Here is a 122,585-nt window from a genome sequence, read left to right as displayed (position 1 = left end):
CTTTTATTATTTAATTCAAATTTAGAATTATGTCGTTCTATAATAATAATAGAGAATTTAATTTATACAGTCACGAACTTGTCTTTATTGGCTATAAAGTCTAAATTGAATTTACTATAGCGCAATGAGATTGTTATTTGTATAGAACAAAGTCATGTTGAATTTGAATTTGGAATTATTCACATAATATATTTACGTTCCATTTATGAATTATAAAAATATTATGTTATTTATAATTTATGTTTTAATTATATTATAAAGCATGCAAGTATTTTATTTATGATTGCAAGTACACCAGATTTCTTTGTATTTTAAAATGTCATGCATAAAGTCTAAATGTACGTACAATTTGAGTTAAATAAAAATTGTAAAGGGATACAGAAAACATAAAGATTGTGAGTTTAGATGTACATTCTACTGATTTGACTTTGAAATTTGAGTCTACTTATAAACTTTTAGTATCGGATAGCCCATTTATAGAAGGATCATTTTTTATGAATGATAGTGGAATGGTGCACCCGCCTGCGCTTACGGTTTACGCTGGCGGGGCACCAGTGGACGATAATAAGATGAACATGAGATCAGGTTTGTTAGTCCAGGAATTTATTACGATAGTTTCCAGGGGGAACCCCGTGGAGGTCAACAGTTTTGTTGCTAGTAATGGAGTAGAAGGATCATTAACTGAATATATAACTTTACGCTATGACCATTAGAAGCCGAGCTACATTAAAAAATGTAGGATAAACTAGCAGAATCATGGGAGAATATGACTGAGTCCAAATTGCGCCTGTTAGCTGGTATATTCAAATTCAAATTCAAATTCAAAATCATTTATTCATGTAGGACATTTTAGCCGTATGAACGTCAAATTTTTACATACTAATTTTTTTCCCTACCGCCCAGTTCGGTATATAGATCCAATTGAGAGGAACTGGCAAGAAACTCAATTTTTTTTTTTTTTTAAGAATTCAAATATCAATATCTTTATTGCTGTAGATCTAATACAGGCTCCTATAAGAGCTCCAATTTACGGTCTATATATATGATATATATTCCGTAATAGTAATATAATACAGATTCTATAATTTGTTTCATCAATAAAATTGTATGATGAAATGGGCTTTATTTTATTTTAAAAAATGACTACACGAACTTTTTTATATTTTCACACTAGCTGAGGCGACTGAGTATTAATTTGTTTCTGAATCGATTAGAATAAAATAAGCTACAATACGTTATGAAAATGAAAAACGCATCCAAAACATTTAGTTATTTTTAAGATTACCGCACACAAACGCACCAGATAATAGTTAAAAATTCTAACAATTATTATTTTTCATTAATAAAATCTACTAATATTATTTTCCTCCAATATCTTCTATACATAAACCATGATCATTTACATTTTCATAATATAGGTACATACAGATTCCCAATTCCTCGTCTCAAAAGTGCGAACGTAAATCATTTCAAAAATGCCGCTTCAATCCGCGGAATTGTTTCAGCTGATCTGACGCCAGTGGCTTTTGCAAACAATAGCAACGGTTCGAGTACTACGCTATAATAAATTGAACTCCCGAATTGGGAACAATGATAATTTTCATTGCGTCTGCTTAAGTGGTTGGCTATTGTTTAGTAAATTGTTAATTCATTAATCTACAAGTATTGTTTGTCGCGCACTCTCCTAATCTCTATTAATTACTTATTTCTTATTTTTATGTATAACTACTCGTAGATATACAACATATACTTACCGTTACGACTATTGTACCAGATGATGTAGTTAGAGGTAATAACTGTTGTAGAAATATTTAGAAATACAATTTATAATGGGATAAATATTTAATAGTAGTTGTAGAGATAGTGAAGTGACATATATGTATATAATTTTGTTTCATATTTTGATTACAGAATACAAAAAATATATATAATATTATTAAAAGAGTTTCTCAACAATATCAACAGTCAATGATGTATGTGTGATTGTTAACTACACTAGCAGGTGGCTACTTGACTATCAAAACTAGACTTATTTGCTCTATCCGAACTGTATTTTCAATGCCTGATGATGCCTGGATCAAAGACGAAAAAGTAACGCATTATCATAAATTTGAATTAAAAAATGAATCCGTATTTTTTGTAAACACATACAAGCTCATTTGAAAAGAACAAGAGCTGAGTTTTTGGTCAGACGGTAGATTTAACATATTACAGGAGATATGATACAATATAGATATTTTGATTATAAATTAGATTTTTGGGTATTAGGTACAGACTTAATAATACTACTTTAAAAACAAACAGTTGTGATTCTTGTCAGTTCTTCTGAATTGGATGGTAGGGAAAAAATATTAATATAAAAATTTTATATAATTTTATAACCTCAGGATAGAGTTTAGACATTTCAAAGAAGATATTTTATGTATGCCTATTTTATGATGATAGTCGCGATATATTCTATTCTATTTAGTAAAGATAAAGCTGCAATTCTGAAATGTAACCTGACATCTAACCAATAAATATTTATTACACCATCAAATTACGCGGTACGTGACTACGGGACCTGCTTACAACCAACATTTCCTCATGACGTGAGAGGAACGTTTTTGACAAATGAGATAGAAAGGGAAAAAGGGATTTCTAATATAAATCTCTCGTCAAAGTTAACATTGTTACAAAGGCGACAGGTAGTAGAAAATTGTATTATCATATAATGAAGGAGTTTGGTGTTCATTTCATGGTTATATAATGACAGGGTTATGTATAGGTGTTTTTTAAATATATATTTGCATACAGATTTTACATCGGGATACTTTTTTTCTCTCTTGTATGGATCAGAGTGCTGGCCCGTAAAGGCGACGGATGAAAGACGACTGCATGCAACTGAAATGAGAATGTTGAGGTGGATGTGTGCTGTGACAAGAAATTGGCACCGGTGTCAGAGAGGTTGAAGAGTAATCGTCTATCATAGTATGGACATGTAATGCGTAGGAACGAGGATAATATTTTAAGAAAGGTGTTACATATGAATGTGGATGGTTATAAGGGCAGAAGAAGGCCGAAAAAGAGATGGATGGACTGTGTGAAAGATGATATGGTAAGAAAGGAAGTAAATAATGCAATGACTGCGAACAGGGATGAATGGAAGCGAAAAACATATTACGCCGACCCCAAATAAATGGGATAAGGAAGAAGCAGATGATGATGATTTTACCTAAATCGATTAGGACAACGCCACGAAGTACATATTGAGGAAATTAAGTTAAATTTAATACTTTTATAACATAAGTCGTATCTTATTTTATGCCAGTATGTTATCAAGTGTTAACAAAGAATTTGTCACGAAGTCCTTCCGTTTTACGACAAGTATAGAGTTATCGCTGTCGGTACTAAGTCTAAAGCACTTAAAACTTGTTCTTTTTATGTAAAAAAGATATAGTGGAGAGTGCAATTGAATTTATTCCTGTATTTCGTTTATTGGGATCTTTTAGAAGTACATTATGTTATTCCGTTTCAAAACTTTTATTTACAAATAGCATAAACAGTCGTTTGTCGTTGCCATATAAAATGTTTATTGTAAGACTATAGAATCAAACTTGAGAGTTACGAATCAATATTTGAATTACAGTTTAAATAAGGCTATGTGCTGTGGATTTCTTTGCATTTTAAATAAATGTCGCATATGTATAAGAAATATAACCAATATTTTTTTTAATTTTTGGCGGGAAATCATTGAAAGTATTTCGATAAGTATTCGATAATAGTATTTTTTGAGCCAGTTATGCAAGTAAATTGCATTATATTTTTAAATCTACCATCCACTTCACAGTACAGTTATAATTGTGAATTTTTATTAGTATTTATTTAATTCATTAATTGAATATTACCATGATATTTGTATAGTATGAGTTTATGGTGTATTCTTTAAAGCCTCAACATTATAATATCACATGTATCCTTACTAGGTCATTATAATGGCCAGTATTGGGTGTATATGTTTAAAATAAATATGTAAATACCTACACACAGTTCCGATAAAATGTTTCAGCTTTTGTTGATTTCATATACCTGCATCAGTGAAGTGTTCAATAGCTTTGGCTTCATCCCAAATTTTCCACACCTACACAGAATGTAATTTTTCCAATATGCATCGAAATGCAAGAGGCAGATGCATTTTTTGATGATATAAACTGATAGAATGGGTTAGACTGCATGCGGATATAAATCAAACAATGCATAAAGAATGGTAAATACTTATAAAAAAGATATAAATAGCAATACAAACAAGTAGCAAGCAAAAGTGACAATAAAAAATATGGCAATTGTATAAAAAATATGCATTGGTAGAAAAATGAACATACAAAAATGTCCAAAGATTTTGCAGCAAACTTCATGCCTTCGATTCAATCGAAATGCTGTGGAATGTTCTATTATTTATAATAGAACATTCCACAATAATAATATTCCATAATGGAAGACTAATATTAATATAGGTACTATAACAGGTATTGTTTATTTATACAGTGTCTGGTGTAGAGGCATGAAAGCTTACGAATGGGCAGAGAGACTGTAAAATACCATCTGATCTCAGTCTGACCTATTTCAGCTTGCTTTGTAAGCTGTGTTTCATTAGAGTACGATTAGTAAATTTCCTGGATAAGAGACATAACATCTTAGTCATCTGGAATACAAATGCAGTGCTATTACGGGTATCACTTGATATTATGCTAGTAGTGCTGGTCATGTCTAGAGGCGATTACTGCTTACAATTAGGTGGACCATCAGCTTATTTACCATTTTAAATACATAAAAATAGCTCAACCCATAAAATTTCATATGGCATTAAGGTCGCCAATTGTGCATTATTTTACATAGTGCAATAAAGGATAAATAATAATAAAATGTAACACAAATTAATTTCATCCGTTAATAACTGGTGTACCTCATGGATTGGGTTTTGTGGTACTGGTAATGTCTGTACTGGTTCCGACTGTCTATCAGATAAACCATCAGCGGATTTTAATTCTTTTAGTTAGGTAAGTCTATATAATCTTAATATATATAAATTATGTGGGTCACGTTGTAAGTCCGCGATGGCCTAAACTACTGAACCGATTGCAAATTTGATTTGCACATTGTGAGTAATTGGATGTAAATTTGATCGAAAGATAACATAGCTTGACTAATTTATAATAATGTTATTTTATTCAAGAGCCTCAGCTACAGCAACGCGTGGCCAGGTCTGCTAGTATAGTATATAATAAATAAATAACCCTGGACAATTATACAGCGCTATCTAATCCTATGGTAATCAGAGCTTGTCTTATAAGTACTAGACTACTAATATAAATACTTATATATATTTTGTAATACCTATATAATATGTATTACATTGAATACATCCAGACAGATATAAATAATCATACTTATGAATACAAATAATTGTACCGTGCGAGGAATCAAACCCTCGACCATCCAAAGTAAAGCGATATGCTAAACTGATAGACCACCGAGGCCGTCAATATAGTACCTTGTATAAAATTACGGTAAAATTTATTTCGTACGCTACTGGAGATTTAGGAAATCAAAAAGTTATGCCGCATTGATGCAGCTAATAGAATTCGGTACAGACTATGTCCGTAATGTCTGCCATTATAAATGATCATTTTCGCCGACGTGACTCTACTATGCGCCAAATAACATTTTCGCAAAATGACGTTGCCATGTTAAAATTTTGCACAGATAATTCTAACATAGCAGTAGTCTTTAAAGGGTATAAAAATCTTTCGTATTTTAATTACAGACAAAACTATGTTTTTAGTACCAATATTTCACTTTTCCGTGCTGTTTTTCAAACATTTTCTATCATACAAATTTTGTAATCACAATTAAAAAATAATTAGGTCATATAAATTTTATATCTATATGTTTTTTTTTAATTCAGGAATATTACCTTGTAATTACTTTAACATAGTTATTTTTTTATTTTGGTTTCATATCCAACATTCTTATTCTCTTTGCAGATTGACAATCAATATATTGATGACGCATCAGACTTAATCTGCTGCGGTTAAGATAATTTAAGTATGTGAAAGCTTTTATCTCATTCGATGAGGAATTCCGATTTAAGGGATCTACAAACAGGATACGAGACTTATGTAGGCTCAGTTTGATGGATTAAAGATGCCGTATAGACAGCGTTAAGTACCGTGCTGCCAGATTGGTGGTTAACTTCCGAATTTAGGGAGATTTGTGGCTTTCGGGGAAAGAATGTTTAGAAGAGAACAAATGGGGGGAGGGATATATGCAGGAATAAAATAAAATGGATACAATGACATGTCGATGTAGTATTAAAAAAAACTAGAACACAATTGACATAAACATGTTATATATAACAGAGACTATGTAAATATTTATGTATTACTATCAGTCGTTAAGTTCATATAGAATACAAAAGATACTAACTCTGTTAAGTTTGGGATTAGTCTGTGTCCGGTAAAGCTAAAGACAGTAAAGATAAAGACAAAAAAATTCTCTATATGTGGAGAGGTCATTCTTCCAGATTATTATTATTATTGTATTTATTATTTATTAATTTGGGAATTTTTCAAAACAAAATTTTGAGAGATTTTACGCAAAATATAAGGGAAACAATACGATCATCTGGCAATACCGGTTAAGTAGCACCTTAATCACGAAATCTCTTGAGTAAATATTGTGATCGTGTCGGCTCTTTATAAACTGTTGTCATTTATTGATGAGTCTGAAATGAATGAGTACGTGAGAACAAATATTAATCATTTATATGTTATGACTAGCAAACCGCCCCCGACTTCGCATGGTGCGATTAATGTAGAGACTAGATATATCTAATAAAAATAATATATTAAAATATTGAATACACTACAGGAGAGAATAATCTAGATATTTAAATATATATAACTCAAAGGTGATTAACGGCAAGCAGGTAGATGTTAAAACGTAGGCATCTGCTAGAATTTTGATTAATTCTACCCCCAAAGGTATAAAATAGAGGATGAAAGTTTGTATGAAACTTGTCAATTTTAAACCGATCGGGCTGAGACTTTGCATGCATAAAGCTACTATGACGTAGGCATCGCCTAAAGAAAAGATTTTAGTAAATTCCACCCTAAGGGGGATAAATTAACGCGAGCGAAGTCGCGAACAAAAGCTAGTCTCTAATAAAAATAATATATTTACAATATTGAATGCACTACAGGAGAGGAAGAGATTATTAGTAACGATAATAATGAAGCCACTGATATTGAAGGTGGTAGCTAGAGACGAGTCACAACGCGAGTTTCAAGGCATTTGTGGCTCGGGTCCCTTTCCCTGACCACCTTTATGAAGGGAACTAGTGGTGAATCGGCGCTACTGTGGCAGATTGCCGTCGTCAGTATCGTGACCATAGAGATTTATATTATTATTATATAGTATTATAATATGGGCCATTAATAACTTGAAATAAGCACTCGTAAGTAAATTGAAATTCATAATTTTCCACTGATCATCCGAAAGTATATACCGTTAACATCGGTGGGTGTACTATTCTGTTTTCATCCATAAAAATTATCCCTTTGATGACACTACAGAACCTTTAAACCCAATCCTAATTGATCAGTATTGAAAATCTCAATACATTTTCATTTGCGAGTTTCTGTCATACTTTACAAACATTCCTAATAGATCGATACTCTGAAATCATTCATTAGTTAATAAAATCAAACCGCGGCGATATTTTAGGTCCATAACAAACGGACCCTCGTCAAATGAATGACAGTGAAAAAAATAAGGCTTTAATATTTTTGTATTCCTAAAGTAGATAAACGAATGCGTATTGTATTAATTTATTCAATTTCCAGCCTGAACCTTTTTTCTGGGGCCAACGAATGTATTACACGCCTCATATTTGTAGAGATTGGAAATATTTGCATAGATTATTTGTTCTATAATGGTTCAGCATACCGCCTTATTAACTGACGATCGTGGGTTCGATTTTAATTTTTTTTACAAATTGCATTTATATACACTCTTATGAGTAAGTAATTTTTATGTATGTTTAATTATCAGTATATCTATGCATATATAATATAAGTATAAACCTTATATTTAGTGGTGTTAACAGAGAAATTTAAATTAGGTATTTTCAATATTTACTTTACTGTCATAGTTACACAAAAAATAAAATAAAAAAATATCTAATTAAAGGTCTGGAACGAGTATTTTAGAAATGGTTTAAAGGTCATATCAAATAATACAAATAATAAAATTAAGAGTCGAATTATATAAATAAAACAAAAAACTCTTCATCCCAGTTGCCATCTTGTGAGAATATGCAGAATATAGTATACAGACGAAATAAAAGAAAAACATAAACAAAGAAAAAGAAAAACAAAACGAATATACGCTGTGCTAAATAAAAACTATACATTCATACATCCCCATACATTCCCTTCACATTGAGCCTCTAACCGTAACTCGTTCATGTTATAATCAATAATTAAATTTACATACATAAAACACGTTATAATTTGATGTATATTGAATTACGGAAAGTTAATTGTAGGTTTAAATTACTTTGTTTACGCTCTATACCTATTTATTAATACAAATAAGACGTTGATGAAGGTACGCTCAATTCTCATGTTGCGAAACGAAGGTAACCTACTAAAATCTCTTATCGAAATAAATCACTTGAATGTATTCAAAAGTTCACTTTTTGACTTTGTAGTTAGTAAATCACAGTATTACACTACTATACTATTGTCTGGTTTCTCAGAGATACGAACTAGAATGTAATATTTATTTATTTATTACACACACACACACACACAACATATTACCAACAGTACAAGCATTTGTTTAGAAACGTGTAACTCGTACAAAACTAGATTGTAATGATGTTGGCTTTTTGACTTTGGCGCTAGTAATTTATTCTACATCATTGACGGTTTTCTCAGAGTTATGAACTAGAATGTAATATTTATTTAGTACATAAAATTACAATAAAATTTATTAGCACATAAAACAATTTTTAGTACAAGTATTTGTTTAGAAGAGTGTGATTCTACATTGAATTTTAATCTAACACTTTATGCCTAGCAGCTAAATTATATAGATGCATATATTGACATGTATAATTATTATGGACCCTATAATTTGATTTGATATCGGTGTTTTCATCCTCAGAGAATTAGCGGAAATATTATATTAAATATATATTTTTTTTATGTTGGTCAGTCTTGAACTCACGACTTTAAGTGTTGAAGACAGTTAGTTAAATATCATGATGTTTCAATAATAAATATACGAAATATTGCTAAGTAATTTAATACTACTGCTATTATGTAATTAATATAAAACCTTAGAATTATTACATGCAAAATGGTTCAAAGAAAAGTATTCAATTTTATTACTGTATTATATTTGATTTATTTACATTTTTGGTAAGAACGTTTCCGTAGAGTTTTTAAAAACTATTATGATATTTGGAAATTTGTTGAATTTTATTTGAAGTATAATCAGGTATGGTAATACAGAATTTAACATTAAGCTAAGTGCTTTAGATCAAACGAGTAGTCCATTATACATAAAATTAATTTTGTCGACTTCAGCACTAATTATTCTTTTTGTTTCTCATCCAGAGCATCTAAATTAAATTTGTCCAGTAAATATGTTCTATATTTTTTAATAATCATTTCTTTATATACACTCTATAGCAACAAATACATACAATAACAACTACAAAAGGTGGTCTTATCGCTAGCAATCTTTGCTTTTGCTATCTTTTTTTAAACACCCTTTAGGTAGACGGTGAAGATATGAGACAAGAGTATATATATACATAACAAGATAACAAATGAAATTTTACTGATATATATTCATTATGTTATTGGAATGGCAAACAAGTTGATGGTTGCCTATATACATAAACAGTACTACGAATATCACATTGTCTTGTGATACCTGTGATATCACTCATGCGTTGCCATTCCAGGAGACTATGATTTCATGGCTCTTATCGAATAAACTCAATCGCGCCCCTACAACTGAAGTACAGCTTACAAAGCAAGCTACTTGGCTGCTGAAATAGATCAGATTAAGATGAGGTGACCCCGCACCGCAAGATAACTTTTTTAGAGTGTACCTCGGCAAATTATGTATAAGTTTTCATTTTACATTACTATTATAATATTAATTAATATACATATATACATGTTATTCTATAAGGTATTTATAATAAGAGCCACTAATGGCATGAAATAAATAAATAAATAAGTACTTATTATTTTTTGCACAAAAAATTTGAAGTGCAACTTTTATTTCATATTTGCTATTTTTTTTTCTAAATCTAAACATTATATTTTAGTGCACAATTACTTAAACCACAGATAATATAATATTACATATTTAAACTAAAATTTAGCTGGCATTCATATGTTGATATGTTAATTTTGCTTAATAACGTCTAGACATAGTAATACTTGAACACCGTAGGTATATTCAAGAAATATGAAGGATGCTAGGGGTACGTCGCTACGAACAAAATAATTTCTATATGAGTCTGCGTAACGATTTTTTTTTGGCACAGCATATTGCAAACCATTGTTTATTACTTATTGATTTAGCTCAGATACTACAAACTGACAGTAGATTTGACACATCATAAGGGTCTGTTTTTTTACATAAATAAAAATATTTTAATTTAATTTAAAAACAAAGTAATTGGTTGCATAAATTCATTTAGAATATTTTATCTGACTATGCAAACCCGCCTCGGTTATTATAAAACATTTTTTTTTGTAAAACTGTGTATATTTTTTCTTTTAAGAAGTGTTAAAGGTCAGATTCAATTATTTGCTTAGTGAGTCATGAATGTGAGGAACGTTGTAAGCAAACGTGGAATTGATATCGTCAATTTACATATAGTATACTAAGTATGAACTCTAGAAGGATTTATTTTAAATTTAATTCCTTAGATATAATGTTTGTATTTATAATTCTTAAGTAATAAGATTATACATATAATATAAACTACAGTGTATTGTACAATAATCGTTTCATATAATTACCTTCTTTCATGACGATTGGCCGCTTACAGACCAGGCAGAGACGTTTCACAGTTCATCCATAAAATGATCTCACGTCACACGTCACGTCAGACACATTTTTTTTAAACAATTTATAGCTAATCTTGTAATTATTTGAATATACTAATTATTTGTTGAGGGTCTATTTAATTTATATATTATTTACTACCGACCCCACAAATCCATGATTTTATTTTCCTTGTTATTTTTCATTCCGATATTTCAATAATGTTACTCGGAGTCGACTGCAGATAACGGTAGATGCAAACAATTATTACGAACAGACATTTCTGTCTACCCGCTCTTTTAGATCTATTCTACATATGATGTATGTATATCTCTACCATTGGAATACACTTTTATGATATGTAATGATAATGATGACTTTAAAAAGGCGTTTATGTAAATTGGACAATATACTGTGTCGATCTGAAATAATGGGATAATGGCAAAGGATTAATAATGTAAAAAAGAAAGTAAAAAAAAATGCTCAATCTGAACATCATAGTTTAGGACCTCGATTGTCTAACGGTTTAGCACACCTGTTTACTTCCGCTAGTTGCGGCTTCGACAATACGCATAGTATTTTTTTTTCATGTAGATAATAAAATAGTACATACGCCTGACTTAACGATTTACCCAGGCGGGATTCCACTTGAATATGACATCAGATCTGGTAGCCGTGACAAATTCACCAGGAATTTATCATAATCAAGATGATCTTGACATGGCACATTACGATGAAATCAACAGTCCACCTTACTAACAATCCCATTTCTCCCGAACTGTTTGTATTGTCCAGGGTTATTATTTTATCTTCTGTACGCATTATTATATTTTACTACTATCTACTATCAAATGGTAATCGGTACAGAGCTATAATACCTTATTAGCCCTCCTAAGAGGCTTAGTGAGTTGTTGTGGGAGTTATTGTATATTTTGATCTCCTTTTTGTTTATATTTATAAAGAATGTTTAAAATTTTCCATCATGTGTGTCAGATTCTCGTTTAGTTTTTAATAAATATTTAGCGCTGTTGTACAATTATAGAAACTGCTCAATAATTTCAATTATTAAGACTAAAAGGGACATTTTGATTTTACATTACAGTACAGCATACGTTTATAAAATTTTCACTTAGTCTCAACTTCGTTCCATGTTAGGAAAAAAAAACGCTTGCTACAAATTCCTTCCTTTTATTACACAGAATTAGATAAATATGCCCAAATTATCAGTAATTTCGAAAGTTTTCCAGAACAGATTTTTTTTCTAGTTTACTAATTATTTCTTGTTTGTCGATTGTTACAGATAAAACAATGCAAACCAGAAAACGCCAGAAAAAAGAAGAGCGAAGAAAAATTGTGTTGTGCGATGGACGTGCCATTCGAAAATGTAACCTAAAAGTTGACAGATAACGTTAAAAATGGCATTCACCCTTTGTCCAGCGATGGGCAGAGTTTCCAACAGGGATTTGTTAGTGGTAGTTCTGTTCTTGTTCCGGACAATAGTTTGTGACAGTCTCTGTCCAAAGTTCGCTGAGAAGCCACTTGAGACCAGAGTTCAGGACGCTTCTATAGTTTTTAGGGCTGTGGTCATACAAACACATTATCAGGTGAGTTAATTGTTTTTTGTTTACTTCAGAAGAAATAATATCTTATTATAATACATTTTGTTTTTTTTTCATATTTTATAAGATGACCTGATGTATGTCGTCTTATATTAGCTATTAATTTCTAATTAGTACTACCAAATGCGCGAATGCTTAAACGATGGTTAAATTAAAATGGTTTTCCAAACGTTCCAAAATTACCAGAATTTCAACCTAGGTAAATATCATAATTTTTCACTTTACAAATTTAACAATTTGCAAAAATATAAATAAAAAATTTTAATTGTTGTTCTCAAGTTATGGAGAGAGTGAGGAATATAGGAATTCATTTAATTTATGTAGAATTCATCAGTTATATGTATATATATTGTAGATATTACGGAATGGCAAAAAAGCTGGCGGCTTTCTCATAAATGGCAATATTTGCTTTTGAACATACATGAACAGCACTACTTTCATCATATAATCACGTAACCAACTCTTCATGCATTGCCATTTCGGAGGACTAAGATGCCATGGCTTTGTACCCTGTAATTTCACTGCCGAAAATAAAGGTCGTATTACAATAATTAATATGAAAAATTTATAGATATATAAATAGAAAGTACTGTATTATAATGATGTATTCAAAAACTTTAGTTCCTAATAAAAATATAATTTATGTTTCGTACATATTAACACACAAATAGAAAGATATTGCCTGGTCACGTTCACGTGCCATTTTAATATTTTATTAATATGTACCTACATTGCTTTCTCCTTAGTCTAAAAGTCAGAATAAAGTAAGAACAGTAAGTATAATAAAATAAAATCGCTGAAGTACATTACATTGGTTATACATATCACGTAATATGCTTAGTCGTTTGTATTTAGGTCATTGCTTATTTATTAACAGAAGAAATACAAGGAAAATCCTCTGCATCACCCACGCGGAAATCTTATTCCTTTTTCCTGTGGGAATTGCCAAAAAGCGTTTCATTGTGACGCCTACGTGGCAGAGGTCACTGTTCAACATTTCAAGTGGGTTTGTTTTATATATGAAACCATATTAACAATGCGTACTATAATTACTGACATATGTTTCTATATATAAAAAATATATTTACGTTAAATATATTCTCGTCAATTTTGCCAATTTCGACATTCATTCCTAGCCAAACAATCCATCTATTTCAGTTAGCTTTCTTACTCACACGCAATCACGCTCATACATCGACAATTATTAGATAACAATAATAGAGAAAAAGTTCGCGCGCATTTTTAGTTTGCATATCTGTCTCACTCACGCGCACGGTCATCCGCAATATGTCCTTCCTTACCTATTTCCTAAAACCAAATAGATATCGACCCAGTTGATCGCCGGTAATCACTGTTTTAGGAACGCCATCTTACTTAATTAAATATTAATAGTGCCAACGCATGTTGAATCAAATTGAGTGTTTTTGTGTATGTGTGAGAGAGTGCAGTAAAATTTACTTAAAATTAAAATGGCGAAGAATTAACAACCAGCGGCATTCTAGGAAGGAAGGAAGCGTAACCAAAAGTTCACCGGAGGTGAGCTCCTATTTATTAACTCCATACAAAAAAAAAATATATCTGACGGGGGTTTGTTTAAGAAACATAACCTATATATGTTTTTAACTAGTATCGTGGTAAACTTCATTTAAAATGTAGCGTTTGTTTTAGTTTAATCTGTATTGTCTTATCTATGATACTACTATCAACATTCTAATATTATAAAGAGGTAAAGTTTGCGAGGTGGTAGCGGGTAATTTCTGGATCTATTGAACGTATTTCCAAAAAAATTTGAGTGTTGAATAGCTCTTTTATATAGAAGGCTATATAACATCACATGACCAATAGGAGCAATGAAAGTAATAAACTCAGTCAGGTCAGTAGTTCAAATATCAGTCTATTCATAATAAAGTATTGTTATGCGAGACCATTTCCCCACTTGATTACATGTATTGATATAATAAAAATCTGAATATAAAAAAAGAATAGAAATAATCATTATTCCATATCTTTCCATATCTTTATTTCTATATACAAATAAACTTAATACAAGCACTTGAGAATAAGATTTTTTTGCATTATATCGCTGATTCTGAAAGTATTATGAACCAAAGATAATGAGCATGGAAGATTTGTAAAAAGAGCCCGAATCCGTCACTTATAATTATACAATATAACATTTTAACATAACAATTACATAAGTATTACGATGATGGCTGGACGGTTTGGTATAGTATTTTAATTTTGAGGTTTCCTCGAGAAAGATTGATGATATTATCTTTCTATTCCTTCACTGTGTTAAGTTGTCAGATAAAACAAAAGCCTTCATTAAATTGGATTCCATTGTTTTCTGTTATAATTCAATTAAAATTATAATCCGCTAATATCATCGGATAGTTTAATCCAATACTGGAATATATTTTCAAATAAAACGGGCTACGTTCCGCAAAGTAATTAAATGCAAATACATTTAGTGGTCGGTTCGGTATGAAATAATTTCAATGGCGGTGCATTATCGGGGATCTATTTAGAATCCCACAATTCCCCAATCGGATTGACCACAATGCAATTTATTTGAATGGAAAATACCGTCATTGTTTTGCCTGTGTTTGGAACAAAAATATAATCTACTAACACATTTCTGCTCGAATTCACTTCAGTGGCTTTTGTACATGCATTGATTTTATTTAACAAATAAATAATTCAAACGCATTTTGGCCTTTAGATCGGATATTATTAATGGAGCATTAGTACAAATATGGACAGACAACTGTCTAGTACCCATAACACGGGCTCAATATTAGCTTAGTACTAGATGGATATTTGTGAATTGTCCACAGTTATCATTAGAATATTTTCTTCAATTAAAAAAATAGGTATTCTATAACAGATACATAAAAAAATAAATATAAAAAAAATACAATTAATTACTGTCGATATACAAATTCTATACCATCTTTTTATTTATAATTGGTTATCGTCGATTTAAGTTCCTTGACATAAATACTAAATATTAGGTTTATGTTTATATAGCATGAGGTCTAAGCCGGGCCGAGAGCTATTAATTTATCATAAAACTGTGGACTCATGAGATACTCGTACATGAAGCTACCCAAAGTTTTTTTTTAAATATCCAAAGTTACGGCATGTTGTTATAAGCAATTTCCTCCCGTAAAAAAAGATTGATGGCAGACAGATAGGTCGGGATGGTGTATGAGAACCCGTTCGTGTATGAAGTTCATGTCAGGGAAACAAAAGTTTATTTTGACCGGGGTAACATGACGTGGGTTTACCCTGTACCCTTAGATAGGTGTTCACATATAAAGTGTTGAGTTAACATTCATCTACATTAATTAACTGAAGATTTATCTAAACGCATGCTCATGATAATTACAGTAATATTATACTTTAGAGTAGTATTACAAATTATAGTAGTATCGCATAATACAGAAGTATTACAATTTATAGTAGTGTTACAAATTACGGCAGTATAACAAATTATAGTAGTGTTTAATTAGTATTTAGTTTTGTAGTTGTATCTGAAACATGTATAATTAACCATTCTTTTCAACTGAATTTGTATTCTGAATGCGATAATGTATTAAAAAATAAACGTCTATTTATATGCTTGTATTGAACTAATTTTATTATTTTTAATATGTAGATTTTAGTGTCGCACCACTACATATTTCTATATGAATCTTAGAAACAACTTCAATGTATTTGTAGTATTTACAATTTTTATATTAATTTGAAATCACAAAACTCATCTGCTACCACATAAAACTATTAAACAAACCAACAGAGAGCAAAGTTAAACAATAAATATAACTAAATTACAATGTTGTAATAAAAAAAAAACAAATGATGTTGCGAAGTTAACTACACATAAAAATGCATTGGACTGAAATAAGTCGTCCTGGGAATGAAGCTCTCACAAAATAACGTCACAACATTTTATTTTGAGGACAGCCTAATTTTAAGGACAGTCCTTAGTGTTTTTGACGATATATAACGTACCTCACTTCATATGAATGGAGGCCACTAATAAAATTATTTCTTTTTGATAAAAATGTAATAGCATATGCTAGTGGTCACTCCATGCTCCATTATTTAATTTAAAAATGAATCTGTATTTTTTAATCACGTACAAGCTCATTTGAAAATATATAAGTTCTATTATATTCTTGTTAGTTATTATATATATATCTTAGCACTTATATGTCAAATCTACCGTCACTTCTTCGAAAGCACTCCGAACTGATGGTAGATTAGACATATCATAAGTGTGTAATACATGAATACCTAAAGATATTTCATTACTGCAATAGTGTAGAAAACGATATATTTTACATTGTCAGAGTTCTACTATAAATAAATTCAGATAAATCTGGACTAACTTTAACACATGCTGATTCATTGGGTAGACCATTGTGTACTCTATGGCTTTAGTAATAAAGTGCGTTTTTCATTAAATATTATTTTGATTAATACATTATTCATGTAACTAAATCTGATACTGTCAATACAAGTTAGTCTTTGTTTGTGTGTAAACAGCCGATTTATATTTCTTAGGTTTTAAGTTTTTATCGAGATACATACATGTCTCGGTTGCCACTGTTACCCGAAAATACAAACAGCACAGCAGACTTGGTCCCATATCTGAGAACTAAGAAAATAATAACAACCGTGGACAATTGACAAAGCGCCATCTAGCGACCAAGCTATCATATCAAATCTTTCTACTGTGCGAGGAATCGAACCCGCGACCATCGAAAAATTATATTATATTATACGGAAAGCCAAGTCCGTATTATATAATATAATTATATGGATTTGATAGGTATCTGATATACAGATATAACAGTATCATAATTACACTTAATATTAAATTTATATAATTGGCTGAATTTTGGTAGGCTGGAAATCGGAGAACAAAAATTGCTGAACAGTGTAATATTTGATAAAGTTATTTACCATCAATTTAATAGATCGCCTTTAATCACTGAGATTCTGCTAATACTATATTTTTTAATAACTAGTGACTCGACCTGGCTTCGCGCGATTATTTCACCTAATTTATATTACACTTTAATGAATTATACACCTAAACCTTCCTCAGAAATGTCTCTATTGTTAGATGAAAACTAAGAATCATCCGTTCAGTAGTTTTGAAATTATAATATCACTAGCTGTGCCCGCAGTTGACTCGTGTTAAATTTAAATAAAAAATATAGCCTATGTGTTATTCTGATGCATAAGCTAAATTACAGTAAATTTTTATCAAAATCCGTTCAGTAGTTTTTGCGTTAAAGAGTAACAAATATCCATACTCAGAAACTTTTGTATTTATAGTATTAATAAGATTAAGATATGCCTTAAATATAAATTAAGTTATACATAGTTATTAATAATAATGTTTTAAAGAGATTACATTTAAAAGACGATAGACATTTCTACGTTATATCAGGGGTATTATTAACACTTTCTATTCACAAGTTTCTAACAATGTTTCATTAACAACAAGTGGAAGTAAAGCCCAAAATTCGAAACTCTAAAGGCCCTAACAAATTACAACCCACACGTTGTTCGGCCCGCAAGACAAATTGTCTCATTATTGTTTTTTATTTGTGCCTTGGGCTTAATTATATAATACTGTTGCTAACAATACTCATTTCATACATATCTAAATCCGACAACCAGTCTATAATATATTTTTACCAGAGACTAGACTAGTTGTTTGCGTAAGTACTGACCTATTGCAGTTGACAAAGATGATAAGCAACTTGCTTTGTATTGCTTTCTTTTGCAGATTAGGCAGTGAAATTGCAGAATAAGTTGGTTATTAATTGGCTTATCTTAGCCCTCTGGAATGTCAACGCATCAGTAGTTTGACTGTTCATAGAACTATGATATCTTAGTTCTCCGGAATAGCAAGTCTAAGTCATATGATAATGGAAAATTCATGGTGGTATTTATATATGTAGATTGTTATAATTACCATCAAATGAATAGTAAAAAAATGTGCAATTTGCAGTATGCAGTTATGAATAACCTAGTTACAGTAGCACGGCATGCCATACGCTTGCGCATGCCACAACATGATGTATGTGATGCTATTTATGAGTATGTTGATGACGATTACCACTTACCAAATACTTATGTAAAAATTATATTTTTTAGTAATACAGTTATATAATAAGGTAGTTTACGCTTACTGAGTTTATGGATAAATCTGAACTCGCAAACTGCCAATGCTTGCCAGCTCAATGTTGTTCCTAATTTGCGGAATCGTTTCCCTCATGTTCATTCCTACAAGCTCGTTGGGGTGATTGGTATTTCCTTAGATACAAGACAGAATGTGGAAATCGCTGGGATTTGTAACAAAGAATTTATGTTAAGCAAGCTATATTTCATGGAGTTGCTTGCGTATAACTGTCAGGCATATGAACCATCTGTTTACCAAATTTCATTCGTATTAGTCCAGTAGTTACTGCATGAACATGAAATAAATATCAATCGCTATAAAGGACACAAAACTATAAAATAAATCCTAGGTTCAGTTTTAGTTTTCGCTCTCGGATCTCTAGAAATAGAAGAAATAACATCTGTAATAAACGTTACTGTATACAATTTGGAATAAAATGAATATTATATATTGAGGAAAGTAAAGTATTCGTTGCTTACACATAAAACATGTGCCTCAAATCTTTTTAATGGGCGTTATAAGAATTTACGAGCATCTTCAAAAAAGATCTTTTAATATTCATACGGAGTAAGACATGAATTTTTGTTTGCGGTTTTTCTAAATAGAATACGAAAATATAAAAATTTGTAAATAATATAATATAACGAAATATAATATGAAAGCTTTCCTCAATATAGGATTTAAGGCCCTTTATGCAATATAGAAAAATATTTTTATCACAAGTTCAGTTAAATTGAAATGGTACTTAAGCTTTGTCGTACTTAATCATGGTAACATGAGGAAAATGAGTGGGTTTCTTTTTTCTATGACTCGTAAAAGGTATTGGCAAGTTAAATCTGATAAGTTCGGATTTTCTCCATCGAAAAATACCATAATGATGCAGTATTGTATAATTAATTATAAACATTAAATTGGTATTAATAAATACCAAAATTGATTAATTCGGGGAATTATTATCTCCGAATTAATACATTATGAGGTTTTTTTAATGAATGATAATGGATCGGTGCATCCTTCTGAGCTAACGTTTTATGCCTGCGGGGCACCAGTGCAGGATAATAATATGAATGCGCGTTCTGGTTAGTTGGCCCATCGTAAGAAATTTCTCAGGAACTTATCACGATGGTTTCCAAGAGCAATCGCATAAAGGTCAATCTGACATGGCACAGACTGGCCGAGATTCGCTATCCCCGGATATTGATTTCCAGGCTTTTGACTGTTTGTTATTTACCCACATTTTACTTAATCTTTACGGCATATATTATAATAAGATAACAACTGCACTACTACTAGCTATTATAAATAATTTTTTTTACAAATCTTTTAAATACTATTTTCTATGCCCTCATGTGTAAAATCATTACACAATTGCTATTTAGTTTTGGTACTCTTTCTACTAATATACTGCTATTCTATAGATTTTTTTTTCTATTTAAACAATGTCTATTTCAATTTCGAGCTGCGTTCTTTTTGCTCTGAAGCGAGGGCAATATATATATATATATATATATATATATATAGTAAGATATTCGAAGTGGTTATTGACGTAGATCTATAGTATATCTAATACTTTTTAATTTAAAAGATACCTAACTAACATTATTAACCTAAAACTAAAAATCGTAGGTAGATATCGCGTTATACATAAAAATAACAATGCAGTATTTCTATAGTATGCAAGGTTAATCATTTAGAGTATACGAAACCAAAGACAAGTACAGAGCTCATGAAACTCAAACACTTTCACAAGAAACAAAATGGTCATTGATCACGTGACCACGCACTTTACATGACTATCTACTTTCCACTTTGTTACTTGCGGAACCTTGTTCATTTTAATGAATAATGTATGTTATAGATCATTATATTGCTTTAGCATACCGCTTTACTTACGATGGTCTCGGGTTCGATTCTTCGGATGGTACAAACTTGTGTATTCATGAGTATGATTATTTGTATCAGTCTGCTTGTTTTCTATAAATGTATGTGTTTATAAAAAAATATCTATGTATTTATATCAATTATCTAGTACTCATAACACAAGTATACCCAGTAATAGTACAGTACAGTAGTACCCACAACAGATGGCGCTGTGTAAATTATCCAGGGATATTTTTAGTTTTATATATTACTGTGATGTTTTAAATTATTGTTTTTTTCTGATTTCAATATTGCTTTGATATAAACTCACTAACTGCACCTGGCTTCGGGTGTACATGTATTACATACATAGAAACATGAATCTTGAATCCGTCTATCTATTGCTAAAAACAGAACGGATTTAGAAGCGGTTTTATTTAAATAGATAAAGTGATTCAAGAGGAAAGTTTATATATATAATACATGTACAACCGTGTGAAGTATATACTACAAATATTAGTCTATGAAATTAATTATTTGGAATTATTTAATACTGGATAATATTATATACTACCTATAATTTACTATTTGTACATGATTTTTACTGTTCAGGGAGCAGGATGTCACTTTATTTTTAAGGACAAATTGTTGTACTGTTTATAAATAAATAAATATGAAATGTAGTTAAAATAATAACTTTTCTTTAAGCAAATCGGTTGAAACTGTTAAGATATTCTTTTGCCATATAATAGTTATTGGCTTATCAGAGCGGATGGAACTAAGTGCAGCCGCACCTTACTTTGCCCATATAGTTTAACGGCCTATACACTATACCTACATTATTTCTTCATCGTTAAGCATAAGGATATTATCTCTATAGGGTAATGCTTTTAGTTTCATAACAAAATACGTAAAGATATGGAAAGTACTAGAAACTTATGCTGTGAATAACATTTGTATGGTGATACAGTTGATAAAAATGTACATATATATATATATAACAGTAGACATACAAATAAAATTTTATTTGGATATCACCCAGTATATTGAAATATCAAAAATGTCTATATAATTATCTATATGTCATATACATACATGTTTATAATTTGTAATAAAGAATACTTAATATTACTTAATACTACGGAACTTCTTTACTCAACGCCAACATTTTGGTATCTAGAATTTTCTCTATTATTATAATTTTTTATATATTTATTATAATTATCATAAATTAGTAATGTAAGTTTAATAATGTAATATGTATTTGTTTATTAGGTATACATTTTATATTATAAATATCATACAAATAATCATACCCCTGAATAAGTTTGTATTAGCTGGAGATCTATTTACGACCAACGAACAGTAAGACATTGTGTTAGCAATGCTACACAGATATATACATATATAGTGAAGGTAAAACTTATGGATATCGTATCGCCCGCTGATAAATTATAGAAACACGATGACAATGAATAATTATTTTTAGTGACAAATCAATAAACATTAAGGAGCAATTGTAGCGTATTTATGTAAACAAATATATTTACCTATGTAGACTTTGTATAAAGTGGATTTTGTGAGTACCTTCTCATCCATTTCGTCCGCCAAGCAACCTGCTTTGTAAGATAAGTTTTGCTTGAAGAGACATAACATCGTAGTCCTCTGGATGATCCTCCAGAGAGGACAGGAGGAGATACTGCAGGCGACACGAGGTTATCTAATCTGTATTCTGATGTACTGTTCATATATATAGGCGGCGGTTAGTTACCAGAAGATAAATGGTAAGGTTTCAATTTCAATACCATACGTTTCAATTACATAAACAATATAGAAATATTATAAATTCGAATGCCTGTCTATCTATTTATTCGTTACATTTTCAAGACTGATCTTTTTGAAAGATCGAAACATAAATAAAATTAATTTTATTTATATGTCATAAAAGTGGTACATATAGTAGATGGTAGTCTTATTGAATTTGTCTAGTTCTTACATTTAGTCCTAACAGTAATCAACATGCAAATACATATATTAATTATCTTAGTTTTTTACATAAATTAATAAAATTGATACATATTTCATAAATTTTAAAGTTATTATTAAAAACACTATTTAGATATTTATTAATTATTAAAATTTATAAAATTATTATAAATTCGAAAGTGTCTATTTATTTGTTACATTTTCACGATTATTTAATGAAAGATCTAAAGATAGATAGATAGATATTTGTTTATTTATATTTATATAACTTTAATGCACACAGTACCAAAGTAACAGTACATTTGGCGGACTTAACACCATGCGGTAATTTCTACCAGTCAACCATAGGTAGTACGGAGAAAAATTATTGGCGGTGCAAAAAAAATCATAACAAAAAAAATTAAGGCTTATAAAATGATATAATAATATTTAGATATATAGATACAAGTACTAATGTAGGTAGATAATAGATATATATATATATATATATATGTATTATAAATACTAATCGACTGCCTTCTGTATAAAAAAACAGGTAAAGTAGCGAGCAGCCAAATGTTCATTTCATGTTGCTATAACAACTCGTTAAATTATCTGCAATGGAAATCGACAATTCCCCGGACATAACAATGAAAATTGATTTTGACAGTTATTGTACATGAATATTTGATATAAAGTGTCTAAACCCAATTTAATTCGAATAGAGCAACCCTTTGGGATATAGTGCAAATTTTATTAGTACTACAATTTAGTCTGAATAATTTAGTATAATGCTATAGAAATAAGTACAGCATCTGTTAACTGCCTTCTCAACGTTATATAAACCATACCAAATAGAGTTTTATATAATATTTGATTTTTAATGCACAGTGCGGAAAATAATTTCGATCGAAATGGAATGGAAAGAAACTCAATCTTGATCGTTTTAATAAAATATCTACTAAGGAGACTTCATCAGTGGATAAAAAAATGTAATGATATTTGTATATTATGTGTAATATATATGTTTATAACATGTGTATATATATATTACTATTCTTATTTGTCTTTCTTTCATTCCATTATGCACCATCCACCACCTTCTGTTTTTCTCCTCTATCCAAAAGTTGTCTGGAAGAGATCTCTTAAGCGATAAGACCGCCTTTTATATCTATACTAGCTACTCGCCCCGGCTTCGCCAGGGTGTACATGTATTATACATATAAACCTTTCTCTTGAATCACTCTATCTATTAAAAAAACCGCTTCAAAATCCGTTGCGTAGTTCTAAAAATTTAAGCATACATAGAGACGGACAGACAGCGACAGCGACTTTTTTTATACTATGTAATGATGATACTCTAAATATTCTGTTTTCTATTGTATTCTTTTTTTGTTAAGATGCAATAATTAATAATAAATAAAATAAATGAATAAATAAATAAATAAATAAAAAAAAAAAATTATAATAATAAATGGTATAAATTAATATGAAGAACATACATAATTTGTTAAATATTAATGTTATAAATATAATAGATGTATGAGTTTTAACGTAAAATTGTATTCAGTTTCTGCTTATTAAATAGTGATAATGTAAATACATAGATTATCGTGCCATAGTGAAAAGATAAGTAATTACAGTGCGAAATAGCTAGTCTATTTCGTACTGTAATTACTTATCTTTTTGTTGAAATCTAAGATCTTGTAATTATTGATTCTATGTATGATAAATATGGTATACCAAAATAACATTTTTTACAATTTTTCTCTGTCTGTCTGTCTGTCTATTTGTTCCGTCTAATCTCTGAAATGGCTGGACCGATTTTGACGGGACTTTTTTTGGCAGGTAGCTGATGTAATAAGAAGTAACTTAGGCTACTTTTATTTTAGAAGAATAAAATTAAGTTGCACGTGGACAAAGTTGCGGGTACAGCTAGTCGATAAATAAAAACAAATTACCAAATGTATGTCAGAATTAATGTCAATCTAACCGGAGTAAACTTTGTAAAAAGTCGTCTCCGTCTCTCTATTTCACACGCTAATTTTGGAAGCTGTATTTCGTTTAAATGAAGATAAAGCAGTGAAAGTATCAGTTATGGAGGCATAACAGTCTTCCGGAATGACAACCCAGGACCATTCCCGCATTGCCATTCCAGAGACTAAAGTGACATGACGTCCGCGATATCACGAGTCACGGCCGCGGTCATGATAAAGGTGATATATCTTTTTTTAGACTACTGCTGGTCGCACTTGGCCTTTTCAGCTTCCTCGGAGGATATGGGAGAGTGCAGATACCACTCTAAACCCGCGGAAGCACTTATGGAGCGGATGAACGCCAACTCCCGCCTGACGGATACGACTTTAGTCTTAGGGAGCTTCGGCTCAGGCCGTTGTAATTTCGATGCCCGTTTGAATTGGACGGGGGATCTTTCCCAGGGGTGTAATGTACATAGGACTGTTCATGTATTTATATAAGCGACGGTGCTCCCATGTATTGAGGCGTAAATTTCTTCGCCTTTCCAATTACCTAAAAAAAATAATATATTCAAATATACAATTTAGTCTATTTGATTTAATATTATACAGTTTTTTATTCCTTATGGATGATAGCAGAATGGTGCACCCGACTGCGCGAACGGTTTACGCTGGCAGGGTACCACTGGAGAAAAACATGAGAATGCGGTCAGGCGAGTTCACCCTTCGTGGTAAATTCACCATGACTTATCACGATGGTTTCCATGGAGATCCACGTGGAAGTCATCCTGACATGGTACATTGCTAGCAATGGAATTATGAGTTCACATTTCTAAGAAAAACCTTCCACCCAATAGTATACTATTACAATACTTGGCTCTGTTAACTGTCTTCTCTGTTATAAAACACTATTACAAGAATACGAAATTCTCGGTTATGGGACAAAAAAAGAAAATATTAATATTTCTTGCGCAACCCTATTTATATTATACGCAAGGAAAATAGACATACATGCACATATTCATGCTAAGTTATTTTTCCTACAAAGTGCAAAGGAAAATCTGCTCTATGCTAAAACAGTACAGTTTATATTTCAAAAGCTTTATATTCTTTCGAAGATTATATATTCTGGTACATTATGTTTGTTGATGTAATAGTGGTTTTCATAATTTCCTAAATTGGTAACGTCAATGTTTCTAATTATATCTATATCTAGTACTAAGTTACTTAGTGAAGATAGCTAAGTAACTTCAGTAAGTAAGGTAGTAAGTAGAGAAAACTAACTATTTTACCTTGTAACTTATACGTAACTCTTGCTTCATTCACTTTGTAAACTCGTCTCATATACATCCCACGACAACTATAACTGGATGCCTGGATGCGGATATACGAAATACGCAACATATTAAGTATATATTATATATACGTGCACATATGTACATATCAGGAAACTTAATGATAGCCAGTCTATAGATATTTTTATTGTTATAGATTTATATTTATTGTTGTCGTCAATATACTTACTTCATGAACAACAGTATGGGCGTCACGTCGTCATGTTATCACGGTGTATCATATTCTAGAAACATGCCTTTTATCCTATAATTGAAAGAACTAATGGAGTAATTCTTTTTTATATGAAATTTAAATTTAGAATAGGAATGTGTGCAGATTCCATGGCTTTATTTTATACTTATACATTTCAATCCCTCACATCATCAATTACAATGTAACAACGAAAATATGTTCCTAATTCAAAATAGGTGTATGATTAGCAAAAGTATTTTTTTTTCTTAAAACTGATGTTTAATAATGAAATATTTCATTAAATAAATGAAATTTCAATTTAAATTTAGAACGTGTGCAGGTGTCATGACGTCAATGTGCGACGTCAGTCCTATCGTCTAGGCGAAATAGTTTGTGACTAGAAGCATTTAATTTAGTTCGCTCTCGATTTAGAAAGGCAATAGGCTACTCAACGTCCAGGCTATAAAGTATTGCTTCCAGAAAATATGGGTTGTTAAGCAGTTCTTTTGCGTTTTATCAGATGAACTAAAGAGCGAAAGTACTGTAAACTAGTTCATGTAGTATACAAGCCTAAAAAGTAGATTTGGACCACAACATAGGTAAGATGTAATAGTTTATGTGTAGACTGGTAAAAAGTTTACAGCTGTGTACCTTGTTACCGTTTTATATCAGCGCCATAAATAAAATATTTATTTTCAAATTAAACATTTTACGAACACTAATTGCGCAGGTCGAGCTTGACATTTATTTCTTCTCCAATGTTTCTCTAATCGAGAACAATTGAACTGGAAAATTATATAGTTTGATTTAAAATGTAACTATTGTTGCGAGTTCCAATTTCATTTCATTTTTATACTATCTTCACGAAGTTTTTACGGAGTGGGTAGAGAATCCGAATATAGTAGCTTTTAGCCTTACAAATATAGATAGGTGCCGAATCCGGAGATATTTTGATTATTAGATCAGATTATACATTACTTATGTTTTCCCTGGTTAATTTAAATATTATTTAAAAAATTAATTGTTATAAAATTTGTATGAAACCTAAACAAGTAAAAAATCATTTGTTTTCAAAATGTGTGGCAAAATTAACCATATCATTTATATTGCGTAACATACAAATAAAAAAATGCATCATAATCATTTGGGTACTAGGATGCCATAGGCAGAAATTCATATACAGATACACAGACATGTCAAACTTAGTCAAATTAAGTCCTTCAAGTAAAGAGCGGTGTAACGCTCTTTAGATTTGGAGGACTTAGACGACTTCATTTCCTGTAATTTAGCTGCCTTATACTTACTTAACTTATACCTACACCCTACAATCGTAATACTGCTTACAAAGCAAGCTGAAGTAGGTTAGACTGATGTACCCAATTATATATTTTTTTGTCAAATTCTAGTCAACGCACGCACAACTGGTGTTTTATCAACACATTAAAACCTCTAAGAATTACCACGCTGACTTCTTCTGGCATTTGGTTGTTATTACCCTGGTTGTTATTACTATTGTTGCTACACCAAGGTATTTAGTGTTGTTATCACTTACGGTTTTTCGATAGTAGTGGGGCACAAGATGGCGGCCTATGAACAGTGACTCGGACATTATACGAGCAGCCTGCGAATGCGGATGCGTCCTAATAGAGTACCTAATAATTTCAAGATTTTCTTCTAGTTCCCAAGATTGATGTTTACATTAAATACTGGTTACATCGAATTCAGTGCTTCATATAAATACATTATACAACTATCGAATCTTAAGGTAGACTGTATAAACCAACCATTTAACTTGTGTTTGTCTTACCAAGTTTAAGTTTCCTCAGATTTGAATATGTAGCTAATAAGTTGATGGTATTCGACAATGTAGTGGAGTGGATGGGCGTTATATAATGTTTACTAAGTTTAGGTTTCAATAACAAACAATTATGTTTAAATTCAATTGTAGAGGCTTTTTTCATTAATGATAATGGAGTAGTGTGCCCGAATCAGTGTTTTTTTCTCAGAACAATTCACACAGCGCCATCTAGTCCCAAGTTAAACTAGCTAAAGATTGTGTTATGGGTACTAGATAACTGATACAAATACATAGATATTTTTTTCGTAAATACATACATATTATACGTAGAAAACACCCATTACAAAATGTTTGTGCCACATTTGGCACCGGAATCGAACCCGCGACCATCGGAAGTAAGGCGGTATCCTAAATTGCTAGACCACCGTGCCTACTAGACAATTGATATATATACTAAATTTTTTTTCTAAATATAAACATAATATGTGTATACATAGAACACCCAAACCAACACAAACAGTCATACTCATGAATATAAATATTTGCACTGTGCGAGGTGCGAGGATGCGATCGAACCCGGGACCATCGGTAGTAAAGCGGCGTGCTTAACTGCTAGACTACCGAGGCCGTCATAATATTATTTTTGCAAGTTACACTTACGCACCTATTTATGTTACCCACATTATGGCATACAAAAATAATATTTATTTATATTGTTAATGTCATTACATAATATACTAAATGTGTATTTTTTATTGTTACAGAGTAAAACCCTGGATTTGGCACTAGTGTCAATATACAGGGGAGGTGTTGAGTTGGCGTCTATAAGCCAATATTCTGGCTCGCCGTACAACACTACTGATAGGTAAGTTATAAAATCAATACCTATTACCTAATCTGTTTTATAAACATGGCAGCTGTTTTATATCTATATAAATAAATAACCCTGAACAATTAACACAGCGCCATGTAATCCCCCGGTAAGCAGACCTTGTTTTATGGGTACTAGACAACTGATTAAATATTTAATTTTGTTTTTATAAATATACATAGAATATACCTAGAACGATACAAACAATCATACTCATAAATAAATGAACGGTGAAAAATAAATATTTGCACCGTGCAAGGAATTACATTATGTTGATAATAATTGATGGTGAGTAATAATTATATAATCTAAAATTATTGTAGTTGTAATTTGATATCACTTTTTTTATAGTCAAAAAGTTTGCCCAGTTTGTTCGAATTATTGTACATAGTGAAAAAATAGTATTGACCTTTTACGATATCTGTTGAATTGACAAAGTGACATGTTTTATTGCCACCACTGTAGTATCAAAATTAAGGAGATATAAATTGGTGTAAATAAATAAACTAGGAAAAAAGTAAATTCCGTTTATACATAACAAATTTTATTTGTCCTAAAAAATACATATACTGTTTATAATAATTAATAAACATTGTTTCAATATTAAACTAGTGCTAAAAAGGTTAGCACCAGTTTAATAATACAGGACAATAAAATATTGTGAACAAATATATATTGTGAGTGAAATAGCATTCTTATTTATAAGTACAGTAGGTGTAATTCAATCTGACTGCCTATATGAAATCTTTGGAAAAATATTATTTCATTTTATTTTTAAATTGGAGTGTATCATATGATATTTTTATCATTTTATTTTTGTAGTAGCATGTATAAATTAATTTATCTTGTGTAAATATTTGCCTAATGTTATTTTTGTTGCAATAAAATATATTGAAAGGGTAATTTAAATTTAGTTATTAATATTCAAACTTTCTCACGTTCATAAGAATTATAAAGATAGTATAAACGTCACATGGTTACAGATTTTTCTTTCTTGTGCTTACGTAAGTTTGTCAACTTTCAGAAATGACTTGTCATCCTACCCACGATCCTAAACTTGAACGATGACGTGCATTTTAGCAAATTTGAACGCGTTTAATTCTTAAAAATCTTCTATGTCACCGTGACTCGTTTATAGGGTCGAGTTAGGAATTTATGATCACTATACTATGATCTAAGTACTTGAATGAAGGACTATGATTCAGTATTTTTTTAAGATACGGCAATGGAAAACAAGAGTGAGGTATCCATTGTATATCGATGGATACCAATTTATTTCCATCTTCTCACAGACACATTTGACTTTCGCATTTATAATACTAGTATTATAAATTCAAAAGTCAAATGTGTCTATCTGTTTGTTATATTGTCGTAACTAAGCGGCTGAATGGATATTTATGAAATTTTAAATGAAGATAGATCGTATCAAGATTATTTTAGTAATGGATAAACTCAAAAGATACTTGCTCAATATTATAAATTCGTTTATAGAAAGTTATATTATCATCCTGTAACATAGACTATATACCTCAGGATATAGTAATTTATTAATAAGCAACAACAATCAATATACTGCCAAGACTCGTGTCCTGCGTTATAACGGTTAACAAAACAAACGAAGTGAAATCCACAGCCGAGGTATTGAAAGTGCTGAAGTTTGTCCGAGAAGAGTGTTGGAAACACGCACAACTTCTATACCCGGGTCCAAGTTATAAGCGCTTGTAACGATGTGTGAAATTGCTTTTGCTATTGTATTACCAAAGCATAGTTTAATAAGATATTATGTTTATATTGTTATTTTTCTTCATCTTTCTCAGCATTATCTTTTTTCAGCCTTTATCTCAATATTTGTTGTCATCGAAGTACTTGTTCTATATCTACGTATTTTTGTACTTACGTATCTTTTTCCACTCGTCCCAATCAGCGACATGGACTTATATATTATTCTCCCTTTTTGCATATATTCACACAGTCGATCCATCTTTTATTTGATCATCCATCATCATCACTTTATTTGACATGATTTAATATGAAACAAATTCAAGAAAGCATGATGCTCACTGCACTTTTGTATTTACAGTTATATTGACATAATTAGCATTCTGAGTATTTTCTATATATATTATATATGTAATTATAAAAAGAATGTATCTATGTATTTATATCAGTTGTCCAGTACCCAAAATATACGCTCTGTTTATCTTAGAACTAGATAGCACTATATGAATTATCCTGAAATATCATATTATTAAACTTGTTTTTTAATATGCATTATATTATATAATATTTACATACTACTTTTAGTTGTGTAACTTTTGTTTCTGTTGCTTTATCATAATAATTTTGTTGTTTGTTTTTTAATAACTCTTATTATATTAATATTACAATATGCGACGTAAACAAACTCTGGTGTAATAAATTCTATTTTATTACACCAGAGTTTGTTTCATTGCATTCTACTAGCACGGCACAAACATTTGTATTCATGAGTATGATTGTTTGTATCGGTCTGGGTGTTTTCTATATATAATATGTATATATTTACAAAAAAAATATCTATGTATATGTATCAGTTATCTAGTACCCATAACACAAGCTTTAACTAGCTTAACTTGGGTCTAGATGGCGCTGTGTGAATTATCAAAAAAAAAATTCATAACTCCAGAATTCTTGAAGCATTTTTGCTAGTATAAATATAAACTCGTCTTCTATAACTTGCACTCCACCGCATTACTTGGTGGAAGCAAGCTAAAGATTAGTACGGAACTCAATTAAAAGCACCAAGTTTGGAAGATCGTGATCCGTGTAATTAAATTTTCCCAGCAAAAGTGCTGCGTGACAGGAATGTGCAAGCTCACGTCGTATACTATGCAACTATCTTCGTAACTACACTATAATATCTCAGGATATACCGTGTTGAGATTATTGTGTTGAGTAGTGTCAAAGAATTTATGGAATTTAGTAATTTAATGCATAATCTATAGTAATTATATATGCCAATAATTCCAAAGACATGTTTATTTTAATTTAATTGAAGAAATAATCAGAATGACATAAATATATTAATATATAAAAAATTGCACGCCTGTATGCAGGCTGAATACACTGGACATTATATTTAATATTGTATACAACTATATGTACTGTATTCTGCGAATAAATGAATTGGTTTAAAAAAATAATAGTCTTATCTATTAACTAGCTGATCCGCCTTCCGAATATTCAGTTATGTTTCCGAAGTTCGTCTGCCTCGTACTTCTTTAACATTTATTACTATATTTCGCCTAATTTATTCATATCTTTTCAAATTATAACCTACTAGCTACCCACCTCGGCTCAGCACGGATGTACATGTATTATATATACAAACCTTCCTCTTGAATCAGTCTATCTATTTAAAACAAACTGCTTCAAAATCAGTTTGTTTTAAAGACCTAAGCATACATAGGGACGGACAGACAGCGACAGCGACTTTATTTTATACTATGTAATGATGTGTTATTCTGATGTATAAGTTACTTACAAACTTTCGCGTTAATAATTAGTAAGATATGGACCTTGACAGGCGCAACAAGTTATGATGAAAAACAGTAGCCTAATTTGATTATTTTCAAGGTGTGTGTTAAATATCCGCTAATATTATAATCAGCGACACACAAGTTTCTTGCTCGTTCTTCTTTTGATGAATAGCTTTCCGAATGAGCAATAGTTTATGATGACTATTCTAAATTTCTTAAATTAGGTTTATTTAAATAAAGGATTATTCATTCTATTCTGTAAAAAGTTAAAATTCTCCGGTAGTTTTATTATATATTTTTATCGACATTTCCCGAGGACTAGATGAATGCAATGTATGTATCGAAACTGGAAGCATTAATTATATTATATTAGATATAAGAATAGTCTTACATAACGGCCCTAATGAGAGTCTAATTGCGGAAAACAGATTTCAATATGGAAGAATCTAAAAATATTAAATGTTGACGTATATAAGTGTTAAAATATATTGTAAATGAATATGTTCTTTTGACATTATATTTGAATTTTGAGAATAGTAGCCTACTTACTAGTTACTTACGTAGTACTTTATGAAAATTCAGATTCCAATTGAATACAAAATGAACAATTAGGTAATATAATTTGTCAGCAAAAGCAATTTGTTTTAATACAACTGGTTATGATTTTAAGAAAGAATTAGTAGTACTAGTACCTATATCTTGTGATGTCTACATTTTTGCCATTTCCAGTTAGCACTGTAAACGCAGCTTCATCATTATGTTATCCCACATATATTGTCCGTGGTACAATTATAGTAATAATGTCCTTTGGCAAGTAACACAGCACCATCTAATCCCAGTCCAGTTATACATTTTTTTAATACATACATAATATACATAGAAAACACCCAGGCTAATACAAACAATCATACTCATAAACACATATATTTGCATCTTGCGACGAATCAAACCCTAGACCATCGGAAGTAAAGCGCTGTGCTAAATCGCCAGACCACTGTGGCCATTTTCTATTATAATTATAGTTTGAATAACATTATCTTTGATACGATGACGATAATATCTCAAACACAAGGGAATAATTTAATCAAAATGGGAGTTATTGGAAACGTTTGAAGTGTTATTATACTTAAGTACGGGGTAAGAGTAGCTTTTGTGTGCATTAATGATTATATTATGAATTTATTATTAGTATTAAGTTTAGAGCATTGTAGCCCAGTGGATTACTAACTTGAATTAGATCGGGAGGTCGCGTGTTCAAATATAGACTTTTGAAGACACATCATTCATGTGTCTTTAAAAGTAACTTACATTCGAGATATAGAAAAGAATGGTGAATATATTATATTCTTACCCTATAACTAAACTACATATTGATTTATAATGTACTTAGTACCTATAGCTGTCCATAGGATACGGCAACGGTTAACCATCAGTTTGGCCGTATGCTTGTTTGCTATCATCATAGAATAAATAATGTAAAAAAAGAGGCATAATATTAATAAATTGTAGTAAAACTTTATGCAAAAATGTCTAAAACGATAACTTTATAGAGTATCTACGTATCTAAAAGGCAAGTTATAAATTTGCAATATTTTATTTTTAGGCTACTATAGAACTAACTTAAAAAAGTTCTATGACAATACCCGTAAAAAATTCAGTTGAAATGAGAAATATTGATACTACTAAGTAATAAATATGAATACTAAATATATAAATATGAATAATAAATATGAGTCTAAATATAATTATAATTTAAATTCGTAAGCAAAAATAATAGACATACTGTTAAAATTTAATGGTTACCTTATAATAATTTCTGTTGACTCAAATACAATTCTTCACTGATATAAAAACAATTTTCTCGATAAAATGGAGCGTAATGAGTCTCTAAAAATACTAGACTTGTGAATTGCTTTTAAGTATTTTCTGTTTTGTCACAGGCAGGTGAATTTAAAAATAAGTCCTCAGCTCGGTGACTGCTTTAATTGGAGTATGGCGCCGTCTCAAAGTGAGCTGGTGGTATTTTCAAGGGTCAGTGACCCAGCTGTGGATTTGGAAACAACGCCAGCTGACGGTCCCTGGCTGGAAGCGACAGCTGCAGCAGTTCCCTGGAGTCTAGGTGTAGACATCGCCATTTGGAATGCTGTTGGTTTGTACTAGTTTTTTTGCAATAGTGTGTAGTAGTAGTACGTGTAGTAAGTCTCCGGAGAGAGCCTGTTCAGATCTAGTTCAGACTCTCACAAGCCATAACTTGTAAGGTTAAATATTTCTTTTTCTTTTTAATGCTTCTTGTAGGGACTGGTCTGCTCGGATGACTATGACTGATTTATTTTAATACTCAAGTAACTAATATAAGATTTATTTATGTCAACTTTACTATGTGGCAGTATGTATTCACACAAAATTCCTAAATAAATAATTCTGAACAATATTTATTTAAGAGCTACTTGCAATTTTCTTGCTCGTTCTTCTTGTGATGAACCTGCGTTCCGAATGAGTGGTAGAATAAAAAAGTATGACTCTTCAAAAGTGCTTACATTAAGTTTATTTTAATAAAGATTATTTCTATTTCTTTACTGAATATTGTTATCCTTTTATTTTATTATGATTTTATACGTTTTATAAGTTTTATTTTATATACGGATAGGTACTGAGTTAGACTTGTAATAAAATCTTTTGCACGGATACCTCTATCCAAGAATGCAAACTTACGACAATTATTTTGCAAATAATTTTATTTTGCTATCGGAACAAATTAATTTTTACTAATATATATAAATGTAAATCTGTCAAAATACTACAATGTACGAGATCGGAGATCCAATTTGAGTACAAGATTTTATCAGATTTTTAATTGTTTTTAATACAAAAGTAACTATTTTAAGATTGGCAACTCTGACTGTCTCACTATTACTACCGCTAAGCTAGGTCTCTCAATACAAAGTATCAATGTTGGCAATCCTGCTTCTACTTCACCTACTTCTGTCTAGCTGCTAGTTTTCCAGTGTTCCAGTTTGCTTCGAAGAGTCAGATTTTGCAGTGAAATTACAGTATTTGGAAGCATGACAACTTAGTCCTGAAGACTATCAACGCATGAGAGATTATTTTTTTTATACTACGATTGCGGCGAATTAGCATACGGCCCATCAGATGGTAAACGATTACAGTAATCTATAGACACTGACACCTAATTCATGACGTCCGTAATGCTGTTTATGTTTGTGACAGTTACTGCTTTCCATTAGGTAGATCGTCAACTAGATTACTATTCTGTTTTTTTTCTTATTTTTTCTTAATTTTATAGACAAATATGAACAAATGCTAATCATATATCTAATTTACAGGCTGGGCGGGATGGGGGGAGTGGGGCGCATGCAGTAGATCCTGTGGAGGCGGCAGACAGATGAGGCGGAGGTATTGTTCCAGGTCGAGCTGCGAGGGTTATGGAGACCAGGCCAGGTCGTGTAACTCCTTCAGTTGTGAAGGTACAATCTTTTAAAGTACGATACTTAAATTATAATTTAAAAATGTATATGTACATAGTAGAATATCATGAATATTGCATACAGATCTTTGCAGTATTAATGATCTTGTAAAGTAACTTCGTAATTTACAAGTTTACAAGCCGGTGCTTGTAATCTTACATCACTACCTGAATATACAATTTTTGTTGAGGCCGGGTTGTATATATTTGAAAACATTTTAGCAACGTTGTTTTACATATAAATCTAAATATATATAACTTAAAGGTGACTGACATAGTGATCTATCAACGCACAGCCCAAACCACTGGACGTATCGGACTGCAATTTGCCATGCAGGTAGATGTTATGACATAGGCATCCCCTAAGAAAGGATTTTGATTATTTCTACCTCCAAGTAGGGGATAAAATAGGGGATGAAAGTTTGTATGAAACTTTGTCAATTTTAAACCGATCGCGCTAAGACTTTGCATGCATAAAACTACTATGACGTAAGCATCCCCTAAGTAAGGATTTTAATAAATTCCACCCCTAAGGGGATAAATTAACGCGAGCGAAGCCGCGGGCAAAAACTAGTTACTTGATAATTTTAAAAGATAGTGAAAACTAAGAGTTAGTTTACTATTGAGAATGCGTGCAGAAATTGTATTACATTAATTACCTAAGATTTTATCTATTGTTGGTGTTGTGATGTAATGTTCTTATTTGTGTTATTATTCTTTTGACGGCCTCTGTGGTCTAACACATGTTTTAATTCCGATGTAGCAGGTTTAATTCCTCGTACAGTACAAACATTTGTAATCATATGTATGATTGCTTGTATTGATTTGGGTGTTTACTATGTACATATATTATATATGTATTTACAAACACACAATTTGAAATTTGAATTTAAATTATTTATGTTCAGATAAGCAATAGATTTTTAATATTTACTTTTAAATTAGAATTAGCTCTGTAGCGTATACAAGTTTTCATTTGAATATCATTCTGTTTTTAAACAATGGTGCAATATTCAACAAAGCAATCTGTAAACTCATTACCATAATCCAGACCGAACTTTCAACTTCTGATTGTTAAGTACACTTTGCGATCCTAGGAGGAGAAAACTCCATCACAAGGCCAATAAACAACTATTCATTGTTTTTCTACAAAATAAATAATTTATTTCGCAAAGAGCATTCTTTTATGGATGTTAACTCAAATGGATCAGTTCATTGCATTCGACTGTGTTAACGGTATACACTGGCGATAGGATGTGTATGAAATAGGGTTAGTTATACTCACGTTGAGGAATTCATCAGGAATTAACGACGAAGAGTTCAAGGAGAAACTTATCGCATGGAGGTCAAATTGACATGGTACATTGCTAGCAATTGGTTTGCTAGTCCCATTACTAACAATAGCCAAAGATCGTTAGTACGATCAGGTCGTCATCAGTCATCAATGATTTTGTAGTTATTATGAAATTAAATTAAAATGTAAAGAAGGTCGGAGCAACGCAAAAATTCTTACCAAATTCAAAGAGATTATATAATATTCATAAAATGAAACGACTTTTGCTTCGAAGTTAGGTTCTGTTTAGTTAAAAATCGACGGGTGTTTTCAAATTCGCTTCTTCGTTTTTAAAAGTATTAAATGTTTACTTAGATATACAATTATATAAAGCAGTGCCCCTTAAAAGTGATTCGTGGAAGCATTGGAAGTGGTCTGCGAGAACAATCTGAAAATCTTCTTAAATCTTCTTCAAATCTAAAAATTTATGCGTGAAATTTCAGAGAACTTCAATATTCTATACTATTATAGAGGTGATATATTATTCACTTATAATTACTGCATAATATAACCCTCAAACAGTTGGCAGTCTATGGCGAGACAAAAATTTTATCAAATGATCCTTGACAGAATTTCTGTGTTTTGGTTTCGTTAAATTTCCAGAATCATCTCTGAAAGGTTAATAACCACTGATAAAGAAGAATGAAAAAATTTTTAGGTATAACCGGCGTGAGGGATAGCAAAATTACCCGGCATGAACATGTTGCAAAGTTGGATCATATTTCGCATATATTACACGTTGAAACAAGTTCTGTAGTCAAACACAAAGCCACTTCCTTTATAAAATATTCACCTCACACTTTCGGATCGAGCATGGAAGGAACTATTACCAAACAAACTGCCAGGAAAGTCATCCGTTAATGCACCTTGACTGCCTTTAGTGTGGAATAGTAATGAGGATTACACAGTTACCGAGTGAAATATGGATAGACTCGTACAGTTTGGTTACAACAGGGACTAACTTTATCTACATGGCAAAAACTAACTGAAATATTTAAATATATACCAGTCTTTGTGCACTTAAAGTTTCAAATCATACATTAACTGATTGTGCGGCTTCGTACACCAATAGTTCATAACAGTATTGTTTACACACCAATTGGTAAAAAGAAATACTAAATTAAAACATATACCAAAAGTTATGTATAAAAAAAACATCTATTCAAAAGAGAAAAATACGAGTTTCTTGCTCATTCTTTTTGTGTTGAATCTGCGTTCGGAATGGATGGTAGAATAAAAAATATGACTATAAAAACTACTACAAAAGTACTGAGTTTATCAAAGTTTATCAGAGTTTATCAAAATAAAGATTATTTTGTTTTATTAATATAAACTGTAACCAAATTTATCTGAGTTTTGCCCACAAACATTCAGGAAAACAGACAAAAATTCTAGCAATCATAATTTTGACTTTTAGTACGTTGATAAAGTCTCCAAATGATAGTTTTTCTCATATTATTATATCTTCTGTATATACATGCACAACAATCAATTTTTATTTTATGCACAAAACACCAAAGCATGATGTTTGCATCAGTAATGCTATTTCAATCAGTAATGCAAATAGGATGCCTTGCTTTGCAATTGAATTCAGGATTGCGGGGGGATGTGACATAACTTGAATAAATTACAAGATTTTACAAACAAATTACAAAAAACAAACAATTTTACAGACAAATTACAAGGTACGAAAGACTAATGGAAAATTTCAGAATAAGAATGAAGTTAGCATAATTACAGCCAATAATTGCAAAGTATCAACTAAGATGTTATTTTACTAAGGCATATAGTTTTTTTGGATAATCGACATTTATGTGTGATACACCTGCCAGTGCTAAATATATACAATGATGAAGCACTAGTAGAGTATGATAAGATGAATGAAGCTCTGTAAGCCCGTCATGGCAATTTTACCCGCCATTAATAACGATGGTGTCCAGAGCAGACCATTGTTACTGACACACGTTACTAATATTGCTAACAATGAGGCCTTGAGCCCCCATGACCTCCTAATAATAATCGATATGTTTCTTCACCTGTCTGTACAGGAGCGATAAACCCTTTAGCACCGGGTGCAAGACGGAACTTCCATCCAGCACAAGCCCGGTGGGGTCATGTGGCTGATCGACCACATGCCTTCAGTCTAAGACCCAACTCTTACATATATGGATCGCATCTTCGGAGCTCTTTGCTGCGGGGAAGACGTTTCCAAGAGAGTTCACTTTATTTGTCTCACTAAGGTTGAGACCTGAGGTTTGTGAATATTGTATTATATGTTAATGCTATCTGACCTAGCTTATTATGTCATAGCTGAGCGATTACGGTAGGCTATACAATTCTTACTAGTAAGTTAGACCAAATTATATATAATGAGCTAAATTTTGTTGTGTAGTTTCGGTTTTAATCTAGGAAAAATCACTGTTACGCAATATATAGTAAAAAACTTAATGATTTTTTTGAATGCTCTATTTTCAGCAACTGATAGTAGAAATATTTATACAACTTTTTATTTTAATAGCCCAATTCTGAAAACCAGCCACAGTATATGATTACATAACATACATAAAAAATATTAAATTTATTATTGGGGTATGAAAATATGGAAAAGAAAAATTTTACAAATGGTAAAAAAGTAACATATGCCTCTACATTCAGCCAGTATAACATATTTATCAGAATATTTTGTTACAGAGTGCAGGATACGGGCAGGGAACCTTATTCTCCATAAGGTCGCGTCACCGGTCCGGGTCGTTCCTGTCTCTAGAGCTGGCTGGTCGTGGTGCTGCACGACTGGTACATGCCGGCTCCGGTTCCTCAAGATCAATATATCTGGCAGTACCTTTGTACGACTTCCGTTGGCACCATATCGCTATCAGGTAGCTATTTAAAAACTTATCAGTTCTCTTATTTTGCAATGACTTTCTTTCAGTAAATATAAGTTTGCTAAAGTAGATGTGAGGTAACGTAGACAGTCAACGTCTTTGTAATAGACTCAACCCATTGGCTTTTCGAAGAGTCATGGCATATCTGTGCTTTTTCTACTTCATATATCACGGAACGTATTCTGAATAATAGTTAGGATGTACTAATACCAGCTGCTGAGTTTCACCATCGCAGTACCCGCCAGAAACTAAAATATCATCCTGACCAATAACGTTTATCCACAGTTGGTTTTTTTAGAAACTTTCTGCTATGCACAACCACATTGTGGAATCACCTTCCAACAATGGTATTTCTGAACCGATACGATATTATTTTCGTTACAAGTTTCTGACTATCTACTTTGATACATCGTGTATACTATATTTTCTTAGATGTTCACTTAATGAATAATATTATAACTTAAATTTAGCTATTCTACTCTAACATCTTGTAAGTGAGATGGATAATGTGGCTCCATAGATCATATAGTTTTAATAAATAAATTAATATTAATCAAACAATTGTACCGATTGTGGTCTGGACTCTTTATAGGAATTATATTAAAATTTTATTTCTGTAATTTTCAAAACAATATACTAGTTTATTAATAGCTATATATTTGAGCCTCACAGCGCGAAAGCGTATCAAACTCGGCAGATGAAATATAGAAAATCCTATTAAAGTTCAGATTACAGAGGCGCTATTACACCAGTTTTATTTAGTGGTAAATAAAAATATTACTTGTTATGTAAATTCCAAATACAAATAATCGGCTCACCTAATGAACAGCACCATGAATATCACGGCATAGAGTCACATGGTACCACACCAGGACTGAGCTGTCACGCATCCCTATAATGTCACTGTCATAGCTCATACGTCAAACAAAAGATAGACAAAGATGTTCCATATATCCCCTAAGAGGGTGCATGTTCGGGCCTCGGGGCCCCTTTGGCTGGCAACAACTCCTGAGGAACTGAATTTAAATCCCTTGAGAGTTGGCAGTTTCCAAAAAATAAACTAAATGTAACTGTACTGTAGGGATGTTACAATATTTACAACTGACCTAATTTAAGATCTAGTGCCATATTTGAAATCATACTACATCTTATATAATAAGATGCGTGGCGTCTGACATATTCAAGACAGATGTATATGTATATATATATATATATTTTTTAAATTTATATTTATATATTATGTGTATTTAAAACAACGGCAAGACACTTGCAATTCGCGTAATGATATGAATATGGGCGGTGTAATCACTTAGCATCAGGTGAGACGCAAGCTCAATTGTCCCTTATGCAAAAAAAAATGTACGTCAATAAATTATTTTAATAAGTAAAATATACATCGTAAATTGCGAGTTAATGATATCTCGTTTCCATACCATGAGGCAAATTTAATCTCAAATGAAGCGAAAATGAAAACTCGACACAAAGTTCGTAGTATCAGACTTTTAATTAAAATTATGCAATATTTTACTTGTAATTAATTTACAGGGTCGACTAGTAAATATGAATGAATGCGTTTTTATCTAGATATGAATTTTATGATAAATATTAAAGTGTATGTGTAATCATTGTGTTGAAAATGGTGTTTTATGCCTGTATAAAAAGATAATAATAGTGATAATAATACTCAGTTAAAAGAAATGGAATTCATTTAAATAACTACAATAAATAATCGGTTTAAGAATTTAAACGCTTTATGCATTTAAACGAATTTTCAATATCTCTTTCTCTACAGGCCTCTTGACTTGTCATAATATAATAATGAAAAGAGAAGGTATTTATTATTTTGACCACACATTAGATCTCAAATTTTTCATGAGCTGTAAGACAAATGCAACGCCATGTGATACTATGTACCTTTCTCCTTTGGATTAATTTTTATAAATACAAAAACGTCCTCTAATATGAATGAAGAATCAGTTCACACTAATATTAACTTCATGTGATTTTATTGTCTCAATTAATATTATAATTTTACGAAATAAAACCCTTTTTATGTCACAGAGTTTTAAATTGATTAAGTCAAAAAAAAAAAAGGGTGAATATTTATTTATTTAACTTCAATGCACACAATACAAGTACATTTGGCGGACTTACACTATGCGGCATTTTCTACCAGTCAACCATAGGTGGTGCAGAGAATAATTGTTGGCGGTGCAAATATAATAAATGATAAACAATTATTATATAAATAAGATAATTTTGAAATATATTTCCAGTTAATTTGGTACTAATCTCGCGTAGCATGTTTCTAATCAAATTGGAAGGTGGGTTGGATACCCTAACATGATCGAAAGGTATATCTCTCCAGAGATTGCTTGTACACGTTAGCAGCTAACATGTGAATTCGTACGTAGAATTTTCATATAGTTTATTACGGTCATGTTTTTTATCTCACTCACCTGGTAGGTCGAAAAGGGTTATAAATACAAAGCGGTTGGTAAATATTATATAGAGTTAGGTCTTGTTGGATTTAATCATTTCAGCCGTGAAATTAATATCAATTCACCTATGAATTTTGTATACTAAATTCATATTAATATTACGCCAGGTTGAACTCAAACAATCTATGAAAATCAGTTTATGAAATTATTAATAGTGGTAGTTGTATATATTTATTGTTATATATTAGGTAGGTAAATAAACATTATTATATTGATGTTTCTTAAGGGTGCATTTCTCTGATTCTTTTACATACAAAACGTGCTTTATGATAATTTTCTAGAATAACTAAACTCAATAAAATATTGTACTATTAATACAAACTGTAATATTGTAGTACTAGGAGAATGTAAAAAATGTACAATATTTAAAACAATACCTTTGTATTCACTATAATAATAGAATAAGCCTAATAGAGCGGAACGTAAATATTTACGCTTACAAAATTTCAATTGAATTTTAATATAATATTATTTAATTTTAATATAATATTTTAATCTTTCGTATTTAATACACATTATTTATATTGTTAACCGGATCTTAACACGAATAATTTTATGGTAAATGAAAGTATTTACCTCTCGACGTTCTCTCTTTATTTTCCATATAATTATTCATGTTAACACCCAATCAATAATATAAATAAATTATAGATAATAATTGTAATGTCCTTTCTTTGTGTAGTGTTCACGATGACAACACAGTACGTGCGTATGTCGACTGCCGCTGGCTAAGGACTGATGTGTTAGAAAAAGACGCCCTGGTTACACCGAGGGACGCTGATCTTATTATAGGCTATCTCTTTTCGGTAAGTGGACGACTTATTAAATAAAAACTGAAGCGACCCGTAAAAGAGAACTGCCCAAATATTTAGTTAGGACCCTCATATCTCTTTTTTACTTATGTGTAATTGATTGACTGGAATTTACTGAAATACGAGTACGTTTTTGTTTACCCATATTGTTACTAGTTCAGAAAATGTGAGTTTTTATTCGTTTGTGTCTAGATTCAGATGAACCTATGATTAGAAAATAACAACGTAGTAATTTCATTAGAGTTTCGTGTTTATATTAGATACTTTAAATTGTTATTTATACAATATTAAATGAAATCCATTTCATAAAATCGCTTTTCACCGATAAGGACGCTCTTTTCCCTTTTTGCCTCTTTATCTTGCTCATTTCTATATGTTTATACATACTTATATGTATATAAAATCATTTACATACACTATTGTTATTATTCATAACAGTATATGTAAATTATTGTTATTCTTTTGTGTCAAAAATGAATAATTCTAGAATAATAATATGGAATAACTACAAAACTGATTCGAATGAAATTTCTTATACAGATCGATCATATCCTAATACATAGGATAATTTTTAAATTAAATGAATATCGACAGCGCCACTAAAGAATAGTGAATTTTGTCCAAAACTTATTCTAAATAATTTCTTTGATGTAATTTAAAGTAAAATAAAAGGTATGTATTAATACTGTCATTTAGAATTTTGAGATTAATTTAATTATTAATTCCATTACAAATAATTTGTCATTAAAATTTTGCGCTTGAAATTTCGCAACAGGGAAATTTTAGTGATTAAGTATTCATTGCGAATCAGATGATGGAGTGTAGAATATTTAAATCCACCTAAAAGTAATATAAACCATATATATATATATATATATATATATATATATATATATATATATATATATATATATCCATCAAACTATAATGAAGATTTATTTCATTAAAAAAAGTCGTAAGCCGTAACTTGAGAATGAAGTATAGATTTTGTGATTCTAGTAATACAGCTGAGAATTAATATTCTTTTTCATATTAAATTACGACCTTTTTAAATTACTACAGCTTCAATAAATTAATTAATCTTAAGTCAAGTCAAACTATGTAAAATTAATATCAAAATTGCTTGTGCCTTGTAATAACTATATAATTTATTTGTCAATCTATTTGTTCATTGAAAAATATTTTGAAATTAATTATACGGTCACAAATTACTTTTAAATATTATATTTTATTCATAGATAAAAAGTAAGAGCATTTTAATCTGCCTTTATAAATTCTTCAACAATTTACTTTTATGTTTTTGACGCATCTCTCCTTGCAATCATCATATCTGTTACTCGAATCTCTTTAAAAGACTTCAAAGTAACAAAAAATATTGTTAACTCAGGCATTTCAATGACTTTCACACACAACTTGACTTTACTCGACTTGACTCGAGTACCTACGCAGTCTACGTAAATATAACTTGATCTTGACGGCTTTATTTATTCTAACATTGCAGAGGTGCCTTAATACTCATATGTTACATGGCAGCTTTGCAGATATTTGCATATTTAAAGCTATGTTTCAAATCGACTCAAGAATTCCCAGTACGGGATTAGATGTAAAGGGAGAATTAATAACGTTATTGATATTACTAAACAATTTTACCAAAGATGTAAATAGTAATATTTTACATTCTTTATATAAACCGTGGTCAGGTGGTAAGTTTAGTTTGAAAAGTTCAAAATTTAATGTCATATTTACACTTAGTTTCTCTATGAAAATGGTTCAATTTCTTTAGTATTCTACCTGAATTTTGCCTTAGTATACCCTTTACTTTATTCACGTTGTACAATAATGTGGAAATTTTTAAAAAAGAAATAACTTTTTCTTTTGTTATTCTGCTTGCTTGGGGGAGGAACGCACTCTTATAATATGATACTATTACTGTTATATTATCTTTTTGTGAGCTGTTAGCATATATGTAATTATCGTACTAAGTAAATATAGCATAAAATAATGCTATGTTAACTTATAATTAAAATAACAATCGATGTCACAAAAACTTTAAGAATTTTCAATGCTGATGTTATAATGCTGCTATATGGAAAGACGTAACTTTTCTCCGACTAAAGTCATATCCATCAGCAGGAGTTGGCCTTCAGCCGTTGAGCCATGAGTCCTTCCGCGGAATTGAACTACCCTCTGCCCTTGTCAAATTTAATTTCGTGAAACTGTAAAGTAACCAGTTACGAACACATGTAAATAGTTTAAAAAACCATTATAACTGTAGCACAATGTATTAAAATCTATAGTTTAAAACTTTACGTAACATTACTCATTCGACACTTGGCTTCCTACTTTGAAGTCGGTTTTCTCATTTTGTTTCTGCATAAGCCGCCGCACACAGTCAATAACTTAATCATACAATTTTATCCTATTCTCTTGGCTCTATACCAAAATTATAACAGAATTTCAGACGTACTATTCTATTTTAAAATGCAGTAGGATCTATCCGCAGTCACGGAGTAGTCAAATATCTAGGAATTTAAAAACTGAAATCAAGTAAAATAATGAAAAAAATCTGTAAAATAATGATGAAATAACCTTGAACATTAATTTGCACGATATTTAAATCAGGCTTTATGGATACATTATATCTCCAGTAAATTTTCTCTTGTTTGTTTTTCAATGTTATTATCTACATGGAAATAATAACGTTCGTATATTTTTTTAAGGCTTGTAATTAATTTTCAATAAACTTCAAATATGTGGAAGTTTCTGTTTTTATTGAATTTATAGGTCATAGTACCTATAAATTAAATAAAATAGAAAACAGTTTTCCATAACTTTGCCAATATGTTTAAATATATTTAAGTTTACTATTCTTTTAGACAATTTTTAGTCTCCTTTTTGCTAAGACTTACTGACTACATGTGAATTTACCTACATCCTTTATAATACTTTCATGTTTCTTTTTGAAAATCGTAAGGGTTACGTATCCCAAAGTCTAAATTAGGAAATTACAATTGTGATAATATTACTGATAAAAAATTAATCTTTGTTACTCGAATAAATGTATTATTAATTTATTTATTTTAATAAACGCTCTACATCAATTTACGAAAATACTACTTTTTTCTAAGAACATAATTTAAAATTAGCTGTTATTACTAACGACCTTTATAGTATTATTATACCTTAGTAGTGTTTTTATTAACTGTAAAAGTTTATTTTCCTTTTGTCCTACACTAATTTGTCAAAACTAGTTTTATTTTAGAATCCAATTTAAAAGTAGACAATTACCGAGCTGCTATTACCCACGTCCATATAGTAGAGTCATGTACATTTTTGATGACAGGGCGATCTGGAGCAGTTGGTGTTGGTGCCAAAAGCCGGACAAGCGCAAAAGCAGTGTTCGAGCCAAGTGAACGGAATAACAACCCCTTACGTTACACTCCGTGACACGTAACTGAAACCTGTGAAGAAAATGCGATAATAAGTAATGTAATAGAAAAAATAACGAGTGATATCGTACTGTTTGATATAAATATTTTATGTAAGGACACAGTGATTTTGGACTTATAATGAAATATCCAGAAAATTGAAATTGCTGCGAGAATGAAACGATGATAATTGTGAAAGATCTCTGTGTATAAGAAATGAGTATATAAACTAGGACCATCGTAATGTACTTCATGTGTCTGTGACAGTTTGTATCACGATAAAATATATGGTCTAATCGAAATGGTGGTCAATATATTCAGTAATCGAAACCTATAAGTTTTAACCTATTATTCTCATCTCTATAAACAAATATGAAAATGTATGTATATACACGCATATTATTGTTATTCATTACCCAATTACTTAAATTGTATGTAGTTCACGAGTATGTTAATACGTATGAAAATAAACCAGTAAAATTCAATGAGAGAATGTAGAGTATGTGAGTAAATAATAAACAACAAACTTATAACAATAAATGTATATCGCGCTGAATAATATAATTTATTAGCAGTGTTGTTTACGCTTATTTGTGAGTTGTTTATCTTGAATGTAATAAAAATTGGAGATTCTTCGCTATTTATTAATTAATTTAAATTATTACAATAATTATTAGAAAAGCACACAACCCGTCCGTTCTGTTTGCGGGCTGCTCGCAAAATGCTTTTATTGTCCGAATCCCTGTTCACAGGCCGCCATACTATGCGTAATGCGATCGTTAGTGAAAATTTTGAATCTGAACGTTTAACCGTTGACGTTTTGTCTCTGGCCCGCTGAATCCCCGTCGTTGCAGTGTTGCAGTCTAAAAAATAGATTTTTAGCTACATTCATACAACCGTGCCAGAACAGTGTCCTTCTCTTGTAGATCAACATTATAAAAATAAAATGGATACACATAGGTAAGTTTGTCCAATTTATTAATTACAAATTAAATAAATAAATAACCATTTGTCTCTTCAGTTTGTTTGTAAAAAAGTTGCACAAAATTTATTTGTCAACATTCTAAATTATTGATCGCCATTTTGGTTCAACCCTATATAATGTTGAATTAGTATCAGCTGTAGATAGTAAAATTGAGAATATACTTGATATTACATATTTACTTTTAAAGTAAACGTTAAGTTGAAGTGATATTATAAGTTCATGAAATGTGCGCAGATTCTTGTGTGTAATTATAAAAATAAGTCAGCAAATTCATATACCATTCTGCATATATATACCTACATATATATAAATAAAATGTGTAAAGAATACGATATCTTCATAGTTAGAACATATACGTTTTGTTTATAAAGGTGATATTACACATTTACAACATGTAAGATATACAACCAAGAAATAACAAGTCCATATACAAATAAATACATTTTTTTAAATTCAGAATTGAATTTTTTTTATTATATTAAATTTAATTCTTTTATTGACGTAAATTTTGTAGAAAGTCACCTGCGTGGATACCGTTGTCTCATTGAAATCTTTTACGTGCTTTGTAAATGTGTTTTGGTTGAAAGGTGAAATTATGGGATTAGGAGATTTGACATCTTAGCTTTCTCGAATAGCAATCCTGTATATAGACAATGGTCTTACCATATGGTGAGACGTCAGCTTATTTACCATTGCAGTTAAATAAAAAAGTATTATCACTTACGCCTTATTTTTTTAAATTTCCCACATTTTTTTCGGTAAAGAAAGATAAATAAAGTGTATTATTTCATCTATAAAATAAGGACAAAGTGGTTGAACTGGTGGATTTTTAGTCATCAAATGTGAGTCATATATATTCTGTCTTTGAGAAATATCTCAATGTCATACATATAGGATCCTATGTAAGTCTTAGATTTATAACTAAATAATTTATATTAAAAGTAAATTTACTAGATAATATCAAAAATCTAAAATAGTTTGTTTTTTTCGTAATATAAAAAATTTATAAATGAAGTGATCTTTTATACCAATAAGATCCTATATATATGATAGTGTGAGAACTGCTAGTAAACCTATAGTGATATAACTTACAACATAAAACATCAGAATAAATTTAAGTACTTATGTGTAACAGATTAGAGTCGAAATTAGTTTTTCTTACAATTTAGCCGGTCTAAATGTACATACTAGTCTTATAAATGTAAGTTTCAGACATATTATATAAGAAACTTGAATCTATGCAGTCATCTTTGCTCATATGTTATTATTGATTTTTTTTTTAAAAAAGCTTTATTGAGAATTGATAAATGAAATTTAATTTCATAAAAATGTAAAATTTCCAATAAAGTTGTTATTAAACAGATATCTTATTTTGTTACCTTCTAACATTAAGAATTAAGATTGAAAGAAAGAGATGAACACAGCAATGGAATGTTTATTTGACATTTGACATTTTTATGAGTATACGAGGGAAAACATTTTCTAAGAATAAACTGTCAATCTTAATATTATGTTCTGTCATTTTTTATGATGCTTCAAAAGAAAACTGTTACTTATGATTCTCTTGAATATGTGATTAAAGAAGGTTACTAATTTTTATAGTTTTATTTTTTCTACTGTATGTACTTCTATATCTATTTTTTTAGTATCTCCCGACCTAGTCATTTACTGCACTAGTTTCCAATTCTGATTTGTGGTTACAGTTAGAGTATTCAAATGTTAGTAGAGTAATACTATCATACCCTACAAGGGTACTAATATAGCAATTCCTTCAAAGTTTACCATGCCAGTGAGGCCTGGTAAACTTTGAAGGATACGATACTCGCGATGTGTGGGATTCTTACCTCATTAAGAACCGTATAGTGACTCTGACCAGTTTGCCAGGATCACAATGTCGCGTAGCGCGTAGGACTCCGGTAGAATTGGTTCGCGTAATAGGTGAGGTAGGGCAGACTGCTAAACGACGGATTTCTTCTCTATTAAGGTATAATACTTTATCCCGAGAAATAAAAACATGCAAAGTAAAAATTATAGACATTTCACTTGCAAACTAATAACAATAAAAATATAATCATAAAAATAAATTAAACTAAGCACTTTTAATTTTATCTCCATATTCGACTTGTGGTTTCAGATTTCAAGTGATAAGAATGTGTATGATGAAGTACCGGAGGTTGACTGTCATTTCAACATCATTAGGTGGGTCAGTCTGTTTGCTATTCCAATTATATAAAAAGCCATATCTTACAGTGCTATTTTCAAGCATATACACTAATTAGATAGATAAAATATGCTTTTTTGTAGTATACAATGATAGAAGTTCTAACATCGTATACTGCAAAATTCTATCATTATATAGTTTACTCAGTAATTGTTCTGTCATAGAACAATTAATGAGTAAATTATGTCTATATACACAACGAGTCGTCCTTATTGATGAAAGCAATTTTTACAAGCAACCTTCAGGTAACCAGTTAATTTTAATCTTATAGTAAAATAAGTATAATGTCATACCTAATAGTTTGTATGTTTCGTGGGAATTAACTAATTTGTAGTGCATGTACCGTCTCGTAGGAACGTAAGCACATGAATTATTGACGTCAGAGTTAGGACTAACTTCGCCAAATTCAATTACACATCAATATGGATGCAGACAACCAATCTATATTTAATGGACTGACTATTACCGACAGCGTCGTATATTGGTATGTGATATTGATTACTTTGTATGACTAATACAATTTAAAACATTATTTATGTCAAATATAACATTTCTAATGTTAAAGTTTTTTTTAATTATGGTGTTTGGGTTATTAATCGGTGCTAAAGAGACCGTAGGTAGCACTGCGACATGCTTGTACTTTTTTAGAGCTCGCTGCCTGGGCCCTTAGGGACAAGTATTGAAGCATATTCTTAGGAGCTCTTTAGAGGTGGTTTTTATCTCCTCAGGATAGAGTGTGTACATTCCAAATTAGATATTTCATTTATGCATGAGTGGTCTACAACTAAGAATTATTATATATATACTAGGTATTATTACGTACATAGTTTTATAATTCATATTTTGTATTTTTTTATTATTAAGATTTTTATTATATTTACTGTATACAGAACATAAGTTCGATGAAGATAGACAACAATATTAATATTAAATTTATATGTACTTTCCATAATATTAAGGTAATATTTATGCAAACGTCGGAAATATATATAAACTACATGGATATTAAGTCATCATGAGGCTCGTAATACCTCTAACATGCGTTGTCATTCCAGAGAACCATTCCAACAGAAAGACACCTTATCAAGCAAGCTGATTAACTTCTCTAGAAACTACAGCATGGGGTTTTTCAAGAAGAGTAGTATATTAAGGTTTCCTAAGAGTCGACAAATTGTCCGTGACACCCCTGGTGTTTCAAGCATCCATAGGGTACGGTAACTATTTACCATAAGATGGGCCGCCGTGATTGCTATGCATCGTGAGATAAAAAAAGCTAAAATAGGTGGGACACGCAAACGAATTCGCACAGTCCGCTTTGGTAAATATATACCAGAAATGAGACTAAAAAGAATTATATGCTAATATTGAAATACCAAAAATCATGTATAGGGAATATATTTTTAGATCAAACGGTAAGCTTTCATTTCATGATGTGCCAATCTGTCAGTAATGAAAAACAATCAGCGACTTCTAATATCTAATCCATATTCAGCATTTAATAAGCCTCATTATCATAGTATTGAAACTTATAAATATTTAACACAAGATCAAACAAGTATATCTCGTTTCAAATTTATATATCTCATATAATATTCGCTTTGTGATATAGTTATCAAAACGTGGCACACAGGCGTCCATCTTCATTAGTATGTTGTTTGTTATAAAGTTTGGGGCTAAATTCTTTATGATCATCATTCATCTTTGTTTTGTTAAGTGAAGACTTAATATGATTCTGGCTTAATATGAACAAACTTCTTTAAACCAACGGAACTTGGGATAAATCACCATAATTAGCAACAATTCTAACATAAATCACTATTTAGTTACCGATTATGTTACTAATATTATAAATACGAAAAATTATCCAGTCTTAGTGTAACGGGTACTAAATAACTGAAGCAAATAACTAAATACATTTTTATGGAAATAAAATATTTATGTGTGTATATCACTAGTATATGTACATAGTACCCATAACACAAGCTCTGCTTAGCTTGGTATAGCTCTGTGTTAATTATCCTGGGTTATTATTATTCTCAATATACATATAAAACAACGATCATACTCATGAATATAAATGTACAGTGCGTGTAATAGAACCTACGACCATCGGAAGTAAGGTGGTGTGCTAAACTGTTAGACTACCGAGACTAAATTTAGATTTCCCAATGCAGATAGAACGGGTTTGACGCGGATTTAATTGTACTCGAATTTATGCGAGCAGCGTTGTGGGATACAATTAGTATTGATATAAGGTCTAATAACATATAAAACTTTACGGGAAGTAGAAGTTACTGTTTAAATCTGTCTGTCTTTTCTAATTTCAGCCAATTGAAATGATTAAGTGGTAAGTTTATAAAGAAAGGTATAGTACGTTAAAAAGACTTCGTTGTAATTCCATTTTTGCGGCACCCCATTGTGTTGCGATGGTCGTAACAATGCGCCGTAATGGTGTACCATGACGATATCCCATTTCAGGCACTGAAGGTTGTAATGCGTTACACCTTAGTCCTCGGGAACAGTAATTTCCTGACGATAAGAGTCGCATTAATATACTGTAATATTCATGGTAAGAGGTCATTAATTAATTGTGTCACACTTTACGGAGTAGAGAGGGAATTGGAAGTGTGACATATTGTGACAATGGATGGGAGGAGTCATAAATTTCATTACGTCACATTTCACAGTCTACATCTTATCCATACTATAATATCCTCAATAATTGAGCGGTAGGTTTATACAGAAAGGTATGGAGCGTTAAAAAGACTTCGTTGTAATTATTTTCCATTTTTGTGCCACCCCATTGTATTGCGATGGTCGTATCAATGCACCGTAATGAACGGTAATCTCCTGACGATAAAGAGTCACATTAATATATTGGAATATTCATTAATAAATTGTATCACTCTTTACGGAATGGAGCGAGAATTGGTAGTGTGACATAGTGTGACAATGGATGGGAGGAGGCATAATATTTGTGATATCACATTTCACAATCTACATCTTAAAAAAATATATTTTAATTGGAAATTAAAAAAATATAAGACTGCTATTTCTTTGTTAATTTATTTATTTGTAGATACGCAACGTCACACCAAGGAGGGGGAGTCAGAAATGTGACAAGGATGAGGGGAGTTAGAAATTATGAAACTCTTAGTCACATTAAGGTTTTAAAAACTATTTTAATATTTTTTAAATAATAATAATAATATCTGACGAAAATTTACACTGTAGTCACATATTAAGTGGCACGCCATCCAGTGCCACGCAGAGCTTGGGCACTAGACAATTGATACAAATATATAATATACATTGAAAACACCCAGATCGATACAAGTAATCATACTCATGAATAGAAATGTTCCGTGCGAGGAATCGAACCTGCGACTATCGAATGTAAGCCGGTGTGGTAAACCACCGAGGCAGAAGTCATTATCAATTACAAATATAAAATATTTGGTTATCATTATAATTATTAGCATAAATTTCAAATTTGAAATACCGATATTTCCTTAAACATGTTTTCTCTGTCAGACACAACAGAGTAATACATAAATATTACAAACAAATATCAAATATTCGGTCATCATTATAATTGTTAGCATAAAGTTCAAATTTGAAATACAGTTACCTAACAAAATTTGCTCTGTCAGTCACAACTGAGTAATACATGAATTATGGTGTATGATTCATATAATACGTCAATCCCAATTGGCCTTTGACAATCAGGACGCTCGGCTTGATTTCTGATTCGACAGCAACATTCGTGGGCTATGCCAATTTGACATCATTACGAATTATCGAAACTCTAAACACGAGATGTATGGCATTGATTTCCAGTATAAGATCAGAATCTCACTGGGAATTCCAATTACTAGGGAACCGTACGTGGAGGGAATAACAAAGCGATGCTTATAACGGATTCGAGGGTACAAAGCCGCTAGAATTGGCATTAAGACACTCGATTTGCCCTATCGTATTCTTGCACAATAGAACTTGGCACCTTCTTGACACACTTTTTTGTTTTGATGTTGAATGGTATACTTGACATGTGAAAGAGTTCTTCCATATGAAATTGTTCTTTTATAAGTTGTTTGATATGAATAAGTGAAGTATCTTTCACCATTAGAAGTTATTGCTTATTTGCTTTTCATTACTATGTATGTAGATATTAATATCAGTGATTTATCTGGATTCAGTGAATAAGATGTCTTCCCTTCTAGCGGGAATTTTATAAAAGGAAGACACAACGTATTTTTAAATTTCGAACTCTACCATTTTCTAAAATGTTGGAGTTCGAAATTTGAAATATCCCTGTAGTATACAATCGTTAGTTAATCTATAGGTGTTAGTAGTATAATAATTTTTTTTTTTTGTATGCAATAATTTTTTTTAATATTACATTTTGCTAACAATAGTATAAAGAAATTTTGAAGATTTCACTCAGTCAGTGGGTTTTTATAACATAGTAATTATACTTGCTCTGTGAAAGAAGTATTTTTTATTTCTTCTCATGCCATCGTTGTCTGGCAAATAGAAGTCGCGATTTCAAATATTTTTCTAAATATAAATGAACTATTCGAAATATGAAATGCGTGTAGTTTCGCATTTATTTAAATATTGTAGTTGAGTTTTAATAACTTTAAAAAAGTAACATGAATTTACTCTAGATATTTCTAAAAAAAATAAAAGTCATATGTTTACACAAAGTATGTAACATACCGAAAACTAAGCAGTATGGTATTTGACCATAGCCTGTTCCATACGAAAAAAATCACGCTAGTTATCTATACGTATCACCTAAAGACGGCGGGAACTTTCAAAGCGACTACACGTATTTTTTCGCGCTAGTTTTGCAAAATTATATTTTATTGAGTTTTTTTTAGTCAAAACCAGTAAAGATGACGAAGAGGAGCGGGAAGAAGCGAAAAAAGAAAGAGGAAATATCGGATGATACATCCGATGATATTAATTTTCTAGGGTCTGACTCGGAATCGGCACCTGAGGATGTGGATAAGTATAAGGCATTTCAAATACCAGATTATGTTCGGTACTATCCTGAGGATGGTGGAAACTTTGAATACATTGTATTTATGGAGAGTACAGATAGTAATAAGCCAATCGGTGATAGGGATATGATGTCCTTAGCTACTAATTTGAAAAAATATAATAAAGGAGTTAAGCAATTATTAAGGATGAATAAATTTAAGATCGGCGTCATTTTTGAACGCCCCGGTTTAGCTAATGCAGCCTTAGTTAATAAAAAATTTCTAGACGGATTTAAATTAAAGGCAAGTATACCAGCTTCAGCCACGGAAGTAACTGGAGTAGTTCAGCATGTTCCTACGCATCTATCGAACGAACAAATATACTCTAATATAACCAGCTCAAAAAATATTGTTTGTGTACGCAGATTCATGAGGCGTATTAAAGGTGATGATAACACCTTTACAATGCAGCCAACTAAAACCGTCTCCATCACATTTTCCTGTCCTGTACTTCCTGACACCGTCGACCTGAATAGTTGGCGCTTTATGGTGAGGCCTTATATACCTCCTGTAAAGCAGTGTCTTAAATGTTTAAGGTATGGTCACATCGCTAAGTTTTGTAAGAACGCTGAAAGATGCTCAGTATGCGGAAATAATCATAATTTCAGAAACTGTTCGGCAAATATTAACGAAGCTAAATGTTGTCACTGCAATGGTAATCATATAGCCATTTCATCACAGTGTCCTATTAAGAAAAAGAAAATAGAGGAGAATAAAAATAAAGTACAAAGTTACGCTGATATTGTTAGAGAGAAATCATTTCCTCAATTAGGCAGTACCAAAACTTCACCTTCGGCACAATTTATATCCCTACTTAATTCTGACCAAATTTTAAATACCATATTAGAATCAATTGTTAAAATTATAACATTGAATAGAACCAATGACAAAACAATATGTACAGAAAATATAAAACAAGTTCTCCTAGAGACATTACAGAATAAAAAAAACCCAGATTAATCTTTCTTTCTTTAATTTTTTATTTCTTTATGGACCATATAGTAATAGTCCAGTGGAATGCACAAAGTTTAGTAAGTAATCAACAAATCTTTACACATTTTCTATTGGAGAACAATATTCATATTGCTCTGATATCAGAAACCTGGCTAAAAGCCTACTATAAATTAAATATTAAAGGTTTTAACATTGTTAGATTAGACTCAGGCAATGACCATAACGGTGTTGCAATTTTAGTTCATAAAAGTATAGAATTCAGAAAAATTGATACATATAGTGATGATTCCTTACAGAATATTGCGGTACGATTAAAATATAAAAACACAGAAATGTCAGTTGTTAGTTTTTATAGTCCAAATAATTGTAGTCCACGTTTTAACAAAAATAAATTCAGTAATCTTCTTAATAGTATTCCAGAACCCATGTTGGTTGCTGGTGATTTTAATGCTCATCACACAGCATGGGGTTGCTCGTCTATTAATGCTCGTGGTCGTGACATTCTTGAATGTATTGATGGTAACAACTTGGTCATCTTAAATGATGGTACACCGACTACAGTAGGATCACACAGATGGCAGAGTAATGCACTTGACCTTACTATTGCATCCCCTTGCTTATCTCTTGCTTCAAATTGGATGGTACATAATGATCCCTTAGGTAGCTACCATTTACCTGTAATAACAAAAATAGTAATTAATAACACTTGCACTAGATTACCAGAATCCTCAGATTATCCCAAATTTCATAATTACAATCTTATAGATTGGACCATGTATAAGAAGACCACAGATAGTTTGTTACAAGATTTTACACTTTACACTTATAGTAATTCACCCCTGCAGTGTTATACTAAATTAATTGATATCTTCAATTTAGCTCTAGACAAAAGTAATATATCAAAATCAAAACCCACAAACTCTACAACTGATATTCCTTTTAAAAATAAAAGGATTCCATTACCTTGGTGGAATGGAAAATGTACACTTGCAGTAGATAACTCTAAACAGGCATATGTTAATTTTAAAAACAACCCATCAGAGGCAAATTATATTACATTTAAAAGGTTACAAGCCAAAAAAAAGTTAATACTTAAAAGAGAACAATCAATTAGCTGGAATAATTTTTGTGAAAATTTTAATCGCACCACACCCATTTCGAAAATTTGGAATACCGTTAAAAAATTCAATAAAACTTATGTATATAGTCAGATTTCAAATAAAAATAACTGGATTTCAGATTTTCTTAAGAAATATACTCCTGACACTGTCGAGACCCAATTTAAATCACACATTAATGAAAATAGTAACAAATTAAATTATTTAAATAAACCCTTCACTTTTTCTGAATTCAATGCAGCCATATCTACCCGAAGAGATACAGCATTTGGTCTCGATGGCATACCATATAAATTATTAAAAAACCTCTCTTATACCTCTAAAAATATTGTTCTATGTATTTATAATGCACTGTGGAAAGAGTCAGTTATTCCTTCCGATTGGAAAAAAGATTGTATTATTCCAATTTTAAAACCAAACAAAAATGCAAATGAAATAGATTCCTATAGACCCATAACCCTGACCTCCTGCATGGGAAAAATATTTGAGCAATTATTAAAACAAAGATTAGAATTCTACATAGAGAGTAATTGTTTATTACCAGCAAACCAGTTTGGTTTTCGTAGAGGTAAATCTGCCTCTGAGAGTGTTACTCATCTCCATATTGATATATTTAAAGCACTTAAATGCAATGAAGTTTTGATTGGGGTATTCTTTGATATTATCGGTGCATTCAATAATGTCAATCATCACATTCTTACTCTGGAACTTGTTTCTATTGGTATACCTGGAAAAATTATAAACTGGGTCTATAACTTTTTAAATGGTAGAGAAGTTTTTGTTAAAGTTAACAAGCAGTTAATAGGACCTCGTCTTTCTTATAAAGGTGTGTGTCAAGGTGGAATACTTAGTCCACTACTCTTTATCCTCTACATACACAAACTTAATTTAATTTTAGGACCACATGTCAGGAATCTTCAATTTGCAGATGACCTTGTTATATACTTTTCAGGCCCAGACATTAATAAAGTAACAGAAAAAATAAGTAACTCATTGTTAAGATTAACAGATTACTTTAAATACCTCAATTTAGATGTAAGCCCTGACAAATCTAAAGTAGTAATATTTTCTAAAACTAATAAGTCCTACAAAAACATTAAAATATTATATAATAATTCACAACTACCTATTACTGCTGAAGTTAGATTTTTAGGTGTTATTTTTTGTAGCAATTTGTCTTGGAACAAATATGTTGATTATTTACTAGGTAAAGCTTCCAAAGCATTTAATATTATCAAAGCTCTATATAAATGTGATCCTAAGATCCTTTTAATGCTGTACAAATCCTTGGTTCGCAGCCACTTTGAATATGGCTTTCTATGTTTTGGTTCTGACCAAAACAAGCTTCATAAACTTGAAGTACTTCAGAATAATAATTTAAGATACATAACTGGTGCAATGAAAACAACCCCTATAAATTCCTTACAAGTAGAGTGTTGTATACCACCATTAAACCTGAGATTCTGGTACTTAAAACAAAGATTCATCCTAAAATTATTATCCTTTTCTGAAGACCCACTCTTACAAAAGCTCAAACATATTACTTCTTTATTTTCCCTTTCTAATTCTAAAACAGTTCCCTATATACTTCATGATTTCTCTGACTCAATCAATATTGATCAGAAATACAAAATTCACAAAAGCAATAGATTTTGGAATTGTTACCATGGACCATTTGAAAGTAAATTTCCAAATATTAATATTGTAATTGACTCTGAGTTAAGGACCAAACAAGAAGTTTATAACAAGTTGTCTACATTTTCAACTCATCAATCCATATTTACAGACGGTTCTAAAAACGAATCGAGAACATCCTTTGCTCTATACTTACCAAGTATCAGAACTGGTCATGGAACTAGAATACATAAAGAATTTAGTATTTTTTCAGCAGAATCTTTGGCTATTTTAAATGCACTTTGTTATATAAAAGATGATAGGGGCAATTGCAAAAAATGGTTAATTGTCACAGACAGTATGAGTGTTTTAACTGCTCTTCAAAGTAACAAACTACATTATAAAACCAATTATATCATAGATAGCATTAAGCAATTATTATATGAGCTTTCATTGGAGTGTTATGATATTATTTTATTATGGACACCATCACATATTGGTGTTTTTGGCAATGAAAACGCAGATTTCCTGGCAAGAACTATCACCAACAATGACATTGGCGTTGTCAAGGATGTTGCCATACCTTATTCCGACATTCTTTCTATAGTTTACAAGAGTTTTCGTCAAAAATGGGTTGAACAGTGGCAACTTTCGCTAAAGACCAAGGGTAATTGGTTTTACTCCATTAACAAATATATTAATTCCTCACCCTGGTTCACTAAATCTAGAGTTTATAAAAATCGGAAATTTTACACACTCCTTATACGACTTCGTTTTGGTCACGCTAGATTCAATAGTCATTTGTGCCGAATGAAAATAATTGATTCAAATGCATGTCAAGAGTGCAATAACAGCAGTCAGACCCTAAATCACATATTTTTCGAATGTTCCGCTTATAATATTCAACGCTTGGTCTTTATTGATAATTTACTGAACATTTACAAGAAACCGGAAAAAATCCCGCGCGACATCCAAGACATGCTAACTAATTTTGAAACATATATACCTATATATTTATACGTTACCTCGATATCGATAAAACTTTAAATAATTGATACAAGGATATGGACTACGGATAAGACTTAAATTTTGAACACGAATGAAAACAAAAAATAAACATACATAAGAATTGGCCTTTGGCCTCATCACTTGTTCAAATATGAAGAAGTTTAAAAGTAGACTAGGCTGTACGGTCTAAGGATCTTTGCCTGTTCCATCACTGAAAAGGAGATGGACAAATATGGGGAAAAAAAAAAAAAAAAAGTATCACCTAAATATTTTTTTAAGATTCAGGTCTCGCTCGCATCTTTTACCTACCACTCTACTTAGAGTCTGAACCTTTCGGTTATTTTCCACTAATATTTATTATTGGATTCCTTAGAAATACCAGTACTGGGGCCTACTAAATCTGCGCGGAGTATTTATGATGCGGACGTGCTAACAACCGTTTGAGTGCTTTTGTTTAAACGACCTATATAAAATGTCCTCTAAAGAAAACCAATAATGTGCTGGAATTTTCCAGTGCTGATTTATTAGATGAAGGTGTGATATGCGCTGCGGTTCTATATTAAAGTAGGAATTCGCTCAATATTATTGTCATATATTGACAAACTACATAGTCTGGCAGTTCAACACACCGCCAACGTTTGTGGTTTCGATTCTCCCACGATTAAAAATGTTGTATTCATAATATCTATGCTACTTGTAGTTTGTATAGGAGTGAATGTTTTCTATGAGTACCTATACTTTTTTTTTAAATATATAAGTATATTTTATTTAACCTAACAGAATTGTTCAAAGTTATTATTATTATATTTCTTCTTAGATAGGTTCTTTGCAGAAAGTCTGGCTGGGTTACCTTTGTCTCACATATTTTAGCCACAAAACTATTTTACTTTGCTTCGATTCGGAGAAAGATACGACTGTGAAAGTATAAAAACACATGTGGAGTATCACGGTCGTTATATGATTGTATGATGTTCGAGATAGTTGCCATAACCTTACTAAAACAATCTAACAGCCTATGATGAAAACCATTTATTAAGGCAGTAAGTATATGTTGTTAAAAAAATTAATATCTATACTTAGTCTTGCCATAAATTCGAGCGTTTAAAAAATTGTATTTATCTCCATACCTAGTTTGTGATCTCATTACGACCGAATCGCTGTGCATTACAGTGTAATGCAATCACATCGATTCGATTCTCTTTACCATCCCTCTCCATTTAAATATCAAAAAAGTACATCACAACCGATTGGCGCGAAAATGAGTGAAAAACCAAATGAACATTCATAAAAGAATGACAATTTCCAAATTCAAATAAAATATTTTATTCATTTTTAATTGTAACAGTATTTATGGCACGACTAAATATACATTTATTCAACCAGTAATCCCTCCCATATATGATTAGGTAATTAGAATTCTATGTATAAGTAATTAAGGTCCAAAGATAATTAAATGTACGATGACAAATGGTCACATTTTAATTTCGATAAAGCACCCATTTTATATTCGCATTACAGGTTTTAGCATAAAGCGTATATAATGACCGTGTACTGTTTAATTTGCGTATATTTTGCGTTAATCCCTACCATTGTTTATATTAAAGGTAACGTCATATTTGTTGGGAAGTTTGGGGAATTTGTTTGAGTTTTCGCTTGGGATTTAAGTTTGCTCGTGACGTGACGCAGGTGTTATAAAGTTATACAGCTATATATTTATTAAAAGAATATACATATATAACTAGGTTACTTAAGGTTGGCTGGTAGAGAATGCTAATAGCATTAAGCCCGCCTATTACACAATTCAATAAAGTTTAAAGAAATAAAAAAATCAGCTGACCTCGCCAACGTTATTTTGCCATATCAATAAAAATCAAAGTGATAGAAAGGAGAAATTTATATTGTTGTATGTATTTTTTATGCCACATTATAAAAAAAAATGTTAGGGGTGGACAACTCTTATCACTTAGAGATATGAAAAATAGATAATAGCCGATTCTCAGACCTACTGAATAAAATTTAATAAAAATCGCTCAAGCCATATCGGAAGAATATAGTAACTAACATTGTGATACGAGAATTTTATATATAAGATTACGTAACAAAAACATTTTTCCACTTTTATATTAAGTGGAGTACTCAAAAGAGTTGTCAACTGCCAACATTAAGATGAAGTGTAGTGTTTCTGTGAATTTATTGCGTTTGTAATTGGTACTTAAAAAGATTTCTCCGTTCTTTGGTACTGAAGAATTTCAATAGCCAATTAAAAAATATTTACGGAGACAACATTATCGGATTCACTAAGAGTGAGTGCGTAGCGGTTTCTATGTTGATTATCACATGCTTCTTACTTGTTATTGTGGAATTATTTATTAAAAAAAAAACATTTATTCAAAAGAGCAACACGCAAGTTACTTGCTCATTCTTCATGTAATGAATCTGCGTTTCGAAGGAGTAAAGTAGTTAGTAGAATAAAAAAATATGACTATTCAAAAGTGCTTGTATTAAGTTTATTTGAACAAAGATTATTTCTATTTCTATAGTATTACATACTACTTGACTTTTTTTTACTTTTGCCTGCTTTTACTTTTACTTGTAAGCATTAACGGCCTTGATGGTCTAGCGGTTTAGCACACCGACTTACTTCCGATGGTCGCGGGTTCAATTCTTCGCACGGCACAAACTTTTGTATTTATGATTATTATTGTGTGTGTCGGTCTAGGCATTTCCTATCTATAATATGTATTTACCAAAAAATATATATATCTATGTATTTGTATCAGCTATCTAGTACACGTAACGCAAGCATTAGGTAGCTTTACTTGAGTCTTGGTGGCGTTGTGTGAATTGTCCTGAGATTATTATATATATACATATAGATTCAGTGTGCAGGAGCTTGGTACTTCGAGTGTCAGAGAGAAACTCCGAGCAGTTCCAGTGACTTCTAGCCTGGTAGCCATAAGGGGGCGATGTACAGCTATTTTACTAAAAACGCAGACAAAAATAAAAAATGTTATTGTTGAAAATTTCATTGCAGGCTAGAGAAGATTGCAGCGTCAACATTAATTTACTGATGAAATGAGAGATGGCTACATATTTTAGAAGCCTCGCTCGCTTTGATACTAGTTCATTGGCACGCCGCCAACGATGTACGAGTGCTTAGGGTTGATATATCTGAATCTGGCATCCTGATATCCCCTGTGAGATATTGGGTAGGTATTTTTGTTTACTATCTAAATAAAAATATTACATTAGTTTATTGCATACCATAAACTTGTTTTTGTTTTTTAATTAAATGTGATTCTATCTATATATAAAATTCTCGTGTCACAGTTTTCGTTCCCATACTCCTCCGAAACGGCTTGACCGATTCTCATGAAATTTTGAGTAAGTTGACATAAGCGTATTGAGTAGGTCTGAGAATCGGCCAACATCTATTTTTCATCAAACCATACTTATAAATAGATCATAACTATAGATACTGATGAATGAATGAAAACAGACGTGCGAGAATCGAACCTACGACCATACGAAGTAAGGCGGTGAGATAACAGATGTATTGTAGTTTAGCAATTTGAAATTTAAATTATGACAACCCTGGCCATATTACTAAAGTGGTAATATCTGCACTCGATTTATGACGTTGTTAGTACCTCGCAATATTCGATTGCAATATATGAGTGCCACTTACATCCTATTTGAAATAAAAAAAACATTGACAAGTAGAATAATGTTTCGTGTTTTTTTAGGTCGGCATAGCTTGTTGTACATATTACACAATTAATAATTATATTTACACACTTACTTACTTGTTTTATATAGTAGTTATAAAACAACTAGACCAATAGAAATAGACATGCGAACAATTGTACTGTGTAAGGATTCAACGCATAATAATAAATAATCATAAAAAGCCTTTTATTTCCTAAAATGACAAGAATATTACATGCACTTACTAACTATTTATAAACATATCATGTTATTGATCTTTTTACATATTCTATTTGTTATTTATTATATTATATTATTATTTTTTATTATATTATTTTATCTACATTCAATATATTATTATTAGCATGCAATAACAATTCAAGGATTCAACGCATACTCACCAGAAATAAGGTAGGATCCTAAATTGCAGGACCACCGAGGACGTAAATAAATATAGTTCAATTCGTCTACTATCGTTGTGATAACAAGTAACGAAAAAACAACGAGTAAAATTAAATTAAAAAATTCTCGACATAAATTCTTCATAAAATTTATTCGGTAACTATATTTACTACACTAAATAAGCAATCACTCGACACCTTAATGAAAGCTAGGTACATCATCAGCTTTCGAACAATAAAGCACTCATCAAAATTGGTCAATCCATTTGTGGACTGTGATACCACGGACGTTTGCACACATAACTCCCCTTTTTATTGGTCTGGAATTACTGAAAATACTATTAAAAAAATGTTAAACTGTATATGCCACAAAGTTTAATTAATGTCTGAACAGCAGTACGCTGCGGTTTCAGCAGTCGCTTTCGCACTTGGCGAGGAGTGACAAAAAGTTTGTTAGAATACTCCCTTTATTGTTGGTTCCCCATAATTTATGCAAATATATTAACGTGGCTATAACTTTATTATCTTTGCCTCACGGAAATGGAAATGTGTTATGGGATTTCTCGTGCGACGCGTCTCATTTATTCGTTTCATTAAATCTGCCAAATTTGACGAACTCGGTGGTCTAGTTGTTAGCGTACCGCCTTACTTAAAGTGGTCGTGTGTTCGATTCCTCTCACAATGCAAATATTTGTATTAAGGAATGTTTGTATTGATCTAGGTATTTTCTATACATGTTTAAATAATGTAAGTATTTTAGTATTTCAATCAGATTGTAGGTACTGTATGAATTGTCCATTGTTATTATTGTTACTATATATTCAATGCATGTACCATATAATTATATAGGCACTGATATGATTTAAGATTATGATATGGTGCTTCCGCTTGCGTTAAAGTATTCAGTAAGAAGTGACATGGTTCTGAGCTAAAAAATAAAACATACAAACTCCACCAGTTTTAGAAGCCGGTTAAAAAGGCGGTGCGAGTCTATTTATTTAATTATTTGCAAATATATATATTTGCAAGATATTATAATATATTGGCTTTATAATTGCAAAAATTGAAGATACAAAACATATTTAGCAAAAATATTTTATTCTAGAGACGCATGATATATGAATATTGAAAAAATGTAGAAAAAAATGTAGAGTGTAGAAAATCCAACTTATTTTCTGCCAGCTTACCTGAACTGAAGTCGTACCGAGTTGCATAGTAGTTGAAAGTAAAAAATTAAAAGTTTATAAGTATCAAATATAGGATTAAATATTGCTTACACAGACATACACATCTTATATTAATGTGAAGTGTATATTGTGTTATTATGTCATCCCACTGCAGTCCACTACTGGACATAGTCCTCACCCAAGATACGCCACTGCGCACGATCATTAGCCCTTCCTGTCCAATCTTTACCGTCATACTCGTGAACGGGTGCTACTTATGGGAACTGGTCCGTTCTGTTACGGACACTGGTTACACTATTTGCTTTTGACAAAATTGCGATAGTATATGTTGGTGCTCACTCTATTCTCCCTAATTTTTAATTTGACAATATATCTGTACTTTTGTAAACATACACCAGCAGATTTAAAAAGAATAAGAGGTGAGTATCTTGTCAGATCTTCTTAGCTCGAATGCTCTCCGAACTAACGGTAGTTTTTGACATATCATAGAGAGAGTCTGTAATAGACCTATATGAATAAAGATATTATGATTTCATTTGATTTGATTTGTTTATCCGAAACCCTACATATGCCGTCGCTACACTGCGGGGCGTCCTACGCTACGTTTGCCAATTTCTTCCTACTTGTGTTTATATCATAATATTACACATCTAATTACCCCTAACGTTCCAAATATAACATCCTTAAAAGCTTTCACGGCTTATCCATATCTTGTAACACCTCATTATCTTATATGCAAATTAATACGATTACAAAATTACTCTTCAAACTCTCAGTAAGGTAATAATATAATTATATGCGAGAGCATGGGGCATTATATCAATGCGGCCACGTAGCAGTCACTATGTATCATACTAAGACCCTAACAAACTTTAATACTACACAACAAGCTTACAGAAACTACACTCTGGCACAAAACCGTAACCAACCTACTTTGATCTCTCATAGCTTAATAATATTCGTCTGCAAATCTATATTAGACATGAGGAAAAGGGGACAGGGAAGTTCAATTCAGAATGGTGCTACCCGACCGAGTTAGCCATACTCGTCGCCGCCTCCGTTCCCTCTGCCTTAAACAACTCCTTAATTAGGTCGGGTAATGGAAGACGCTGCGCTGAGATATTGTCAAGGCATCTCATGATATTTGTCGACAACTTCCTTTGAGTTTTATTACTTAAACGAATGATCTGAAACTGCAGTAAAGAGTTAAGTTTATTGTTGTCCCCGGAGTAATGGTTTGGTTAAATATTTTGAATCAGAAGTGTAAATATTCACGTTAATAAAACTGCTTAATAGAAGAAGAATAAGTTTAACTTAGTCTTTTATTAAGCAGTTTTCTTACTACTGCTAAAAAGGCAAAATAAATATATTTTTTTAAATTAAGTGATTATCAAGTTTCATTTTAAGACTCTTAATCATTTTATATTTAATTTCTTTTAGCAATAAGCCCGCTTTGTTGTATGTATTTATTTCAGGGCCATACTATAGATACCTTATAGATTAATACTCATATGAATGAATATTGTAATATTAATATATTCAAATTGATTCTGTAGTCACGGTACTGACGACGGAAATCTGCCACGGTAGCGCCGATACACCACCCCCTTGTATTGGTAAGGACCCGGGCCAAAAACGACTTGATATACGTTATATATAGATATAATAATAATAATAATAATAATAATCTCAGGACAATTCACACAGCACCATCTAGACCCAAGTTAAGCTAGCTAAAGCTTGTGTTATGGGTACTAGATAACTGATACAAATACATAGATATTTTTTTACTTAATATACATAGAAAACACCCAGACCGACACAAACAATCATACTCATGAATACAAATGTTTGTGCCGTGCGAGGAATCGAACCCGCGACCATCGGACGTAAAGCGGTGTGTTAGACCGCTAGACCACCGAGGTCGTCAACTATATATACATTTATTATTATACAGATATAACTAGAAATACATTTTTTTTTGTATTTTTTGTGTACTGCAATCTGTCACAACTGAACATTAAGTAGTATATTGGTTGGGTTATCTCGTCATGACAGGCTCGGTATATGTTACACATATCCTACTTTACTTTACATATGCACTGTTTATTTGATAAGGTCCTGAGGCATTTTGCGTTTGCGACTAGATTGGCTCACTTTCATCAGTGTCTTTGCCAGGCAGTTGAGATGATTTTTCATTCTTTCGTCGTATGATTTGGTTTGTTTTAAAATCTCTTCTTTGACAGTGTCTATCTCCAGATCATGATGCAGCTGTTCATTTGTGACATACCAAGGTGCATTGGTTACCATTCTTAACATTTTATTCTGAAATCTTTGTATGATTTCTATGTTGGAGTGAGAGGCAGTCTCCCACAATTAGATGCTAGGTCCTAATCGGTTAAATTATAGAATTTACTAATTAATTCTACTTATCTTCTATCATTGTATAAAGCACATCTATCTATATACCTACTTTAAAAAAAACTTAGGTATTTCTAAGCGTAACTTCTTCAGTTGTTTGGCTATTATAGTTATTTAGAAGTGTTCAAGACAATTTGAACCTAAAATAAATATAAATATTTTGTAGTATATATTTTCGGTTTGTAATGGCAACACTTAACAGTTTAAAAAGGATTCATTCAAACTGTCACTCAGCCCTTTCTGTTTCTAACTATCAAGCCATACACACTGTACTCCTGTAAATCAAATATAAAAATACAGTCCAAACATATTAAAAGCATATGTTGTTTTATTAATCCAACATACTGCTTGTGGTCCATCGAAGCTGTGAAATTCGACTGTTGTTTGGGTGCAAATCATCCCGAACGACATACTCCGTCTACGGCCATACCACGTCGACGGCCGGCCCCAGAAGATTTTCGTGCGAAATCTATAATTTCGTTGCGAAATTTCAACATCGTCGTGATTACTCGTGATACACATCGCACAAGAACAAGAAAAACTGGCAGCTAAGTTGAATCTCAATATAATATCAGCATTTTAATATTTTTCCAAGACGAGGGTATCTCCATCCACGGAGTTAAAATTCAAAGCAAGAAGAGACAAAGAGTCTTAAAGTTACGTCATCCTTTTCCTATTTTCGCTCTGTGGCACTCAGTGACTTTAGCTTTTATAATCTGTCACATTACAAAAAACAAAACTGCTGTATCATTGTGACAAATAAAGTGTATAATTATTGTTCTGAATTTCAAGTGTTTGTGAAAAATAAACCGTAAAAAAAATGGAGAATTCTGACACTCTATTGCGTGATTTGAAAAACCGGCGTAAACTCATCAAGGCATCAATCACTCGCATTGAAAACTTCGTGGCAGACCCTATCAATTTGGGGTCGTCTCCTGAAATGTTTGCGGCGAGACGAGATCGACTAACAAACATATTTAGAGAATATGAGGAGGTACAATTAAATATATTATCTTATGACGATAAAGATGTGGAAGATGTGGGCATCATAGAAGATAGGTACTTTAATGTAATGTCAAAAATAACCTCAATTTTAAAGAAGTTAACTCAGACAGATTCTATGTGCACAAATGTAGCCAATTCTAAGCTGCCCAATATCGAAATTTCGTCATATGATGGCAGGGACTTCACCAAATTGAAGCCTTTTATTGATTTGTTTTTGGCAGTAATACATAACAATAGTTCATTGTCCGATGTACAAAAATTATTTTATTTAAGAAAATCTTTAACTCATGACGCCTTATCTGTCATTGAGAACTTACCTCTTGTGAATCAATCCTACAAAGAGGCCCTAGAATTGTTAAATAAACGGTTTGATAATGAGGCAAGATTAATCTCTAATCATATTAATATAATTTTAGAGTTACCTTGTATGCAGAAAGGTACTGCGGCCGCTATACGGTCATTTATATCAGGGGTACAGCAACAAATATATGCATTAAAAAATTTAGGGCAGCCAGTCCAACATTGGGACATGCTGTTGATATCCATACTTACTAAAAAATTAGACCAGTATACAAATAGGGCTTTCCAATTAGATAGGGATCCCAATACATTGCCAACAATGGTAGATTTTATTTCATTTTTAGAACGGCGTGCTATGGCGCTGGAAGACAGTGGGGATAAAAGTAGCACTATTACTTCAAATAAATCTCCCACTGCACATAATAAAGTCAGCAATATTGCTACTACTAGTAATAAGTCTAATAAGCTGTGCTTGTTTTGTCAAGGTACCGGCCATGCTATACATGGCTGTCCTCGCTTCAAGCTGGCCGCCTTAGAGGACCGCTTGCGGTTTGTAACAATTAATAAATTATGTAATACCTGCCTGAAATATCACATAGGTAAGTGTAAATTTAATTTTGTTTGTAAATACTGTAAACAGAGCCACAATACGCTTCTGCACAAAAATAATAGTTCTCATGAGAATCATGAGGAACCTGTAACTTTGCATTCTATAAATGTAAAAAATAATCTTATTCTACCTACTGTAAAGGTTAAAATCATTGACCAATATGGTCAAGATATCTATGTAAAAGCCTTGCTTGACAGTTGTAGTCAGGTGTCATTCATCACCACTAAATTGATGGATAAATTGAATTTAACTTCTAAAAGTTGCCAATCCAACATACTTGGAATTGGTAAGAGAAATAATCAAATAAATAAATTTGTAAATATTACAATATTTTCTATAGTAACTCATGTTCAGTTTAATGTAAAATGCCATGTTGTCAATGACATTACAGCTCCCCTGCCGCAACAATATATAAATATTTCAAGTTTTAATTTTCCAAATCATATTAAATTCTCTGATGATGAGTTTTATGTACCATCTGAGATTCCTATGCTTCTGGGTGCTGACATATTTTTTAATTGTTTATTAGATGGTCATATTAAAATACCTAATGGTCCTGTTTTACAAAACACATTATTTGGCTATGTTGTGGGAGGTGATATGTATAGTCAAGACACAAAGTGTAATAATCAGGAATCAAACCTGAATCACCTACAATATAATAACTTTGTTTCTAATTTGGTAATATATGATAATGAAAAGTTAGAAAGTGTAATGGAAAACTTTTGGCTGTCTGAAAGAGTTCCTGAAGTTGTAACTGAGGTTTCAAAATTAACTGAATTTCAGAGAGCTGAACAATAGAAATAGAAATAGAAATAGAAATAGAAATAATCTTTATTCAAATAAACTCATTACAAGCACTTTTGAATAGTCATATTTTGATTCTACCACTCATTCGGAATGCAGATTCATCACAAGAAGAATGAGCAAGAAACTTGTGTGTTGCTCTTTTTGATAGATGTTTTTTTTATATAAATAATTACAGTGTAACAAGTAAGAGGCATGCGACAATCAACATAGAAATCGCTACGCACTCATTATTAGTGTAATCAGATAATATTGTCAGTGCTATGTATTTAAAATTTTTCTACAAAAACATTATTATCGTTAACGAATTCTTCAATTTTATAGTAAGCTTTTTTGCAAAGGAAGTGTTTTATTTGACATTTAAATCTTTTTTCTGGCAGATTTATAACAGACTCTGGTATTTTATTGTAAAACCTTACGCAATTGCCATAAAACGAATTACTAACTTTAGCCAAACGACATTTAGGTAAAATCAGTTTGTTATTGTTACGTAAGCTTTTATTAGTGCAATCACTAACTCTTTTGAAACTGTCTATATTCTTCCTGGCATACATGATGTTTTCATAAATATATTGAGAAGCAACGGTGAGGATATTCATAATGTCTATGTCTCATAAATTCGGTAAATATTCAAAATAATAAATTTCATATTGATATGCCTCTTATTACTGATATACATGACTTGCAGCTTGGGGATTCTCTTTCAGTGGCCCTTCCAAGATTTTTATCATTAGAGAAAAAGTTTAATAAGAATCCTTTGTATTTTAAACAATATAAATTATTTATCGAGGAATATATTGCCTTGGGACATGCCAAAATTGTTGATATCAGTACCTATGATTTTGATAACGAACCGGTTTATTTTTTGGCCCATCATGCCGTATTTAAAGAGGACAGTGTAACAACTAAGCTGCGTGTTGTGTTTGATGAAAGTATGCCATCTTTGAACAAAATCTCTTTAAATGATGTCATGCTGAATGACCCAGTGGTCCAAAATGAACTCTTTGACATATTATTGTTGTTTAGAACATATTGTTACACACTTACCTGTGACATTACAAAAATGTTTAGAGCCATAAATATAAATAAACATCAACTTGGTCTTCAAAATATTCTGTGGCGAGATGACCCCAAAAAACCTATCTCTATCCTGCAACTTCAGACAGTCACATATGGACTGAAGGCTTCCACCTTTATGGCCACGCGATGCCTTATAGAGTTAGATAGACAAAATAAAAATGAATTTCCACAAGCTGCACAAGCCCTGCTTTCTAATACTTATGTCGATGACATTATATGTGGTGCGGATAGTTTAGAGCAGCTTGAACAAATTAAAATTCAATTAATTCAATTATTAAAAATAGGGGGATTCGAGCTGCACAAATGGTGTTCTAATTGTCCTCAGGTTTTACATGATGTTCCTTCTAATAAAAAATATTTTGAAAAAATTGATTTACATAAAAATAATATTGTTAAAACTCTGGGTATAAAATATGATGTCATTCCAGATCAATTTATATTTTCAAGTCCTATCATTGAAAACAATTATTATATGAAAACTAAGAGAAAAATTCTTAGTTTTATTGGGAAAATTTTTGACCCATTAGGTTTGATTAGTCCTGTAGTGGTACTAGCCAAGTTATTTATGCAAGAGCTATGGTCTATGCAGATTGACTGGGACTCTACATTGCCCCAGAAACAAATTGATCATTGGAATAAATTTTTATTTAATCTCAACTCAATGGGAACAATTAAAATACCACGAGTCATATACACCAATACTCTATTCCATGTAGAGTTAGTTGGATATGCGGATGCCTCTCTTAAGGCATTTGGCTGCTGTCTCTATCTGAGAAATTTTAATTCTGATTCTAGTGTCTCTAGTAACTTACTTTGTTCTAAAACAAGGGTTGCCCCTCTAAATAAATCCATAACCATTCCAAAGTTAGAACTTAATAGTGCTTTGTTACTAGCAAAATTAGTAAACAGAGTAAGCACCATATTGCAAACAAGATTGAAGTTAAAGGTGTTTCTATATAGCGATTCACAGATAGTATTAGCCTGGATTAAAATGGCCAATATTAAAGCGAATCCATATGTTTCCAATAGGGTTAAGGAAATAAATTCTTTAACTAAAGATTTTCAATGGTCATATGTAAAAACTTCTGATAATCCTGCAGACTTGCTCACAAGGGGAATTGATCCACATAAATTGCAATCAAATTATTTGTGGTGGCATGGTCCTAAAGATTTAATAAATAATAAATTTTGCCATACACCTGCCGACTGTAGCTATCCCATAGTAAATCATGAGCCTGAATTATCAGTGAATGTCTACTGTATAGATCCATCTGTATTCGATTTATTTCAAAAAATTTCTGATATTAATAAATTACAAAGAGTCATCTCTTATATTTTACGTTTTAAAAATAATTGTCTCAGTCAAGAAAAATTTAGTGGTTCGCTGATGCCTAAAGAGCTCTATAACGGACTCTCAGTAGTAATTCGGTGTATTCAAAGAAAATACTTTCATAAGGACATAGAGTCAATGATAAAGGGAAAACCTATTAAATCTGGTTTAGCTAATCTTTACCCATATTTAGATCAAACTGGTGTTCTCAGAGTAGGAGGGCGTCTACAAAATGCGAAAAATATTTCCTTTGATAAAATGCACCCTGCTATACTTCCAAAATCTTCTCATATTACTCATTCCATAATTCGAAGAGAACATCTTAGATTGTTACATGCTGGTCCAAAGCTTGTATTAAGCTCCTTATCTCAAAGATATTGGCTTATTAGTGGAACTCGCGAGGTCAAAAAGGTGGTGAATAAATGCATAAAGTGTGCTCGTTTGAAAGCAGAAGCTTCTAAACAATTAATGGGGTCTCTACCACAAGATAGGCTGACAGCTAACAGACCATTTCAAATTGTGGGTGTGGACTTCTGCGGTCCATTCAGCATCGAAATTCCCCGAAGTAGAAAGCCGGTTCTCAGTAAGGCATACATAGCGCTATTTGTTTGCTTTGCTTGTAAAGCCATCCATGTTGAGTTGGTAAGTGACCTCACCAGAGAAGCATTTTTGGCATGTCTCAAACGTTTTATTGCTCGACGAGGCTTGCCTACTCATATATATTGCGACAACGCGAAAACCTTTAAAGGTGCTTCAAATCAATTAAAAGACTTATATGAATTGTTTTCTAAAAAAGCTCATAAAAATGACATAGAAAATTTTTGTTCTAAAAGTCATATAACATTCAAATTTATTCCTAGTTACTCACCTGAATTTGGAGGGCTTTGGGAAGCCGGGGTTAAGAGTGTTAAGAGCCATCTTAAAAGAATTGTGGGGAATCTTTCTTTAACTTTTGAAGGACTTTACACTGTAATTACAGAAATTGAAGCAGTACTTAATTCGAGACCTTTGCTTCCCATGAGCTCAGATATCTCTGATTGTAAATACTTGACACCTGGCCATTTTTTGATAGGCACGGCAATGACCAGCTTACCTGAGATTGATTATTCTTATAAAGATATTAGTAAATTAAAATTTTGGCAAATTCTTTCTAAATTAAAGCAAGATTTCTGGAAAGCTTGGTCGCGTGACTACCTGACCCAATTGCAGAGCAGGCCAAAGTGGTTGCATCCACATAATAATTTAAAAGTTGGAGATCTTGTCATTGTAAAAAATGATAATCTTTCTCCTTTAAATTGGCCAATGGCCAGAATTGTTAAAATATTTCCTGGACCTGATGATAGAGTCAGGGTTGCTGAAGTAAAAATGGGTAATAAAATATACACTAGGTCTTTTAGAAAATTATGTCCACTTCCTATAGATGGACAATAAAAGAAAACTCATTATTCATTTAAATCAATTATACTTTTAACTTAGAATATCTTTTTCTTTTAACAAATTTACTGCACCAACCCTGGCCCGGCCCCAACTATGTTCAAGACAATTTGAACCTAAAATAAATATAAATATTTTGTAGTATATATTTTCGGTTTGTAATGGCAACACTTAACAGTTTAAAAAGGATTCATTCAAACTGTCACTCAGCCCTTTCTGTTTCTAACTATCAAGCCATACACACTGTACTCCTGTAAATCAAATATAAAAATACAGTCCAAACATATTAAAAGCATATGTTGTTTTATTAATCCAACAAGAAGATTAGAAGATATACTGAATGGTAATAGTATCAACAGTGAATAGATACAGGCTGAATTTAATTAATGATATACTCATGTTTAATCATATAGTATAACTAGCTGTACTCGCGACTTTATCCGCTTGGAATTTACCCTTATTTTTCTAAAATAAAAGTAGACTAAGTTACTCCTTATTACATCAGTACCTGCCAATAAAAGTCTTATAAAAATCAGTCAAGCCATTTCAGAGATTAGCCGGAATAATCAGACAGACAGACCAGATAGACAAAAATTGTTATTTTGGTGTATTTACTGTATTTATATTCATATGCATATAGTAAAAAACGGTTATTTCAATATAGCAAACAGACACTCCAATTTTATTTATGTGTATAAATATAGTAAAATCATCATGCTGGTAATGCTATTCTATTTTTTGGTAATAAGAAATAATCAGCAACCGTAACCCGAGCAGACCTGCCCCATAAGCATCGTTTATTAATATGACGAAAATACTATTTAATGTTTACCTAAACACAATTAATACGATCCCCAAAATTAATTACCAATATCCGACGAAACAATAACCATGAAAGGTCGTATCGGATAGCGATAAATATAATTCACGTTTCCGCGTGATGTCCTCAAGCCCTGGCTTTGTCATGATTTATTATAGGTCAGAATCTTGCGGCCGAGAAATAAATCTGGAGATATTAATACGCCGAGACGTGGGCCAGAACTAGTGGGTTATGAAAAATAATAATAAAGTGGGCAAGAGACATGACACAATGTTAAATATTGTTTGTCGTAGACCCTTAATATAGATGCTTGGAGCAGAAAATCAACCAACTGAAACATTCTATATATAACTAACTGAATTGGTAACTTACATCTGCATATACTTTCATCCTTCATTTCATCCCTTTCTTGATTTATCATCTGCTTCTTCCTTATTCCATTTATTTGGGATTGGCGAAATATGTTTTTCTCTTCTATTCACCCCTGTTCGCAGTCACCCCTTTCTTGATTATTTTTTGATATTATTAAAACAATAGTAGCAAACCTATAGTAAGCAAAATAAAGCTCAAGACTACAGGTGTGATCCGCAACATCCGCTGGTTAACACCAAACGTTACGTTTATGACCATTAAGAAGCACCGCTCATCACGCGATATATTTAAGAATCAATAAAAAGAATACATACTCCTCTTCTGGCATCGAATTTTTCAAATATAATGTTGCAATAAACATGAGGAGACTTCATGAGGAGAGGTCATATGTTTGATTTAATTATTTCTTCCTTAACACACAACAGTTATAAAAGATAATGTACATCCTGATGATACAATTCTCTTCATTCCTTAATAACATGAGAACTGAAGAATATTAATGAATTATTTATTAATGGTCCTTATGATATATCAAATTCCATTAAAATCTGTTCAACCGTATAATTATTATATATATATATATATATATATATATCAATAGCACCGTGATATATACATATATAATGTGTGTTCAGAAAATCGAACGGTGGAGGACCGCCTTCAACCAGATGATAAGGATACAGGTGATATGGTAAACCTAATATGTTGTTACTCAAGATAACTAAGTTATCACTCGTATACATATATGTACATATATCTCCTACAGCACTGCAATTTATACTGTCTTACAGTATATCGCTCTTTAAAACGGAACACAGTTTCTAAGGTACTTGTGCCAGAATTAGATGAGTCACACAAACTTCTGCGCTGACTGCACAAAGTCTAAATCTGGTTATCTTAATTTAAAATTACGTTGTTGTACTTATTTACGGACCTTTTAGACGACCCCGGGCGAGACTGATAGCAAACCGACTTACATTCGAAGGTCGCGGGTATCCTCGCACGGCACAAATATGTATATTTATGAGTGTGAGTGTATCGGTCTGGGTGTTTTATATCTATTTAAAAAATAATATCTATTTATTTGTATCAGTTATCTGGTACACATAAGCTGTGCATAGCTTAGGCCTAGATGGCGCTTTGTGATTGTCTAGAGATATATTACATTATATTTACTAAATCTACCTGGTATATTTAAATGCTGTCATTACAAACAAGTATTGGATTTAAGTAAACATCATCCTTCTTGAGTAAGGTAACTAAACACCCAATTCTCATATTCGCCGAATAATCAGATTGAAACAATTACAGCCTATACAGCCTACGGTGGGAACCAATTAATTAATCGCTAATTGCCTCACGCTCTGGTCTTTGTTGAACCAACAATAGCTACAAAGAACGTAAATCGCTATCAGTTAGAATACAAATTAATTGTATTGGACTTGAGATACAGTTACCATCAAGAAAACAGTGGGGTTTAATGGAAATGGCGAATTAGAAAAGCGTGATTAATTTTTATTTGCCAGACATAACAGTTATCTTTGTTTTTTTTTACTTGAGGAAATTCGTTATGGAGGCCAGATCCAGGGGTACTGCCGGATTCCTTCTGAAACCCCAGAACCACAGGCGTGCGAAGCATTCTTCCACACATTCCTTCGACGCTGGGAATCCAACTAAATAGATGGGCCACTACTCTTCTTCAGGAGAAGTAGCGCAGTCCTTCTTCGTCTAGCTTGTCTTTCATGTATTGGGTCAGCGAAGGTAGCAATTTCGCGGCCTCTCTGTGCCGTCCCTTCCTGGCCATCACCGACTCTCAGTATGCGATGACGGTTGTCCAGTACCTCTCGGTGCTCACCATCTCACGTATAACTGCTGGCAATGAGAGGTCATTTCCTATAAATGCACCTAGGACGAGACGCTCTTCGATGAATGACAAACATAATACAACTTTTAAAGTAGAATTACAGTCTTATTTTATTTAATTTAATTCAGACTACTAATAGCCCATATTGAAAATACCTTATAGACTATATAATATATATGAATGATATTGAAATTTAATTAAATTATATAATCTATGCCATACTCTATTCTTTTCTTATCCGTCACGCGGGAGTTGCTCTTCAGCCGCTCTATAAGTCTTTCCGCGGGTTTGAAGTGCCATTTGCACTCGCCCCCTATCGTTCAGTGATGCTGTAAAGGCCAGCTGCCGCCAACAGCATTACAGCAGTCCGAAAAAAAAACTATTTTCTTTGTTAATCTTAGTAATGAGTACATGTAAAAGTTTCTGTAATAAAATGTAATAAATAAAATAATATAACAATACAACTGATATCACTTTAGTAAACATAATATAACATAATATGACCGAAGGATATAACGATTTAATTATCCTCCCACACAAAAAATCTGTAATAAATAAAAAAATAACCTTGAAACGCCTGCACAGATCCTTAGATCCTTATGATATTAACAACATTGTTGCTAAGAACCATCTGACATATGTAAGCTTTCAAACAAAAAACTACGTATCATAATCAGTCAAATCTAAGGAGGTATGATGCGCAGACTTACAGAAATGTCAAACTTATAATGCTCTAGTTGCATCGGGAGTTAATAATATAATGCATAGACTGACAAATTTTAAAATATCTATGGAATTCTACATTTTCGTGAGTCACATAGACACCAAACTAGACTGTCAGGACTATGAGATAAAGCTAGCGTAAACTAATATAATAATAATGTTCTTTTTTGTAATTATATTACAATAAAGATAAATAAATACCATTACAAAATAACCCAAAAAATATCTACTATCTACTAAAAACTAAAAAACTATATATATCTACTAAAAGAATCATATTTCTATTATCTAAATATATATAACTCAAAGGTGACTGACATAGTGATCTATCAACGCACAGCCCAAACCACTGGACGGATCGGGCTGAAATTTGGCATGCAGGTAGATGTTATATGACGTAGGCATTCGCTAAGAAAGGATTTTGATTAATTCTACCCCCAAGGGGATAAAATATGGGATGAAAGTTTGTAAGAAACTTTGTCAATTTTAAACCGATCAGGCTGAGACTTTGCATGCATAAATCTGCTATGACGAAGGCATCCCCTATGAAAGGGTTTTGATATCCACCCCTAAGGAGATAAATTAACGCGAGCGAAGCCGCAGGCAAAAGCTAGTTATCTATATATTATTATTATCTATATAACTCCATCAAATATCAATTCTAGCTCTCTTGCAAAAGTTATTTAAAAAAAATAGAGTACGCCCCAGTTCATCGTGCGAAGCTTGGGCGGATCTCAGTAAAATTATTATGAGAACAAATTCATAGAAAACAAAAGAAAAAAAATAATTTCAAATACGACTACACAATAAAATGTAGATGAAAGAATACATTTCTAAATTATATGACGGGATAATGACTTATGAAAAAAACATATTACCGTAAAATAAGAAGATCATAGACCTAAGAAACAGTGAAATAAATGATAGAAAAACGTCGACCGAAAGCTGTGCGGCAAATAAAGGGACTGAAAAACAACAGTGCCGTGAACATAATTGAATTTGTTAACGGTGTTTATTATCGCTGAATAACTTAGGAATACAGAATTGATGCGCAAATTTTCAGTGACAGCGAGAATAAGTCGGATTAGATTATGAGCTTTGTTAGGACTAAAAACTTATTTACTTTTTTGCCTAGAATAAAGTATTCGCTTAGGCGGATTTGGCTTGAGTATAATGCTTATTTTGATAGACCTCTAACATCTTAGACTACTTCCAAAAGCATAAACCTAACAAAATATATATTTAACATATATGCATATATCTATACATATATATAAAATTGGAGTGTCTGTTTGTAATTTTGAAATAACCATTTTTTACGACATGCATATGAATATAAATACGGTACATACATCAAAATATTTTTTTTACAATTTCTGTCCGATTTTGATGCGTCTTTTTTTGACAGGTAGCTGATATAATAAGAAGTAACTTAGGCTACTTTTATTTTAGTTAATTTCCATGCGGACGAAGTCGCGAGTACATCTAGTTATAAATAAATAAAATAAAGAAATATTTTGGAATTATATGTAAACTTGGAGGAAGGCTTCGATATTTTATATTATATATGATATAGATTATTATAGGCTATAGATTATTTTTTAAAACATAGTTTTCATTCTTATGTGATTGTCATCATTCTTCAGTAACATAGAAATATTTCTGGTTCAAAAATAAATAAATAAAATATATTTAAAATAAAGCAATGATATTGTTTTCATTAAATTATAATATAATATTTATAATATAGAGGTCCCGTTTGAAATGTCAGCGAAATTATTATATAAGAACAAATAATTATAAATCAAATTGAAAAATTATCTTCTTGCAAGACGAGACACCAATAATTCTATAGTAATATCACAAGCTCATCTTACGATAACTCAATTTGTAAATACACCAGCTAAACTTTCGAAATTCTTATACCATTTCCATATAATATCGGCGCACTTTATTTAAAGCGAAGAGGCGTGATTAAAGAAGTTTTGCATATAACTCGTTCAAAAATTTCCATACAAAATGTTCTAGAAACTTCGTTTGTGTAAGGAACATTACTATGTAAATATGTAGTCTTAACTATTAGAGTGTAATGCATGTGCATAATTAGAGTACTTTAAAAAATTTCCATACTTCATATTAAAAGTTTTAACATAAAATTTTGAATATTACAATGTGTGTAAAAATATATTAAGTATATTTAATACATCACACGCAGATTAAATATTGCATATAAAATTTATGAGTAAATTCATCAAATATTTGATTCAAATGTTATATTTTAAATTTGGAATGGTATTAAATCGTGTAACAGTATTTCGATTTCAGTTACGAATAATAAATTATTATCGATAAATAAATCAGATTATTGAACTATTTTGTGTTCAATAATCTGATTTATTTATCGATAATATCTATTTAATATTATAGATAATATCTCTTATTTGTGCATTCCGATATGGTGTTATTATAGTTTAATATATACCGAATACGGCACGTTTTATAAGATTGTAATTTTTTTTATTACTTTTTAACTATGTAGATAATATATACAGTAATTATAAATTTGAAATATTACATATATATACATACATATTATAAATGGGTTTACGCTTGGTCTTCTTGGTCTGATGGAAAATGATAGCAAGGCCTAGGATGTAGCACGCTTATCCAGAAGAAATGTATTCACCATAGAATCCGGGACTGTATTTCTCCGTGAAATTCTATTTCTCCATGTTTCTTGCTCATTCATGCGAAGAATCTGTGTTCCAAATGTAAAATAAAAAAAAATGTTATTTAAAAAGTACCTATATTCAGTTTAGTTTAGTTGAATAAAGAATATTTCTATTATATTCTATTCTTATTATCATTGTTTCTAAATAAAGAAAGCCGTAACGTAATTGATACTCTTAAGAGAAATTCAACTTTTCTCTGAAATCAACAGTGCAGAGTATAATATCATCCCCAACCTCAAGATCGTTGAGCAATTCATGATATTAGATATTAAAACCGCTTTTCTATATTCGGTCATAATACACATTTTGCATAAATCATTACATTTTCACTTTATCCACCTAAGTATAAGGCATATTTTTGAATGCAGTGTAATATTAACAATTTAACAAATTTCATTTAATATTTTTATTGTTCTACAATATTGTCTCCCTTTATTACTCATGCTTATAATGCAGAATTACCCTTGGAATTCGCTATCTTTCATTGCCTAACATTAAACGAGGCAAAATTAACAAATACAATTGGTGCTACTCATAAAACAAGATTTTGCAAGTCTATATATATCACACGATTAAAAATAAACTGATATAGCTCCATAAAAATTAGGCGTTATGGACAAATATTTCATACATTTACATGTATTTTATATAGAATAAAACAAATTCGCTGCTTTTGTCTGTACGCTTAGATCTTTTTAACTACGCAACGGATTTTAATGCAGTTTTCAGCAATATACAGATTGACTCAAGACGAAGGTCAAGCAAGGGTCGACGGTTTTGGTGCTCTAGTGGTTTTAACACACTATTTTACTTCGCTATTTTAATTCTACTATTTGTATTCATGAGTTCATCATTCAGTGTATTCATACTGTTTGCAATGTCTGGATTTTTATATGTATATTACCTATGTATTATATTTACAAACAAAAATACCTAAGTACGAGTATATCATTCAATAGTCTAGAACCTATAACACAAGCTTTGCTTACTTTGGGACTAGATGGCGCTGTGTGATTGTTAGGAATATTATTATTATTTCAATCCAGCAGGGCTAGAAACAATTCTACCTCCTCGGTTAAATTTTGCATTCCTATAGATGTCTCCGTTGCTAGAGAGTAGAGGGTCAGATAATAATATAATGTACACCAAAGTATTTTTTTATATTTGTCAGATTTGACCTCACGATCTTCCGGTCTAAGTTATGCAGTATTCCATTAGACTATAACGCTCACATTTTACAAGTACTCTCATAAACTAAATAAGAATAGAAGAGAAGAAACATTAATGAAGCAATTTGTCTTATGTCCCGTCTTCGAGGTCAGGATTAACGATATCTTTTCTTGGAGAGAAAATTTGCGGTGCACGAGTGGCCGTAGAATAACCTTTTTAATAATAAATCTTTATGTCCTGTCCATTTAAAAGTTACAGCAATATAAGGTTAGATTGGGGGTGAATCTAAGGCAGAGAATATTTTATGTACATATTAAGAATGCAGTAGGAAATTCCAAGTGACCGTAATTAAGTTGCTCCTAATTGTTGTAATTAGATTTATCTTCGAATTCTCTTTGGGGAGGTAATTTGCCTTACTTTGTTGCAAGTGGATGCATAGTTGACTATAGTACAGTAATATTAAAGCAGAGAGAATATCCAAGTAATGAGATATAAATAGTAGAACTAAATATGTAAAATAAAATTAATACTTGATTTAGTATAAAGATTGACATTGCAGTGTAGTTATATTAAGACTACTACTACTATTAGCCAGTTATACTAGCTAACGGTCCACATGATAACAAGCGGTAACTGTCACGTATATCTATGAAGAACACTACTGATATCACGTGATGTGACAACCGTGATATTACTTATATTATAAGAGAGAAAGAGAAAGAAACATAATGTTGTCTGTAGCGCACACTACTGGCGTCATGCAGCTGTAACAGGCGAGGGAGAATAGTGGTGTGTGTCTGAGAGCTGACAAACAGTACACTGCTAATGCGTTCCCAAATGACTAGTCAGTCATGCCTCTTATTCTGTAATTTCACTGCCTAATCTTACAACCTACAATCTGAACACAGCTTACAAAGCAAACTGCTTAGTAGCTGAAATAGGTGAAACTGAGATGCTTAGGCGACTTTTTACAGTCTACCTCTAATATAGTATAGTAGTAGTATTTTTAAGTACAATATTCTTAATTTGAGTAATATTTTCGTGCAAATATTACAATGTCTAAATATCATTTCACATGATTGTGCTCAATTCCATCTCATTAACAAAATATATCTTTGCTTTCTCTCTCACTGACATAGTTATCAAAATTGTGTTATATCCTATAAATACATACGCGCTAACTGGTCGAAATCTAATAAAAGGCATCCCTCGGCAGCTCTTATGATATTTTCCCAAGATAGAGTAAGGTTCGGAAACGTTTTTATTTTGCGCAGAAACTCACGGCCGATGAGGGAGATAAGATGTTTTCCTGGGTGTGATAAGGACGGCCCCGACGTGCTACGCTAACGACATTGTCGTGGCCTGCGTCCTCGAATATGATGATTCAATGTTTCTTAGATAAACATTGTTACATATTGACTTACTATTTATTTCAATTTATGTAGCTCAACAAACAGTTATATATGTATAATATATACTGCCTTTAGGGTATTTTGCAAATTTTAGCAAATGCATATTATATATAAAATTATCGTATCTCAATGTTAGTTAGTTCTCCGAAACGGCTTGACCGATATTTATGAAATTTTACATGTATATTCAGTAGGTTTGAAAATCGGCTCCTATCTATTTTTCATACCCCTAAGTAATAAGGGTTGTTCCTTGCTTTATTTCTTTCTTGTTTTTATAATGTGACATCAAAAAATACATATAACCTCAAATTTTCACCCTATTTTTTAATAGTGATTTTAATTTCTATGGCAAAACAACGTTTGCCGGGTTAGGTAGTAATTACATTATGCTACCTAATGTATTTTGCAGAAATCATGTATTACTTAGTAACTACTACTACTATTGAAACTAATTCTGACTTAAAAGGAAATTTAAAAAATTAAAACGCTAAAAATTGAACACAAAGATATAAAATGGACCACAAATACAAAGATATATAAAAATACCAAATGGACAGTCTAACCTAATTTTATGTAATATGTACTCATATTTCAAATAAGCTGACGGCTAGCCTGATGGTAAGCGGTAACCATCGCTTATAAATTTGAACAGCAGCACGATTATTATTAAAAATACATACAACCTTAAATTTTTACCCTTCTGTCACCAACTCCTATTTTTTTATAGCGTTATTAATTTATATTGCAAAACCATATTTGCTAGTAAACTAATAAAAAAGTGTATGAAATTAACTAACTTTTGCATATATAAGTCACAATAAACAGGTTATAAAAACAGCATGTTCTGATGAAATATTAAAAACATTATATTTTATTTCGGGTTCACTTTAAATTTACTCGAACCGAGTCTCCTGCAAGTAACTGGGTCTTACAAAAGGGGACATTTTTAGTGTCTTTGTTGGCCACAGAATTTATACTATGACTGCAGTTCCTGAATTCAGAATTTTCTGCACCTGCAAAGTGGCTGTGATAAGAATATGTTGTTTTCTCACATAAGGTACTGATATTACAGATTATGGTACGTGTATACTACAGAATTGTTAAGAGGAATTCTTATAGTAGCATGTGAAAACTAAACTCTGAGTATATATTTTTTAATGTAGCAGAATGATAAACAAGCTGTGTTTCTCCCGACAGACAGTAGCAACTATAACCTATAGATATGAATAGAACCACGGAAATCACATCATTATATTGTAATGGTACCACTTAAAATTAAACGTAAGGAAATAAGTCGTCCCAACAATAATATCGGGCCTACCTTACACTATCTACATCCAACGCGCGCCAGAGTCGCGGTAGAATGCTGAAACGACCTCGCGATTCCGGCAGTGGTATTATGGAAGGTACACCGTATGTTCTTTAGTGGGTAAGAATCCCATAAACACCTATCATCACTCTCTGACGGGGGAATTTATTTGAAGATTTATCCACACGACACAAAAAGTCCTTAGGACTTTCTTTAGCAATGACAACGCACGACGACGATAATTTTGCTCCACTTTAAAGATACGATTTGTATAAAAAATACTTTTTTTCATAACTTGGTAAGTAACATGCCATATAAAATACTTATCTTTGTAATAAATTATATATAAAATTTAATAACATAAAGTCTTCAGTTTTTTTTGTACTTTACCGTCCCTCTGCCGAAGCTTTAGCTCCCCCTATCTAAAGCTTCATTTAGCTAAAGCTTCGGCTTCTTGTGAGAGATTTTTACCCGCTAAAAACCACACTGTGTCCCTGCAAGCATCATGAAAGTAGAAAAAAATACCCCAGAACGGTAGGTACTAACTAAGCAATGAACAAAGTCACTGTAAACAGCTACTCATAAATAAATCACAAATAAACCGAAGTGAACATAAAATATAAATTGCATTATCGTTCGTATTTCATCTGGGAAACTCGAACCGCCCCAGCGTCGTTAACGAAGTTGGTTATCAGTACCGATTTAATTAGAAATTTCTGAAGTCTGACATTCATTGCGGATGGCATTTATATATAAACAGTCGAAGATCGCTTAGTACACTGCTTTTTAAGTGAATATGTATTTAATTAAACACTGTGCTAAACTTCTCAATTTTTTTATAGCACAAGGGACAAACTAGCATGCTACTAACCTGATGATAAGTGCTTACCGTCGCTCCTGAGTACCTGCAATACCAGGGGAATAGCAAGTGCGTTGTCAGCCTTTTAAGAGGGAATAACTCTTTTCTTGAAGGTTAATATCATACCGGTTCGGAAGTACCTTTGCTGGAAGGTGATTCCACAATGTGGTTGTGCGTGGCAAAAATTGTACTCATTATAATCATTATTCTCAATTGTACTTATTATATAGGTCTATCAGTTGCCAGTAGCCATAACAGAAGCTTTGCTTGAGATTGGCGGATGGCGCTGTGAATAGTCCAAGGATAAAAAAAACTAGGCATACAATATAAAATTACAATTTATTGCTATAAATAAACGTAGCGCGTCCAAACTACAGTTTTGTAGAACAAGGCCAATCCAATTAAATAAAACAATTGCTTGAATACATTTGGGGAAATGTCATGTAATAACTTCTTTTTCCTTTTGCTCATTTTGATGCATATGTATTATGTATGTAGCATATTTATGAACGCCTGAAATACCACGGATTTTACGTGCGTGTTGACAATCCTTAAGAAGTCTTAATATACCCTGCTTGTAATGCTCTAGTCTCTAGAGACAAACTCGGCAGATAGTTCCATCCCACAAGCTAAGTGTACGCGGGAGGTACCTCCTCTGAAACTCCACAGTCCGAAACCACAAGATTCCAGCGCGTGGGGATGAATTATTCTTCAATATTATCTAAAATATGTCCCAATTCTTCTAAAACGGTTATTAAATCTTTTCCCGAATATAAAGTAGGTACTTTCTAACAACGTGACAGTTTTCAGTTTTATGTTATTAACCGTTCTACTTTCATCGAACGACTCTACAAGTGGTACACTTCCAGTCACGTATAACCGTTTAAAATTGGGTCGCGAGCGAGCCTTTTCCACGTTGAGGGTTGGATTAAGTCTTCACTGGGTTATGTATATAGACAACATACTTGAGAACCTTTTAACTTTTTTTTTTCGCATGCATGTATTGTAAATAAATTATATATAAACTAGTTTAGTGAAGCATAACAACAATTCTATATTTTTCACATATTCTATACAACTATTTATAAAGTACCCTGACTTCTGAGGTAATAAAGTAAATACCTGTGTTTAGGCCCCAAAACACTGTCTCCACGGTGTACTCTTCCATATTATGGTGCATTTTGAATGAAATAATCATTTTGAGTTTACAAATGAGTTATAAAATAATTACCTAGGACTATTCACACATAGCTATCTAGTCCCAGGCTAAGCAGAGCTTGTGTTATGGGTACGAAAAAGTAAAATAAGGTTAAATATATTTTTTTATAATTTACATATGCACGTATTTATAAAAAAAAATTACATCGTTGTATGTAGTCTATATAGAATACATAGAACGATGCAAACAATGATACTCGTGAATACAACTATTTGGACTGTGCGAAGAATCGAACTCGCGATCATAGAAAGTAAAGTGGTGTACTAAACCGTATATTTATATACTACTCTCCCAAAATATATTACAGTTTTACGTACATAAAAAAGTAAAAGTAATTAAAGTACCTCCACATTTAATTACATAAAACAGCTTAGACTAAACTTTTCGGTACTAGAAATAGCTCCTACTTTTTGCTTTACGACGGTTTTATTAACAATAAAACGCATGGAACGGCTCTCAAAGTTTATAGTATGTAGGTGATACATTGTGTGAACAATAAAAAACAGAATGGCTAAACAAATTTGGACCAGATCGATACTACTGACCAGAAAATATGTCGAACAATCGGCAAATTACGTTAGTAATGATATAAAAGTTTTATATAATGTTTCGGTGGTTTAGTGGTTACGATGGTTTACTTTGAAATGGTTGTAGTTTCGATATTCGTACAATATTTAAAAAAAAATCACGATTATGTTTTTTTCTATACTACAATAGTGGCAAATACGTACACGACCAATCTGATGGTAAATGCTTACCGTACTCTTCCTGAAAAACCCCATACTGTAGTCTCGTGAGAAAACCTCTGCAGGTAGTTCATTCCACAATCTAAGCGTACATGGGAGGAAGTTCCTCTGAAACCACACTGTCTGAGACCACTTAGATTTTAGCGTGTGGAGATGAAGTAACAACTTGGGGTTTTTATTCGGTAAGAAGAGACCGGCAGTATCCATTTACCTCCCCGTGGTGAGCGGGTTTTCATGAGGATTTTCCCCATCCCATCCCCATCAGATGGGTCGTATGCTTTATTGCCACCACCATGGTAAAAAAATGTGTAAATACGTACCTACAGTAAAACCTGACATGAAAACTAAAATACCGTAATTTTTCTCAGCAAAAAAAAACGCAATGACAGATATACGCCGAAATCGCGTATGACAAATTTATAAACATAAATATCTAAAAGGAAATGGATCCAGAGGGGCATACACGTAACGATATTGGATTCGTAAACTAAAATGACGTACGAAAATGTAATATCATTTTTTGTCGATTGCATACCGTAGTTGAATATATAACATGAAGTTACTTACCTACATGAAATATTGATAACACTTGTTACACCTTATTAATAAATAAACGACCCTGAACAATCAGAATAGCGCTATCTAGTCCCACGGTAAGCAGAGCTTATGTTATGGTACTAGACAACTGACATAAATGCATAGATATTTTGTTGTAAATACATACATTTGAAAACCTCGGTGGTCTAGCGGTCTAACACACAGCTTTGCGACCGATGGTCGTGGGTTCGATTCCTCGCACGGCACAAACATTTGTATTCATGAGTATGTTTGTTTGTATCGGTCTGGGTGTTTTCTAAGTATAATACTTATGTATTTACAAAAAAATATATATATCTATGTATATGTATCATTTATCTAGTACCCATAACACAAGCTTTAGCTATCTTAACTTGGATCTAGATGGCGCTGTGTGATTTGTCCTGAGATTATAATTATTATTATTATTATACATCATATTCATAGAAAACACCTAGACCGATACAAATATACATACTCCTTGTAATCATACCTTTTGCACCATGTGAGGAATCGAACCTGCGGCCATCAGAAGTAAAACGGTGCTAAACCGCTAGAACACCTAGGCCGTCGTATTATTATATTTAAATGGATTGTCCAACTGCTGTCATGCTACTGTAAAGTTACATAGCTTAAGGAAACAAATATTGTTCTTTGTGCCTGTACGAGCTAGCATCGTACATTATTTCGCAACATTAACATTTTATTTTACATTTCACATTTCATTAAAATCAGTTCGCATTCGGTCATCAAGGACGCCGCGCGTACTCATTACATTCATTAATCAGTTATATTTTAAGTTTCAATATACAGTTTTAATCAAGTTTCTATCAGTATCATTTATCAGTTTTACCTATCAGAATCTTTATAGTTTCGGTACAACCCGAACATTGGTCCTTCGAGCTTTTAGAAAAAGCGGGACCTTTACACGTGATTAGTTCGGTGAACTTTATTCGTGTCAGTGGTTCCGCGCAGCAACCTATTGGACAAAGTACATTGCTACACGTGTTGTGTACTAAGTTCTGGAATAGCAAGGTTCCAGATAACTTCACCAAGCAGAACTATCAAGAACAGCTTCAACTCAGAACAACAACAAGGTTTTGAGTCATCAGTTAAGTATCACAGAGACAGCAAGCATCGTGGTCATCAGGTATCGTGAGAACAAGCTCACGCAAATACCAATTAGTAAGCAGCATCTCTCAAGTAAGATTTATCATTTTATTTTATTTTAATCATGGGCGTAATGGAAGACATCCTTACCAACCAACAGCAGATCGCCAACGCAATTGAACAGCTTTACAGTAATTTTAAAAAAGACAGTACTGAAAGAAAATCTCCAGATTATTTGCAACGTCGGCTAGATATTTTAAGTAGTTATTGGGCAGAATTTGACAATAACCATCAGAAGCTATTAGAGTTGGGTATAGAGAATCATGTATATGTTATTAAAAAAGAATATGAAAGGGTGAGGGGCAGGTATGATCTAATCAAAACGTATATTCAAGATTATCAGCCAACGACAGCAGATAGACCAAGAACTCCGGTATTAAAGGCACCAATTTTTACTGGTCAGTCGCACCAACCATCGACATCTTCACGTGGAACGAACAGCAGAACAGAAGATATGCTGAAAAAACAATGTGCTAATTTTAAAGCGTTCCAACGTACAATATCAAACATAGACTTAAGTTCAATAACAGAGAAATGGGAGTTCGACGACTTATTACGCACCTTGCAGAGTCGTTGGGCTACTATAGACTCGTTACACTGGGAACTGGAAAGCGAGTTAGAGGGGTCTAACCAGGAATATGAACAGACTTTTTACAATTATGAAGGGGAGTTTAATAAAATAAAGAAGGCACTAAACAAGAAAATGTGGGCGATGGTACACACAGCAAATTCAACCCCTCAGTTGGACATACCTACGTTCCAAGGAAATTATAATAGTTGGGTTTCCTTTAAAGATCTCTTTACGGAGAGTATCCATAATAATCCCTCCATGTCCAACGCACAAAAAATGCAGTACCTGAAGGGAAAAGTAAAAGGGGAAGCGGAAAGGCTTATTCAACATCTTCAGATCAGTTCTGATAATTATTCTGTGTGTTGGGATATACTCAACCATAGATATAACAATACAAAATTAATATTTACATCGCATATTAATACATTGATGAACATTCCATTGATGCAGCAGCAATCATTAAACCATATTAAACGCATTCATGACACATCGATGGAATGCTTGAATGCCATTAAAAATTTAGGAATAGATACTGGAACATGGGACCCATTGTTGGTACATATATTAGCACAAAAGTTGGATAGTGACACATACAATGACTATATGGAGTCATTAAAAAACCCTAGAGAATTACCTATATTAAAAGAATTTTTGAAATTTTTGGAAACTAAATTCACAACATTGGAGACCGCACGTAAAAAACAAGACAACTATACATCAAAAACTAATAGTCAATTCACAAATCAAGGAGGTGCATATTATAAAAATCCATTTAATCAGAAACATAATTTTAACAAAAATACCTTTTCATCAAGTGTACAAAATTCCTCATCAAATAAAAACCTACATGTTAGTTTAAATACTAAATACAACTGTCCAGTCTGTAATTCCAGTGACCATGGAATTTATTATTGTCGGAAATTTTTAGAAATGCCTGGTTACATGAGACGGAAAACAGCTGCCAAATTAAATCTATGTAATAATTGCCTTTATAATCATAATGGAAAATTATGTTTTTCAAATAATAGATGCCGTGATTGCAAAAAAGATCACAATACATTATTGCATCACGCGTTTACCTATAGCAACAAGACACCCGACGCGAACATTACTCCATCGAGTTCAACGACTGCACCAAATTATGTGCAAAGCAGGTCACACGCGACACTAGAACGTGATACTTCCGAAATTTTGCTTGCCACTGTAGCAATCAAGGTACAGGCTGCAGATGGTACATACCACAGAATGCGTGCTCTTCTCGATCAGGGCTCTCAAACATCATTAATAACTGAAAACGCGGCACAGATATTAAAAATACCACGTCAAAGATGCAAGGGGGTAATTTCAGGAATAGGTGATAAGGAAAACAGTTGTAGAGGAGCAATCACAGTAAATTGTTCCTCACTAAACAGCGATTATACATTTCAAACAGAAGTATATATTATGAAAAATATAATCAAGAATTTACCGAGTTATACTTTCACCAAACCAAGTTGGCAGTATTTAGATCATATCAAGTTAGCAGACCCCGAGTTTTTTATCAGTAAACCAGTGGACTTATTGCTGGGAGCAGACGTTTATTCAAATATAATTATGGATGGTTTATGTCGGTCTGAGTCGACATTGCCAGTAGCACAACAAACACAACTAGGGTGGATTTTAAGTGGCCATACTACAACATATCATAAACAATGTAATGTTATATTACACAACAGTGAGGACATCAGTCGTTTTTGGGAGATAGAAGATATCTCAGACCGGTCAGATATGACGATTGAGGATCAAAACTGTATAAAATATTATCAGTCGACAACTAAGAGGCGGGAGGATGGAAAATATGAAGTGCGATTACCATTAAAATCAGATTATCAAGAAAAGTTAGGAAATTCTAAAAATAAATCTATTGCACAATTTTATCAACTGGAAAGAAAATTCAATAATAACACTCAAATTGCATCCAATTATAAATTATTTATTAACGAGTATTTATCGCTCGGTCACATGACACCGGCGACCACCACAGTCGGTAATATGAGTATCGCTAATTATTTACCTCACTTTTGCATATTACGGGATTCAATTACAACTCAATTAAGAGTAGTTTTTAATGCCTCCGCTAAAACTACAAGTAATTACAGTTTAAATGATGTGATGTATAGAGGTCCAAATTTACAACAAGACTTACAAAGCCTTATAATTAAGTGGCGTCAATATAAATACGCATTTACAGCAGATATAGAAAAGATGTTCAGGCAAATCTGGTTAAATTTAAAAGATCAGAATTTACAAAAAATAATTTGGAGGGAGAACAAAACAGAAGAGTTAAAGGAATATAATTTAGCAACTGTCACATACGGGACTAAGGCCGCGCCATTTCTCGCCATGATGACACTTAAACGTCTAGCGCAAGATGAAAAAATACACTACCCCAACAGTTCCGCTCCACAAATTCTAGAAGAATCTTTCTATATGGATGATCTTCTTCATGGCTCTCATTCTAAACAAAAAAGCAGTACAATTGAAACAAGATATGATTAATCTCTTAAAAGCAGGTGGATTTAATTTAAGGAAGTGGAAGTCAAACTTGTCTGAGTTATTAGATCAAGAAAACAACAGCAAAAATCAGGAGAGTTTTAACTTCAAACAAGCGGAGTCAACAAAGACCCTTGGGCTTCAATGGAACCCGGGAGAAGATACTTTTACTTTTAATTCAGCAAGTTTATTACAAGCGACATCTTTAAAACGCACGAAGCGCACTCTTTTATCAAATATATCTAAACTGTACGACCCATTAGGATGGTTGTCACCTGTCACTACAACACTAAAAATATTATTTCAAGATGTATGGCAATCAAACATAAAGTGGGATGAACAGGTACCTAATGAAATTTGGGAGAGATGGTGTAAAATCAAAGAAGATATAAACTCGATAGAGCATTGTAAGGTGCCTAGGTGGCTACATACAGAGGAAAATGAGTGCATAGAGTTACATGGATTTTGTGATGCGAGCACAAAAGCATACGCCTGCGTTGTTTATTGCCGAGTAAATAAAACAATTATTTTGGTAGCCGGAAAGGCGAAAGTAGTACCTTTAAATAAAAACACATCTCTACCTCGATTAGAGTTATGCGCCACCGTCTTACTTTCCAAATTAATTACAAAAATCAAATCAGGTCTTAATAATTATAATATTAAATTATATGGTTGGACAGATTCGATGGCAGTTTTAGGTTGGTTGCAAGGAGATACAGATAGATGGAAACCATTCGTAGCCAACCGTGTGAAACAAGTCACGTCAATTATGCCATCGTCGTGTTGGAGTTACGTTCAATCGAAAGAAAACCCGGCTGACTGTGCTAGCCGTGGTCTCACTGCATCTCAGCTTCGAGAACATACGCTTTGGTGGAATGGACCAAAGTGGTTACCTACATATCAGCCTACTAAGGAGAAAAATGTAACAAGTTATACAACAAATCAGGAATTAAAAAATAAAAATGTAATGACTGTAATAAAACCATACCCGAAAAACGATATTATAAGCATTATATTAACTAGATGTAGTAAACTAAGTAAAGCAGTAAATATTTTAGGATGGATTTTAAGATTTATTAATAGGAAAAATAAAAATAAGCAACATTATTTAACTATACAGGAATTGAAGGATGCTAGAGAAATAATTATTAAAGAAGTGCAGAGAGAAGAATTTTTTGAGGAAGTGAAAGCTTTAAAAGCAAACAAGTGCTTAAAAAATAACAGTAAACTCATCGAATTTAATCCAATATTAGATGGAAACGGTATACTTCGAATTGGTGGAAGACTGAGACATGCCAATATAGATCTTGAAACAAAACATCCTGCGATCATTCCGAGTAACACAAGATTGGCGGACCTCATGATTGACGAAGCACATGAGCTGACATATCATGGCGGAGCTCGTTTAACAACTGCAATTATGAGGCGTAAATACTGGCTTGTAGATGGAATTCGAGCTACCAAAAAACGACTACGTCTCTGTGTAAAATGTAGGAGGCAAAGTCCAGAACAACAGTACCAAATTATGGGAGATTTACCACCTGCACGCACCAATCGTTCTCGACCATTTCTACATACAGGCGTCGACTATACAGGTCACGTATTAATTAAAGCCAACAAGGGCCGTGGTATCAAGACCACAAAGGGATATGTGGCAGTATTTGTTTGTATGTCTACGAAAGCAGTACATCTAGAACTTGTGTCAGATTTGACAACGTCTCCATTTTTAGCTGCGTTGCGACGGATGGCGGCAAGGAGAGGCGTACCCCGTCACATTTACAGTGATCAAGGAACAAATTTTATTGGGGCAAACAGAATATTACAGGAGGAGTATAATCATTTAACAGAAATATTTAGCAAGGAGTTCATGTCAGAAGTAACAAGCATGGGTATAGAATGGCATTTTAACGCTCCTGCATGGCCCTCGGCAGGAGGATTATTGGAGCGGTCAGTACAAACCCTAAAATATCATCTTAAGAGAGTAGTAGGCGAACAGAAACTTACATTTGAGGAATATAGCACGGTGCTCTCCCAGTTGGAGGCATGTTTAAATTCAAGACCTCTTTGTCCTATGACAGAAGATCCCAATGATCTAGATATTATTACACCTTCTCACTTTTTAGGATGTGGTCCCACCTTAAACATCTGTGAAACAGAAAATGACTTAAGAACGAGATGGCATCTAACACAGAAAATATTTAAAGATATCTGGGATCGATGGAGTAATGAATATCTTTCGCAACTTGCTGCCAGCAGTAAGTGGAGAAAGCCTCAACAGAATATAAAAAATAATGATATTGTAGTAATCAGAGATGAAAATCTACCCCCGGGGAAATGGGCTATGGGTCGCGTAGTTGAAGTGCACCCAGGTAGTGACGGACACGTGAGAGTAGTCACACTTAAAACTAAAAATGGAATTATAAAACGTCCCATTGTTAAAGTATCACTACTACCTGTAAACACAGAGCAGATTGAAAACCAGAAAAATATAACAGAAATTCAGGCATCAACTTTAAATAACAAACCTAAGCGAGAAAGACGAAAAGGGGTATTCAGCTTATTAACATTAGCGACATCACTACTATTATTCTTATCTATCATATCCAATACACATGCAACATTCAACTTTACCACATTTTCTAAAAATCAAGCTTTATTCTTCGATAAATTAAATAGCATGAAAATCATACGAGATGAATGGAAACTCATTATCTACTACAACATGGAACCTTATTGGGAAGGAATAAGTGCTCTTGAAAAATATACAAAGTCGCTGGAAGAAACATGCAAAACAATACGACATCAAATTCACTGCGGCACATTACTACTACAGTTACGTCACGGGTCCAATGAACTCGATTACTACAATCATATGTTGCTCAGTCAGCATTATAACGAGCAGGTGCAATCCGCAAGGCGGCGTCGCCGCGGTCTTATCGGCGGCGTCGGTTACATTGCCAGTTCCCTATTCGGAGTATTGGATCAAAGATTCGCCGAAAAGTATGAGATGGACATTACTTTACTACCAGACAATCAGAAAAAATTAACATCATTCTGGAAAAATCAAACATCGATCATGGAGGCTGAGTATAACATCTTAAAGCGGACAGAAAATACTATGACTCAGCAACATAAAATGATAAATCAACATATTATAAGTTTAGAACGCGAAATTAGTACCATAAAAAGTGAGACACAAGATAATTTCATAGTAAATCAGTTTACCTTAGCATCAGTCATTGCAAGCAACTTACTCAGCAATATGAAAACCTTACAAGGTACTATCTTAGATACAGTGACAGATCTCTATCATGGTCGATTTAACCCTCATATTCTACAACCAGAACAATTACAGAAAGAACTAAGCATTATAGCGAGTCATTTGTCTAATGACGTCATATTACCAATAGAAAGCATACATACTGACCTCACTCAAATATATAAATTACTTAAAGTTAAAGCAAGAATGTTACAATCATACCTCATATTTGAAATAAGACTACCGCTAATTAGCAGAGATTCATTCGAGATTTTCAGTTTATTCTCAATACCGAAAGTTACAGGAAACAAGATGATCAGAATTATACCCATCTCAAAATACATAGCTATAAATTTGAAGAAAGATACATATATCACAATGTAGGAATTCGATATAAAATTATGCCTTATTGTAGATGCACATTTATGTTATATTAAAAAACCTATATATCAAATTAATACAAATCAAGAATTTTGTGAATCAGAAAATTCCACTTGCAAAACGATCACTAGCAAATGCGAAAATATGTGGGAAGAAAGCAATGAACTTAATAATTATATTTATTTTTGTTGCAATCAGTGTCAAGTACGAGCAATGTGTGGAGATCAGGTTACCGTACATATGCTCACTTATGCGGGATTGAGCACTATAGACAATGGATGCATCATCAAAACCGATAATTTCACTGTTACATCACATTATCAGCATTCAAATAAATTAAAGTTATCACCAGATATATACTCACCCACAGTCGCACCGATAAACCACATCATTAACATATCTATTCCTCATCACGAGTGGAATGACATATCGAATTCGGAAAGTCAGCAACTCACAGAAATTGGAGAAAGAATTAAGTTCATGAAAGAGAACGAACCCGTACTATCAGATCACATAACTTATCATGACGTACATCACTATACTTTAATTTATATAATTATCACATTGCGTCGATTACGCAATTGGAAGGTCCCTTCGACGAGCACAGCATCGCCGACTGTGGCGGTTGGCATGGCCAGCTCTCCCGCGCCCCAACCCCGTGCGATGGAAACAGCAAACAGTGATAGTGTTAGTGAATGTGACAGTGTAGTCTATCAAACTGTCAAAAAGACATTTGGACGTCCTAAATTGTGCGTGGAAAATAAAGCAACTTCACCACATTTTCGTCCTCAATTTAGTAATTAAATTAGGATGGCTTCAGTTGCTATGATAGTGACCGGATTTCCAGTTCTTGGATGGTGGCGCTGCAAGCGGGCGCCTATGGTGCCAGCGGCGGTGGAGCCGGGCGCTCCCCCGCCAACGATCAGTGTTAGTGCTAGTGTTAGTGTGTGTGTCTGTGTAGAAAATAAGTGTAGTGCCCGTGATATCAGTGAATACGAGGGAAAGTGCGCGTGTGTTAGAGCAAAACAGAAGCACATCGTCTGTGCTAAGATCGGTGTACGCCATCCCTAACGCGTGTGTGTGTAGAATAAGCCTTCGTGTATTGTATTATATCATCTTGTTAAAGCACTCGACTTACTAACAAAAGCATTAGCATGCTATCTATAAGAAACAATTGTACATCATCCTGTAAGTAGTAATTAAGGTCACAACCACAGCATCCCCATTCACATCTTCTTTCGCGCCCGGGAATATGTACGAGCTAGCATCGTACATTATTTCGCAACATTAACATTTTATTTTACATTTCACATTTCATTAAAATCAGTTCGCATTCGGTCATCAAGGACGCCGCGCGTACTCATTACAATCATTAATCAGTTATATTTTAAGTTTCAATATACAGTTTTAATCAAGTTTCTATCAGTATCATTTATCAGTTTTACCTATCAGAATCTTTATAGTTTCGGTACAACCCGAACAGGCAGCCTAAATTGAAACTGGAGTATTCCAACTTTATTAAAGAGTATGCGAAATTAGGTCATCTCTCGGAGTGTCCTATACTAAAACCAAATCCAGCTTACTTTTTATGTCATCACGCTGTATTTAAAAACAGTAGTGAATCTACCAAGCTTCGAGTAGTGTTTGATGGGTCCGCTCCCTCTTCCTCGGGGTATTCTTTAAATGACATTCTGATGGTGGGTCCTAATGTACAGGACTCCCTCTTCTCCATTTTGGTAAGAGCAAGACAATACAAATACCTCTTAACTGGTGACATTGAGAAAATGTATCGCTAGGTTCAAGTGAAATCGGAGGATAGAAACTTGCAACTTATTCTGTGGAGAGAAGATGAGTCCCAGCCCATCAGAATATTACAATTAAATACTCTCACTTACGGTACGGCAAGTGCGAGCTATTTGAGCACAAGATGTATCAAAAAATTAGGGGAAGAGCAGGAAGAGGAATTAATTAGTAATATTATTCAAAGAGATTTTTACATTGATGACCTTGTCACTGGATCTAATGATGCAGTTGAATTACGATATATACAAAATAGAGTTTCAGAGATATTACTATCCGGTTGTTTTAATTTAAGAAAATATAGAAGTAAATTGAAAAAAAAATATTAGGGAACAGTGGGTAAACTTTATCAAAAATATGCCTTGCCTTCTAAAATTACAGATTCCACGGTGGGTTATTTGCGACTCACCTGTATGTGTGGAGCTGCATTCATTCAGCGACGCTTCTCAAAGTGCTTACGGTGCATGTGTGTATGTGAGGTCAATGGACGCAAACAATGACATTACCGTAAGGTTACTTTGTGCCAAATCCAAGGTAGCTCCAGTTAAACCCATGATAATACCTCGTTTGGAGCTTTCTGCTGCACTTCTTGCTGCCAGATTATGTAGGGATATTGAGACGTCCATAAGGTACACACTAGATCGCATAATTCATTGGTGCGATTCTAGCGTAGTATTGTCATGAATCAATAATGACGACACGAAACTAAAATCATTCGTAGCTAATCGCATTAGTGAGATTGTCGAACTCACTCATTCTTCAGCATGGCGATATGTCCCTACTACAGCTAACCCAGCAGATTTAATATCCAGGGGCTTGGATGGTAATCAAATTATTATGTCAAATTTATGGTGGACGGGACCTTCATTTTTATTTCAGAATGAGGCTGAGTGGCCAATATTAAAATCTTGTACTGAACCCTACGAAACACTATCCGAAATTAAGACAAATATAGCAATGCTTCCGAATCCAATAATTCAAATCAACCGTTATTCTAATTTAACCAAGCTACAAAGAATTTTAGCATACGTAATGAGGTTTATATATAATTTACAAAACAATAAAAGCGGTAAACGATTTGTCAAAGGAGTCTTTTATTATGACGCTCAAACGATTTGTCGCGCGCCGCGATAAACCATTAGAGATATTTTACGACAATGGTCGTAACTTTGTAGCCGCAGCAAAAGAATTAGGAGAATTTCTAAAATCAAACATTGACAGCGTATCTGACTTTGCAAATCATGAAGGCTTTAAGTTCATATTTACTCCTACTTACGCTCCTCACTTTGGGGGTATTTGGGAGGCAGGCGTAAAGAGCGCGAAGGGGTATTTAAAAAGAGTCATAGGGAATAGCCATTTGACATTCGAGGAAATTTCTACATTATTTTCGCAAGTGGAGGCTATACTTAATAGTCGTCCTTTATGCCCTTTGTCGTCCTTCCCTAATGATCCATTGTCTCCTGGTCACTTCCTAATTGGCAGACCCTTGACTGCGCTGCCTTCACCATCGTTACTAAATTGCAACGAAAATCAACTGAAACGCTATGCCCGCCTTGAGAAAATTCGTCAACATTTCTGGAATCGCTGGCAAAGAGAATATATATCAGAACTACAGCAAAGGACTAAATGGCGATCTAACACAGCTCAATTGAATATTGGTGATATGGTTCTCCTACAAGAAGACAACGTGCCTCCTTTAAACTGGCGTCTAGGTCGAGTAGCTCGTTTGTATCCTGGACCAGATGGCATTTCCAGAGTTGCTGACATCAATACCATAAAGGGATGTGTACGCAGACCCTTTGTCCGTATCTGTCCGTTGCCAACTATTTAAGAACTTCAACGTTGAAATTCCTTTCAACGGGCGGGAAGATGTTCAGGCCTAAAGCGCCTGATATATTTTAATAGCACCAAGAAGATGCATTATATAGTCGCATTGCATATGCACTTGTTTTTTGTATACCTGCATAATTTTTATTTTTTTTCTTATATAGACATTCGTCAATTATTGAATTCACTTCTTTTGTACTTACCTAATTTGTAAAACGTTATCGAAATTAATATACTTAAATATATAAATCTGAGTTTCATTAGAAGCTCCATTATGTTATACAAGACAAAATATGACATTCGTTGTTTGTAAAAAAATTACCCTTAAGGGGTAAAATAAAATAGGGGATGATAGGTATTATGTAAATTCGTAATTTTTGAAACTAGAACAATGAAACTATTTTCATTGGTATAGTGTTCACTTATTTGTTATTTATGTCTTCTTGTTGTTAGTTGTTATTGACGTAATATCGGCTCGTTAGCCATAGCTCCACGTCTTTACTCCGCGGCGCTTGCGCAGGGAATCCCTTCCCTCTTGCGCACGGCGGTCCGTGTACGCTCGGCTCGAGACGATAGATAATAAACTGCTAGTGTTTCCACATACACTACAATTGGTTCTTTTGGGGTATTTTTTTAAATAGCCTACTAATGTTATAACCGTGAAAGTAACTCTGTTTGTCCACTCCAATACAAAACAAAAATTGAAATGAAAGTTTTGAATGTGAAAAAAGGATTGTAAGAGGGTTGCAATGGTACGCTGTATGGGAGAATCGTCATTTTTTAAAACTAGAAGGAAGAGACTCATTGTTAGACTCACTGTTGTTTTCAATAAATATGACATTCAATGTTTGTAAAATTTTTACTCTTAGGAGGGGGGGGGTAGTGAAATAAAATAGGGAATGAAAGTTATTGTGGGAATTTGCTGTTTGTGTGGTTGTGGAAGAACGATTTATTAAATACCTTACTGATATTATAAATGCGAAAGTAACTTTGTCTGTCTCGCTTACACGTCAAAAATACTGAACCGATTTAAATTTAAATTTGAAACAGACATGGATAGACAAGATCCTGAGAAAGGACATAGGTTACTTTTTAATGTGAAAAAGGGTTGCAAGAGGATTGAAAGGGTAGATCCAAGGTTATATAGATGTATCGTCATGTTTAAAGCTAGAAGCTTGAAATTTATTTTTTAGCCTATTGATTAAATATTTATTTTTATTTTTTATAATTTTTTAAGCTAAAATGATTAAACTTATTTATTTGACTTATATTGTGTTAATTGAGTTAAATATTTTTTCATTATTTACGCGGACGAAGTCGCGGGTACAGCTAGTATTGTTATAATTCATTTCAGGAGAGACCATTGAAGTTGGCACCCATTTAGATCTCACTTCTTTTGTCGTAGAAGTCAACAATCAAGGCATATAGCATAATATTAAACTCGGCTATCATTTCACATTTATGTTTTAGATGGGATATCATTACTTCTTCTACATAAATTATACGAGGAACTTATTTATAACTAAATTAATACCAAAGGTGCCTGCTCATCAACTTACGCGCTATGAAGGAGTCGAAGATTTAGTTTCGCCAACACTTCTGGTCTCATTGGGCGAAGAAGGGTATACCAGGACATTAAATCAAGGACCAAGAAGAAGGAACGCTATTGAGCTGCTGCTAGACATGCCCCTTACTCGACGACTAGTTACAATTATAAAGCATTTTCACGCGGCGCGAGGCGCGATTGCACTAATTTGTGGCCCAAATTGTATTTTGATACTGCAACACTGAAACGTCGGTATTTCAGCGGGCCATAGACAACATGTTAACCGTTACATATTCATATTCAAAATTCGCTAACGATCATTATACGCATTATCACACGCGACCACTGTAAACCTATTTTCAAGTAGTTAAAAAACTAGCTAGGAATCTCCGAGTTTGATTACACCATCAAGATCCTCTTCTCACTAAAAGGCGTAAACAACGGGAAGCAAAAAATTTTGTGCTTCTTTTTGCGAAAATGGCGACGACTATAAAAAAAATAACATACCGCCACTATTGATGACAGAATTGTGTAACGTTTTTTATTTATTTATTTATAAAAACTTCATGCACAAATATAAAACAAAATAAAGGTGCATATGGCGGACTTAACACCATAAGGCATTTTCTCCCAGTCGACCATAGGGCAAACAGAGATTAGTGGGCGGTGCATTTAAGTAAATAATAACATGAAATAAATAATAAAAGGAGGAAGGTACAATTATAATAAAATTCATAAATCGAGATATATATATCCAACTACATACATACTTAAATAAGAATATATAAATATATATATACATATACATTCAAGTACATAATAATATATGTACATTTAAAATTTATACATATAACCAAATACAAATCAACAATGAGATATATTCAATCATGACAAATCAAATGTCAAAGCGGGAGATAATTTAACACTATATTAATGTATTAATTTAATTACAAAACTCGTTGGAGAGATGTTTTCTTAACTTGGATTTGAAGGTAAATTTGGTAGTACTCGATTTAATGTCAAGGCGCAAAGCATTCCAGTGTTTAATAGCCTGAAGCATGAAAGATTTAGAGACGAAGCTCGTACGATGAGCAGGAACGCGCCAAAGTAGATTCCTAGACGGACGAAGATTACGGTGAGAGATATCCCCATGAAAAATAAATTTGGTCTTAATATACTCAGAAGTGTTTGGATCGTATAGTACTGAATACAATGTACACAAGAGGCGAACAATTCTGCGTTGGCGGATCGGAAGCCATTTAAGCTTAGAACAATAAAGAGAGATATGGGATTGACATTGACCCCGAACCGGACCGACCAGTCGAAAATGTAGTCAAGTGATTCATTCATCATATTTATGGCTTCAGAGATTTTTTTCGACCTCAGCCTGGCAGTAGAGCTGCAAATCATCGGCATAGAGATGGTAAGAGCAGTCGAGGTTATTAGTGATGAAATTAGTGAAAATAGAAAAAAGCAAAGGAGATAGAATACCGCCATGAGGAACACCAGCCGCCAATTCGCACCAATCAGATATAGTCTGGTCGATGCGAACGGCCTGCTGACGACCTCGAATGTAAGACTGGAACCAATTTAAGGCCACAGAGGAAATCCCAAGAGAGCATAGCAAGGAGGATATCATGATCGACTGAATTAAAAGCATTAGAGAAATCAATTAAGACAAGAATGGTAATTTTGGAGTTCTCCATACCATCTCTCACATCCTCAGTTACTTTTAGAAGTGCCGTATTAGTACTATGTCCTGTACGGAACCCGGACTGAAAGGGGCTCACAAGTTTATTGTGAAAAATGAATTTCGAGAGCTGATTGTGAGCCACAGCTTCCAGGATTTTGGAGAGATAGGGCAAAATAGAAATGGGCCTACAATCTTTCAGATTGTTTGGAGATGACACTTTAGGAAGCGGTAGAACAAAAGCCTTTAACCATTCGGAAGGAAACGAACCAGAAAGTAGCGAACAGTTGACAATGTGAGTGATTAGAGGCAGTACGTGGTTAAGTAAGAGAGTAATCATGACTCCACTCACATCATCAGTACCAACGCAGTTGGATTTTATAGAAGATATAATTTTGCGGATCTCCTCGGCGGTCACTGAAGAGAATGAAAATGGATTTGTGGAAAACTGAGGCCAGGAAGTACTTTTATCTAAAGTTGCTCTCTTGATAGACGCATTAAGCGGGACGGAGGAAGAGAAATGCCTGTTAAGGTCATTTAGTGAGAATGGTAAAGTGACATCACTGGATTGTTTGCACAAACCCAGTGATTTTAGGAACTTCCAAGTATTGGCCGGTGAAGCAATTAACAAATTTGAATGAATGTAGTGGCGTTTAGCTGCTCTTACCATATAATTACACCGATTACGAGCCGTCTTAAATGAAATCCAGTTCTCATCAGTACGAACCCTTTTAAATTTACTGAATGCCTGATTTCGTTTCCTCATTGCTATGCGAACACCTGTTGTAATCCAGGGTGCAGGTGGTTTTTTTCTGGTAAATCTTAAGGATCCAGCATTGAAATAGGAAAGTTTCTCGTTAACAGTCGCGGCTTCAGTAACACAGTTCCAATTAATTGAAAGAATGTCCCTCTCAAGTTTCTCCGCTTCAATCCTATCCTTATAACGTTGTGTATTGTCTGTTTAAAAAGGCATTAGCAGAGCTACATAACTTCTTATAAAAGAGCATTGCCGAAACTGGATGCTTTTCAGGACAAATATTCCTGTAAACGAATCACAGATAGAGCTTTTTTATAACAGTGGTTACGTACTAACATGTTGTTACGAAACATGCGTTCTATAGATAAGAGTAACATCTATCTATTAATATGGGAAGCAAAAAATTGTGTGTTCCTTTTTGAGAAAATTGCGTCTATAAAAAAAACATAACATACCGCCACTATTGACGACAGAATTGTATAACGTTGTTTATTGTCTGTTTAAAATAAGGTTTTCGTTTAATGCCAGTAATAATTTTGTATGGACTGTAGGCCGCTCTACATTCCATGCCTCCACATATATGGTAAGGAGATGAATTCTATTAGTTATAACATCTGTGGTTATAATCAGACAGTTATAGTAGGAGAGTTATAGTTATTGTTATGAATAGAATTGTGCTTTCTGAACGCATCAATTTCGATATGTTTCAACACGTGAATAAGAAAACGTATGGGATCTCATATGCTCCTTTTACTTCTACTTGATTATGTAGATGTTTGTTTTCTTGTGGCAAAAAGTTAATGCCTATAGAATAGAATAGAAATAGAATAGAAAATCATTTATTCAAATAAACTTACATTGAAGCACTTTTGAATAGTCATTACATTTTTTTTAATCTATCGCTCGTTCGGAAAGCTGTCTCATCACAAGAAGAACGAGCAAGAAACTTGCGTGTTGCTCTTTTAAATAATTTTATTATTACTTTACATTTTTAAGTTTAAGTGTGTGAATACAAACCACCAGTTAGCACTAATTCAATTAAATACTCAAAAAGAAAAAATATTGAATACATAACCAACTGGTTAAACAATTAATAAGAGGAAATCAGTCATAGTGATTAGAGCAGACCAGTCCCTACAAGCAGCACCCGTTCACGAGTATGACGGATGAGCCAGCCATCACTGCGCTCGACCATATTTTAGGGAGCCCAATGACCCGGCCCACCACGCCGCCACAAGTCTGGACATTTTAGTGAGCATGACTACTCAAAACACTAGACCACGTCAAAGCTACTCACAATTGCCATCTGATAGTTATAGTATTCACATTTTACATAAGAATGCATGCGGCAATTAATACAAAAACCGCTACGCTTTCATATTTCTAAAATCAATCAATTAAATCAAGAAAGCAATGAGAAAATAAAACTATAACGTTGTATGCTAATAAACGAATTATTTACTTGATATGTTGTCATCTATGAATTCGCCTATCCTGTAATAGGCTTTCTTACATAAAAATTGTTTAATATAAGATTTGAATTGCCTCTCTGTCAGATTTAATGCAGATTCTGGCAGTTTATTATAAAATCTTATGCAATTACCATAGAATGAATTACTGATTTTGTGCAGACGGCATTTAGGTAAAATAAGCTTATTTATATTGCGTAAGTTTCTACTTGTACAGTCTTTGAGTTTTTTTAAAACTCTCTAAGTTCTTCCGTGTATACATAATATTTTCATAAATGTATTGTGAAGTAACGGTGAGGATATTTGAGTCTTTAAAGCACTGACGTAATGACTCTCTTGAACCCATACCATAAATAGAACGTATGGCTCTCTTTTGTAAAACAAATATAGTATTTATATCGGCTGCTTTACCCCACAGCAGTATGCCATAAGACATTATGCTATGGAAATAACTAAAATATACAAGTGTAGCCGTCGCCACGTCTGTTAATTGCCTAATTCTTCTAATTGCATATGCAGCAGAACTGAGTCTACTGGCCAATTTTGAAATATGGGGCCCCCATTGTAATTTCGAGTCCACTGTTATACCTAAAAAAACTGTATTAACAAAATTTACTATTTCGTCATTAAGCAATAACTGTGTATTAATTGGTCTTACCTTAGGAAGTGTAAATTTTATACACTTTGTTTTGCTGGAATTTAATAATAGGCTATTACATGTAAACCAATTTAATATTGCAGATATAGCACAATTTACATCGTCTAATTAAATAATAATAAACTTTTATTGGCCAATAAAACACTTTTACATTCAATACACATTACGGCGAACCACACACTAGACATGCAAGTCTGTATCGTGTGGTTCAGAGGAGATCATTACACATAATTGATATGTTAGGTGCTCGGCTGACTTTAATGAAATAACTTAACAATATCATGCAACACTTATGGCGTTATATTACAAAGTATATATATAATAAATAAATATCTATAAATAGTAATAAATATAAAATATATTAATACATACAATAGATATACACATATTAAGTACTACTGAGGCTTTATGTAATTAAAATTCGGTTTGAAACAATTTCTCACATTGATCATAGTCCAGACTTATTAAAAAATGTTTTATTTTTATTTTGGCTTGAGCTAGAGAACATTTTTTTATATCACATGACTTGCTTATTCTATTATATAAATTTACAGCTATATATGGGCTAAAACGTTTAGCAAAGGTTGTCTGTACCATAGGCAGGGGTATCTGAAAAACTCTTTTTTTTAACAGGTTTCCATATTTGGTGGAATTCAGTACATCTTTATGAGTGACTAAAGTCACTTTCCTCAAAAATTGTTTCCTAACACTAAGTACTTTGCATTCCTTATATAACTTAGTTGTAGAATACCTATATCTCTTTTTCAGCATTGTTTTAAGAACTGATCTTTGGGCTCTTTCGACTTCAATCATGCTTGACTTGGCTGCACCTCCCCAGCAGATGATGCAGTACGACAACACAGAGTGACAGAGGGCATAGTAAACAGTCATGAGTGTATTTATGTTAGCCGACTCTCGTAGTTTACGCATCACATGAGTTATGTTTCGAATTTTGTTTGATGTCATTGAGATATGTTTTTTAAAGTTAATGTTTTGGTCAATATACACTCCGAGGTTATTTTGTGTCATAAACTTTGTTTATACATTGGCAGTCGCACGCTACGTTATTCAAACATTGATTGTGAATTTTAATTTGCAACCCTAAAGGCGGTGCTGACATTCTAGTTTTGTGGAAACAAATATAATTTGTTTTTTTAATATTGATAGTTAGAAGATTCCAATCTAACCATTTGGTTATTTGAGCCATTCCTCTTTCGGCTTTTGAGTAAACACTCTCCCATGATTTGTCCCAAAACAGTAAGACTGTATCGTCGGCATAACATATCATTTCACTATTTTCTAACTTAATATTATGTATATCATTTAGATATAATATAAATAGTGTGGGGCCGAGAATGCTACCTTGCGGTACTCCGAAATTTGTGGTATGGGTATTACTTGTGAACTGTGCCAACCTTAGACAGTGCCTTCTGTGGTTTAAGTAGCTGCTGAACCAATTTAATGCTAAACCTCTGACACCTGACTTTTCCAGTTTTTTTAGAAGCAGTTTATTAGACACTGTGTCAAAAGCCTTAGCCAAATCCAAAAACACACCTACACATTGTAATCCTTGGTCAAGTTTGGAGGTGATAGTTGTAATAAGTAGAGACACGGCATCCTCGGTGGACTTTCCTGATCTAAAACCGAACTGTTTAGGAGATAGCAGATTTTGGTTTTCAAGGTATTTAACTAATCTTTTGTTGACAAGTTTCTCCAGTAATTTTGAGAAAGTTCCAAGTAGTGCTATTGGGCGGTAATTATCTGGAGAGTATTTACAGCCTCCTTTATGAATTGGGTATAATAAAGCTGTTTTCCAAGAGTCCGGAAAGATACCTGATACAAAACTAAGGTTATAAATGTGTACTAGAGGTGTTAAAATGAATTCCTTTATTGTTTTGATTAAACTATTGGTTATTCCATCAATTCCAGGAGATTTATCATTTTTTAACTGAGTAATTAGGTCACCTATTTCAAATTCATCAGTCGGAGCCATGAAAAAAGATCCCAATACGCCATCCATTTTAGGCATCAAGTTCTCCTCTTTTTCTTTTAACTTTTCTAAAATATTATTTGCAAGTGTATTACCAGTGGTTGAGAAATGGATATTGCACATGTCAAGTGATGTCTTTTCGTCAATTGAGTTTTCTATGTATAATAATTCTGTTGATTCTTTCTTGTGTGTTTGAATATCACAAATGTTTTTTATTGTATTCCACAGTTTCTTAGGATCACCTTTATTTTTTAATAATTGTTCTTCTTCAAATTTCGATTTCAATCTATGTAAAAGGTTATTGCAAAAATTACGATATCTTTTGTACGTTGTTTGTATTATTAAGTTTTGTGGATTCCTGGTAGCCCGTTGATGAAGCTTATCTCTGTGTTTTATACAGCGTATAATACCTGGAGTAATCCAGGGTTTAATACTGAATTTGGAGCGACTTACTTTAACTTTGCGGGTATGAACGTTAATAATGTTTTTCAAACAGTTTTCGAAATTTGTGACTGCCTCATTGACATCTTCTATATTAGTTACTATTGACCAGTCTATTTCGGCAAGATCTTGCTTTATCGCTTCAGCATTAATTTGAACTTTTTCTTTGTTCATACTCTTCTGTTTTGGTATTTCTAAATTTATTCCAGCAAGAACCATGTTATGATCTGTCACATCACATGTACATACAATGCCGAAAGCAACTTTATTTGTTTTTATGAATATATGATCGAGACAAGCATTATTTCTCGTTGGGATAGTTATTACCGGCAATAGTTTATATTCAGCATTAAGACACATGTATTCACTGTTCGTAATTCTACCAATTGATTACTTTGACATTCAATTTTAAACACTAACGAAGTATCATCCGCAAACAGCACTATATCTGCAATTTTCTCTACCATAAAGGGAAGGTCATTTATGTAGATTAAAAAGAGAAAGGGGCCTAAGTTTGACCCTTGTGGAACGCCCATCTTAATATTAGCTCCCTTAGATTTTACACCGTCAATATCTACAGTTTGGACCCTATCCTCTAAATAAGTTCTCATTAATTTTAGATCATTATCTCTTATACCATAATGTTCGAGCTTGTACAAAAGCGTTTTATGATCCACACAATCAAATGCCTTTGATAGGTCACAAAAAACTCCGAGTGCATCCTGTGACTTCTCCCAAGATTCGAAAATATGTGTCATTAGCGCAACACCTGCGTCAGTGGTAGACTTGCCGGCGGTGAAACCATATTGCTGACTGTGAAGCAGTCCGTAAACCCTGAAGTGTTGTAACATTTGATTTAACATTATCTTTTCAAACACCTTACTTAGAACTGGCAAAATAGATATAGATCTATAGTTCCCTGGCTCAAATTTATCTCCTGATTTAAATGGTGGGATTAATAAGCTAAATTTCATTAAATGTGGAAAAACGCCATTATCAATACATTTATTAAAAATAGTGGCTAGATATGGAGCAACAATATCTATGAAAGAACTAACTACTTTTACAGACACGCCCCAAAGGTCTTCCGTATTTTTTAAATTTAGCTGTTTGAATATTTTTATGATATGTGATGTGTGAAAATTTAAATCTTAAAGAACAACAACCGATATTAGTCTCTAGTAATTTTTTTGCTCGAGATTGAGATGAGTCCAGAGAAGATGTAATATCAATCGGAATATTAGCAAAAAAATGTATGTATGTATACAAAGTATTCCTACTGTTGCCCATTCCGTGAATTTAGATTTAACATGAACTTCTTTTTTCTTGAAAAATTGTTCATATTCTCCTGATAAAATATTGATTAGCTTGGTGTAAAGATAATCAGGATTGTTACTAGATTGTAACAGCAAATCCAATTTATTTTTAATCGCGCTTTTGTATTTATTAATATTGTAAACATTTATTTGTCTTTTTGATTTTTTATTATTGTTGACTTTATTGATTTGACTGCTAAACTTAACAACTTGACCACAGTGATCTGAAGGAAGTTTATTTATTATGAATTTTTCTGTATACTCGCAGTTACAAAAAACATTGTCAAGACAAGTAGCAGACGTGGCAGTTACACGAGTGGGTTCATGAAAGACATGACATAAATCAAACGACTGAAATAAACTAATAAATTTTGTACATGTGGGTGTGTTACAAAGAATATCAACGTTAAAATCTCCACATACAATAATTTTGTTTGTTTGTTTGTAATTCTTTATTGTACAAAATATTAATAGATACATATATTGTTATATATCTTAAAAAATAAATAGATGGTACAATGGCGGACTTATCCCAAAAGAGGGATTTCTTCCAGTCAACCTTTGAGTTACTGAAAGGAATTGTGGAGTGGTGGATACGGGTACAATAAAAAAGTACGCGTCGAAAAGCAATATATATATAAATATAGTATAAGAAATAATAGTGAATCTAATAATAATTTTAATAGAAGCATAAATAATAACAACAAAATATATATACATATATACATACATAACAAAAAAAAAGAGAAAATATTATAAATAATTGGAGTATTAAAAGAGCGCAGACTCGGAATGACCCCAGAGCTTGCAAAGGCGTCTTTTAAGGGTGCTAGTCGAAGGCGATAATTTAATCTCTGTAGGTAGTGTATTCCACAGTCGGGCAGCTTGAACAGTAAAAGATTTAGTGTACCGGTGACTAGTATGAGAAGGAATTGTGAGTAGTAACTCTTGACAAGAGCGTATATGCTCACCGGTTCGGAACCGGAATCTCTCTTGCAGGTAAGAGGGCGAACAGGGGTTAAAAAGGATTTGGAACAAAAGGGTAAGGATATGAATATTTCGACGAACACGGATAGGAAGCCAGTTGAGCTGCTCGCGGTAGGCCGAGACATGATCAAACTTACGCAGTCCAAAAATAAACCTGATGCATAGATTTTGGATTCGTTCCAGCTTGTCCAGTAACTCCTCAGATGGGTCCAGAAAGGCACTATCGGCATAATCCAACAAGGGAAGAAGGAGAGATCGAGCCAGCAACAATTTAGTGCCCAAAGGCAGAAAAAACTGCAGGCGCCTGAGAGAGTGGAGAGATGAAAATAATCTACGGCTTATCTCACCTATGTGAGGCCCCCAAGTTAAAGTCTGATCCATGATTATTCCCAGATTCTTGACGGTGCAAGAGAAAGGAATATAGTTGCCGTCGAAGACAATATTAGGAACATGCACAGATCGCAAACCTGAGATGAAGTGGTGACTGCCGACAATAATAGCTTGTGACTTCGCTGCATTGATTAAAAGACCGAAATTTTTAGACCAGGCAGCGATAGTGCATAGATCATCATTAATACAATTGATTGCATGAGCTATATTGTCAACAGGAGCAGCGGCATATAACTGAAGGTCATCGGCATATAAATGAAAAGAAGAGGAGAGAGAAGCCGTGATACTGTTATTGAAAAGAGCGAAAAGAATAGGTGATAATACTGCACCCTGTGGGACACCTGCCCGAACATCAGCCCAATCTGAGCAGGAATCGTCTACCTTCACCAGCTGACGCCGGCCAAACAGATAAGATCTGAACCAAGAAAGAGCAGGTGATGAAAAATTCAATGAACGAAGGATAGCAAGCAGTAGGTCAAAATCAACTGAGTTAAAGGCACTAGTGAAGTCGAGTAGAACAATAACTGTTAAATCTTTATTTTCGATACTATGCCTCATGTCATCAGTGATCTTGACAAGTGCAGTAACAGTGCTGTGAGCATTCCGGAACCCGGATTGGTAGCGACTCAAAAAGTTATTTTTGTCAACAAACTCAGACAGTCGTAGAAGAACAAAGTGTTCAAGAATTTTGGAAAGGAATGGGAGAATAGATATAGGACGAAAGTCGGATATAGAAGCTGGATGGGATGTCTTAGGAAGGGGAATTACGTGACCATCCTTCCATGAAGAAGGAAAGGTGGCGGTGGATAAGGAACAGTTCAGTATGTCCACAATAAGAGGTTCTAGCAAGTTCTTATTAGGAACAATCATATCCAATCCGATACCGTCACTGCCGAGAGCTCTAGACTTGATAGAACTTAGAATCTTTATGAGCTCATCGACAGATATTTCCCCCAAAGTGAATGGGTCATCATATGAATGAGGAAAGTCAGAAAGGGAAGCTAGCGTTTCCTGTTTAATTACGGGATTTAGATTTACAGGAGGAGAAACAAATGACAGGTTGATCTCATTAAGGTTGGGAAAGTTGACACCACATTGACGCTTCCCGATGCCGATAGTACGCAAGTAATTCCAGAGCCTACCGGGAGGGCAGTTTTCAATATTGGAGTGGATATGCCTGCGCCTAGCCTGCCGACACAACTTATTGCACCTATTACGTAAGGTAATATAGCTCTGCCGATCACTGTCGGCAGAACTACGGCGCAACCTGATTTTGGCTCTATCCCGTCTGCTCATGAGAGCTTTCAGATCCATCGTTAGCCACGGGGCAGGACTATGTTTAAGGCGCACTTGTTGTACAGGAGCATGCTTGTCATAAATACTTAGAATCAAGTGTTAAAATGCAGCCACTTTAGAGTCGACATCGCTTGCTGTTAAGATGGGACTCCAGTCTGCAAGACGAAGATCGTTCTGCAAGGCCTCAATGTTTACAGCATCGAAATTGCGACGCAAAACGACCCTATGACGGCGTTTAGGAGTACGGAGTTTAAAGGATGCGTAAATAAGATCATGACTCGAGAAAGTGACAGCACAAAACTGACCGTGGGATTGAACTAGGTCAGGAGAAGATGTAATAATAAGATCAAGAAGGGAGGGTGGGCCGTTGTGTGGAAAGTGAGTACGAAGGAGAGGGACTAAATTAAGATTAAGAGAGTGGAGTAGAGATAGCAGCATTTTCGAACGGCAATCATTTTTGATGAGGCATGTGTTGAAATCACCCATAATAATAAGATGATCAAAATTGGATCTAAGTTCAGAAATAATGTTATCAAAAGAATCAAAATAATTGACGTGTAAGGATGGGCTATAGTAAACACCCAACAGAACTTTAGTGTGATGTAAAGACATTTTGATAAATAAATGTTCCGGGCCATTAAGATTAGGAGAAGACTGAGACACCACTTCATAAGGAATATCCCAGCGGAGGAAAATAGCCACGCCACCACCTCCAACCATTCTTGAAACATCTCCCCGCTGCATGACGCAGGTTCGGTCGTTTCTTATTAGGTTATAGCCTGGAAGGGCATAGAGAGAAGAGGGTAATGATGGTTTCAGGAAGGATTCCGAGATCAGAATTGCGTGGACATGATTTGAAGTGAAAGTACATAAAAGGTCTGTGTAATGCGCAGGTACGCTTTGTGCATTAATATGAACCACGTTAAAGTTTGTTCCTAGCGAAGAGAATTTCAGATTAAGATTACCTTCCAAGGAAGGCATATCCGGGAAATCATCCTCTGCGCTGGAAAAACTGTGTGTTGAGGAAGAGAGAGAGAAATATTCGTTATCCGATTCGCTATTTAGTGTATGTGACATGACTACAAATATACATATAAAAGTAATAAATATATACAAAAACAAAATATATCAGATTATACAACTAATATAATAAATTCCGCATCAGTCCACTCGCCGGCAGCTGAATAAAGTTAAAAAGGCAAAACCGATCATACATGTATGGATATGAATATAAGAAAAAAGTAAAAAAAAAAAAAAACCAATCTAACTACCTACTACAATAGCAGTTGTGCAGTGACAAACACTACTAGAATAAATACAACCATTATTAATATTAAAGTAAAACTACTAATATTGAAGAATTAAAATTAAGTGCTCATAAGTGACGATTAGTTTTAATAAAATAGTTAGTATGCTTCCAAGATCGTAAAATTATGTACAGATTATTTAAAGTTGATAAAACATTGTCACTTGTCATTACGGTAAAATAAGATGTAAACAAATTATGACGGCTACAAAAAATAACTCACCAATTATAGAAACCACATACAAAGAAAATTAACATTACAATTACCCGCAAGTGTGCTCAAAAACTTTTTTAAGATGTAGAAAACTACAAATATATAAGTTAAGGCGTCTACAATTGAGCATTCAAATAAAAATAATAATTATGAAATATGAAAAACAGTGCCAACAGGTGTTATTAACGACCATGTATTGGCTTGCCCTGGGCACGGGATCTGGTTTGAGGTGGCTTGTTCCCAATTCGGATATATGAGGCACTCGCAAACTTGGTCTTCGCTCCGTGGCTTCCTGTGATTGACTCCGTCTCACCAAAAAGAGCTTTAATAGAACTGAATTCCTCCATTGTAGTGATCTTCTTGCGTGAGCCATCTGGGCACTATGACTTTGCCATTTCCAGTCCAGCAGCCTTTGATTCCTAGGGTCTTGCGAGCCTCCAAGAACACAGCATGTCGTGTACTTGTTAAAAATTCTGATAGCGTCAAACCACTGCCTCGAAGACACTTTTTAGCGGACCAAACTTGAGAACGGTCAGAATAGTTATTAAACCGCACAAGGATTGGTCGGGGTTTGTCTTGTACCTTCTTGCCTAGACGCATGCAGCTACCAAATGATGCCGAAGATATAGTGATTAGCTGAAGTTAGTGCTTACATAAACTTTGGAGGTATTCTGAGATGTTCTCATCATCTGCCTCGGCTACACCATGAAGCAATAAGATATTAGATCTGGATCTCATTTCAGAATCGTCAAGAGTCATCATGACAAGTTCCATCTGAGCCTTTAAACTGGACACGGTTTTCCAAATAAGACTTTTAAAAGTGTGAAACTCACTTGACAATGATGCAATATCAGTTGATGAGCTGCGGGCATTCATTCAAATCATCTTCAAATGATGCTAGTTTGGTGGAAAACAGCTGAGTGAGGTCGTCCATATTCTTGCGAAGTAGTAGTAGGTGATCCATAGTGAATAGTGATTGTTACTTTTAGAGAATTATAAAGTGAAAATGTGGGTGAAAGAAATATAGCTGCCGGTGTGAACTAATAAACTACTTCATGTGAGTTAATAAATTAATTAATTATAATGTAGAAATTAATTAAAAACAAATAAAATAGGGAGGAGCAAAATTGAATGTGTTATCACTTAACTACCCACCAAAAAAAAAGCTAATAATTTTTTTTAATACTATTAAATATTTTTTTTAAAATATCCTCCATCACCCCTTCAAAAACATTGTAATCACTATTAGGAGGCCTGTACACACATATAAGGATATAATTTTCTAGTTCTATACAAGATAATTCTATACAACACTCAATAGAAAGTCTAACAATGTCAGCACGTTCCTTTACTTTAATATTATTTCTTGCAATTATCATAGACCCGCCTCTGTTAACTGACTTTCTATTGAAGCAGCTGACAACGTTATAATTATTTAAATTGAACATCATATTGCTCTCTGTTACGTGGCGAATGAATCAACTTGCTTTTTAAAAACTAGTTTTATTACACACACAGAATTAAAGAATTAAGAATTATACAGAATATGTTATTATGATGAATTTAGAATTACGACTGACGCAGGAAGATTGGAGGCGGTCTTTAAGTACCATTTATTGTTATTTACTATTCTCATGATTTTATCTTTAAACAAACAAAATAGATTACCTTATAAACTAAAGGACTTATTAACTAATGATACATTAAACATTACATTAAAATACTTATTAACTAATCGGTCATAACATAACACCTCCCCTCTTAGAATAAAGATTGGGCGTTAGCGCCTGATCTTTGGGTGGTGCCACCGTAGTCTTCGTCTTCAGATATGCAGCCTGTGGTTGTATTATATTGTTGATTTGGTAATGCGTTCATTGGAATGGAGTGCAGATGTGTAGTTTGCCGTTGTCGTCGTTCCGATGTACCAAAACAGTTATTGAATATTTGGATACAATGGTTATCTTCGTTGTTGCGTCGAATAAATGGATTTCTTGACCGCGGACACCTTTTAAGAACTTTGTAGAGTATAAATTATAGCATAAGAATTCCAGAAATAAAATAAAACCATGTAAGGTTATTTCGATGTCGACGGATGAATGGTGTGTTTTTAATCTTTTGGATTTCTTCATTATGGTTGTCCAATTGATGTTTTATATTATTAAGGGAGTCCAAAGGGGTTTCATTTATTGAAATAGGCAACAAGTTGGGAATCTTGAAGTTCTTTGTATCTTCAAAACAATCTTCGGTCCTGATGTCGGGAAGAATAACCGGGAACGTAATATTTTCTTTTTCCTGTGTATGTGCTGATAGAGTACTATACCCTGTGTGAAGTTTACAATTTTCCTTAAGAGAAATGATGCCTGAACCTTGAATGTTATAATGAGATACTTTGTTTTTGCATTGGAGAATGCATTGTGTTGCATTACTAAGTATGTAGAGCCATATGTTGTCCTTTAAGGGTTGGAACGTATTAATTTGCGCAGTAAATGTTGAGGTTGTGCAAGTGTTTGGAATTTCAGTAGAGGTGCTGAACAGAACTTGAACTTCGCATATTGGACGTGTGTCGGCGTTGTAGACTATGGTGTCGCGACAGACGCTTTTTCCTTCTTCATATATCTTGCAGTTGTCCAGTAAGCTTGTAGAAACGTAGCGCTCACCGCTAGGGTTCGTGGCTAAATACTTGTGCTCTGGTAGGATAGTTGTATAGAGTGGTGAGTTGGGATGTTGGATGGGTATAGAAAATATGTGGTATAATTTTAAGGAATCAGGTTTGACAAGTGGGATGTCTAATATATATACTAATCTATTTGAATATACATATGCGGAAAGTTGAGAGGAATCCAAGATTTTATTAATATTTTGAATAGTAACAGGGACGACTAATTGTTTATTAGATCTTATATGGTTAGACGTGAGGAGGATCTGGTAAAGTTTATTTAAAGAAATTATAGAATGGTGAATAATGTTCGATTTTGCAAATATGATACTTAAAAGACAGTCATTGATCTCATTTTCTAGATTAGTAACCGATTCTAAAATTTGTATTGAGATTGAAGATATTCCTTCAGTTATTTTTAGATCGAAAATGGTATTTGTGGTACCGTTAAGATATTCGTTCAGTTTATTGAAATTTTCATTAATAATTTGTTCGTCGTATGAAATCTTAAAAATAGTCTCGTTGAAATTTCTTATAGTGCTAGAAGTTATTTGAGTTTGTTTCTGCATCAGAGAGGTAAGATCGAGTTCGCGTTTTTCAAGCATCTCAATACATTCATCATATCGTTTTGCATCTCTGGCATCAGGTGTACCGATAAGATATTTTAATAATGAGCTGAACCCGTCTAGTAGTTCTCTTTTCTGTCTAGAGTTCTTACCTAGATATATATTTAATTCTGAAAGTTTATCATCAATTTTATCGAGGCTAATTTTTAAATATGATTTGGTAGAGAGAACATTGGGGAAGGATGGATACTTTGAATACAATTGTTCGAATCTATTTGCTAATCGAAGTAATGATTCGTGAGCTATAAATAGAGGTTTGAGGTCGCGATATATTATGAGTTTCCACGAGTCGTCGGATATAGAAATGGAGCCTTCTTCTTTATAAAACAATCCTGAGTGAGTCGGTAGAGGCTCGGTTAAATTGGCAACGATTCCTGCGGTTGCCCTGAAAGTGACGAAAGACCCGTGTTAGAACTAGATTTGCATTTATTTCTAATGTAAACACGTAAAGTTGGTACATGAAAATATATAAAAGTAATTTCAAAATTGAGCAAATAATAAAAGTAATATATGGGTTTTGCAAAAGGTTATAAAGATTATAAGGATTAGTGGGTTGAGCCATTATAGAACTAACCCTGTAAAATACAATATTTTTTTATAAAAGTGAAGTTAAAATTATTGTTAATGTTGTAATCTTAAACTAATGTTTCATGCACATGATACGGTCTAAGCCTATTTGCGTGCACTAATTGGTTGCGATTCGATTTTTTTATTAAATAGTTATGATTAAAACCGACTCGCATAACTACAAAAGGTCCCTCCCATTTAAGGTCTAAGTTGTTTGGATTTGGTACCTTCAGCATAACTTTGTCGCCTACATTGAACTTGGCTATATTCTTTATGTTAACGTCATAACGTTCTTTAGCTTTTTCTTTCATATTTTGTACGTTACGACGAGCAATGTCCCGCGACACTTTGAGTCGTTCGTTAAGATCGCGCAAATAATCATGAGTTGTGTAGTCGTTATTTTCTTTGAATTCCTATAATGATCGCGGTTTGCACCCGAATCGCAGTCCATGAGGTGTGAGACTGGTTGATTGATTAACTGATGTATTATGACACATAACAGCAAAAGGTATGATTTGGTCCCAGTTTGATTGATTTCGTTTATGGTACATTCGTATATGATCACGCAGGGTAGCGTGGAAGCGTTCGAGAGCACCGTTCGTCTGCGGATGGTATGCAGTACTGACAGTGTGGTTGGATCCGAGTAGTTTCATTAATTGTTTAAGGACGCTGTTAACAAACTCGGTGCCTTGGTCCGAATGAAATCTTTTCGGTATACCGTAGTGCTGACAGAAGGTCAATAAGGTTTTAGCTATTGTTGTTGCTTGCTTGTCGATTATGGGGTAGGCTTGAACAAATCTAGTCAGATCATCTTGTAGCGAGTATGTATTTATTTAATTCATTGGTTACTTCGGAGTATGATACTAGGTCAATTGTTACACGTTCGAATGGTTCGTTGTAGGAAGAAGTGATGATCATAGGGGCTTTGTAGGTTTTTCTTTGGATTTTGTTTCGTTGGCAAATTTGACAATTTTCTACGTAGTTTTTAATAGTGTCAGACATTCCTTTCCAAAAATATTCAGATCTAATTTTACGCGTAGTTTCTACTATGCCTCGGTGACCCGCTAAGGGATCGTCGTGGAAGGTTTTGAGTATTTCGCGAATATCTTCTGTTTCGGGATATTTAACTTTATTTTCACATATAGTGATATTGCACTCATATACGTCGGCGAGATAAGCTGTGATGTGGAGTTGTTCATTTCCTTTAAGTTTACAAGTAGGGTCGTTCTTTAGCTCAGGAATATGAAGTGATTTTAAGTCGTGATTTTGTAAGCAGTTAAGGAGGATTTTGAAGTAGCTTTCCGAATCCCATGCATCAAAATGTGTAGGCTTTGAACAGCCAAATATAATGTTTTGGTTTCTGTCTGAGATTAATAAGTCAACCTCATAAAGATCTTTGGCTTTGTTTAAATAAGGATCTACTTGGGAACACATAGAGATAGCTTCGTTGAAAAGGTTATCTTTGTCTGATAATTCACATGAAGTGGGTATAAGAATGTTTTTGTGACGGTCGTTTAAGAGGCGATCCGACGAAATATGAAGGTTTGGAGTATCGAAACTATACGAGGAATTTTGTAAGAAGTGTTCATAATTCATTTGTAAATAATCATCAGAAGTGTTTTCGCATGTGTTGAGAGGTTCGTCTTCAATGAGATCAATAACGTTGGCATTATGAATAGGGGGCCGTGAGAGTGCGTCAGCGTTGGTATTATTTTATCTGCTATATATATGACTTCGTACTCATATTCTTCAAGTTTGAGACGCCAACGAACTAAACGACTGCCTGGGTCTTTAATAGAAAAAAGCCATGTTAGAGGCTTATGGTCTGTGACGATTTTAAACTTTCGGCCAAATAGGTAGGGTCTAAAATGTTTAACAGCCCAGACAATGGCTAGTAACTCACGTTCGATTGTTGAATAGTTACTTTCGGCTTTATTGAGAGTACGCGAGGCGTATGCAATAGGTAAGTCTTTACCTATCTCTCCCTGAGATAGTACAGCACCTATTGCGTTTATTGAAGCATCTGTGGTCAAAATAAATTCCTTAGCAAAATCGGGATATTGTAATATAGGAGGATTAGTAAGGAGACGTTTACATTCATCAAATGCAATTTGTTGGGTCGTACCCCACACGAAAGAGACTTCCTTTTTTAATAGGCTTGTCAGAGGTTTTGTTAGATTACTGAAATTAGATATGAATCGACGGTAATATCCTGTGAGACCTAGAAATGCTTTAATGTCTTTGCAGGACTTAGGAATAGGAAAATCTTGAACAGCGCGTACTTTATCTGGATTTGGTTTAACACCTTCGTTGGATATGATATGGCCTAGATAGGCAACTTCACGTCTAAGGAATTCGCATTTGTCAGGTTGTACTTTAAGATGGTATTTTCTAAGTCGAGAGAATACTTCTTGAAGTTTTTGTTCATGTTCATGGAGACTAGAGGCAAAGATCACGATATCATCGAGGTATACGAAACATCTTTCTCCTTGCAATCCACATAAGACGGAGTCCATTACGCGTTGGAACGTGGCTGGTGCGTTTTTCAACCCGAAAGGCATTCGCTTATATTCATAATGGCCGTAAGGGGTATTGAATGCCGTTTTAGAGATGTCATTTGGATCAACTTCTAACTGATGGAATCCTGATGCAAGGTCTAACGTGGTGAAGTATTGGGAGTGTCCTAATTTGTCTAATATATCAGTAATGTTAGGAAGAGGATAACTATCACCTACTGTGACTTCATTTAATTTGCGATAATCTATGACTAAACGCCATTTTTGTTTTCCGGAAGCGTCTGGTTTCTTAGGTACTACCCAAATAGGGCTACTCCAAGGGGAATTGCAAGGTCTAATAATGTCTTGGTTTAGCATGTTTTGTACCTGCGTCTTTACTTCATTTTCATGAATTTGAGGAAAGCGATATGTTTTAGTATGAATGGGTACATTAGTGGTAGTAGGGATTTGATGTTTTGTATGATTACTAAACGACAATGGGTCTCCTTCTACGAAAAATATATCACTGTATTCGGAAATGGTTTTATCTAATGATGTTGACTCTTCTTTGTTTAAATGATTTCGTCTAACCAGAGACAGTACTTTCTTTTGTCTGTCGGTTTGTGATATCGAGTTAAAACTATTGATTAGTTGACTATTGTTATCTTCCGTTAGCTCATCGATGTTAATGGGTTTGACTTCGATGTTTGGCGTTCTAATGACTTTATCGGAATTATTAGTATTTATACAAGTAATTGAAAACATGTTGTTTTGAACGTTGACTATAGCGTGGGGAATAATAACACCATTATATATAGTTTGTTTTTCAACTATCGCTGTACCGGATTTAATGCTATTTGTGTTACACATAATTACGGTTTCCGTTCGGCTATTAATTATTTGTTTATCTGCCATCATTCTATTTTCAGTACATTCGTCAATATAATGTAGTTTGTATGATTTATTACCTATTCTCATTGTTTTTGATTGAATGAAGATATTACAATTAAATTTGGTCATAAAATCATTTCCTAGAATACCGTCTGCTTTTATATTAAGATTAGCAACATGGAATTTAAATTCAGGTAAACCATCTAGAGATATATTAGCAGTACCTGAAGTAGTGGTCGAAGTTTGAGTGCTAGAAATACCTACGATTGATACGATGTTAGATTTATCCAAAGGAATAGAACCTATTTTGTCGTCTCTAATAACTGAGATTCCTGCTCCCGTATCTATTAAGAGCGTAACGGATGTTTCTTTAATAAGAAAGGTGCAATATAATAGATTTTCGGGTGGCACATCATTCAATGCGGAGATTGCAAATGATTTGACGCGAGATTTTGCTGTCGAAGATTTGCATTTGATTTTTGATTTAGATTTTGATTGGAGACTGGATTTAGAAGATGCTGTGGAATTAGGATTTTCGACACTAGAAGATTTCGGATTTTCGATGTTAGAAAATTGTCTGGATTTGGGAGTTTGTATGAAGTCAAGGGTTTGGGGCTGATTACCCTGTCCGTAGGTTTCGACTATAATAATTTCGTGAGTTTGAGTAGATATAGAACATTTAGAACTCGGGTTTTTAGAAAGTTCACTCGTTTGAGTACTAGCGTCTCGAAAATGTTTTTGGTAGCGAGATTCGTTCAGTACCTGTTTATTTTGAACTATGGAGCTAGTACTAGCCGGTCCTCGATGGACTGAATTCGGCGTGTAAGCGTTGAACTTCCTTATATGATTTTTTAAGGGTTCATTTGTATGTCCTCCAGGTATATTTCCTGGTTTAACGTTTGCGTCTGGAGAGGCGAGCAAGGGATCAAAGCGGTTTCCAGCGAACTGCTCGCTTCGCTGGCCGCTAAATTGTTTAAATGATTTACTTTAGTGGGAGGTAATGCACGGAAATTTTGGGGTGGTATGTTTGAGTTTCTAATGCTGTTATTATACTCTCTTTTCCTACAATCAGCTATGAGGTGACCTGGTTTTTTACAGTAATTGCAAGTGACGGTTTCATGTGTTGATGTTTGTGACACATAACGTGGGGATGTATTAAGGCGTCGCGTTACAGATTGGTTATTAAGTGTAGATCTAATTTGTGGTCTAGGACGGTTGACAGTTTGACCGACGGCTGGTACCCTGAATAGCGCTTGCCTAGCATTATTCATGGCTCGAATCTTATCTTCTTGTAACGCGAAACGACCCGCTTCTGAGAGGTTGCAAAAATTTTTTGTCCTCAACATTGTTCCTATGTCCGAACTAATTCCATTGACGAATACAGACAAGGCGGTTTCTTCTGTCGTTGCTAACCGGCCTGCGAGCGTATTGTCCGATATTTCTGCTGTTAATTTTTCTATGATTTTACTCCTACAGAGGTCTACCCGGTGAAAATATTCAGTCATCGTTTCATTTAATTTTTGAAACATAGATTGTAGTTCAAGGTTGAGATGGTTAATAGTTTTTATTTGTGAGAATTTCTCGACAAGGAATGATTTGAGTTCAGTCCACGTTTTGTATTGTTTACAGTGGACATCGGATGCACCTGGACCAGTGATGTTATTTAGGGTATACACTAGAAGTATCGGTTCCTGATCTGAAGTAGCTAATTTAAATGCAGAATTGCAAGATCGAACAAATCTATATAGCTGATTATTTTCTCTGGTGTCGAATGACGGAATTAATTTTAGTAGTGTTGATATGTCTAGAGCCATCTTTTC

At 32.9% G+C, this 122,585-nt stretch overlaps 2 protein-coding genes and 1 pseudogene across 2 annotated transcripts in view; 1 reads left to right on the top strand and 2 right to left on the bottom strand.

The window, feature by feature from the left end:
• The first annotated feature begins 12,518 nt into the window (after positions 1–12,518).
• On the top strand, positions 12,519–47,220 carry LOC131842880 (uncharacterized; annotated as a pseudogene).
• A 68,071-nt stretch (positions 47,221–115,291) lies between these two features.
• On the bottom strand, positions 115,292–120,744 carry LOC131842879 (uncharacterized). The gene is given in 4 exon segments (XM_059191444.1): positions 115,292–117,197; positions 117,554–117,792; positions 118,006–118,190; positions 119,283–120,744. Coding segments are annotated over 4 exon segments (3,792 nt in total).
• An 872-nt stretch (positions 120,745–121,616) lies between these two features.
• Positions 121,617–122,585, bottom strand: part of LOC131842878 (uncharacterized) — a 990-nt gene continuing 21 nt past the window's right edge. Inside the window, exon 1 of the mRNA XM_059191443.1 lies at positions 121,617–122,585. This exon is cut by the window's right edge and continues 21 nt beyond it. Coding sequence (XP_059047426.1) covers positions 121,617–122,585 — 969 coding nt within the window.

This window comes from Achroia grisella, unplaced genomic scaffold (assembly GCF_030625045.1).
Source record: "Achroia grisella isolate CSIRO2021 unplaced genomic scaffold, CSIRO_AGI_Agris_v1 utg2634, whole genome shotgun sequence".
In the NCBI taxonomy this organism is placed as follows: domain Eukaryota; kingdom Metazoa; phylum Arthropoda; class Insecta; order Lepidoptera; family Pyralidae; genus Achroia; species Achroia grisella.
The sequence above is the reverse complement of the archived record's forward strand: the minus strand, read 5'-3'. Positions and strand labels throughout refer to the sequence as shown.